This window comes from Muntiacus reevesi, chromosome 4 (genome assembly GCF_963930625.1).
Source record: "Muntiacus reevesi chromosome 4, mMunRee1.1, whole genome shotgun sequence".
In the NCBI taxonomy this organism is placed as follows: Eukaryota; Metazoa; Chordata; class Mammalia; order Artiodactyla; family Cervidae; genus Muntiacus; species Muntiacus reevesi.
The window spans coordinates 52780774-52924952 of record NC_089252.1 but is presented as its reverse complement, the minus strand read 5'-3'; the positions used below and the strand labels follow the sequence as shown (position 1 = coordinate 52924952).

General features: G+C 42.0%; 1 long non-coding RNA gene across 1 annotated transcript; it reads right to left on the bottom strand.

The window, feature by feature from the left end:
- Positions 1-69911: 69911 nt before the first annotated feature.
- Positions 69912-128865, bottom strand: LOC136166334 (uncharacterized). The gene is made up of 3 exons (XR_010662879.1): positions 128691-128865; positions 126781-126878; positions 69912-69974 (listed from the first exon to the last, which is right to left on the bottom strand). It is a non-coding gene; the product is annotated as an uncharacterized lncRNA (long non-coding RNA).
- Positions 128866-144179: the final 15314 nt, after the last annotated feature.

Sequence of the window (144179 nt, the reverse complement as noted above, 5' to 3'; positions counted from 1 at the left end):
AAAACATACTCAATCATGTAGGAATGGGTGGCTACTTGGTTAAAGAAATGATAGTTATGGCAGCTTCTTAATGATTAGAGAAACATCAAAGGTTTTTCTGCTAAATATTGGAATGAGTAAACGATGCTCACTATGATCATTAGAGGTATTAGTTGATATGTAATTATACAAAAAAAAAGCTCCAAAGGCAAAAGAATTGGTGCACAAGAAGGAAATACTATCTCTTTTTGTAGACGATATGATTACAAATCTGGAGAAACCAAGAGTCAATGGGAAAACTGCAAAAATGCTGTAAACATGAAAAACCTTTAAAAGAATTGCTCTTACAAATACTCCAAAAGAAGACATAAAGGAAGTCTTCATTTTAGACCCACTTTTTTCTTGAATAGGAAAATTCAGTATGGTGAAGATAAACTTAAACTAATATTAGTAAAGATACCATGCTTTTTTTTCTTTCAGCAAAACATTTTGGTTACTAAGTTTATTTGAAAGACACAGAAGCAAAACTAGCCATAGAAATGCTGAAAAAGCCTAACATTTCCTTAAACATTTAAATTTTTCAATGAATTTTGAAGGATGAAGAAAATAAGGCAATTATCTTTCACCAGTAAAAATACTAGAGAGAACATTTAGCTATTAATACACTTTTGTTTATCTCCAGGTTTTTCTCATAGATGGAACTTTATTTATAATCAGATTTAGGTTTCAAAGTATCCTCCAATATTCAGGAAGACTTTGTTAAGTAGATGAAGCTATGCTTTTCTTCTACGACCCTTAAGTTTGAAGAGATTTCTTGTATTTGAACTAGACCTAAATGTATTTTTAAAACAAAGACTGACACAAATCAATTTACCTTGACATTGTCTCTGTGCGTATTAATCATGAAGACGTGAGCTTTGCAGAGAAAGTAGCATAATATTGATGAAATAACGTCTCTCTTGGAAAATCTGTGACATAAAATGTGAAGAAGGCAGGGCAGAGAGTCAGAGCTCACTTTAATAATGTGGCTGGGTTTCCCTAACATCAAACATCTAAATAAATGCCCCAAAGTTTGATTTATCATCCACATCTCTACTAACCAGAACTTTTACTTTCATCTGCTTATATTAAGATGTTCACGACTATAGATACTTTAAGAAGAAGACTTCTAATTTCAAGTACTTCTGAAATGTGCGCCTTAATTTTTTCCCCTCAGGTTTTGCTTTGAAAGGGATTTATTTATTTCCTCATCTGTTTCCTCATTCATCTGTTTCTGGCTGTGCAGGTGTTCCCCGCAGGCTTCCCTAGGTGCAGCGAGCGGGGCGCCCTTCCTTGCAGGGCGCGGCTGCTCGTCGCAGTGTTGACCTGTGTTGCAGAGCCCAGCTTCAGGGCGTGGGAGCTTCAGCTGCGGCGCAGAAGCTCCGCTGTCCTTCAGCCTGCAGAGTCCTCCCAGACCAGGGATCTGTGTCCCGTGTCCCTGCATTGGCAGGCAGATGTATAAGCCACTGGGCCACCAGGGGAGTCCCTCCCCTTAGGTTAAAGCATCCTCAAATTAATGTGTAAACTAACAACCCGTTTCCCACGCGTCTGCCTTTCATACTATCTGGTTGGCTAGCCTTTGCTCTCTTCTCAAGCGGCAGGATTCATTGTTTCGGATTTGGATATTCTCTTATTCACTTTGGTTTTAGCAGCTATCTATTTTTCTGGGATTTTTATTTGTTTTCCAGGGCTTGTCTTTAATACCGGGCTTATGGGACCCAAAATTGTGAGCGCCAAAGACAAAATGAGGAACGTTTTCTTGACTGTCTCCATCATGTGGCAAAGGTCAGATTCACCAGATCCACTTGGGACTTTCTCATTAAGCAAATGACAATTTGCAAGTAGGAAGAACTATAGTTATAATAATTAGAGAAATAAATAACAAAATATTAACAATAATCATTCCTTAGTGGTTGCTATGGTAGCTTTTTTCCCTTAATTTCATCCCAGGATTTATTTATTTTTAATTTTTGGCTGGGTGGCATGGGGGATCTTAGTTCCCCAACCGGGATCGAACCCATAACCCCTGCAGTGGAAGCAAAAAGTCTTAATTGCCATGCTTAAAGCACTGAACAGCCAGGGAAGTCCAGGATTTATTTTATAGCTGGAAGCGTATACATTTTGACCACTTTTATCCATTTCTCCTACTACCCCCTTCTAAAAAAAAATAATGGTTGTGTTTTCATGTGTTCTAATATTTCTACAAATACTACTTTATCAGAAAAAGTGAGTAAATGTCACTGGTCTTTTTGAGGACAGTATGACAAACCTTTTTACCTTCAGAAGGCAGAAAACATTTCCTTTTCCTCTAGTTCTCCCAGGTCACTTGCTTTCTAAGCTATGTCTCTTACAGTATTTTTAAGTGTTGACAACATTTTCATTTAAATTATGCCTAATTATTTCTTGTTAAAAACCTAAAAGGTACTCTTGATTTCCTAGCAGGATCAGAGGGAGCGGAAGTATTCAAAATAAAGTATTCTCCACATTCAAGGTATTTATAATTCCACAGAGAAGACACAAATGAAATAATTACAGAATATTACACAGTAGAAATTGTGGACAGAAATGTATGGTAAATGCTATACTTGCTTAGGCATTCAGAGAACACGGTCCATGCTCTCTCCCAGCATGTTTTAGAACTTTCTTGATGCTATAAATTGCCTAGGTTGCTTCTTAAACGCACAGATTCCTGGGCCTCCTCTCCAAACTGATTAATTCAGAATCTCTAGAGAAAAGGCCTGGGAATCTTTCTTGCCCAGATGATCTGTTATCACAGAAGTCTGGGAAACCCTGAGCTGGAATGACTAGGGGAGATATTGGCAGCTGCCAGAACACGAGAAAAGCTTTAAGGGATGGGCAGAAATTAGGCAGAAAGGTCACAGGATAAGCGTTCTGGGAAAGCTTCTTGGAGGAAATGCATCAGTAGACAGAGGGAAATACACAACTAAGAGAGTCCCTGGCTGAGCTGCAAAAGTGTCTAATATAGACGTGCTTAACCCTCAGGGCTTCCCGGGTGGCTCAGACGGTAAAGAATCTGCCTGCAATGCAAGAGACCTGGGTTCAGTCCCTGGGTCAAGAAGATGCCTTGGAGAAGGGAATGGCTACGCAATCCGGTACTCTTACCTTACAGTCCATGGGGTCCCAAAGTGGTGGACATGACTCAGCAACTAATACTTTCTTCCATTTTTCACTTGACCCTCTAAGTTCATTTTTTTCTGGGTAATGAAAGTAATGTAACCTCAGGTAAATCTCTCTCTCTTTCTCTCTCTTTTTCTCTCTAACTTGCTACCCCAGATTTTGAAATGAATCCTGGAGCCAGGAGAACATTGTGTAAAATTCATTGGCAGAGCCGTGAGAAGCTATCACATGCTTTTATCCATTCACATTAAATCCGAATCATCCATCCTTAAACAATTTTTCTCTGCCTTCCCTATAGGATTAATATAAATCACGAGAGATAATTTGCAAAGAAGGCTATTTAAAATTGCGGCCGAGCAGTTCATCCGTTACGATAATTCACTTTGGTGTAAAATTCAATTATTACTGACAAATAAAGGTTAGTAACTTAATCATTATAAAGAACAGACGTCTGGGTGAGGAACAAGTATATTAGGGGGATTCCCAAGTCTTTTCATCTTCAGCCCCCGCCGTGATTCCAGAGGATTTTTAAACCTTGTAAGAGCTTTAGAAAGACTCTCTCATCCTTCTTATCCTGGGATAGAATTCCTCCCAGCAGTTTATTTGAAAAGTAATAAATGTGTACCTACATGCTGTAAGTTTATAGACTGGCACAATTCTGTAGCAGTTTTTAATCCAGCCTAACTATTCTGAAAATTTGGTCTTGATTTTTCCCCTTCTGGCATAGACCGAAGAGAGAACTGAAGCCCATTTGTCGAAGGCCCCGACATCTGCCGGTTTGTCAGTTTTGTTTAGTTAAAATGGATTCAGATTTGTGAAGAAGGGGCCCTTTAGTGGAGCGTGCACTGCAGAACATTAGCGCTACTTTTACCAACATTAACTCCCCTGATTTTGCATTAATCGTGATACGCTCTATGACTGGGGAAACCACTTCGCCCAAGGATTTGGTGACTAGGAGATGTTTTCACAAATCAAAATGAATTTCAAAAAGGGGGGGTGGGTGTGACGTAGGGCGCAGTCTGGGATGCTGTACACTTGGGGCAAAGGAGGCAGCCCCCTCCCGAGCGGGTGTGTGATAACGCAGCCAGCACCCGAGTCCTGGTTCTGAAGAGCAAGCAGAAATTCTAAAACAGCTGGACTTTGTCCTTCCTCTCATTATAGTTTCCCACTTTGGGTAGTTAGCATGCATTTAATCCATTCAGATTTGTATTGGAGTCTCCGGCCCTATCCAGACCCCAAAGGAGATGCTAATCGAGGGTCTTCACTGCTCAGCAAGTTTTTTTTTTTTTTTTTTTGCACTAAGGAAGAAAGCTGGTCAACCAGTTTATAAAATGCTGACAGAAACACACAGTAATTTAGAGAGCTTCTATGCACAGTCTTCAAGATGAACTGCCCTTACAACCCCCCGTTATTGTTCCAACACATCCTTCGGAAATGGTTGGCCACATAGAGAAAAGCTATAAAGGTATGGAGAGCAGTGAATTATTTGCAAGCGACATAAAAATGGTGATAAACCTTTTAAAACTTGTATCTGTAGAGCGGGCACTTCAGAAAGTAAATAGGTATAATAACACATCTTGGTATCTGCCCCCCCCTCCGCCCTTACAGATATTTCTTTACAAAGAGAAGAAAGCCTGACTAGGTAGCTGGCCTTTAAGCCTTCAATTAATTGAACAAAGATTTTAAAATTGTTCAATTGGTTTCATTAGGAAGTGTACAATGAAATAATAAAGTAAAACAAATGATATAAAGCACAGCCACTAATTAGCTCTACATGATTGATACAGCTTTGGACCAGGCATTTGATCTCAGACAAAATGCAGTTCCTTGTTAAGAGGATTTTTAATTGATGTGCAAAGAGGTATTAGATGATGTTGGAAAATAATTACTCCAAAGCTATTCATGCATTTGGCTGAACATAACAAATGAAGTTTGGGCACTGGATCTGGCGAAGTGGACACGTGCTAATTAATAACGAGAAGAACAAGCATCTTCCAGGCGTTTTTAACCCAGTATTTGCTAGGAGAGTGCTGAGCAATTATGTACCGTAATGAGGTTGTCATATAAACAAGATTAACATTACTCAGATGTCAGATGAGATTTCAAATTCATGCAACCCATATGTATTTTCTGGGTGTTATAGAATGCAAAGCAGAACTAGCCAATCAGAGTTGCTGCTCTAAGTTCAGGTATGATTAAGGAAACATCATAAGGAGATGGCGAATCTTTGCTAGCTTCCGACGGCCCAGGGAAGATGATCCTCTTAGAATAACTAAGCAGATTTGCCTGAATTCGTGTCAAAGCACCCATACATTTTTTTAAAAAAAGAAAGAAAAAAAAAGAGAAAAGAATTTTTTCAAAGAAATGAATATTGACTAGGGTAAATATGCTCTTCATCTCTAAAAACTTGATGAGCATATGCACCGAGTTACACATAATTTGTTAAATCTGACAGGAATGTTAAATTAGCATTTGGTAGGTCTCGGCCAAATTCTTTGCTCAGAAAAAAATGTGTGCATGTTGACATGAAATTAGAGGGACTTATGGGTGAATATTGGAAGGAGGAATTTGTCTGTCTTTGTTTTGCCTCGCCCACAAAAATGGTAGAAGACAAAGCTATCGGGATGTATGTTCACAGGCAAAAATGTAGCGTTATTCAAGTATTGAGATAACTGAGATAAACAATTTAAAATTGCACTAAGGCAAACCCGAGTTTGGTACAAGTTAAGATATTGAATAATTGCTTAATAGCTCAACTTATGGTTGTGGACTATGAACTCAGTTGGATGACTATTTAATTATTTGCCTTGAAATAAGTTCATTTGACTCAACTATTTTCCACAGATTCTTTAAGTACTGAAAATTTGATGTTTTCCCATTAAATGATGTACATGTACTAAAGACTTTGGAATTTTTGCCAGACTAAAAAACATATGTTTGTGTTGTGTGTATTTATGTGTAGATGGTGTATATCTGCGTGTATGCTGGGGACGTGTGTGTATGGTGAGAGAGGCATGCAAGGGAGAAGGCATTCCAAGCCACTGACAAGTTCTCAGTTTCGTCATGAGGATTTACTGCTCAGGCTAGTTCCAACGCAATTCTCTTTACCTGGAATTGTTATATTTTTATATTAATAAATGTATGTGTGTGGGGGGGGGAGTGTGTTTGTATGGGTTTTATTTACAAAGGCTCTTCTTCTCGAAGAATAGGTTTAAAGGCACTCTCCATTGTGATTATTCTTTGTTAAAGTTCAGTTCAGTTCAGTCACTCAGTCGTTTCCAACTCTTTGCGACCCCATGAACTGCAGCATGCCAGGCCTCCCTGTCCATCACCAACTCCCAGATGTTACCCAAACCCATGTCCATTGAGTCGATGATGCCATCCGACCAGCTTATCCTCTGTTGTCCCCTTCTCCTTCTGCCCCCAATCCCTCCCAGCATCAGGGTCTTTTCCAATGAGTCAGCTCTTCGCATGAGGTGGCCAAAGTACTGGAGTTTCAGCTTCAGCATCAGTCCTTCCAATGAACACCTAGGACTGATCTCCTTCAGGATGGACTGGTTGGATCTCCTTGCAGTCCAAGGGACTCTCAAGAGTCTTCTCCAACACCATGGTTCAAAAGAATCAATTCTTCAGTGCTCAGGTTTCTTTATAGTCCAACTCTTACAACCATACATGACCACTGGAAAAACCATAGCCTTGACTAGATGGACCTTTGTTGGCAAAGTAATGTCTCTGCTTTTTAATATGCTATTTAGGTTGGTCATAACTTTCCTTCCAAGGAGTAAGCGTCTTTTAATTTCATGGCTGCAATCACCATCTACAGTGATTTTGGAGCCCCCCCCAAAAATAAAGTCTGACACTGTTTCCACTGTTTCCCCATCTATTTGCCATGAAGTGATGGGACCGAATGCCAAAATCTTAGTTTTCTGAATGTTGAGCTTTAAGCTAACTTTTTCACTCTCCTCTTTCACTTTCATCAAGAGGTTCTTTAGTTCTTCACTTTCTGCCATAAGGGTAGTGTCATCTGCATATCTGAGGTTATTGATATTTCTCCCTTTGACTACCTTCGTTACGAAAACTTATTTCTTTCCTACTCGATATTTTCTTTTCATTGGAGTATAGTTACTTTACAGGCTCCCTTGGTGGCTCAGGGGTAAAGAATCTGCCTGTAATGCAGGAGATGGGGCTTTGACCCCTGGATCAGAAAGATCCCCTGGAGGAGGGCATGGCAACCCACTCAAGTATTCCTGCCTGGAGAATCCCACGGATAGCGGACCCTGGTGGGCTACAGTCCATTGGGTAACAAAGAGTCAGACACAACTCAAGTGACTTAGCAGGCAGGCATAGTTAGTTTACAATGTTAGTTTCTGCTGTCCATCAAAGTGAATCAGCCAAATGTATACACATAGCCCCTCTTTTTAGGATTTCCTTCCCGTTTAGGTCACCACAGAGCCTTACGTACAGTTCCCTGTGCTATATGGTCGATTCTCATTAGTTATCTAATTTGCACATACTATCAATAGTGTATGGGCTTCCCAGGTGGCTCAGCAGTAAAGAATCTACCTGCCAATGCGGGAGACTTGAGTTCGATCTCTGGGTTGGGAAGATCTCCTAGAAAAGGAAATGGTAACCCACTCCAGTACGCTTGCCTGGGAAATCCCATGGACAGAGGAGCCTGGTTCAGCCTAGAGTCCACGGGCTCACAAAGAGTTGGACACAACGCAGCGGCTAAACAATAGCATCATATAGTGCACATATGTCAATCCTCATCGCCCAATCCATCCACCTCCTCCTTGGCATTTACATGTTTGTTCTTTACTTCTGTGTCTATATTTCTGTTTTTCAAATAAGAGTATCTATACCATTTTTCTAGATTCTACAAATTTGGAATATCTGATTTTTGAAAGCTAATACAGCCCAGTTCTAAGAGAAAACCTCAGAAAATGGAGCGGTGATTATTGCAGTACACGCCACGCCCTGATCACATCTCCTGTCAGCCCTGACCCCTGGCTGGGGGTTGACAGCACGGTTTCTGCAGCGCAGTACGGAGACTAGAGGGCAGAGGTGCTGAAAGAGGGGTCATCCAGGCTCCGCGGGGACGACAGAGCCTACAGGATAGGCAGGAGCACGGGACATGTGAGTGCCCTTGAGAGGCTCCAGTCTTGTCTGAATGGGGTGAGAGGAAGATCACGTCCCTGCGGCCTGCAGGACTGGTAGGGTTTGGATAGATGAACAGGAATAGGAATGTGGAGGAATTCTGGCTGGAAAAGTATGCTTCTTCCCCCAAATAAAAGAAGGAAGCATTTTTAACGAGGATAATAATGATCAACTGCTTTTCTGCCCAGTTCTATAGAGACAGTAACAGACGTGAAGGAGTGAAATGTGAAACCCAAGGAATAAGCTGGCCTCCAACGAAAGGACAGGTCTCCAGTTTTGATCTGTGAACTTAGAGATATCTAAGGAGGGCTTGAGAAAGTCCCCTCCTGTTGGAATAAGCACTGAACCATCTGAATAAACACTACAGAGCAGAAGAATCCCTAGAATCTAAGTGAAAGTTTGGTGGTTTAGTTGCTCAGTCGTAGCCGACTCTGCGACCATATGGGCTGTAGCCCCGTCAGGCTCTTCCGTCCATGGGATTTTCCAGGCAAGAAACTGGAGGGGGTTGCCATTTCTTTCTCCAAAGTGAAAGGTTGAGTCTATTTTAAATATGACTGTTGATTGTATCCTAACAATCTCTGGAGGAAACACTGAGGGTATTTAAAGACTCTTCTGTATTTGAGATCTAAGTAATTACATGGATTATTATACTTTATAATGTTAAGTGACAGGAGATTTATGACAGCGTAATTACAAATTATGACCACGTTAAATAAATGAATAGACGTATGATCAGGAGGAAATAAACCACAATGCCAGTATTGGTTTTGTTAGAGTGGTAAGATTATGGGTCACTTAGCCCTTTTTTTCCAAATTGCCCATAAATTTTTTAAATTATTTGTATAATGAACACATGAATAAAAAGAATTTACTGCACTAATCAGAGCAAAAGTGAATAAGGCTTCTGGAAGAGCAACTGGGAATTCTCATTGTTCTGTGTAACTAGAAACTCCAAGCTTCCTGATATGGTTCAACAAATTTGTAGAAACAAATTTTGAGAATTTCAAAGTGAATTTTCATCTTTACTTGTGAGAGTAAGAGATGTTTTTCACCGAACTTGCAGGGTGAAAAGCGCATAGGTTGGTTCTACACCTCCACACAGATGCCATGACCTTAACAGCCAACCAATAACCTTTAGAAGACCTAGTCTCGGCAGCATTGAGCAAACCTGGCTTCCCAGGACAGGCACAATTATCCTACAGTCATCGCCTATGAGACAACAGATAGCTTTTGCTCCCCATCACGTGTGAAAGGCAGCCTCAGATGAGATTTAAAAAGTTCTGAAACACGCTTGAGATTTAAAGGAAATTATTTGCTGGTAGGTGTCTCTCTTTCACACAAGGATGACCACAAGGATAAATATCCTTCCTTCCAGCAAGATACAGCATTGGAAAGATGAAGTTTCTTTCTTCAATCCACTTACCAGACTTGACTACATAATCAGAGGCTTCCAGAGTGTATAGACCTGGACCACCAGCATCAACATCACCTGGGAACTTGTAAGAAATGCAGAATCTCAGATGTAAGGGATCTGAAACCCTGGAGCGGGACCAACCATTCATTTATATAAGACGTCTGTGTGATTCTGGATTCTGTCTCCTAAAATTTAAGCAATTATGTCAATTGCCATTGACATAAGTGTAATGGCAAAGGGCACAGCTTTGGAATCAACTGCTTGGCTTTAGATCCTGATGCTAGCCCTTCCTCTTGAGACTCTTGAGAGTCCCTGGGACAACAAGAAGATCAAACCAGGCCATCCTAAAGGAATATTAACTGGAAGGACTGATGCTGAATATTAACTGGAAGGACTGATGCTGAAGCTCCAATACTTTGACCAACTGATGCAAAAAGCTGACTTACTGGAAAAGACCCTGATTCTGGGAAAGATTAAAGGCAGGAGGGGAAGGGGACAGCAGAGGATGAGATGGTTGGATATTATCACTGACTCAGTGGACATGAGTTTGAGCAAACTCCTGGAGATGGTGAAGGACAGGGAAGCCTGACGTGCTGCAGTGCATAGGGGTCACAAAATATCTTAGAAACTTAGCAACTGAACAACAACAATCCTTTCTTAATTGGATAAACTCAGTGCCGGAGGGAGGTCTGGGAGAAAGGCATGAAATTTCAACAATAACGACAAGCAGTGCCATCCCTGTTGAACACAAAAAACACAAGTAAAGAATTTGAATTATTATGAACTTTATTTCTTGCTAATGGGATCTATTTCTTTAACTAGTTTTAGACTTGCCTTTTAGGGTGATCGCTTTCTGTTATTTATTTAAAATATTTTATAAAGAGTTGAGGAGATTATAATTTTTAAGGAAAAACCATGTCATGATTTTCCACATGTACCTATGTTCCAGCTACCCAGGACTCCAGAAAGAGAAAACTCCACAGGTAAAATAGTTCATAAAAGGTGGGAAAACAGAAGGAAACCAGACCTTGCCTTGGAAATCAATAGAAAATAGAAGCCATCATCTGGGAATGGAATGAAACGGAAAGATTACCAGGGAGAGATCAGTGTCCTCACAAAAATTCAGCAGACAACTGAGGAGCAAGAGTTTCAAACTAATTATTTTCTAACTCATCATCCCCAGCTTTTGCCTGGGCCATGGTAGCAGGGCCAGCTACATAATTTGCAGAACACAGTGTTTAAAAAAAAAAGCAAGCTTCTTTGTTCAAAAAGTAGAAAAAATTTGCCGCTAAAGGTATTAAAATACAAGTTCTTTTTTCCTTTCTTTTGTTCTTTTTATTTTTCAACTTGTCAAGGTGTTTTTTAATTAAACCTTGTTCTAAGCAAAGAAAAATTAAGTCTATATGATTAGCGTGGATTTTCTTGTTCATCTTTACACTGTGCAATGTCTGCTTAAAATACAATATTAGAACATTGAACTCCCAGGTGAAATCACGGAACGTACACATTTCGTTTTTTCATGGCTTGTTTCTGGACGGTGCCTCCAATTGGGCAGAAAAGACAAAAGCAAGCCAGATTCAGGATTGTTGGAAGGAGGAGGGTCTCTCTAGGCCCAACGCAGGCCTGTAGGAACGCTGGCTCCTCTGAACACTCTTGGGGTGTGCGCGGACTCTCCAGGCACCCGGAGGATTCCTTGCAACTCAGGGAAACTAAGTCCCTTCCTGCCTGACAACTGCTGGTCCCGCCCTCCCTCCAGGGACCAGATTTATAAGCTGGGCCCCTGCCAGGAGAGGAAGAAAAGCCAGGCATCTCCCCCTCCCACAGACCTGCTGCCCCAGCCCAGCACAGACATGCGCTCTAAGAGCAAGGGGAGCGAGCATTAAGTATCCGGATGGAGACGAACATCCCTGCCGAGCGGCCCAGACTGTGCTAGGACCCAGTCTTGCCCAGCCTTGACCTTCCTAGGTCCCCTGGGTGTGTGTGCAGAGGTGGGCAGGAGGCAGAAACAGTTTCACCTCGCAGGGGTTTGGAGCGTGATGAGCTGGGGCGGGTGCCTCCCCAGGAGGTGGGGCTGCGGAGGGGCCACGCTCTCCCCTTGCAGGCCACTCCGTCTCTCCGCCCACGGCATTCATTGCCACTTCACCTAGGAAACGCCTTTTCAAAGGTGAAGGGAAGAATTTCAAGGCAGCAGCCGCAGAGGGTTAAATCGCAGGCACGGGGCCCTTCTGAACACTGATGGCTGTCCTCAAGGCCGGCTCTGAGTGATGGAAGTGGTGCGCTCCCAGGCGGGCCGGGTAGCCAAGGTGCCATGGAGAGAGTGACTCCCCCTTTGCTCTTTGTATTTGGAACCTATTCCCTATTGGGAAGGGTTAGAGACTTGTCAGATGAGGTTTTATTTAATTAAATGTGGCCTGACAATTTGGTCAGGCTTCTGATTGAATCGATCTACTGCGTTGCTTCATCAGGTCAAGGGCATTGTTAGGAATCGAGGGTTCTAGTACTCAGCCATAAAAAGGAATGCACTGGAGTCAGTTCTCATGAGGTGGGTGAACCTAGATCCGATTATTCAGAGTGAAGTAAGTCAGGAAGAGAAAAACAAATATCATATAGTAATGCAGATATATGGAATCTAGAAAAACGGTCTTGATGAACCTGCAGGGCAGGAACAGAGACGCAGACATAGAGAAAAGACTTACAGAGTCAGCGGGGAGGGAGCGAGTGGGACCACTGAGGGAGGAGCATTGACATGTACACAATGTCACGTATAAAAGTGGGTGGCTAATGGGAAATGCTGCACAGAGCAGGGAGCTCAGCCTGTTCTCTATGACAACCTAGGGGGCTGGGATGGGGTGGGAGCGGGGAGGCAGGCTCCCCCGAGAGGTGACACGTGTGTCCCGATGACTGATTCACTTGATGTAGGGCAGAAAGCAACACAATATTATAAAGCCATTATCCTTCGACTAAAAATAAATTCAAAAAAAGAATCAAGGGCTCTAAAACATGGAACTTCTCAAGCTCTCTGTGGTGCATGAGTGCAGTTTCTTACTGACGTGGAGAGACATACTGAACTCAAAATTGTAGAGGAAAACACACAAACCTCACTGATTTAAGAGAGTGTAGGGAGTCGGAATATCATTGAAGTGGATAGGGTGGCCACTGAATTTTACACTCCACCTTTATTTCTCATTGCCGACTCTCCTTAGAATTGATGAAATCGCTGATCATGTTTGTGTGTATGTGTGTCCGCAGGTGTGTAACTGCCTGAAGTAGATTTATTACAAAGACGTCCTCAATGGCCATACATCTGAATCTTGTTTTAAGCACTCCTGGCTGCCTTTGGAGAATGCAGTTTTGCGTTTAAAGCCTTCCGTGGCATATAGTCCTGCCCACCTAATATTGTTGAATGAAGTTTCAGGAAGCCATCCTATTGGCATGGTTCTGTCTATCAAGGTTCCCCAAGGACACATTGCGTAGATCCCAGAGCTGTCCTGATATTTCTGGCTTTGTGAGCAGACTTGGGCAAACATTTGGGTCAATAATCCTTTTAACGAAGCAGCTAAAATCAGAGCCAGGTGCTTCCCTCAGTGGTGCAGATCCAGAGTCAGAAGCAAGATGTACAGAGATCAAAGCCCGAACGGTCACAGTGGATGATAAGTGGGGAGCAGGACCCCTGAGCTTTGCCTTTTGATTTAAATTGTTGTAGCACTCACCTCCCCGGTCGCATCTTTTTTTCTTTCTTTCCTTTTTCACAGGTGCTTCATCTGTGCCAGCGAATTTCTGTGTTTTCCCCGTCAAGTCCAAACTTTTCAAACGCCTCACTGGTAGCCCTTACATTTTGGTGTCATTTTATTTTAAGGACTAGAAAATTCAAACTGTTTTCCACGGGACTTTGGATAATACAGAAGAATTCAGTTTGCCAAATAATGTACTTTTAATGGACTTTCTTCCTAGACAGACACTTGCCTAACAACTAAATCTAAGTATTATTATACTTTTTGTATAAAATTGACTCAGCAGCTTTTGAAACATGCACGTTTTAAATAAGAGGCTATATTGCACTAATGGTTATCAGTGAAAAATTCATGGATGTTTAGCAATTTCTGGTCCTGTGGTCCTCTCTTGAAAAAAAACTTCCAAGAAAAAGAGAGAATTGTGGCTGTTTTTCTTCCTCAGCTCTTCACAAAACATCCAAACTATATGGTTATTTTACAAAGTTAAACAATTTTTTTTTAAGATTTTGGCTGTACTTCAGAACATGTGGGATCTTAATTCCCCAACCGGGGACTGAACCTGAGCCCCCTGCATTGGAAGCATGAAGTCTTCGTTCAATCTTTCCCAGCATCAGGGTCTTTCCCAGTGAGTCAGTTCTTCGCATCAGGTGGCCAAAGTATTGGAGTTTCAGCTTCAGCATCAGTCCTTCCAATGAATATTCAGGCCTGATTTCCTTTAGGATTCAGTGTTTTCTTACCCTAACCTTAATGTCTAACTATTCCCAAGAGAACCAGCTTTCAGTTTCCATTTTCATCTAGAAAAGGGATTCCTTCCTTGCCTACCTTGAGCCCTGGGGTAATACCTCCCTTTGGATTTTTCAAGCTCTTCCAGTGCCTGGACCATGCCCCCTGGTTATATTTTTCTTGGTGAGCTCATCTTCCTATTAGAGTATCTGTTAGGATGAAAGGTCAGGAGAGAGCCCCAACGGTTGAATTCCCTGCCAAGGAATCTTCTTCCCCCTCCAGGCTCCTTCCTCCTTCCTCTTCAGTGAGTCACTTACTTCAAATAAGTGGCTTCTTTGCTGAGCAAGGTTGCAGCAGTTTTCAACACTCTATACTTTCTTCTTTTAAAAAAAACACACAACTAGATTCTTTCCTTTATGGATGAATTTAGATTTATTGTGAACCTAAAACAGTGCCAGATTCTCAATGTTTTGTCTGGAAAAAAGAGCTAGTGCCCAAAGGATCAGCTCTTTTATTTTATTATTTAATTGGAGGAATATTGCTTTACAGTGCTGTGTTGGTTTCTGCCATACAACAATGCAGTTCAGCCAAAATTATGCATGTATCACCTCTCTCTTGAGCCTCCCTCCGCTTCCCCCACCCCGCTCCTCTCGGTCATCACAGAGCACCAGCCTGGGCTCCCTGTGTTAATCAGCAGCTTCTCACCAACCATCTGCTTAACACACGGTAGTGTCTACATGTCGATGCTACTTTCTCCATTCATCCCACCCTCTCCTTCCCCCACTGTGTCCACTGGTCTCCTCTCTACATCTGTGTCTCCATTCCTTCCCTAATACCATTTTTCTAGATTCCATATATATGCGTTAATACAATATTTGTTTTTCTCTTTCTGACTTACTTCACCCTGTATGATAAGTTCTAGGTTCGCCCGCCTCACAAGAACTGACTCAAATTTGTTCTTTTTATGGCTGAATAATATTCCATTGTAAATAGGTACCACAACTTCTTGATCCATTCATCTGTCAATGGACATCTAGGTTGCTTCAATGTCCTAGCTATTGTAAACAATGCTGTTAGAACATCAAGGTACACAAGTCCTTTTTCAGTTATGCTTTTCTCAGGGTCTATACCCTGCAGTGGGAATGCTGGGTTATGTCATAGCTTTATTCCTAGTTTTTTAAGGACCCTCCATACTGTTTCCACAGTGACTGTATCAATTTACATTCCCACCAACAGAGCAAGAGGGTTCCCTTTTCTCCATATCCTCTCCAGCATTTATTGTTTGTAGATTTTTTGATAATGGCCATTCTGAGTGGTGTGAGATGATACCTCATTGTAGTTTTGATCTGCAAACTCTCATTGTTTGCAAATGACATGATACTATATGTTGAAACCCTAAAGATGCCACCAGAAAATTACTAGAGCTAACCAATAAATGAGGTCAGGGCAGAATATAAAATTAACCCACAGAAATCCCTTGCATTCCTATACACTAACAATGAAAAATCAGAAAGAGAAATTAATTCACCATTGCAGCAAAAAGAATAAAATGCCTAGGAATAAACCTACCTAAAGAGACAAAAGACCTGTATCCAGAAAACTATAAGACACTGATGAAAGAAATCAAAGACAACACAAACAGATGGAGAGATATACCGTGTTCTTGGATTGGAAGAATCAATATAGTGAAAATGACTCTACTACCCAAAGCAATCTACAGTTTCAATGCAATCCCTATTAAACCACCAGACTTCTAGGCTCTTAAGGTAAATCTTCCACAGATATCTTTACATTGTTGTTTAAAGCATATCCTCCCTATCTCTGAAACAGAAAGACTCACATACACAGACTTGTGAATCCCAAGAGGGAGAGGAGGTTGGGGAGGGATGGATTTGGGACTAGCAGATACAAACTATTACATATAGAATGGATAAACAACAAGCTATACTGTATAGCACAGAGAACTGTATTCAGTATCCTATAATAAACCATCATGGAAAAGAATATGAGAAAGCAATATGTATAGATAACGGAATCACTTTGCTGAACACCTGAAACTAATGCGACATTGTAAATCAATACTTAAACACAAAAGTATGTTTTTACCTATTGCTTCTTTTTATCCTCTAACATCTGTGTGAAATACACAGAGTGGATAATTATCTCAGATCAAAGGCACTGAAACTCAAGTTTTAAAAGGTAAATGTAGAGCTAGGATTAGAACTCAGGTCTTCAGAGCCCAATCTACAGTGGACCACCAGGGAAGTCCCTCTAACTTTTATATTAAACCATGGTATCTGCAGATGAAGCCAGCCAGATTAAGACTAGACATCCCACTTTTTTCTGCTAACATCTTTGGTACCAACTAAAGCTGGAATGGCCAGGAAAAGCCAATCTTTTTTCTCCCTTTTCTTCTTTTCCCTTCCCTCTCTTCCTATTTCCCTGCATCCATGCTTTGTTCAAACATTTATTGAGTAAAGTCACGTGCCAGGCATTGTGCAAGGGACTGGGTAGACAGACTAAAAAATACTGTGCAATAAACCGATATACAAATATACAAAGCCATGGGGAGTTAATAGAAGGGCTGACCCATTATGAATAAGTTGCAAGCATGCATGCTCAGTACTCAACTCTTTGAGACTCCATGGACTATAACCCACCAGGCCCCTCTGTCCAAGGGATTTTCCAGGCAAGAAAACTGGAGTGGGTTGCCATTTCCTCCAGGCGATCTTCCTGATCCAGGAATTGCATTGGCAGGCAGATTCTGTACCACTGTGCCACCTGGGAAGCTCCTTCTGAGTAAGTTACTTGGGTCTTATAGAGAAATTCTCCACCTAAAAAGTGCTATGGCCTTTCAAGAGATAGCAGCAACATAGTTCAAGGCGTGGATGACAGAAAGGCATGAATTGATCAGTAATCCAGATTCTTTTGGTAGTAAATAAAAGAATGCCACTTAAACCATCTGGATAAAGAAGTAAAATTTGTCGTAATGACATGATAGGAAGCACATGTGTATTGAGCACCTCAAAAAATACCCCTTAGATCTGCCTTGAACTTCACCTTCACTGCCAGCACCTTAGCCTGAGTTTCTGTCTCTCTCCCAGGATCTCTGAACAAGGTATTTTCCTTCAGCCTGAATCAAGCCACTCCTGTCATGTTCCCTCATAACACACTGTGCTTTTCTCTCCTAGAATTTTTCACACTTTGTGATTGTATATATTTATTTGTTGGTCTGCCATCTTTCTTGCTTGACAATAAGCTCCATGAAGGTGTTCATGGGAAATCTATGACTGTACACTCATTGGATGAGGAAAATTCTAAATGGCAACAATACCAAATGTCAAGAAAGATATGGAGCAGCAGAAACTCATATATGGCTGGTAAGAATATAAATTTGTACACTGTCTTTGGAAAGCAGTGGATGTTATAAAGTAAAAGTGAAGACACACATATACTGTGACCCTCTAATTATACTGTTAGGAACATACATTCCACAGAAATATGACCTGATGAGCACCAGGTTACAGTTACAGGAAAGTTTATAAACATTCCCCATAAAAGCCAAAAGTTGGAAACAACCCAAATGTCCATACATTTTTTTAATACATTAAATATCTCTGTTATAAATTGGGCTTCCCTGGTGGCCCTAATGGCAAAGAACCTGCTTGCTAATGCAGAAGACACAAGAGATGGGTTCAATCTCTGGGACGGGAAGGACGTGGAGAAGGAGGTGGCAACCCACTCCAGTGTTCTTGCCTGGAGAATCCCATGGACAGAGGAGCCTGGCAGGCTACAGTCCATAGGGTCGCAAAAAGTCAGACATGACTGAAGCGACTTAGCACGCACACATTCTTAAAATGGAATAATGTTCAACTATGAGTAAGCCATAGCTTTACACAACAACAACAAGAGAAAATAAAGAAAAGAACTCTGGCATAGAATGAGTCATAAATGAGGTTTTTGTTTCATCAGTCTTTCTCAGTAAGTACATGTATCCAGATATTTTTTTTCCATCTCAATAGGGTTTGCTAAATATTCTGTGATGTTCAACTTTTTGTGGAGAAAAGATCAGATGATGAGCAACCTCATTGTTTGCCTAAATGTATTTATTAAAACTATAGATGTGGGGCCTGCCATATGGTCCACATGTATAATTACAAGACATGAAAATTAATTTGAGGCAAGACAATCAATTACTTGGTTAATTCAATCTCCTTCTCTGGATGTCTCTGGAATGTGTATCTTTGGGAAGCAAAGGCAGTTGTTGACTTCTGTGCCCCTTCACTTGTCAATCCGTTAAAAGCAGAAAAGAAATAAATCTCACCATCTCATGATCATGATTTTGATTTTGACCACTTTCACTTCTACACTGTATTTTCCTGCAGGCTGATTTGTCAGAGGCTTTTCTCTTGATATCTCCCTGACGGTCCTTTCATGGATTAGGATCTGCAATTGAATTGACAGGAAGCATAAAATTAATAAAAACCTTCTGGAAACCCCACCTCCCAAGCCTCTTGGTAAACAGATGTGGTATCTTCCTAGATGGAATACTCTGGGGTATTGGGAAGGAGGCATGTATGGAGGGCAGATGTTTAAGTGTTAACAATTGTATCACCTGGGAAGAGTTATAGAACCTTGGTGAGCAGGGGACAATAATAAGATCTACTGCAAAGGGTTACTGGGGGAATTAAATGAATTTTAAAATGCAAGGTGCATTTTTAACATACTTAGAACAACGCCTGGTACATACTAAACATTCAGTAAAAAGATATTCTCCTTCTTTCTTTTTTCTTTCTCTTCCTTCCTTCCTTCCACCATCCCAGCCCCCCTCCCCCTTTCTGTCTTCCTGTTTTCTTTCTCTCTCTCCTGCTCCCTCTCTCCCTGCCTCTTTCTCTCTCTCTTCTATTTCTTAATTCTTAAATTCCACTAGATTCTACAAGTATCAAAAAACTCAGTGAGGTGAAAACAAGCAAATAAATGTTTTTGGACTGTAGAAATATATGTATTATATATGTATATATATTCAATATATATAGAAATATATATACTCAATTAATATTTAATTTCCTTGAAAATGTATTTGTTTTGTTGCCCCAAAACCATTCTGACACAAGAATTTGCTTAAATGTACACTTGGAGGCACAGTTTTATTTGTAGTTTAGCTGTTACATATGATAGAAGCAATTCATATTTCTTGTTAAAAATGATTGCAGAATACATACAATGGAATATTATTCAGCCTTAAAAAAGAAATTTTGACACATGCTGAATTCCGATGAACCTTGAAGATCTTATGCTAAATGCAATGTCAGTTAGAACAGGGCATATATTTTATAATTCCATTTATATGAGGTTGCAGGAGACGAAAATGATCTTTTCTCTCTATCCTTCAAAGTTCTCAGTCAGGAGCTAAGACAGATTGGCCAGAGAAAACCATACAAATTTATGTAAATTTTGTGTGATCCAGGAACCTTCATAAGGAAATGAGGACCCAAAGAAGTGGTTAAACCTGAGTGTTTTTATGCTAAGTTTAAAGAATGGAGAGTCATGGAAAAATTCGATAGGGATGAACTAAGTGCAGTAAAGTGGGAAAAAGCAAAGCCTGTTTGTTGAGATTTCTTGGGGCTCCTCTGTCTTCTGAGATAATGAAGCTCCTTTCCTCTGGGTATGGGGAGTGCAACTCTCCCATGAGGGTCTTATAACCCACTTCAGAGGATGGTCAGGAAATCCTTTTGCAACTCATATTCCTTCAACTTGAAATACTCAATATGCCAAGGCACCCTGTTTCGGAATAGCATGTCCAGAACTCCGTCAAGGTACGCAGAGTAGTGGAATTCATAGACACAGGGAACAGTGGTTTCCAACGGCTGCAAGAAGAGCAAAATTGGAAGTTAACATTTAATGGGTGCAGAGTTTCAGTTTGGGAAGATGAAAACAAGTTATGGAGACGATGGTGGTGATGGGTGTACAACAACATGAATGTACTTAACGTCACTGAACTGTGTGTTTAAAATGGTTAAAATGAGAAATTTTATGTTGTATACATTGCATCCTAGTTTAATTCTTGAAAATAAGGATTGCAAATTAAGCAAAGTAAAAACCCAAGTTTCCCTTCCTTTGCGTTCTCTGTGCCTTTATTTCTTTCTCTGCTGAAGGAGTAATTCCTGTAATAGTTTGCTTTGATGTTGTTGTTGTGTTGCTAAATTTGTGACCCCATGGACTGTAGCCTGCCAGGCCCCTCTGTCCATAGCATTTCTCAGGCAAGAATACTGGGTGGGATGCCATTTCCTTCTCCAGGGGATCTTCCCAACCCAGGGATCAAACCCACATCTTCTGTATTGACAAGCAAATTCTTTACCATTGAGCCACCAGGGAAGCCCCAATAGTTTACTTTATTTCATAGTTAGTATATCTCAGCTTTTAAAAATGGTTCTGTATAGTCTATATTCTACATAAACCATCATGTCTTCAGCTATACCACTCTTGATCAGCATTTAGAATGCTTTCAATTTTCCATCATTACAAAATTCCACAGTGTACATCTTTGTACACAAAACTTTGTACAAAAATGTCATATTTCTGGAGTATAGATTCCTAGAAGTTGAATTGCTGAATCAAAAGCTCCAAACATTTTGAACTATGGAAGCTGACACAAAAATTTTTTAAAATGCTATCCATTTGTATCAACAATATATGAGTGAGCCCATATCTGACCCAACTGGATATTTTTAATCTTTAAAATTTTTGTCTATCTGATGGATGAGAATAGTATAATTTTTCTTCTGATGATAAGGTCACTAAATATTGATACTAGTGAAGTGATCATATATTCATATGCTTTTTGGCTTTATCTCTTTCCTGTATATTCTTTGTTTTTTCTCCTATTGCTTGAGCTAAATGGTTTCGGTCATGACCGACTCCTTGTGACCCTATCGACTGTAGCCCACCAGGCTCTTCTGTCCGTGGGATTCTCCAGGCAAGAACACTGGAGTGGGTTGCCATTTCCTCCTCCAGGGAATCTTCCTGACCCTAGAATAGAACATGCTTCTCTTAAGTTTCCTGCATTAGCAGGCAGCTTTTTTATCGCTTACCTTTTCCTTATTGATTTACAGGAATTCCTTACATGTTCAGGAATCACAGGTGATGATAAAGGTAAAGAACCCACTCCTGTATTCTTGCCTGGAGAATCCCATGGACAGAGAAGCCTGGAGGGCTATGATGGGTTCATAGGGTTGCAAAGAGTTGGACAGGACTGAAGCAACTTAGCATTTCTGCATTTTGCATATAAGAGTCAGTATTCGGTCATGTGAGAGCTTAGCTCCTGGCTTTTTATTCTGACTCCACCCAGGACACTTGATTTAACTGTAACAGAACCATGCAGGCACACACTTACATATAAAGGATGGAAAATATTTGTCTACTCTAGTATTCGCATCCTGGAATGCAAAGTCAAGTGGGCCTTAGGAAGCATCACTATGAACAAAGCTAGTGGAGGTGAAGAAATTCCAGTTGAGCTAAAAGATGTTGCTATAAAAGTGCTAAACTCAATATGCCAGCAAATCTGGAAAACTCAGCAGTGGCCACAGGACTGGAAAAGGTCAGTTTTCATTCCAATCACAAAGAATGTTGAAACTACCGCACAATTGCATTCATCTCACACACTAGCAAAATAATGCTCAAAATCCTACAAGCCAGGCTTTAACAGTATGTGAACTGTGAACTTCCAGATTTCAAGTTGGTTTTAGAAAAGGCAGAGGAACCAGAGATCAAATTGCCAACATCTGCTGATCATCGAAAATGCAAGAGATTTTCAGAAAAGTATCTACTGCTGCTTCATTGACTATGCCAAAACCTTTGACTGTGTGGATCACAACAAACTCTGAAAAATTCTTAGAGATGGGAATACCAGACCTCCTGACCTGTCTCCTAAGAAATCTGTATGCAGGTCAAGAAGCAACAGTTAGAACTGGACATGGAACAACAGACTTGTTCCAAATAGGAAAAGGAGTACATCAAGGCTGTATATTGTCACCCTGCTTATTTAACTTATTTAATATGCAGAGTACATCATGAGAAACGTCGGGCTAGATGAAGGACAAGCTGGAATCAAGATTGCAGGAGGAATATCAATAATCTCAGATATGCAGATGACACCACCCTTATGGCAGAAAGTGAAGAACTAAGGAGCCTCTTGATGAAAGTGAAAGAGGAGAGTGAAAGAGTTGGCTTAAAACTCAAATTCAGAAAACTAAGAGCATAGCATCTAGTCCCGTCACTTCATGGCAAATAGATGGGGAAAGAGTAGAAACAGTGACAGACTTGATTTTGGGGGGCTCCAAAGTCACTGCAGATGGTGATTGTAGCCATGAAATTAAAAGACGCTTGCTCCTTGGAAGAAAATTTATGACCAATCTAGACAGCGTATTAAAAAGCAGAGACATTACTTTACCAACTAAGGTCCAACTAGTCAAAGCTATGGTTTTTCCAGTAGTCATGCAAGGATGTGAGAGTTGGGCTATAAAGAAAGCTGAGCACCAAAGAACTGATGTTTTTGAACTGTGGTGTTGGAAAAGACTCTTGAGAGTCCCTTGGACTGCAAGGAGATCCAATCAGTCCATCCTAAAGGAAATCAGTCCTGAATATTCATTGGAAGGACTGATGCTGAAGCTGAAACTCCAATACTTTGGCCAGCGGATGCGAAGAACGAACTCATTTGAAAAGACCTTGATGCTGGGAAAGATTGAAGGCAGGAGGAGAAGGGGAGGACAGAGGATGAGATGGTTGGATGGCATCACTGACGTGATGGACATGAGTTTGAGTAGGCTCCGAGAGTTGGTGATGAACAGAGAAGCCTGGCATGCTGCAGTCCATGGGGTCACAAAGAGTTGGACACGACTGAGCAACTGAACTGAACTGAGTACTTGCCTACGTTTTTTTCCAGCTTGCCGCTTTACTTTGCTTATGATGTTTTCCGTCCAGAAATTTATATTGTGAGGACAACATTGTAAATTAACTATACTTCAATTCAAGAAATTTATATTGCTTTACAGAGTCAAATCTGTCAGTGATCTGGGTATTGTGCTTTTTTAGGAATTCTTCACTAACTTTCATAGTGGAAAATTTCTTTTATAACTTATGTAATTTGTTGTAATGATATGTAAATTTTTAATTAGTTTGCATATTTGCACATATATGTCCATAGATACATAGTGTGAGATAGCATCCAATAATTGCATCATTCCTTCAGTTTCTCTATTATAATGGCTCAAACTTGGTCTTGCCATGTGCTCAGATGAGTATCATTCAGAATAGGCTTCATTTTTGGATTTCTCTCCACTTAGGATCTTGTATCTGTGTTTCCATCTTGAGTATCTATTTAACTAAGCACCTATTGAAATAAACTTCTGTGTGTGTTCATTTCTTCTCTTGCTACTTGAGGGTGTGTTTGTGCCTTTTGTGTTTGTTTTTATTTTTAGAAATGACTGGAGGGGGGCGGGTGGGGGGGTTTGAAGATGCTGCCTTATCCTAGGAGAGATCAGACGAACAAAGTGTTTCTAAAAACAGCCTTTGCGTTGGTGACTGCTTTGTGAAGAAATTTCATAACCATAGGCCCGTTAACGGGACTGATTATTTAAGACAACTGTGGTTCCTGTGTAGATTTCTCGTGCAATGTGTGAACCACACTACTAATTTACTCTTTGACCAAATGCTCCTCCTCCATAATATGCTGTACTCCCCTAAAGCTTGAGGAAACAGCTTTAAGCTTCTCACTTCTTTAGTAAAGAACTTCTCAGTTGATTTCAAGTGAAATGCCAACAGTCTCACTTTTTTTTTTTCAAACACACTTCACAGCCATGGCTGTATATTCACTTTAAAAGTGTATGTTTTGTGGGTGGGGGTGCGGTGTTTGAGCAGTTGTCAGATGTTTTATTTTTGGAAAATTCTAAATAGCATTTTGGAAGATAATTAAGGGTTGCTCAAGTTTCTTTCAGAATAAAAAAAAATAGGTATATTCTACCTCTTTTGTGCATTTTTGCACTCAAGACTTCATTTGTTACCTCCTCCTCTATTTTATAAATCTTTTAATTAATGGTGTTTATTCTCCTCTCAGTCTGGTCTAAGTTGTGTTTTTATGATCATATTATTAGGAAGTGATAACATGTGTGGATTTTTTTTTCCCTGTATCTGGGCTTGCCAATCACTATGGAAACAAGCAAATATTTACATAGCCCAGATACTGATTAATACCTACTGGTTATTTTGACATTATAAAGTTACTGTTTGAATGTAAGGAATTTCTCCTGAATAGTAAAGTGGTCTGTCCTCATTTATTTGCATTTATAATTTGTCCATTAGAAATCAATCCAGTAACAAAAACTCCATCACATTACAGCCATTTCTAAAGGAGTCATTTTTGCCAAAAATGACTCAAAACCAAGTGCTAGATTTTAAAAATAGTTGTTTTACATGTTAACAAGAATGATTTTTGTTAAATAAAACTCACCTGACATTAGTAACACATATATGTTGCTTAAGATAATACCAGTACTACACTATGTACAAGATGATGAATGTCAAAGGAACTCTTCAAGGAGACATTTTATTAGGACCTCAAAGGAATATTGAGCTACAAATGTAAGCCCTGGAATTCAGCCTCCTGGGGGAACTTGGTCATTTCCTCTGAGAACAAAATTACCTCACCCTTCGTTCATTCTTTCTCCACTTGGGTTGTCTTAACTAAAGGAGATCTTTATAAATTTAATTAATTTTTTATTATTAATTTTTTCTAGCTTAGGATCAAAAAAAAAAATGTGTAGTGTATACTGCAGAACAGTGGCCTTCAAACTCGAGTGGACCTCAGTATTACCCGGAGTGCTTGGTAAATAAAATATAAATTTCTGAGTTCCACTTCCCAGTCTCTGATTCAGTAGGTCTGGGTATGGCCGCAGAAATTGTGTTTTGAGCTAATTCCCAGGTAACAACGTTGGTCCAGGTTCCATTCTTTAAGAAACTATAGTCTAGAGTCTAATAATTTTTTCTTTTTGTTCACCAACTTGGGAAGTGATAGGTATTGTGGAACGTTTTGAAACAATCTCTAAAATGACTCGGTAGCATATTTTGCAGTAGAGTTGGAGCTTCATGAAATCCAAATAATATGGGTTTATTACTCCAGTGAAGCTGGGAAGTGGTACCCTAGAGGTCCAAGTTTCAGGATGAGTCAGGAGCCCAGTGCTAGTACAGCCATAATCTCTTATTAAAGTATTTCTCAGAAACAATGGAACTATCTCATCTTACTAATCAATTCAACTGAACTTTTAAACCATACAAACACCAATTCAATGGTGCAATGGCTGGACAAATGGAGATTGACTCTGTGGATATCGCCTATTCTTACATTTTTTCATGAATATTGCTTCATATCCTTCAAAAAAACTGATTAGAGTTTACTGTATTACTCATATCTATGGAATTGAATGTGAATCTTATCATCTCATCTTAGCCAGCAAAATCATTAGTATGGCAAATCTTTGAAAAACATCTTCTAGGGAAAAAAAAGACTAAGATTTGATGAACTTCCCTGGTGGTCCAGTGGTTTAGACGCCATGCTTTCAATTCAGGGGACACAGGTTTGATCCCTGGTCAGGGACCTAAGATCCCACATGTCATGGTACAACTAAGCCCATGCACTTTAATGAAGGCTCAATGCAGCTGATAATAATAATACTATAAATAAATATTTTTAAAAGGCTAAGATTTGGAATCAGAAGATCTAAATGATTCTTGGACACATTCCTTATTTTTCTTTATATCTAAGTATCCTTGTCTATAAAGAGGAGCTAGTAGTATTTATTCCATTTAGTCTGCAAATACTTATTGAATGTTTCCTATGTGCTATGCTGTGGTGACGTTTAAGAATCAGGCATGTTTCTTAGCTCTAGGGCATTCATAGAATTATTTTAATAAATAAATGAGAGCGTGAGCATGAAATGTTCAGGAAACTACAAGGCCTAATGTAAAGTATTACTGCTCCTGGCGTAGCAGCTGGCCCTGAACTTGGACGGAATGAGTCTAATCTATTCAGGGAAAGAAGTAAGGCTTTGGGCAGCTCTGTGCTAAATGGCATCGTCCCTGGTGAAAAGTTGCTACCATTGATTTTGGCATCAAACTCATAGGTTGCAATTACAACAGGTATTTTTCCTCAAAATACTTTTAACCTCTGGAGAATTTAAATTATATTTTCATTTCAAGAAAATATTGATTTAGCTGCAAAGCAGAAAATCTAAAAAGAATGACTGGAATATTTGCTCAGCAAACAGCATTCAGGTTTGTGATGTGAAAAATAAATGTAATGAAGTTTAACACAGAAGAAAACATTGAAGAAACCCACTTTTTAAAGTTTTTTTTTAAATATCAAATGCTTTGGAGTCTTGTAATAAGTCGTTGGGTTTTGTTTCAGTTTGTTTTGCCTTGCTTTTTAATGAATAGCATTCTTTTAAAACTGTAGGTCACAACAGAAGGCAGATTTCTTCATAGCTAAAGATGTTGGGTACTGTGGTTACCCATGAAGCCGCTGGGTTTCAAATCTTATTGAATTTTGTTCCAGTAAAGCAATTTCATTCTCAGATTGGACATGTCATTTCTTCTTTATTAAATTTCCCAGTTATTCTTTCACCTCAGGTTTTTATGTTGCCTCCTATTTATTTCTGGACTTGTTCACTCAGGACCATGGGAAGGCACAGGGCTTTATATCAAGCCCCACGTACCCTGACGCTCTCAGTTGGAACCCAGCATGATAAGATCAAACTCGCAACCAAAATGACTCTTGTTGTTGAACTCAGGTGAGGCTCCAAGGGAGAACTGACCTTTGGCAGAGAGAAATGTCACTCAGGGGCTAGGTCTTCATTTCAGTGGATTCTAGAGAGGGGATGATGCAAACATAGCAACACTCTACTAACATTTCCTGCAAGATGCCCGGTGTCTTCTTGTGAAACCAAACAAACTTAGAACCTAAAGAGGAAAATTGATTGAACCATGTAGTTCAATGCGCTTCAGGTTTTGAAGTGGTTCAGTTATGTTTCCGTATATTCTGTTTTTACAATGTTAATTTTCCTTAAGATTTAGCTTAAGTAGTTAAATGCCCATTCCTTTCTGTTGGAAAGTATCTAGTCCTTTCTCCTTTGCTGCCACTACTCATAACCAGTCTGACTGGAATCCTGCCATCATATCCAACTCTTTCCTGAGTTTGTGGATGCTTTCCTGATGTACAGTCAATCCTCAGTACCACTAAAGAAGTCATCTCTGATTCTGTTCCTCCAAACACTCCATGAAGTTCACAGTCCTTGCTGAGAACTTCAAGGCCCGCTGTTGGTTCTCCCACATGACTTTGCCTCATTTCCCCATGGGTCCTTGCTCAGCATCCTTTTGGTTTGCCTAGTTTGTTTCCTAGAATTGCTCTCTATGGGATAAATTTCATCTTACTCACGTTCTCCGTTTCCAATCAGTTCATCATTTTCAGCCTTCTAAATCTAGCATGTGAACTGCTTCTTCTAGAACATGTTTAATAGGTAGGCAGGTATTTAGCGAGTCTTCTGTCAACGACAGGCAACGTATCAGTGCACGGAAATCTCCCACATGGGATCTCATCATCCAACAGCACAGAATCACCTGACACTGCCTTTTCACTTCAGTTCCCTCCCTCCATTTCCCCTTCTTCCTTCCTCCTTCTCCCGCCCTCCCTTCCGTCCAATCTTCTTTCTTTCCATTCTTCCTTGCTTTTTTTTTCTCCCTCCCTTTCTTCTCTGTCTCTTTCACACTTATTTGCCTTTAACTTAAATCTCGATCCCCACCCACCCCCCTCCAATATGGAAGGGTGAAGGGAAAAGGAAGCAAGATCCATCAATCTATTGTCTTGATGATTTTATTAGCACTAAATATTGTTAGGAGATTCTTTTCAAGTGACTAAAATGAGCTGCATTATTCAGAATAGCTGAATTTGTTGTAGACTGGGAGAATCTGATCTATTTTAACACCTCTTCATGTAGAATAACGACTGTTATTTAATCATGTTATATAATTATAAAACTGCTAGTTATATCGCATCTTCAAACGCAAAAACTATACAATAAAACTAACAATAACAATGAAGGCTATGTTTAGTCTTCTCTTTCTCAGGAGGAGAAGGGGGCAGTGAATACAACTGCTGCTGCTGCTGCTGCTAAGTCGCTTCAGTCGATACAGCTAGACCAGTACAAATATCCACATGAACTCCATAAACAATTCTAAATGAATTCCTACACAATGTCATCGTTGTGCACAGGTGTATATGCCCTGACACTTTCCCATTGAATCAAGGCAACTTTTTCTTAATTTCTCAATCATAAGGCATTTTTCATTCATTAAATAAAATTTCACTAATGTCTACTAGGGTCAGGCACTGTGCTAAGCCTTTAGGATGCAGAAATAAAAGATGCTGAGATTTCTCAGTTTAATGGTTAGATGAGTTGTACCAGTGGGCAGACAGAGAAAGAAGAAATTAAATGCATAAATGCAATACAAGATAAATGCCATCATAATGTAATTTCAGAGAAGTGACACTTTCCTTATTTTAAGTATGAAAAGTGAAAGTCTATAAGTGTTAGTTGCTCAGTCATGTCCGACTCTTTGGGACCCCATGGACTGTAACCCACCGGGCTCCTCTGTCCACGGAATTCTCTAGGCAAGAATACTGGAGTGGGTAGTCATTCCCTTCTCCATGGGATCTTCCCAACCCAGTGATCAAACCCGAGTCTCCTGCATTACAGGCAGATTCTTTACCATCTGAGCTACCAGGAAGTCCAATTTCAAGAATAAAAATGGTCAATATTTTATAAAACAGAAAACACATAAAAGCACAATGAAAGACATTCTATATGAACTATATGAAAATGATGTTTTTGTAGGCAAAAATGAGAGGCTCTCAGCAATTTCATAGGGTTCAGCCTACTAAAATTCATAGTTTCAACTCAGGGTTAACATCTAATAACATTTCAAAATACAGATCTCTCAAATGTTTCTGTGATATTATTGTATCTTTCTAGAAAATATATTCACATTTAAAGTGCTTTGTTCTTTTTTAAGCAAAAATATATTATACTCTAAATTTGCTCTGTAACCTTCTTTCACTAAAGAATACGATAACACTTAATAAAACATAGGTCTACATAATTTTTAGTAAAGGAAATCAACCCTTTATTAATTGGAAGGACTGATGCTGAAGCTGAAGCTTCAATACTTTATTTAATATTTATTGGAAGGACTGATGCTGAAGCTGAAGCTTCAATACTTTGGCCACATGATGTGAACAGCCAACTCATTAGAAAAGACCCCAATGCTGGGAAAGATTGAAGGCAAAAGAAGGGGGTGGCAGAGGAGGAGATAGTTCGAGAGTACCACTGACTCACTAGACATGAATTTGAGCAAACTCTGGGAGATAGTGCAGGACAGAGGAACCTGACAGGCTACTCCATGGGGTTGCAAAGGGTCGGACATGACTTAGCAATTGAACAACAAATTTTTAGTGGCTGAATATCATTGCACAGCATAAATGAGCCATAATTTATTACATCCCCATTATTGAATGTTTATGCTATTTCCCGATTTTTACTGTATGTGTTATAATTGCTACATGCAAAATGCTGATGTGAACATGATGACATGGCTCTGAATTGTTCTTCTTAAATGACTGCTAAAAAGTCAACCAAAAATTAAAAGAAAAAATAAGTAATTGAGTAAAGAAAGATTTGACCACCAAATCCATATTTTGTCCCTGTGACTTCCATATTATGGAGCATGTCTTACAACATTTAACAAAGTCTTTCTATCTTGTTCACTCACTTTCAAACTTTATGATTTTATTTTTTTTTTTAATAGTGAAAGAGGCATAGACTTGAAGGGTGAGGCTCCTGAAGGCAGGTCCAGGGTGAATAACCACTCTAAGAAAAGGAGCCAGATAAACACCACTTCCCAGTAAACAAATAGCATCATGTTCTGCTAACAACTGCCCTGGTCCTTCCCCTGAGAAGAACGAGGCGCTTCCAATTGTTTGGCTCTCTTTCTGTGCCCACGTTATTGATTTGGAACATGACATGTTTGTATGATCGCAACTAAGTCACCAAATGGGAAATGTCTAAATCAAGCTGCAATTAATGTGCCATAAAGCGCTGGGTAATAAGCCACACATTAGCTCCAGGAGTGACACATTTTAAGAACTCAAGCCCAGCGTTTTTTTGCGACTCTCAAGTTTAGAGCCACAAAAGAAGCCCCCAACAAACAAACAAACAAACAATCCTTGCTAGGTTATTGTGGGGTGTGAGAGCCTCGCTGTTGTGGAAAGGCAGTGTGAATCCATATTATGCAGAAATCAATGGCAGGCCAATCTTTGCAGGCTGCGCCGGGAGCCCTGTGACTAGGGCACAGCCATGCTCCTAATCAAGCAGGTTGTGTGAAAGCAGAGTCCAGCTGAGCTTGATACATCCAGCTGGACTTTGTTTGCTACTTAATGTAGCAGGTCAGAGTGATAACACCCCCAAAGAAACCAACCTGCCTGGACCAGAGGAGCCCGCGGAAAGTGTGGGAACTCCAGCAGATCCATGTTAAATTACTTCTATAGGTCATCTGCAGAGAAAGAACTCGAGGAATAATAAAGGCGCGTCATTCTGCAGTGGGTCTGGGTTTATGACTCTCCCCCGAGAAGGGAGCTGGGTGGGGAGGAAAAGCCTCGTGGCAGGAGAAACATTTTTTCTGTTTTATTCTGTGCATTATAAAGCTCTTGGCAGGGCACCGGGCACTGAACTGAACTCTCCCTTCCTGAAAGCCACACGTTCCAGGGGTTTATAAGCCAGAGTGACAGTGATAAAAGGCCAATTCAGGGCTTGAGGACCATTTTTCCTAACAATGTCCTTTTGCCTCTTTAAACACCTGCCGCTTTGCCCGGCCACCTCCAGCACAGCCTTCTGGGTAGTTCTGCTTCTGAGCTGAGATGGTGAAGTTCAAAGTGAACATCCCTCTTTACCATCTTGTCGCTGCCAGTGGACCCTGAAAGACCAGTGTCTCTGTCCTCAGCCTGACCTGAACAAAGCCAGCCTCAGAATCCATACGGAACTCAGGAGGGTGAGCCAGGATTCTTAGAACAAGCATTGAGACCCTCTTCCCTTCTCGGAAGATCTTTTGGAGAAGGAGATGGCCACCCACTCCAGGATTCCTGCCTGGTAAATTGCACAGACAGAGGAGACTGGTGGACTATAAAGTCCATGGGATCGCAGAGTCAGATATGACTGAGCAAATCCATTGTCAACCAGAGTCCTTAAAAGTGTTTGAGCCACAAAAGCTCTTAGAATTACAGCTTGTTGTATAAAGAGCGCTGACAAATGGATACTTGAATTAGATAAGGGAGGGACAAATTTTCTGAATACAGGTAGGTCGAGGCGCCCCAGGCAGGGGAAAGGAGCACTCTATTGAAGTGAACGGGAAGCCAGCTCCACTCCACCCTCCCCAGGACCATTGGTGCTCACTGCAGGAGAGCTGGACATGGGCCTGAGCAAGGTTTCAGCCACTGGAATTTGGTGAAGAGTCCGTGGGAAAAGCCTGGTGCCCTGATCGCTTATACTGCTCTTATGGGAAACTTCGTATTTGGGAAGACTGTAGCAAACCGCCCAAAGCAGACTGCCTGCTGAAAGCCCGTGTGGAACGAACATGAGTGAGGGCTCCCCGATTTCCTTGAGGGGCAGCAGCTCTCGGGAAGGAACACGGGACAGCGGAGCACCCCCCTTGCGAGTCTGAAGGCGAGGGGACCCGGCCGAACCTGTGCAGCGCTCAGCTACTGTGAGCAGAGCCGTGTTCTGGGTGACCGCCGCTTGTAAGGCAGGGGAAGGAGTGGGAAGTTTGAGACGTCCTCCCTTCCAGGGTGCTCCGTCGCTTCAGTTGTGTCCGACTCTCTTGGACCCTGTGGGCTGTAGCCTGCCTGACTCCTCTGTCCAGAGGATTCTCCAAACAAGAATACCACGGAGGGTTGCCAGTGCCCTTCTCCAGGGGATCTTCCTGACCCAGGGATCGAACCCGCATCTTCTGTGTCCCCTGCATTGCAGGCAGATTCCTTGCCCACCGAGTCACCTGGGAAGCCTTTTCCTTTCCTCCCCTTTCCTAACGGATGGCAAACTATGAGAATGCTGGGCCCATGGGTCCCAGCTGAGGGACGTGGGCATCTTTTGTGTATGAGGTTCCATCATGGAATGTAGGAGGCTGATGCTGTAGGGCAGAGTTCAGTTCAGTTCAGTTCAGTTCAGTTGCTCGGTTGTGTCCAAATTTTTGTGACCGCATGGACCGCAGCACACCAGGCCTCCCTGTCCATCACCAACTCCCAGAGTTTACTCAAACTCATGTCCATCGAGTCGCTGATGCCATCCAATCTTCTCATCCTCTGTCGTCCCCTTCTCCTTCTGCCTTCAATCTTTCCCAGCATCAGGGTCTTTTCTAATGAGTCAGTTCTTCGCCAAAGTGGCCAAACAATTGGAGTTTCAGCTTCAGCAGAGCTGGTTTCAAATCTTGGCTCTGCCGGTCTTGATAAGAGCACCTGAGTAAGTCTCCTCACTTCTCCAGGACTGGGTGGAACTCCTCCCCAGTGGAGGGAAGGCCTGAGGCCATGACTTTTAAAGCCTGCCTGCCATCCAGTGACTCTTCTGGGAGCAGTTCCTCTTAGGACCGGAAAGATATCTTATAGGAGGGGCTTCTCCATGCCGGGGCTTCCCTCATAGCTCAGTTGGGAAAGAATCCGCCTGCAATGCAGGAGACCCTGGCTCAATCCCTGGGTCAGGAAGATTCACTGGAGAGGGAAATGGCAACTCACTCCAGTACTCACGCCTGGAGAATCCCACAGACAGTGGAGCCTGGAGGGCTACAGTCCATGGGGCCACAGAGAGTCAGACACAACTGAGGACATGCACACATACCTCCTGGTTGAGGCACAGCCTCACCCCCAACTGCATCCTTAATACTCCAGAGGGAAAATTCACTGTTCACAGCAACGACCCAGGACACTGAAGATCCCAGGCTCATTTACTGGGACAGCAAAAGAGGTTCCATGTTTTTTGGCACAGTTCTTAATTCATAAGGGGGAAAGTAGAATTATTTCATCAGAAAGATTTAGAAATAGCACCAGCTGAAAAGGAAGAGTTGACTTGTGTCATAGGAAGAAGAATGGCCCTCCAGAGATGTCCACATCCTCGTTCCAGAAATCTGTGAATGTCGTCTAACACAACAAAGGGATTCGGCAGATGTGACGATTTTTTTGGATTATTTGGGTGGGTTTGATATAATCATGGGGCTTCCCAGGTGGCTCAGTGGTAAAGAAACCGCTTGCCAAAACAGGAGAGTTTGATCCCTGGGTCAAGAAGATTCCCTGGAGGGGGAAATGGCAACCCACTCCAGTGTTCTTGCTTGGAAAAATCCCACTGACTGAGGACCATGGCATGTTAGAGTTGCAAAGGTTCAACAGGTTGCAAAGATTCAAGAATTTTTTAAAAGACGGACCCAAGAAGCACTTGAGTCAGGTCATCAAATAAGATAAAGACAAAAGCAGAGGGAGAGAGATATGGTCACAAGCCAGGGAACAGTGACAGCCTCTGGAAACTTAAAGAATCAAGGAAAAAATTCTCTCCTGCAAAAACAGTCTTGCCTGCCTGATTTTAGCCTGTAAGACTCATTTCTTGCTTCAAAATTTTTTTAAAAACTTTGTATTGGCAGTACAGTTGATTTACAATGTTGGCTGAGTTTCAGGTACACAGCAAAGTGAATCAGTGATACATATACAGGTATCCACTCTTCTTTAGATTCTTTTCCCATATAGGTCATCACTGAGTATTGAGTAGAACACCTGGTGCTACACAGTAGCTCCTTATTAGTTATCTAAGGACTGTAAGATAATAAATTTGTGTTGTTTTAATTAAGCCACTGTTTGTGGTACTTGGTTACAGCAGCAAAAGGAAACTATGCAACTTATAAAATATAAGAAAGTTAAAATTTCAAAATGGACATTCCCCGAAGAGCCTGGTTAACTTAGGTTTTATTTGAACACAAAGTTCTTCTAATGAACTAATATTTTTTCTGAATATGTCTTTCCTCAGCTAGACCTAAGAACTCATGATCCATGCTCCTTTCCTTTCAAATTCTTCCCGAGCATCAGAGGTTTATTTACCATGAATATCCCGTGACATCATGGTGGGCAGCTGCTGTCCATGGAGCAAGAATACCCCAAATAGGGCCTAATTTTTACCATTCAGGGCAGTCAGTAGTTCCTGTCCTCAGGCTATCAGTAACCCAGGAGAGGCAGTCTTACAGGAAGTGTTTAAAACTTTAATCTTTAAGTTGCAGGTAGGAAAATTTGGCCTCTTCAAACTCCCAGAATCACCTGAGAAGTACAAGGATGAAGCATTCTCAGTTCTCTGTTAGGAAGAGAAATTGTGGAGGACTTACTGCCAACAAAGAGGACCACAACTCTCCAATATCTGCTTTTTCTGCTTCCATCATTTTGAAAAAGTGAAAGTCTTAGTTACTCAGGCATGTCCAACTCTTTGGGACCCCACAGGCTGTCGCCCACCAGGCTCCTCCGTCCATGGGATTCTCTAGGCAAGAACACTGGGGTGGGTAGCCATCTCCCTCTCCAGGGGATCTTCCTGACCCAGGGATCAAGCCAGGGTTTCCTGCATTGCAGGCTGGTTCTTCAAAGGCTGAGCCACCGGGAGAGCCCATCACGTTACCCCCAGGCTCTTCTTTCTAAGCCATTTCTGACAACCCTTCCTTGACTACTTGATTCATCTCGGTGTGATTAAACTGAAAGTGTGCTACGTGATTTAGGGCTGAATGTCCAAGGACAATGCAAAGATTGACGTTAATGTAAGAGAAACAAATTTAAAAACTATCCTTCATTTAAACTTCAAAAAGGTCAGCATTCTTAGTTGGGGAAGCAGGTGTTAGATAACAGTGGTTGCTGCAAATTCTCTGCAGATGTCAGCTTATAACTCCACCAGAGCAATTTTCAGCTAATATGGGCCTTGAAATGGAATAGTTACTTCCTAAGGCCTTGCCGTTGGTTCTAAATTTGATGCTCTTTCACAGAGTTGCACACATATTTCCACAATTGATCATCTGCATGGGTGAATTTTCCACTGCGAGGCTTACTTTGGAATCTGCTACTTGTATATACTAGACAGTGACAATATAATTAATTTTAAAAGTTATATATAAAGCTGAGGAAATTTTTAAGATCTGAAAAGTTCTCAAGTCTTGTTAACTTATTTGGTATAAACTTTTAGATGTATAGGAGTAAATTTTGGGGTTTTTTTTCCTCCTCTTATTTCTCTTTTTTCCTTCTTTTTAAAAATCCCTTGATGTTTCAGGTATTTGAATAAAGCACCTCAAAATGTGGTAGCTTAAAATAACAACTTTCCTTAGGACTCTGTGAATGGCTGGGGCTCAGCTAGCTGGTTCTTCTGCTGGTCTCATAGACTGTTTCATATGGTTGCAGTCAAATGGCATCTGGGGGTGGGATTACCCAGAACGCTCCAGCTATTTCTGGGACATTGGTGAGGGTGGCTTGAAGACTGTAATTTCTCTCCTCTCTCTCCGTGACAACTCTGGGCTTCTTTACATGACAGCTGGATTCCAGCAGTGAGCATTCTAAGAGGACAAGCCCTAATGAGCAAGCGCTTACTCATTTCTCTCTTTCTCTCTCTTCCCTCTCTGTCTCCCTCTTTTGGATTTCATAGGCTTTTCAACTTTTTAATTGAAGTATAGTTGATTTACAATGTGGTGTTAGTTCCAGCAGTACAGCAAAATGATTCAGTTATAGAAACACTCACACACACACACACACATATATATACATCAGTATATACATGTATATATATCATACATATATAAATCAGTATATAAATATATCTGTACATATATATTCTTTTTCAGATTCTTTTCCCTTATAGGTTATTATAAAATACTGAGTATAGTTCCCTGTGCTATACAATAGGTCACTGTTGGCTATCCATTTTATATATAGTAATGAGCATATGTTAATCCCAAATTCCTAATTTATCCCTCCCCTTTGCCTTTCCCCTTTTGATTATCATAAATTTGTTTTCTACATCTGTAGGTCTATTTTTGTTTTGTACATGAGTTCATTTGCATGATTCTTTTTAGATTTCACATAAAAGCAATCACATATGATATTTGTATTTTTCTGTCTGGTTTATTCACTTAATATGATATTCATCTTTCATAGACATTGAATTTGCTAATACTCTGTTGACCAAGCCAAGTGTCAGTGTGGGAGAGGATCAAACAGGCAGGACTACTGGGAGACATGAGTCACTGGCGTCACAGCCTAATACACTTTGGATTCATGGTGCAATGCCAAAAGAACGCCCTGTGTTTGTCCCCATATCAAGCATGTATTTATAGTACTGGAAATAAGAATAGATCTAAAGCTTAGATCAGCCATGAAAACAGGTAAACTGAGCCAATGAATTCATTATTTACTTGTAGCATTCCGTATTTGGTTGTAACATTTTATAGATTATGATATTTTGAGGCAGAAGGAAGCACAAGGCAAGGGCCAGGTGTCCCAGGTTCACCCCTAAGTGTCCACAAGATTCTCACTCCGTCGTCAGAGCTACCTTTAAGGTCCAACTGGGTGATGATAATCAGAAGTTGTTAAAAACAAGAGTCCTGGCCAAGCGCATCCAAGTTCCCCTGCTTCCGTCCTCTTCCCATGAGAAAGAATTTGCTTCTTCATGTCTTGACCATCCCCACCCACACTTTATGTCAACAGACACAGAACTTCTTGCACATCATCCATTCATTACTGCAGTGGATGCCTTTGGACATGCATTGGCCCCCAGCTCTTTCCTAGGAATCAGCCAACTTCCTAACAATTTGCTCTCACTGTAGTATCTACTAGCATATAGTATGTGCTCAATAAATAATTCTTCACTGAATAAATAAAAAAAGACAAAATATCTCAGCATAGGTTGACTTTTCTCATTCCAACTTAGTGAATTTTTTAAAAAATCCATTAAAATTACTTCGACAATTTTGCCTTTGGGGTTAAAACTAGGATAGGACATTTTCTGTGATAGAACAAGGCAGAACTTTGGAAAATGGCCAACCACAAAATTTTTAGCCCCTCACCAGAAAACTTTCCCTTTGTCATCAGTTAAAGTTATTAAAAATAATCAAGTAAAAAACTTATTAAAAAATAAAAAAGTCGCCCAAAGTCAGAACCTGAAGAAAACATGGTGACTTGGGCTCTGCTATTAACAGCCTCCTATTTAAAGTCTTTGTAAGTGGTTACTGTACAAAGAAATTGCTAACCACCATGGTTTTTACCTGCGACTCTGAAACATGCTGATAAAATGCTCTCTCATTTCCCTCTCTTTCTTGGACCATTAGTGTTATTCTGCTATATTTGGAGCTGAGCTCAAACCAAATCAATAAAGTCATTTATTATAGAGAGAACAGATTTAAGAAACAACAGACTTGACTACTCAGATAAAACACAGCAAGCTCAAAGTATGAATGCAGTGTTGAGTGAAGGATTTGATTTATATGCAGTACAGAAAAATCCAGTAAGCAGAAATGGAAGTTTTTATTGCTTGTCTATAAATGACTGTCCATAAATATAAAATTATTATTTATTAAAATAAATTTAGCATTTTATTGTAAATAGTGCCATTGTAAATAACAACCTTTTATTATCTTCTACTCACAATACTGCCTTTTAAATTTTAATCACCTCTGTAAAGTAGCTGCCTCAGTTTGCCAAGATTTACGTAAAAATAAATATCCATTTATGAGTCCAATTTATGCTTTACAAATTACTCACCATGTAAAAAGCTTTTGTTTGCAAGAGGGAATAACACTAAAGGAGCAAGGGTGGAAATCCTGTGTCTTAAATACCATCTGGTATCAGGAATGACGAATCCTGGTCTGAGATATGAATATCTACACTGCAGGGTGTCTTCTAAATGCCAGCATTATTACCATTTTAGGTTGGGAAGAGCTGGGTGCTTTTATGGAAGGGGCTGCCTGCTTTCTTGTGAAAGGGGACGCCAGGGACTATAGGAAATCTTTGTTGCAAAATATCTCCCCTACACAGGGACCAAGGCATTTGGAATTTTCCTTTTTAACCTCGTTTCCTTTTTTTCTTCTTTCCTCCTGGAAACAGAGAAAGCATGTAAATAGTTCTGGGAAAGGAGGCATCAAATTAAACCAACAGTAAAGCATTGATGAAATCTTTCCTCCCAAGTGGAAAATCTCAAGGCCATGGCAGCAGACAGAAGCTCAGAGAAAAGGGAAAGGCAAGCTCTAGAAAATCCATAATGAAGTTACAGTAGAGAGCCTGATGACAAGCCTTCCACATGGTTCTGCCCAGGCTGACCTTGCAAACTGGTGATCACTAGGAACAGCACTCTATTGAGGGGTGACAACCAGGCAGAGGGATGTGACACAGAAGAGTCCATGGGAGGTGACGTCCTCAAATACTGGCGTATTTCACTGATACCCAAGAGAAGGATCTGAGACACTGAAGCCCTGAACTTTGATCTCAGAATAACTCTGATCAACTCCAGCTGCAGCATCCAGTCTCATAGTCGTTCACAAGGAAGGGTGCTGTTGTTGCTGGATTGACCTGAACCATTGCTCATCGGTCACCGTGAATGATTCCTCTTGTGATGAGAGCCTCAACTAAGAGCTTTCCTCATAAACCATAATTGTTAACATTTATGAAACCACTATTAGCAATTACTGAGTTCTCAAAAGTTAAATCAGTCATTTTTCTTCACTGGACCTTCTTCCTTCCTTTTTAATCTTTGAAAATATCTATAGCAATATAAAGATAGACATTATGTATTATCAGTTCAGTTCAGTCACTCAGTCGTATCTGACTATTTGCTACCCCATGGACTGCAGCAGGCCAGGCCTCCCTGTCCGTCACCAACTCCTGCAGCTTGCTCAAACTCATGTCCATTGAGTCAGTGATGCCATCCAACCATCTCATCCTCTGTCGTCCCCTTCCCCTCCTGCCTTCAATCTTTCCCAGCATCGGGGTCTTTTCCAATAAGTCAGTTTCTCGCATCAGGTGGCCAAAGTATTGGAGCGTCAGCTTCAGCATCAGTCCTTCCAGTGAATGTTCAGGACTGATTTCCTTTAGGGTGGGCTGGTTGACTCTCCTTGCAGCCCAAGGGACTCAAGAGTTTTGTCCAGCACCACAGTTCAAAAGCATCAATTCTTTGGTGCTCAGCTTTCTGTATGGTTCAACTCTACTGAATGACATTTTTTTAAAGATTTTTTTGATGTGGACCATTTTTTAAATCTTTGAATTTGTTACAATATTGCTTCTGATTTCTGTTTTGATTTTTTGGCTGTGAGGCGTATGGGATCTCAGCTCCCCGACTAGAGATGGAACCCGCACCCTCTGCGTCAGAAGGTGAAATCTTAACCACTGAACTGCCAGGGAAGTCCCAATACTGACTTATATTGTTGATTAAGGTAACTAATATCCTAATTTACACTGACATAAAATGGGTCTTTGCAGATGCAATTAAGGTAAGGATCAAGATTATGCTGGCTTAGTGTGGGCCCAACATCCAATGAGAGCTGTGCACTTTTCTGTTCTTATAAATAAACACAGGAAATACAGGAAATGGGTTTGATCCCTGTGTGGAAAAGTTCCTCTGGATGAGGAAATGGCAACCCACTCCAGTATTCTTGCCTGGGAAATCCCACGGACAGAGGAGCCTGGCGGGCTACAGTCCATGGGGTCGCAAAGAGATGGACATGATTGAGTGACTAACACCTTCACTTCACTTTCACTTTGGTTGAGATTTGTGTTCCAACTGAGTTCCACCCAATGAAATGAAGGAAAAATGTTGTGGTTCGTTCCTAGACCTGTTCCATACTAATCGTCTCCCCACAACACATACGCTCTTCATGCTCTTCCAGTTTTTTCCCTTTCTGGAAATGGGGATGACCTCCAGGGTGACCTTGAAAGCCACACATTGCATTTGGCATCAGTCTGGGTCCTTGAACAATGATGTGGAGGAGGACTGCTCGCCAAACTGTTCAGCCACTCAGTGCTATTACATGATCAAGAAATCATCGTCTAATGTGTTAAGCACTGAACTTTGGGCTAAAGTTTTTAAAGTAGCTAATTAAAAGACAACTTCTTGTTCCTCGATAAGGGCCTTCCTTCCTCAAACAACCATCTCTATAAGTAGAAGAAAGCTAGTGCAATATTTATTCTCTCTTGATAAAATGAGCCAGAAATGTATGAATATATGTACATGCATATGTACATATTTATGTATTCTTTTACCTTCCTTAAATAATAATAATAATATAATTAGTACTAGTAATATTATATAAATATATTTTTTGAAATGTCATTAATGAGTGCTTGTTCTGTGGAAGCTCTATTCTAAATCCTTTACATGTGTTACATCATTGAACCCTCGAGTGGTTCTATTACAGTTAAATCATGTGTTCTGGGTGGAGTCAGAACACAAAGCCAGGGGCTAAGCTCTCACACAACCCAATATCGATCCCCATATGCAAAGCTCAGGTCAGTTTCACATTTACATATTTATCCTTAGACTGCAGAGTTAACCGCTCTAGTCCAATTTCCTCCATGCAAATTACATTCTAATGTGGCTCCTTTATCCTGGTGAGTTCCTCAGCCACAAAGGTGCTCCAATCATGCTAAATAACCCATGGCTCTGAGACTATCACAATCTTTAGTTTGTCACTTTTTTTTTTCTTTTCTGGCCATGCTGTGTGACTTCTGGAATCTTAGTTCCCCAACTAAGGATCAAACCCCCATCCTCGGTAGTGAGAGCAAGGAGCCCTAACCACTGGATCACTGGAGAATTCCTGCTCATATTATTTTTTTCATACAGAGAACAGAGTCCAAGGAACCTGACTCCCTACTTCATAGTATGGAGAATGCATGAGCCTTTAAGGTCCACAGAGCTCGTTGGAACGTGGGGTTAGATAAACAGAAGCTATATTAGTTATGCTACTTAACAAGCCCCTTCACCCTTCGCTCTCCAACCTGCATGAATAAGCTAAAGTCTCCCCTCTCATCTCCCCCACAGGCAGGTTGCCCATTTCACTCAAGACTGTGCTTCTGGAGCATCAGTGGAGGGGCTGGAGGATGGAGCTGGCAATAGGATGTAATGGAGCCACTGATTTAACAAAGATGCGTTCTATTCCTTAAGCATATTTGGGCTCAGTGGTGCAGACAGAGCTCATGGCCCTGGTGCAAGAACTTTAAAAACTTGCGTTCCTGGGCTAGACTACTCAGGACAGGCCCTTTTCCAGGAGAAAGAGAAGGTGGCTTCTCTACTTTGTTCCACCCTTCGTAGGGAGCAACCTTACTAGGCCATAGGGTAAATAAAGGCTTAAAGACATCTATGTCAAAATTCGCTTGCTCTCAAAACCCTTTTCCCCCTCCCCTTTCTCTGGCGAACCATCATGCTAAGGCCTCACAGACCCTGACCTCACCAAGCCCCGATGGCTCCCACATGCCAAGGTCAGGGGCCAATTCTCCCTCCTCCCACTTCCACTGACCAGCCGCCCTTGACACACCGCTTACTTCTTGAAATTCTTTATTTCAATGTCCTTCTCATTTTCCTCTTGCCTAGTGACGGCTTTGTCTCCTTTTTCTAGATTATTCTCAGATCCATGACCTCTAAATAGTGACTGCTAGGAGGATTAATGCCCACCCCTACTTTCTGTTCTGTCTCAAATCCCACTCTAGGTGATCTCACCCAGTAGAATGGCTTCATACGTCACCACTACACCAATGACTCTTATGTTTTAGCTTCATCCTTGACTTCCTACTAACTCCAGACTCATATATCCAGGCAGCTATTCAACACCTCTCTCTGGTTGAGAAACGTATCCCACCCATGTCCAAAACCGAACTCTGATCCCCAGCTCCAAACTGTTCCTCCCACTGTCTTCCTCATCTCAACATTACTCAAGTTTCTCAGGTCCCAGACTCAGAATCATTCTTATCTATCCTTTTACTCTCCATAGCCAAATTCCATTGACTTTACTCTCAACCTATCTGCAGAATGCAACAATTTCTCCCCGCCTCTGCAGCCAAATCCTTGGTGTGAGCCCGTCTCACCTGGATTTTTGCAAGAGCCTCCGAGTTGGTCTCTCAGCTTTCACACTTGCCCCATAAAGTACGTTCCCAACACAGGAGCCAGAAGGATTCTTTGAAAATCAACATGAGATCGGATCACTCTGCCGCTAGATATTCTGCAATGGCTTCCTGAACCATAGAGAATACAATCTGAATTTGTGACCCAAACTTAAGATTCTTCCTGCCACCGTCTCCTGGACCTTATCTATTCTCCCCTTCCTCTCTCACTATGGTGGCCTCCTTAATAATCCTGAAATGTGCCCCGGAGGCTCTTGCCTCAGGGCCCTGGACTCACTGTCTTCTCTGCCTCCAACAATCTTGGGATTGAACCCAGGTCTCCTGCATTGCAGGCAGACTCTTTACCGAGCCACCAGGGAAGGCCACCAAGGGTTCAACTTGCCCCCCCTTAGTTGCCATAGCAGGCAATTTTATTTTGATTCATAGATTGGTGTAGAGCGGGTAGGTGATTACTGTATGATATGGTCTCCTTTCATAATATTACCTAAGAAACAGAGAAACTCTCTATACCTTCAGATTTTTGTGATTCCCACCAAGGTGAGAGGGTAACATGGAGCATGAGTCTGTCAAGTTTGTCTCTGATCTCTTCTCTGCATCTTTCTCTCCCTTCCCTTCCCCACAGTTATCTTGGATTAACAGGTCAATTTTTTCCCGTCTACATCATCCCATCTCTTTCCAGAAATACATTTCCTCTGCTCCTTTCCCTGCAGCCGTGATGACACAAAGGCTACAGAGAAAAGCACGTTGACTTTCTGAGGAGGGAGTGAAGTCTAACCTCCCATGCACATAGCCTTTGGTAAGTCAGAGAGAATGCGCACACACACACACCACATATACACACATGCACACACAGCACACTCACACATAAACACGTATCTTAACCTCTGCCAATCAGAAGAAATTCATTTATTAATTCAATGTATATTTGTTGTGATTCCCGTATAGTACAGTGGTGTAGAAAACAGAGAAAGTGCTTCTTTAAATGAATCTTATTTTCTATTTCCAGGAAAGTAATAAGTAATAAACAAAACAAACCAATAAATAGTCCATCAGATTATAAAATTCTAAGGGGAAAATAAAGATTTATGAATTGATGGAAAAGATATTTTATTGAAGGCTGGCCAAGGAAATCCTCTTTTAAAAGATGACTTTGAAGGAATAAACTGTATGGACCTCTGACACCACTGAGTAACTAACACAAGTTGAATCAGCCCCTTTAGCCCACTTAGTTTCCTGCTTAGTCACTCAGTCACATTTGACTCTTTGTGACCCCATGGAATTCTCCAGGCAAGAATACTGGAGTGAGTAGTTAAACCCTTCTCCAGGGACCTTCCTGACCCAGGGGTCAAATTCACATGTCCTACATTGCAGGTGGATTCTTTACGGCTGAGCCATCAGGGAAACCCACTTAGTTTCCTATGCCTTCCAAAATATCTAGATGTTCCAACCTGCTCTACAGAGAAACACAGAAGGAAGGTGGTGGTTAACTTCCAGCGGACGAGATTACTGGGGATGACTGTAATCTGAATTACCTTAATGAGATTACTGGGGAAAACTGGCCTTGTTGCCTTGGCCTGCCAAGGAGGTTACAACCCAGGGTACAAATCAAATGAAAATCACTTTCAGATGTCAGAGTTAAACAGCGTGGCTCTAGGTCACGAGAGCAGGCCATCAAGTCCTTCCTGAGCCAAGAAGGAAAACCCCCCAAATCTACCAGTTGCAGATTTCAGCAGTGACCCACAGAACAATTAAGGCATTACACAGAAGCCAGCTATGAGCCACATGCTAACTCATGACCCCTTTCTTCTGCTGGTACAAGGATATGGAGAACTACCTTACACTTCCATCTCCCCAGAGGTGATGTTTGAGACTTTTAACAATGGTGTGGTCCAGGGAATGACACTTTCCATAAGGTGGGTGGATTCTTTCTTCCTTGCCCTGAGGTCATGTAGATATGTATCTGTTCTGGTTTCATATAATATAAACTTTATAGATATTTCTTCAATCTCCAGTTATTTTAATATATCTGGAATTGAAATTTTGTGTACGGCGTGAGGTAGAGATCCAAAGTAATACTTTCCTCATTACTGACCCAAGAAACTTCCTAAAGTTCCTAGGCTTTTCATCATGCAAGGAGTGAAGTTCCCTGTAACACAGTGGGTTTGATGGGCTGTTAGTGACCATTTGTATGTGTAGATTATTTGTAAGTCAGGTGTTTGTTAGTTGGATGTTTTATGCTTCTCCCTCTCATTGTCCATTATTGTTCCATGTACCTCGTAACCTTCAAGTCCAAGTTTTTATAGGTTGATAGACTAAGTCAAGTACATTGGCTGGGGTCATAACACCAGAAGATGTATTTGTCCAGGTTCCTCAATGGAACTAAAATAAGAAATAATTATGGCTCAGCATATGACACATTTGCCTTTCCATATTACTTTGAGAGAAGGGAAGCCCATGGCAGAGAAACTATGAATCAGCAAGGGAGAAAATGAAATCTCTAAAAGCCTAACACTTCTAGGAATTTCTTTGCAGCAAGGCCATACATTTTGTGAGTAAACAATAAGCATCTATTCAGCATCTATGAAATGAATTTTAAGTTTGCAAAGCTTTAAAAAATGGCAAAATCCCTAGTTCTCTGCAATAGGCAAACCAGAAATTCACTTAATTTGTTACTCATCGTTTTGGCCTATAAACTCAAATACTTATTAACGCTGTAAATATGCCTTTTTACTGGCTGGCTGACAGCTCCCATGCTTTCTGTGCTGTCTCCTTAAACATTTATGAGTGTTCATGAATATGCAAATACACAATCTAATGTCTGCAAATGGTTGCAAGTACAAATGCTATGTTAATATTTCATACAGTGATGGGAGCAAATCAACAATCATAAATTTTGAACAAATATGTTGCCTCATTAATAACTAATGAAGCACTACAAAGAACTGAGGATTTGGCATTTAATTCTAGAAGTAATGTTTAAATAGAGCCTATCAGGCAAGGCTATCGCTTCCAAAAATTTAACTAAGATCTGCTCCTTCCAGGTTGGTTTCTGCTTGGGGAGGTCGTAGAGGTCAGGAGGTGGGAGGGAGGGTGGTAACTGAAAAGAGAAGAGTCCATAATAACTGTTTAAAAACGGAAACTCTGCTACCTGGTAGGAATAAAAATAGTTCCTATAACTAACGAATTGCCTTAAGTGGACAAGTGCACTAGGAGAGTGCTTGATTTAGTGTTTCCCCTTTCCTGAGAGCTGATGGAGACAGGTAATTATCAGTGGAGAAGAGCTTAAACACTTGGTGGAGACAGAAAAAATGCAAACCTCAAAAGAATTTGATGGGTTAACCCCTTAGTGCCTCATAAGACTTGAAGAGGTTAAGCATCACCTTTAGTAGCAGGGCCTGTTCTGGGCTCATAGCTTTTGGCTCACGATCTCAATCTTTCCATACCTGCCACACCGCTACCTCTCTGGGGTACCAATTTCTCCTGAAATGCAGTGTGCTGGTCAATCAAATATTAAAGTGAAAACTCACAATTACTATATGTGCAAGAGATTATATGAAAGATTTAGAATAGAATAAAATATCAATACAGATTCAAAAGTCCCTTGATATTTTGGGGAGCCAAAATATTCCTTTATTAGTTGGATTAAGATCCTTTCCTGGTGGCTCATCTGGTAAAGAATCTGCCTGCACTGCAGGGGACTCGGGTTAGATCCCTGAGTTGGGAAGATCTCCTGGAGAAGGGAATAGCCACCCATGCCAGTTTTCTTGCCTGAAGAATTCCATGGACAGAGGAGCCTGGTGGGCTACAGTCCATGGGGTCACAAAGAGTTAGACACAACTAAGCGACTAACTAAAGCAAGATCCTTTTTGTCCCTGATAGTTTGAATATTCTCACTGGGCTTTTCCTTGGATGAGATAAAGATGCATAAAAACTGTTCAGCTTTCCTGAATTATCATAGAGAGTATCAGTGACCTTTTTTATAGGCCAATAGGAATAAGATGTATGGTAGATGGATAAACTAGTATTGACCATATGATATATGCTATAAGACTCCCTTCAAAAATAAATTCTTTATGCCAGCTTAATTATTTATCACTTGTGTTATCTTCATGAAAATTATCACAGTACTTTTAATAGTAGTGGTACTCTGCCATTTTTAAAGTACTTTCTTATGTATTATCTCATTTCATCTTCACAAGTTGCCCCGTAAATAGGTATAATTATCTACATTTACAGATGAAAAAAATCCATCTGAGAAAAGTTAAGTCATTTGCTATAGGAGAAAAAAGATGACAAATATGATCATTTGAATGTGTGAAACATGGAGTTCATTATTATATACAGCTTTATAAAATACTTTCTTAAAATATTCTTGACTTTTAAAACATGGGATCCATTTATGTACCTGGACCAATTTTCTTTCATCTTCTTTTACTCATATTCCACATTTGGTTAGCCTCATTCTCTTGATTACTCAGGTCCCTATCCATGTGGAAAATAAAGTATTTATGGGTTGGCAATAATGTCTTTGGTTTTGATTGTCATGCTCAGTGGTAATGATGGATTAAAACATCCCTTTGTGAGGCTCTTTGTGGTGATGAATCTCCTGTGTATCTTGACCAAGGTAGTGACTACAGGAATATACACATTAATAAAATGGCATAGGATTAAATACACACACAAATTAGTGTATACAGATCTAGGAAAATTCAAGTAAGATTGGTCAGTTGCATCCATGCTAATCTCCAGGCTGTGGCATTCTACTCTAGTTCTGAAAGGTGCCACCTCTAAGAGAAACTGAGAAAACGTACACAGCATCTCTCTGTATTGTTTCTTACAATTGCCCATGACTCTGCAGTCATCTGATAAACTACAATGTATAAAACTACAGTTAAAATACAATTAAGCTGAATAGTGTTGTGCTGTGTTTAGTCGCTCAGTCGTGTCCAACTCTTTGCGATCCCATGGACTGAAGTCGGCCAAGCTCCTTTGTCCATGGGGATTCTCAAGCAAGCATACTGGAGTGGGTTGCCATGCCCTCCTCCAGGGTAAATAGCTCTAGAAAGACCTTTCTGATTAGTTGACATAGAATTGTCTGCACCATTTTTCGGGACACTTTGGACCCAGAGGGGCATGAAAGATATTTGAATGGGGCTTACCCTTTAACATCGAGCCATTAAAAACTTGTGCGGTGGGGTGGGTATAATGAAGAGGCTATTAAATTTCAGAGCATGGACATGACCTAAGTTCTTTTCTCTAGCAATTTGATTTTGAGCAAGTCACTTTCCTCTCTGAACCAGTTTCCTCGTTGATTAGATGAAGACAGAGTTCACTTTTAGTGTATAGTGAGATCTCACTGACCCATCTCTATCACTTTTTCAACTTGACCCTACTCACCATACCATGGTAGGTATTTCTTTTACTATCCTTTAAAATCATTTTTGATTCACCTTTTTTAAAAAAGTAAATTTTGTATTATGCAAGATTGAATATTTTAATGATTCCTTGGCAGTGATCAGTTCAAGTCAATCTGGTTTTCTCTTCTCCACCTACTTCCCTTTCCAACATCATTTCCCATTCCTCCATCGTTTTTGAAACAAATCACCAACATAATAGTCTTTCATCTGTAAATATTTTAGAATGTGTTTTTGAAAGAAACAATCACAAAAACATAATCACAACACCATTATCACAGCTAAAGCATTAATAATTCCTTAATATCATCAAATGTTCTGCATTCAAAGTTCCCTGATGTCTCATGATTTTTTAAAATAGATTGTTCAAATCATTATCTAGATGAAGTCACAGCAGATTATTTCTAGTACTTGTTTTTTTCTACTTATCCAACAATGCTTCAGAATCTTTCTCAGTCTAGCACTCCAAACCACTATCATTCCACAGACCAGAGGGGCCACAGAGGGGAACAGAATACCATTTGTTTTTCCTGGACTAGAGCATTCTCATAAGTCCGTGTAGATTAGTGGTTTTTAATTGATTAAATCATTATTGAGACTCTGATACAAAGCTGGTGGTTTCATGTGCACAAAATGAGACTGAAATGATTACCTTCTGACCAGGAGACATTCCCTGGAATCTAAGCTTACTGGATTGTCTTACCTTTGTATATTTGAAATGTCAGTAGGTACCAAAAGAACTTTGCCATGAAAAGCAACATATTTAGTATCAGCATTCTTGTAACTCACTTTAATTAAACTTTGTTGTTGTTTAGTTAAAAAAAAAAGCTGGTGGTTTATTTCTCATAAGATTAATCATTAGCATATTTTCCAAAAAATTTTAAAAAGCTTAACAGAAGTATAAAATATATTTTAAATATTTAAATATATTTTATTTTTAAAACTATTTTAAAAATAAAAGTCATAGTTTTGACCTAGGCTTCTATACACGTGGTTAAGACCAGGGAAGTTGGGGTCCAGCTTATCTGTATTTGAATTGAATTGTCATCACTTATCTATTTATTACTTTAGAATATTATTCTAACATAATTTTTGGAAACCAGAATGATAATACTAGAAATCCCCACTTGTCTGGAGGCCTGCTTTCTGAAAACCTCAGTCTTTCCGAACAGAGCCACCATCCTGAAAATGATGGGGGTGGTGGCAGAGGAAAGAACTTTTTTTTTTCCATTGGTATGCATACAATTTATTTATAGTTTTGCTAAATTAACTGGAAGTTTTCTAGCTTAAAAATGGAGCAGCCCTTACTCTGAGAACTGTCAGAGCTGCTAATGAGAGATGCCACAGGAGAATTATGAAAAAACAGCATCACGGAGCAAATGGGCCTCTGACATCCTCGGAGGGCATGCTTGTGCTGCAGAAGAGCCAGGAAAGGATGTTCCTAGGATGATCCAAGAAGGTATCGAAATGTATTCAAAGACCCTGAGAAAGAAGAGAACTGTTTATTGCTTTTTAGAGCTAGAGAGTCAGGTGCCAGGTCCTCATAGAAGGTGAAAGCACACGCAGACCCAAAGGGGGGCCACACTACTCATTTAGACAAAAAAAAAAAAATGCTCAGAGAGCTTCCAAAGTCACTTTGCATTTGTTTTTACAGCCCTTTCTGGCACTATGCCGGTTGTAGGATCCACACTGGACAGAATCTGGTGTTCTCGTGGGGTCCAAAAAGGAAAGGTTTGGGTCCCTGTTCTGGAGCTGCGGACCTTTGCCCTTTGCTAGACCTCTCTGGGCTTCCCTGGTTGCTCGGTGGCGAAGCTTCCGCCCGCCAGTAGCAGATAGCCGGTTCAGTCTCTGACCTGGGAAGATCGCACACGTCTTAGAGCAACCAAACCCAGGCCCCACAGCCACTGAGCGGGTGCCCTGGAGCCCCGGAACCGCAGCTACTGAGGCCCGCGCTCCCCAGCAAGGGGAAGAAAGAGAGAGCGTGAGGTTGCTGAGTCGTGTCCGACTCTTCGCGACCCCATGGACTGCAGCCCACCAGGCTCCTCCGTCCATGGGCTTCTCCAGGCAAGAGTGCTGGCGTGGGTTGTCATTTCCTTCTCCAGGGGCGCTTCCTGACCCAGGGATCAAACGCGGGTCTCCAGCACTGCGGGCAGACGCCTTACCCTCTCGGCCACCAGGGGACACAAGAGAAGCCCCGCCCTGGGAAGCCCGCACGCGCCACCGGCAGCCCCTGCTTGCCGCGGCTGGAGAAGCGCCTGCGCAGCAACGAGGCCTCGGCAGGGCCAGCAAGAATTCACTAAATTACACATAAAAAAGAGCCCGGTCTACTTGCAAGGCGGTCAATCAGCATCTCCTGTAGTTTTCCGTTTCTGAGATCTTCTAGAATGGAGTAGAAGCGCAGTCATGCTTAACGCATCAGCAGAGCAAAGTTATGAAAGAAAGAAAAAAAACCATCAACCCAGGAAAGGGCAAGAAATTATTCTGGAGCCAAGAACACGGGCTTATCAGGTGGGCCAAAAACTGAGTCTGGGTAAATAGGCTGACTAGGCTTCAGTGGAGTGGAACGCAGAGGAGACTGGGTTTAGTGAAGTTCAAATCAAACCCTCTCTTGGACCTGAAATTGCCCAGGAATCTTGAAAACAGATTGTGTTTGGAAGACAGGGTATCTAAGCCAAGAGCTGTCTGAACCAGCCCAGGCCAGGGAGCCAGCCAATCTGGACAGGATTATTTTTTTCCTCCCCTTTAATGATGCTTGGGACTCTGGACTGACATAAGGGCTGGTGGGTGGCAATGAGAGGCAGCGGATGGGAGAGCTTTGGGAGTTTTTCCCATCGGAGTGAGAAATAGAACCAACTATAACCACCAAAGGTGGTGAGTGAATAGACAACAATGACATTGTCATAACGCATCAGACTGATCACTGAGTGGATGCTGGGGTGACCACTGGGTGTTGGGGTGGCGGATATTAAGAATGACCAGAAACCTGTATGAAATCACAGAATTAAGTACCACTGGGCTTCCCTAGTGGCTCAGACAGTAAAGAATCTGCCTGCAATGCAGGAGACCCAGGTTCAATCCCTGGGTTGGGAAGATCCCCTGGAGAAGGGCATGGCTACCCACTCTAGCATTCTTGCCTGGAGAATCCCATAGACAGAGGAACCTGACAGGCTACAGTCTAACAAAAGTCGGACATGACTGAGTGATAACACAGCAACAGTTACTTTCCTCTGATGATGAATCCTCCTTTTGAAACTGTAGAGTCTGTGACCTCAACTCTCCTGTTCATTCTCAGTTTTCCCAGCCTTACCATGATGCCTAAAGCTTAAGCTGCACACTCATCACTTCTTTCAGGAGAGGAGAGAATAAAACACAAGAATAAGGAAAAAACCACCAAAAAGAGCATCTTTCTCTTTGATTTCTTCCTTCTGTTTCAAAGCTTCTCTTCGCTTCCACAATAGGTGTCCAATTAATCTGTTCTAAATTGTTCTCGGAATTGCTCACATTTTCCCTCAGCTGTGAAGTATTGACTTGTCCTGGCCCTTGAAGTCTGAGAAAGTTTTGTATTCTTATTGCTACGCTAGACCTTTGTATGTTTTAGGGTTTTTTTTTTTTTACTTCATAAACTAAAACTAAAGTGGAAAAACCATCACACAAACTAATTAGAATAGAAAGCATGAAAATTATTCTTAAGTTAATGGCCAGGCAGCAGATAAGGAGGGATTTCCTATGGGGAAATAATCCAGAGGACATCTACTGTTAAACCAGATGGTGCCTTGTGGGGCAAAGAAGACCCAATTTACTGTGCAGTAGTTGAACTTCTATGAAGTCTATTAGGGACCTAAAAATTTTTTTAAAGTAGATGTAACTTTCAGAGATCTTACTTATGATTAGTTTAGGAGTGACCAAAAATGAAAGGATTCAGAACATGGGAAGAGTGTGTAAGCAAGATTCACCCACCAACCAAACACATCCCCTTCCGCTCGGCTAGGAATGACCCCTCCTCCTCACTGCTGAGTCAAATCCTCTAAACCTCCTCCTCCCTCCACGCTATTTCTCTGACCACCCCACACAGGATAGCAGAGTTTCTCCAAACATGGAATCTGACCCTGGTTGGAAAATTGCATCCCTGCTTCCTAGGTGCTTTCCCTGATGTGAGTTACTTCTGTTCCCTGAGCCTGTTGCCTCGTTTGTAAAATAGGCCTACTAATGACACCCTCTTGAGAAATCTTGAGAAATTCTTGAGAAACCTGTATGTAGGTCAGGAAGCAACAGTTAGAACTGGACATGGACCAACAGACTGGTTCCAAATAGGAAAAGGAGTATGTCAAGGCTGTATATTGTCACCCTGCTTATTTAACTTATATGCAGAGTACATCATGAGAAACTCTGGGCTGGAGGAAGCACAAGCTGGAATCAAGATTGCCAGGAGAAATGTCAATAACCTCAGATATGCAGATGACACCACCCTTATGGCAGAAAGTGAAGAACTAAAGAGCCTCTTGATGAAAGTGAAAGAGGAGAGTGAAAAAGTTGGCTTAAAGCTCAACATTCAGAAAACTAAGATCTTGGCATTCGGTCCCATCACTTCATGGCAAATAGATGGGGAAACAGTGACAGACTTTATTTTTTTGGGCTCCAAAATCACTGCAGATGGTGATTGTAGCCATGAAATTAAAAGACACTTACTCCTTGGAAGGAAAGTTATGACCATGTAGATAGCATATTAAAAAGCAGAGACATTACTTTGCCAACAAAGGTCTGTCTAGTCAAGGCTACGGTTTTTCCAGTAGTCATGTATGGATGTGAGAGTAGGACTATAAAGAAAGCTGAGTGCCAAAGAATTGATGCTTTTGAACTGTGGTGTTGGAGAAGACTCTTGAGTGTCCCTTGGACTACAAGGAGACCCAACCAGTCCATCCTAAAGAAAATCAATCCTGGGTGTTCATTGGAAGGACTGATGGTGAAGCTGAAACTCCAATACATTGGCCACCTGATGCAAAGAGCTGACTCATTTGAAAAGACCCTGATGCTGGGAAAGATTGAAGGCAGGAGGAGAAGGGGACGACAGAGGATGAGATGGCTGGATGGCATCACCTACTCAATGGAGATGAGTTTGAGTAAACTCTGGGAGTTGGTGATGGACAGGGAGGCCTGGTGTGCTGCGATTCATGGGGTCACAAAGAGTTGGATAGGACTGAGCGACTGAACTGAACTGAACTGAATGACACCCTCAATGGGTAATTAAGTTGGATCATAGTAAGTGATTAACTGTGTGCTCAGTCCATCCGTCATACTGGAGCAGGTTACCATTTCCTATTCCAGGGGGTCTTCTCAACACAGGGTTTGAACCCATGTCTCCTCATTAGCAGGTGAATTCTTTACTAGTGAGCCACCTGGGAAGACCGATTAACTAATAGTAGTCATTATTAGTTGTAACAGTGATAACGGTCAGACAGATGATTTAGCACCTATTACAAACTCAAGGGTGATATTCTAAATATTTAATAAAATGCAGGGACCATCCTACCAGAGCAGAGAATAGCCCTGATCCCTGAGAGGGTAGAGGTCACTGCTATGCTGCACATTAACTCTCTGATTGCTGGATTATAAGGCAAGGGAGTGGGTGTCCTGAAGGAGGGTTTGAAGGGAACTTAGTAGCAAGTAGTGAACTGAGGAATCTTACAGCACTAGTCATATACCACCCAAAGGAAAAGTACTGATATATTTTAATTGCACATACCACTATAGTGGGGAAAATATCAACAATTAAACCTGATAGAATGCCTTGTACTAGTAAAAGCACATTACTTTTGCTATCTGCCCGTGGCTTAAGTTCTCAAATAGCTCACAATTGAATGTTGAAGTGAATGACATTTTGTGCTTTTAAAAATTGAAATAGAATTGATCTACAACATCATGTAAGTTTTAAGTGTGTGTGAAATAGTGAAGTGTCCGACTCTTTGCGACCCCGTGGACTGCAGGCCACCAGGCTCCTCTGTCCATGGGATTTCCCAGGCAAGAACACTGGAGTGGGTTGCCATTTCTGTCTCCAGGGGATCTTCCCAACCCAGGGATCAAACCCGAGTCTCCCACATCGCAGGCAGACGCTTTCACGTCTGAGCCACCAGGGAAGCCCCAAGTGTACAGCACAGCAATTCAGCTATATACATACATATACAAATATATATGGGCTTCCCCGATGGTCAACAGTAAAGAATCTGCCTGCAATCCAGGAGTTGCAGGAGACACAGGTTCAATCCCTGGGTTGGGAAGATCCCCTGGAGGAGGGCATGGCAACCTACTCCAGTATACTTGCCTGGAGAATCCCATGGACAGAGGAGCCTGGCGGGCTACTGTCCATAAGGTCTCACAAAGAGCTGAACATGATTGAAGCGACTTAGCACACACATGCCACATACACACACACACACACACACAGACATGTGTATATATGTATATATATATATATATATATGCTTTTTCAGATGATTTTTTCTTATATGTTGTTACATAAAATTGAGTATAGTTCTCTGTGCTATACAGTAGGTTCTTGGTGGTAAACCTTGGGATTTTGACTCTCCAAATAAAAAAGTCAACTCTCAGAGGTGTTCAAGAAACATTTATGATTTGGTCATTCCTTAGAAGGTTCTACTACATATTATTTCTATGTATCACTCATATCTTGATTATTTTTTAAGAGGGATTTATGGTGCATTAACAAACAGGACAATGGATGCCTTGGTTAAAGGCAATAACACAAGATCCAAGTAATAAAATGTGGTGAACCAAGTTGTGATCTGTCTACAACAGAGTCCAGAGTTTTGCAACAACCAAAGCAAAAGAGAAACTGATTTGTTGCACAAAGTCCATTATTAAAGAAAAGGAAGCAAAGAAGCACAGCAGTATGTCATTCTAAGAGGAAATCATTATCCGTAGTTATCAGAGTAACACTGGGCTTCCCTGGTGGCCCAGGCGGTAAAGAATTCACCTGCAAAGACTCAGGTCCAGTCCCTGGGTGGGGAAGATCCCCTGGGGAAGGGAATGGCCACCCAATCCAGTATTCTAGCCTGGCAAACCCCATGGACAGAGGAGCCTGATGTGCTGCTGTCCCTGGAGGTCACAAAGAGTTGGACAAGACTGAACAATTAGCACACGGAGCAACAGTATGGGCATTGCTCCAAGAGCTGGCCTTCCTCTCCCTTTGAATCTTTGCTCCTGAGCCCCTGACCCTCACCATCCGTGGACTCCATGTCTCAGCTGCTCCAGGAGTCTTGGTGCTGTCTCCTCACTCCACGGCCTCCCATTCCCTGGAGCTTTGCAGTAGTCCCTCTGCCAGGGATTCTCTTTCTTCATTTCCGTCCTTTGTCAAATCCACCCTCTCTTTGACACCTGTCCCCATCAGGCGGCTCTGTGACATCTCCCATGCCACTCACGACCTCGGCCACCAGTCTCCACTGTAGTCTCTCTAGCTCAGTGATTAGTTCGGGGAATTTATCCCATCTGCCCTGTGCCTACAATCTCCAGCCTTTATGCTCCTGTCTGGTTTCAGGTGCAGATACCGGGATTCTTTCTCTCTGACTTTTAGATAGAAAATTCACCTAAAGAGTTGGCTGGCTCTTGATTTTGCTTCTCCCTAAGGAGAAGGTAGACTTTTGGATCTCTCTCTCTCTTTCTTAATATTTATTATTAATTTATTTATTACTTATTTTTGGCTGCGCTTGGTCTTCACTATTTTGGGCATGGGCTTTCTCTAGCTGCGGCGAGTGGGGGCTACTCTCTAGTTGCGGTGCATGGGTTTTTCACTGCCGTGACTTCTCTTGTTGCAAAGCACAGGCTCCAAAGCTCAGACACAGGAGTTGTTGCATCTGGGTTTAGTTGCACCCTGGACTTAGTTGCCCCGGGGGTTCAGGTGCCTCATGGCATGCAGAAGATTCCTGGACCAGGGGTCGAACATGTGTCTCCTGCATTAGCAGACGAATTCTTAACCACTGGAGCACCAGGGAAGCCCTCCATCTCTCTCCTTTGTAACACATACTACAGTTCCAGGAGGTCATCAGGTTATCTTTGTGTGCATCAGAGGGAGTTGCCCAGAGGGAAGAGTCAGTGTAAAAACCTTGGGGTTGCACAGTTCCATGTCCAGTCCTTCAAGCAGGCAGGGCTCCAGGCCAGGGCACTAGCTAAGCGAGTGGAGTGTGGCAGGAGTACTGTTACGTCTCTAAGTAAAGGCCCCACATCCCAGATTCCTGGGGCAACTCCTCTGCCAGGGCTCAAAATGGGCATCTAGCCCTACAAAGCCATCCCTGCTTCCTCCAGGAGAAATCGCTTTCCCTTGAGTTTAGCTAAAGTTCTGTCACTGCAGACGGTTACTACAGACATGAAATTGAAAAATGCTTGCTCCTTGGAAGAAAAGTCATGACAAACCTAGACAGCACATTAGAAAGCAGAGATGTTACTTTGCCAACAAAGATCTATAGAGCCAAAGCTATGGTTTTTCCAGTAGTCATGTATGGATGTGAGAGTTGGACCATGAAGAAGGCTGAGCACTGAAGAACTGATGCTTTTGAACTGTGGTGCTGGAGAAAATTCTTGAGAGTCCCTTGGTCTGCAAGATCAAACCACTGAACTTCCAGGGAAGTCCCTCCAAATTTATTTTAAATGAATCAACAAATGAATCTATGGCAGAAAGCTGAATGGATCGCCACCATTTTCTTGATTCACTCCATTTCACCACCAGTAGTCAACAGAACTGTAGTTATGTTTATTTTAGTCTTTCTGTTCCCAGGCGAAATGTCAGATCAGGACACTCGGCAATGACTTTTTTGGGTAGAAGCTGGAATCAAGTCTAGACAGGATATCCAGCCAATTGTTGGGTCAAAATTTTGCCAGAAGACAGAGAATGTCTCTTTATTAGCAAGTTAATTAGAAATAAATCATTGTGTAAGTTTGGGGTATACCACTTAGGAAAGAATTTTTAAGTATATATAAATCCATATATATACTTTACCATCTGAACCACCAGGGAAGCTGTATACTTTAAATATACATATATATATATATACATATATATATATATATACACACACACACATATATACACACACACACACACATACATATATATATATATACACACACACACACACATACATATATATATATAAGGATTTTAAGGTATATATATATGTATTTTTAAAAAATATACATATATACTTTATATAAAGATTTATAAAGCATATACATATAAGGATTTTTAAGTGTGTATATATATAAGAATTTTTAAGGTACATATATGTATTATAAAGTATATATATTCTTTAAAGTATATATATATGAGGTTTTATAAAGTATATACATATAAGCATTTTTTAAAGTATATATATATGTGTGTGTGTATATATATATACGCACATACTTTTTAAAGAAATTTTATGGCTTCCCTGGTGGCTCAGATGATAAAGAATCTGCCTTCAATGCAGGACACCAGGGTTTAATCCCTAGGTTGGGAAGATTCTCTGGAGAAGGAAATGGCTACTCACTCCAGTTTTCTGGCCTGGAAAATTCCAGGGAGAGAGGAGCATAGTGGGCTATAGTCCATGAGGTCACAAAGAGTTGGATATGACTGAGTGACTAATACTTTCACTTTGCACATATATATATACTCTCTCTATATATAAAGTATATGTATATCTATTGAAAATATTACTTCCTTGCAGAAGTTCTCTTGATGACTCTTCTTGGCTTTGTCAACCAAGGAAAAGGGAAACTGAGTCTCACAGATTGCCTGGATAAGGTACATTTTAATTTATTATCTATCTAAAGGCTTCCCAGGTGGTGTAAGTGGTAAAGAACCCACCTGCCAATGCAGGAGCCAGAAGAGACGCAGGTTCGATCCCTGGATTGGGAAGATCCCCTGGAGGAGGGCATGGCCACCCACTCCAGTGTTCTTGCCTGAGAATCCCATGGATAGAGGAGCCTGGCGGGCTATGGTCCATGGGGTCACAGACAGTTGGAAGCACCTGAGCACACACACACAGCTGCCGATTATCCAATGTCACTTGAGTAGGACAGGTTAGACAATTATGACTCACCAATTTCTTCATGAAGGTGACAGCTGACAAATAATCTGCTGCCTGTAAATCGAATTGATTTCTACAACTGGTGAGCTTGGATTTTGACGTTGCTAGATCAGCAGGAGGGGGATTTTGATGGTAACATTCTGTAGGCTCTGAAAGCAAAACAATCAAATCAGGGAGGTGTCAACCGGCAGAATTTAGAGGTGGTGTGCGGTGCTCGGTGGCTACTCATATTCACTGTTGCTAAATGAAGAGCAAATAGGAAGTTTGATTAAAAACATAAGGTACAGTAAATTAATTTTAAGCCAGAATGAGTCCAGGTTTCCTACCATGGACAAGGGGGTGGATAATGCCATTAATTCTAGATGATATAGAGCAGTCATTAATAGTGAAATGAATAAAACAAAATAAACTGAAAATTTACTCTTTATAACAAAGGAAAACAAAATAAGACACGTACAGTAAAAGCATGGAAGCATATCAATAAGGTCTTGATCTAAATCAGAAATAACTAACATAATTGTGCCATGAGTAAATGACTGGTCTGTTTTAATGCCACAGATACTTCTTTAGGCTAATGTGAAGAAGGTTCTTGTTCTTCAGCAGAAGTCTTGCTGAACCATGTGCAATGTTAATGATATTTCATGCAAAGCAGACCAGTCAGTTTGCCTCAGACAATCAGCTGATACTACAAGAAAACCCCATGTGTAACTCTTAGTTCTCCTACCATCACCTCAGGTTGCAATTTAGACCTAAAACCTTTTGGAATCCATTTATATCCTGTGACATTACCTTGTAAAATTGTTCGTTTGATAGATACTATGTTAGGATTTTGTCAAGGAAAGCATCTATGACCTTAATCAATCAAAACCATAAGTCTGTAAGTGTTGGGATTGGAAGAACCGTAAATGTTCTTTGAACTTCTATGTCTAGTCCTGAAGGACATTAATCTTTCTAAGCTGCAAAATAATTATTTCAGTGCTACATATTTTCATATAGACCATTTGCTCTTTTGAAAATGTTCTCATTGGATTTCTCTCATGAAACCCTAAGCTCTATTACCATCCTTGCTCTGTCTTCAGAAATACTTAAAGAACGGAACTGACAAGTTGAGGAACCCCTACCATCTACAGTTTTACATCAAGGAAAGTACACTGTTAAGAAATGGGAAAGATTTTCAATGGTGTGTTTCAGAAAAAGTCATCAAAGGAAGAAAAAGGGCAAAGAGAGGAGAAAGCACAAAAGTACAAGAAATTGCCAACTAAAGCATGAATCCTGAAGAGTGGGGAGGAAACATATTCAAATGTTCCTTTTGAGGTTCATTACATCATAATATTAGGAGGAAAAAGTGTAACTTTGAAAGGATTTTCATAAAAGGGAGCTTTTTTAAAAGGCTTGTAAATGCTGATGAAAGGAATTTGGAAGAAAGTCTTGGGTATCAATTGTTTCTTCTAAAATAAGAGGAGGAAGTGTGTATAATTTGTCTTGCAAAGATCTTTATGGTAAAAAGTGTCCCCAGGGAACTTCATAAACTGAAAATGGATAAAATATGACTTGTTTGCCTTCACGCTTTTAAATGTGTAGATTTAAAGCAATGTTGGTTTTACACGAGACAGTTGCCCTAGGCAATTCTTGCGACTGTGCCTCCATGGCAAATATTAAGTGGTAGATAAAAGCAATTATCGAGGAAATCATGTGCCTTGTATTAATAGAACATACACCTTTAGGGCAAGGCTTTGTAGACTCAGAGTATGTAGCCATTGCCTTGTCCCAGGTGGTTCAGAAGCAACCAAAAAACTTCACCTGCCCCCAGATTTCTCCCTTAATTTGGAATCAAAACCCTTGAGGATCACTCTTTTTAACCAAAATATCAACATATATATTTAGAGAGATCCTGCTTGAATGTACATCTGCTACCCAGTAGGGAAATATGACAAGACAAATTTACCTGTTTTGCCTCAGCTTCATGTAATAAAAACAATAGGTAGGTAGCCTGGAAATCTGCGTGCACAATCCAGAAAGTCAAGTACCAGGACAGAGCCATTTTACAGAAGAAGGGTATTTTAAAGTTACAGACCTGAGGCTCTGCTCAGAGAGGAAAAAGCTTGGATCCTGTATCTCAGATGGGGCTTATGAGGGCACAGAGCTTTGGGGGACAAGAGCCTAGAGCTCTTGTAGAATGGTGAAGGTGTTAGTCACCTTCATGGTGACTCTTTGTGACCCCATGGACTGTAGCCCGCCAGGCTCCTCTGCCCTTGGAATTCTCCAGGCAAGAATACTGGAGTGGGTGGCCATTCCCTTCTCCAGCGGATCTTCCCAACCCACGGTTGAACCCTCCCGAATTGCAGGCAGATTCTTTACTGTCTGAGCCACCAGGGAAACCCTTAGTAGAGCAGTATGGGTCATAAATACAAATATCGTCTTTTTAATAATCTTCTCCAGGGCAGTCCCTGCAAGTTCTCTGGAAACTTATTTTTATCTCATCACCATAAAACTACGTTTGAAGTAATTTGTCTTAGTCCCCACCCAAATGTGTCCACTGCTGAAGTATCATAGAGACCTTGAAGCCGACCTAGTAATGAGACGCTGCCTTGGATGGAGGAAATTTGACCCCTCTTTGGGACCTGACATTCAGGTGGACCTAGGAAGTCAAGACGTGAGTGGTTCACTTCCTCTATCACCCTGGCTCTCCTGGACACATAATCACACAAAAAGGAGTAAATAAGGCCAAAAACTAAACAGACAGTTATCTACTGGCCAATGAGCCCAATGGCCTGTTGGACCCATAGGGTAACAGTTCTGTAATGGAATGCCAAGCTATGCTTTAGCCAGGAACCCAAATTCCAAATTAGAAATGATGATAAGAAACAAAACACGGGTTTTCCCCGTGTTGGTGACTTCAGCCCGGTCCCTGGGTCCATTTCCTCAAGAAATCAACGAACTGCTTTTTCTCTTTGGTTCTGCCTTGAAAAGTCTTACCATTTTTTCTTTTTATCAGTGAAAAAATAACTAGTACTTGGGGCTTCCCCCATGGCTTAGCAGGTAAAGAATCTGCCTGCCAATGAAGGAAATGCGGGCTCAATCCCTGGGTTGGGAATATCCCATAGGAGGGCGTGGTTACCCACTCCAGTATTCCTTGCTGGGAAGTCCCATGCACAGAGGAGGCTGGCAGGCTACACTCCATGGGGTCACAGAGATTGAACATGACCAGGCAACTGAGCGCCCACACAGCCAACACCTTCTCCCGAGAAGCCCCGGAGCACTGTGCTCGGAGAAGGGTGCTGTCACCTTCCAAAGACACATTTGGCAGGCAGGAAACCAGGGGACTGGGAATGTGTGTTCACCACTGACAAACCTCAGGGTGGGACTATCCTGGCTGGGAACTTCACGGGTTCCCTAGTGCTCTGTGACTCTTGCTGCCGATGGTGGTGGATAGGAGCGAGGACAATTCAAGGTTCGTGACAAATCCTTAATTTAAACATTTAAACAAGGATGCAGTTGGTGTAGCCTGAACTTTGACCTTCATTTATTACTTTAGTGTGGTTTAGTAGAGATTTTTCTAGTACAGTCACTGCGATGCAAACATCCTTGGTTTGCTCTGACATTTTCTCTTTGGGGATTGTTAACTCTGACATGGTTCCTTAGTAACCAGCCAAGTTCACTGGTAGCATGATGGTTACCTGGAGTAGATTCCCTGGAGGAAGAGGCCACAATAATCATGAGTGACTGAGGTCAATCCTTCCTTGACTATGTCTTGATAGGGAAGAAATTTGTCTTATATTCTTTCATCAGTGTTGAAGTAAACATAAGTGCAAATCTATCCCCAACTCCCCATTAACATGTAACACTTTCTATTCCATCTGACAGATTATTTAAAAACATACAGATCTAGGGTTTCATTTCAGATAGCTTACCCAAAATAAAAAAGTGTGTGTCTTTGGAGGGTCTGCTATGGGATGAAACTTGGTAGAAGTGAATCTATGTATTTTATTTAACTTTGTTGGAAGCTCCATAATCCCATTGTGAGAGCACCTAACTCTTAGCAGAGATGCTCAGCAAGAAAGGAGAATGTGGGGTTTTAATCTTATTTACGCCCTCCCTCCCCCTTCTGTTGTTGAATTCTATTTGCATTGCAGAGATTGAGTTCTCAGTTCAAGTACGTTCTTGCTAATAGAATAGATGTGGGTGAGAATTCTAAATCCCCACACATGTTCCTTGCAGTTAAAAACCAGTCTGCTTACTAAATACTCTTTTTTTTTTTTTTGTTGGCACTCCTTCAGTAAATGACACTTCATGGCAGGGTGACCTGTGCAGTGAATGTCAGAGGAAGTGAGACCAGGTCAAGGGGAGAGCTCCCTTGAAGCTATTGGTTAGTTTTAAATTGACCAAAGCTGCAGCAAACAACTCCATCATTAATCTTAAGGGGCAAAATATAGATGGTGACAAAGAGCAGGAGTTGGTTTAAAAAACACCAACACCTGTCAAAATGTCTCCCTTTTTATCATTGAAGAGTGATGGTTTGAGGAGGTATAAGAACTTTCTCCAATTTAGCAGAGCTGATCCATTTTTATTTTTTTAAAGGAAGCTTTTATCCTTAGTTTAACCTGATAGAATGACGTGATGTCTAATATACATCGTTTTTACCCCTTGACACCATTTATCACATAACAAACTGGGTCTTCCTATCAGTCACTTTAAAATTTTTTCCTCTGCAGCATTGCCATCGGCTTTTGGCACTTTAATTTAACCATAGTTTAAAAAAAAATAGTAAAATAAAAGATCTTTTTTTTTTTTCCCCACCTTGATATAAAGATGAACCAGTCAATCATTCATGGAGTACCCTGCTCACATTTGATGGTACAATTTCAGAGGTAGATAATTTACTTTTGATGCTAATTAATTACAAGTAATCATAAAAACAAATTAAAACCACTATACTTATTGCAGGTTTTCTTGTGCTCCTGAAATAATGCATTTTTATGCATCTGTTTACTTGCTTTGTAAAAAAATGTAATAATCTATATTCATAGAAAAACAACTTTAGAGCTCTGCGTCAAAGCTGTAAACTGTTATTGGTTATTTGGGTTTTTTTCTCCCCTAAGATATTAAAATGGAAGAATGAAAGTGAGCCATATCAAGTGAAAGAGATTAATGCATTTTAGGACTAACGTAAAAGCAGAAATTGAGGATTTTTTTAAATGACTGTTGTTTATTTCTCTTTTTAAGAGACCGAAGTATTATTTTGCTTCTGAAAATTAGTAGGGAGATGGAGTATCAGCAGGCCTTGAAAAGATATAAATTTCCAAGAGATTCTTCTACATCTTCCCTGCAAGGGGAGGGGATGGTGGTTAATCTCTGGGCTCTGTTTTCACCAACAAAGAAGGCTTTTCACCCCATTGGAGAAACGCAGTGAATGGAACTATAGTGTATCAGCTGCAGAATCACTGTGTTCTGATTTCTCAAGCTGCCCCTCCTCCTTCTCCCACTTCCCTAAAAGCTCTCAGGGAGGCAGCAGAAAGAAGTGGAACTGGGTGACTCAGAAGTCAGGGGACCTGGGATTCTGGTGTGGACTCCTGCCATCTGTCTCGTAAGATGCAACCCCAACGCAAAGAAATAACACACTACTCGGGAGTGCTTCCCAAGGTACCCTAGCAGCCCTCCTCTCCCTCTTCCTCCTCTTCATCATCATGACCATCACCACTCCCTGAGTAGCTCAACCAGTAGAGAATCTGCCAGCAATGCAGAAGGCCTGGGTTTGATCTCTGGGTCAGGAAGATCCCCTGGAGAAGGAAATGGCAACCCACTCCAGTCTTCTTGCCTAGAGAATCCCATGGACAGAGGTTGCAAAGAGTTGGACATGACTGAGTGACTAACACACACACGTGTACTGAGTGTTACTGATAAGTACCTATAGCAGTGGCATCTCACTTAGTCAAACTCCACCCCCACCCCCACCCATCTCTGCAAAGGCACATTCTCTTTTCCTGGAGCTTTGCAGGAGTCGGTGCTATCCCTCAAGAGTGAGCAATCTCGGGGAAGAGAATCTGAGGGCTTGGTTTGCAGGTTTCAGCCCACACAGCTTCCTATGGAATTTCTTTGCACAACTTGCTTATGGTTTGTAAGGCACTGCACACCCTTTAGGCTGGAGCCAGTGGGCAGAATTCTTTGTTCCATGGGGATGTGCAATATCCTTCCAAGATTTTCACCCTTTGTCAACTCAGCAGCCATTCCCTGCTTCTCTTCCCCAAGTACACTCTGCATCCTACCTTCTCATTATTTGGATACCTGCTCCCCTTGGGAGGCCCAGTTTACACTTGGAGATATTATTAGGTGAAGTTGAGACTTGTTGAGGAAGATAGTTTACATCTCTTCTGACTATGTTAATATAGTTTAACCCAATAGCCACTTCCAGGGTAAACCCAGGGTGATTATAATTTTCATACACACACAGTACCCAGTCCCCAACCCAAACCAGATCCTATCTCAAGACATGTGTTATGTGTTAAGTTTTGGGGTTAAGTCCTGTTTGACCCTGAAGAGGTCTCTGGAACCTGGTTGTTTGATTTGTAAATCTTGGGACTATCACAAAGCTGTTAGAAGTCAGCCAGCTTTAGGGGTTTTAATTTATATTATCCATATATTAGTTAACTGAAGTCTCAGTTGTTAATTTCAAGTCATTGTTTTTAAAAAATTATTGCCATTTAGAATTTTTATTCATTTTCACAAAAATATATTTGGTTTATCAACATAAATAAATTTGCACATATGAGTGTTTTGTTTGCCCTTTTTTAGTCTCTGAAAATCCTAAAGAAGAACATGTCAGAACATATATGATGACCCCTATTTCTAGACCTGTAGAAATACCGCAAAGTCATAGATACTGGGAGGCAATGTGGCAGAGTGCTTTGCAGGCAGGCACACCTGGTCTTACCTGGCTGCCTCCTACGCGTGACCTTAGATAACGTCATCAGTACGGACTTTGGCTTCTTCCTATGGAATGAGGGGGATGAAAGAGCCTACTGCAATTCCTACGAAGTTTAAACGAGGTAACTTGAAAGTGCAAGCAGAATGTCTGGTGCAGAATTGGCACATGATAAATGTTCTTTCCCTTTTCTTCCGCCCCCTGACTTTCAGAACACGGAGCAAAGAGAAGGCAGTATTCTCTGTTCCGACAAGTCATCTTTGAATTAGTCCGCAGTATGCTTTTATGCCAACCACAACCTGACTTCATCCATCCTCTTTCTTGTCCCTCCACACCCTGTGCTTTCCCAAGGAAAGAAGCAAGTCAGGCCTGAATGGTTCCCTCTAAAGGTGGAGGCTCCACCAATGTCGACCCTCAAGGGTCTACCAGACCCCACCCTCTTCTCCATCGGGTCCTCTCATACACATCCTGCCTGGCTCCTGCATTTACAACCTACAAGTTCAGTGACCTCCTTTCTGTTTCTGGTGGAACCAAAAGGAACGGAGGAGCAGAGATTGGTAGGCTGGGCTTGCCCCATTTCTTAAGATCTGTGTCACTAGCCTGGGCTTCTGGAGGCTTTCTCGTGAAGCAGGGGAGCGTAGGTTTGACATACAGATCACGTCTAGCTGGATCCAGCTTCCTGGCTTGACATTTTGGTGGCTCCTGCACCTCCATCCTTGCGGTAGGAGGTGCGCTGAGAGACAGGTGGCAGCCACACCAGTGATCCGGTTGTATCTCATTTCAAGCCAGGAATAGGAGTGCCCAACAGGGAGAGTGCTTCGGGCTCCTTTCTCAAACAATGTTCACGTGTTCTAGATTTAATAATACCCTAAAGGCACTGCACACAGGGCCTTATTCTCATAATCATCAGACGTGATGGGAAATCTAATCAACCAGGTTTCTTTTTCTGGCTGTTACTCCACTGAAGTAATAAAGTTCAAGAATTCCCTGCCATTAATTTTTTTAAAAAATCACAGACTGACTAAATGTTTCAATTGTCTCAATATCTGGAAAATGAATCTATGCCTAATGATTGACAAGAAAACCCCTTGGTCCCAGAGCAGAGAAGATGGCAGAATAACCCATCTAATTCCACTGCCTACATTCCCCACCATCAACGTACACATTCACATACCTTAAGGAGACAGAGTCATGTCCTGGTTTGGAATCATTCTCTCAGGGGACTGACCAGTCAAGGGAAAATTCTCAGTGCACTGTAAGTAGCCGGCAAGAGACAGGAAATCACAGCTAATATGTGCAATGTTTTCCCATTGATGGGTATTTTTCTTATCTAATCTCAACTAATATCTAAAGCAGTTTGTGGTGGCCTGTATTACTATCCCAATTTCACCGATGAGGAAACTAAGGTTTAGAGAGGAGACTCAATGTTCCCAGTAGGAAGTTGTCAGAAGCTGAATGTGGTCTCCTTGGATTCCAAGCCCTGCATTTCACCATGACACTAACCACATGACTTCAGTCATCAAAAGCTGATATAGCTCAGACGAGTGAGCCAGATATTGAGGATTTTGCTTAAAGTGGGAACGGAGCAACTCCAATATGCTTTCCAGTCTAACAAAGACTCAGGAACTAGCACCAGACAAAATTGTGATATTTACATTTGGAGGATATTCTCCATTTTCAAGGCTAATTCACCTCCTACTTGTTTGTTTGGTTTTTATTTCCTCCTTCTTTATCCCCATTTCAAGTACCCAGACAAGAAGCATGAATGGGGGGAAGACAAACAGACCCTCAGTCCTGAAAACCCATCACTTCTATAACCTGCCAGGGCATTTTCCTGTTCTCGGCATCAAACTGCCTGATAGTCTTGCTCCAAGAATAAAGAGCACAAACCCCTGTAAATCTTGAGTCTTGGTACAATCTGAACAACTTCATAAAGAGGAATCAAAATAAAGCCATAACCTGGTTTCATGGATGACAATACCTTGGCTAATGACTTATACATTTGTTAAACAGGTGAATACCAACACATGGTTAAAGTTGTTTAGTTGCTCGAAAACAGCAAAAGAGCCTTCATGCCAGACCCTCAAGAAAACATAATCTTCTAGAGAATTTTCACTCCAAATGGCGAGCAGGTTGTAGAGAAGACAGCAGTAAACAAGACAACAAAGTAGGCTTAGGTCAAGTAGATAAAAATCACAGTCTGACTATTTTGTTATCAGAGCATTACCCACCATGGACTCTCCCGGAATGACTCAGGCTTATTGGGAATCTTCTAGAAAGGAAAGAATAAAACAGATGGAGAAAGGCTAAAGAAGAAGAGAGGAGGTTTCTGGCTATAAGGAGAGCCACAAACCTAAAAAACACACAAAAACCAGAACAGGTACCACAAACCTTCCAAAGCAGAGGCCATTGTTCAGAAGTGGTGAAATGGTGACATTTGCTCACCCTGAACTTGGAAGTCAGGTGAACAAGAAAAGCTGACACGTGAGACTGATGAAAATGAAGTCGAAGTAACAGATGTCAGGGTTTGATTTTGTTTAGTTTTGGACAGGGTGTGAGTAAAATTTCCACACAAAAGGGAATTTTGGGGAGCTCTGGTCAGATAGCCAGGACTTTGGCAGAAATACAGAGACAGGATCTGAGTTGAGGGCTTCTCTTTGGCATAAGGGCTTCCCAGGTGGTACTAGTGGTAAAGAATCCTCCTGCCAATGCAGGAGACATAAGAGACACAGGTTTGATCCCTGAGTCAGGAAGATCCCAAGGAGGAGGGCATGGCAACCCTCTCCAATATTCTTGCCTGGAGAATCCCATGGACAGAGGAGCCCGAACGACTGAAGTCCATGGGGTCACAAAGAGTCGGACTGAAGTGACTTAGCACACACACACACACACACACACACTTTGGCATAAGCAGAGGGAGGCAAGGCGACAGCAAAGCTTAGAAAGGAGACCACAGATTCTACAGTGGAAGTGAGTGGACTCTTTGACACTTGTGTGTTCAGGTCATTCTTGGTGGTGATGGTGGCTTAGTCACAGTACCTTTTTCAGAAGAAGTGATCCAGAACTTTGTGCAAAGCCCCCAGTTGGGGTCTCTAGTTAGAGGATTGGTTTCCTGGTCTTACAGGATATCCTAACATAACTCATTTTCTTATAAAGCTTAAGTTATTAAACAAGTGAAAAGCTGTTTGACTCATTCATTCACTGTTTTTTATTCTTTGGACCAACAATTGTTGAATAAACACCTCATGCCAGTATCTCCTGCTAGATGCTCGGAATGCACATGCAAGGAACAAATGGTCTCTGCCCTTTGAGAGGGAGAGAGCCCCAGATTCAGATAATTATACAACATTGTGAGAAATGATAGAAGAAATAGCTAAGCACTAGAAAAGATAGTAGGGCAGGAAAAAGCCTGAAAGAATGGGAAAGATTTTAGTAAATACTTGCTGGGCAATGCAACTTTTTTTTTTTTTTAGTTCGTTTTTAATTGTGGTGAAAGGTAGTTACAGTAAATTTCACAAATCGTTACGGGTTCAGCTAAACTTTTAAGTGCATATACCCGTGTCATCACCATTCAGATGAAAATACGAATACTTCTCCACCCAGCAGAGAGAGTTTCTTCCCTCTCTTGATCCATACCCTCCCCCCAGAGGTAACCACTTTTCTGACCTTCACCTTAAATTAGTTTTGACTGACTTGAACTTCACAGAAATGGAATCACACAGTATATATTCTTTCTGTCTTTCTCTACTCATCAACTCAAGTACAGTCATCCAGATTATGCAAATATCTTTATACTAAAACGAGGTAGCAATGGAAGTCATTCCTGGATTTTAGGATTTTCTTAAGGGGAATTAATTGGCTAAGAAAAGGGAAACAGATGGTGGAGTGGAAAAAAACTTAAAAGTTTAGATTCAGTGGGGGTGGGTTTCTGTTTTGAAGAGGCTACTTTCTAGCTGTGTATCTTGAGAATATCATTCTCTGAACTTCAGTTTTCTTTGCAGCAAAATGAGGATAACAACCACCGCTTACTTTATGGAGCTGTTAATACAATGTATGTGAAAAATCACCATTAAGTTTTAAAGTGTGACACAAATAGATTTTTTAAACTGTTTTTATTTGTTTATTCTTTGTGGACAAATTGAGGTCTGTGTGTGTTTACAAATGGCTAAAGATGTGCAAATGACAATTTTTCTATTATGCCTTTTACAAGTAGGCTCTTAGTAATCAATTGAGTTTTATTACTCAAATGCAATCCAATTAACATTCAACAATTGCCTTGTTAAATTTAAAATCTTATTCTAGTTGCATGTAATCATAAGCTAAAACATGGGTTGGTGTTCTAAGTCTTGAGATCTGGTTGCCAAATCAAACAATACTCCAAATTTACCAGACTTGCTAACACCTGTAATAACGCACATTAAAAGGACCCTACCTCAAGCATCTATTTCCTTCTGTTACAAGCCTTGCATTGTAAAACAGCAAAGCCAAACATTCCACAGAAGGAAGGAAAGGTTTTAGATTTCTTCTTAGTTTTTACCCCCCGCTCCCCGCTTTTCCAGTTTGTGACCACAAAGGGAAAATGCAGGGATGAACGTCTGTTGAAATAAGAAGTGATAGGAGATGGCTAGAACTGAAAAGTTTCCATTTGAGTCAAGTGAGAGAAAGTAAAACTCTGAGACTGACTTTTTAATTTCTTGAATTAATTGGTAAATACCTTACTTGCTCTTCAGCGAGATTATGAGTTCAAAATTAGAAAATGGATTCATTCAAATTCTTCACCAACTGTTGTAAATTTTCTTGCTGATGGGAAAGAGGGGGAATTCATTTTCTCAATGGCTACGTTGCCAGCCATCATCTGGAGCGTTCTGTCTATAAACATGAAACCAGAAACGTTGGCGGGAGAAGACATTAACCAATCCCCTACCAGGCTGTAAGTGATACCACAACCTCCACCTGGCACCATTAATAATCCCGTTCAATGAACCCTTTATTATTAATATTACTGGCATAAAAAATGACCCCACACTTACAGGTGTAACTTAACGAGGCGCATGTTGTGGCCAGATGTCCTCCAAGGCCGACTCCACCACCACAGTACACATCTTTGTGCACGTTTCATAAAAAGAGACCATCTGAAAGCATTCATTTCAAGAGCATATTCATCACGTAGCATGGTCAGTTCAGGACTGACGCGCTTCTACTTAAGTTTAAACAGATGGAAAAAACCTGGAAATTATATTCAATACACCTTTTTTTAAAGTAATTATCTGATTAAAACTGCCAAATACATTTTCTTCTTTTCACTTCCTTCATGAAAATGTTGAGGAGTTGGCAGGGCTGTCAGCCTCGAGTTAGGAGGGATGTCTGCCATTCAACTGGCCTCCACCTGCTGCCTGTTAGAGACTGAGTGTGTGATTATATTTCTTTTTCCTTCCCTGCATTTGCTCAAATGTAGAACAGATTTTTGACAAAACGCAAGGGCCAGTCAGAAGTTGACTGAAATAAGAAGAGGAATAGCACCTAATTATGACAATGTTTAAACTCTCTGGCGGGGTCTTCCAGAAAAAAAATAAGGTGTCCTATGGGCATAGAGCTTCTTTCTTGTTGTTCAGCCACTAGGAGGTGTCCGACTCCTTGTGGCTCTATGGACTATAGTCCACCAGGCTCCTCTGTCCATGGGATTCTCCAGGCAAGGATACTGGAGTGGGCTGCCATTTCCTTCTCCAGGGGATCTTCCCAGACGAGGGATCTAACCCACATCTCCTGCACTGACAGCCTCAACAACTGAGCCACCCAGGAAGCCCATAGTTCTCTCCCCTGGAGAGGAGACAGCCCTGCTTTCTGCTGACAGCTAACAGCACGCACACCCTTGTGTCAACGAGCATCTGCAGGGGACACATCTAGGGTACAGAAATGTTGAGTTTCTAACTCTCACTAACCTTTCTGCATAAGATTCCAGGTGAGTGCAGATGGTGACTTAGAATCACTGTTGGCTAAACTAGATAGAAATTCAGCCAGTTCTTGGTGGTGGGGGGCGGGGGGCGGGAAGCATCACATGGAAGAGGCTAAGAGTTTAAGACAAAGTAAGAAGAAGGTTATGGTCACACAGGACTAGCTGCCTGGGTGCCTTCTTTAGGCTAGAATAGGGATGCTCCGGGCAGGCTTTTAATTGGACGCCCCTTCAAACTGCTGTTCCCTAAATTTATTCAGAAAAGAAAAAGCGTGAAGTTACATAAGGGGAAGGGCAGAGAGTCAGGAGGTGAGGGGTAGCATCAAAGATCTTCATTCTCAAACAAAGTCAGCTTTGGCTCCGAACACATTTACCTCACTCAACACAATGAGAACCGTGATTTTAAGATGATCTGATCTTGTTTCAAGGTTATTTTAAGACCACCTGTTGAGCCTCAAGCATGTCTCACGGGGGGAAGGGTGTGTCTTCTGCTTTTCCAGGCAGCTCATCCGAGAATGCCTTCCCTCCACAGGTACAAGACTCCCTGAGAAGAGTTTTAGAAATAAAACTAGTTCCATTGCACCGCTTTTACAGTGTCGTTGGAATACTGCTGGGGATATTCTAGTGTTGGTAAAATAGCCCTAAAAATATTTTAATACGTTGATATGGTGGTGTACCATATGGTTACCTGGGTGGTCCAATCTCTAATCCAGCTTGATGAACTTGACATGTCTGGGCAGCCATGAGATGAGCAGAACTAATTAGCGCAACCACTCTCCAAGGTTTACCTCCCCTCCATCGTTCTGTGCTAATATTCCTCCAGGGAAAGGATGCTTTAATTCCTCTTTCCCTTTCATCTCATCTTAGTTTATGTGTCTGTCTGTCTGTCTCTACCTCTGCTCACCCTTTCCCATCTGCAAATCTTCTCCTTTCCCAGGGTTTGCTTTTTAGCACAGGCATCCAAGGTTTATGTCTTACTACCTCAGTTTTCTGGAGAAACAATTTCTTGGTTCCAGCTCCAAAATTCCCCAGGAAGGACTTTGGTGGACTCTCTTCTCCCCGTTTCCTCTCACTAAGGGGAAGAAATGGTTTGGATGCTCACATCAAGATTCCCTGGTGTATGGGTGTGCGCTTAGTCACTCAGTTGTGTCTGACTCTTTGTGACCCCATGGACGGTAGGCTGCCAGACTCCTCTGACCATGGGGATTCTCTAGGCAAGAAAATTTAGAGAAGAACTAACACCTATCTTACTCAAACCCTTCCAGAAAATTGCAGAAGAAGGTAAACTTCCAAACTCATTCTATGAGGCCACCATCACCCTAATTCCAAAACCAGACAAAGATGCCACAAAAAAAAGAAAACTACAAGGAAATATCACTGATGAACATAGATGCAAAAATCCTTAACAAAATTCTAGCAAACAGAATCCAACAACATATTTAAAAAAATCATACATCATGACCAAGTGGGCTTTAAGTGCAGGGATTCTTTAAAATCTGCAAATCAATCAATGTAATACACCACATTAACAAATTGAAAGATAAAAACCATATCATTATCTCAATAGATGCAGAAAAAGCCTTTAACAAAATTCAACATCCATTTATGATTAAAACTCTCCAGAAAGCAGGAATAGAAGGAACATACCTCAACATAATAAAAGCTATGTATGACAAACCCACAGCAAGCATCACTCAATGGTGAAAAATTGAAAGCATTTCCCCTGAAATCAGGAACAAGACAAGGGTGCCCACTCTCACCACTACTATTCAACATAGTTTTGGAAGTTTTAGTCACAGCAATCAGAGCAGAAAAAGAAGTAAAAGGAATCCAGATAGGAAAAGAAGAAGTGACACACTCGCTGGTTGCAGATGACATGATCCTTTACATAGAAAACCCTAAAGACTCTACCAGAAAATTACTAGAGCTAATCAATGAATATAGTAAAGTTGCAGGATATAAACTTAACACACAGTGCATTCCTATACACTAACAATGAGAAAACAGAAAGAGAAATTAAGGAAACAATACCATTCACCATTGCAACAAAAAGAATAAAATACTTACCTAAAGAAACAAAAAATCTATAAATAGAAAACTATAAAACACTGATGAAAGAAATCAAAAAGGATACAAACTGATGGAGAAATATACCATGTTCATGGACTGGAAGAGTCAATATTGTCAAAATGACTATACTACCCAAAGCAATCTATAGATCAATGCAATCCCTATCAAGCTGCCAATGGTATTTTTCACAGAACTAGAACAAATAATTTCACAATTTGTATGGAAATATAAAAAACCTCAAATAGCCAAAGTAATCTTGAGAAAGAAGAATGGAACTGGAGGAATCAACCTGCCTGAATCAACTTCAGGCTCTACTACAAAGCCACAGTCATCAAGACAGTATGGTACTGGCACAAAGACAGAAATATAGATCAATGGAACAGAATAGAAAGCCCAGAGATAAATCCATGAACCTATTGACACCTTATCTTCAACAAAGGAGGCAAGAAAATACAATGGAAAAAAGACAACCTCTTTAACAAGTGGTGCTGGGAAAACTGGTCAACCACTTGTAAAAGAATGAAACTAGAACACTTTCTAACACCATACACAAAAATAAACTCAAAATGGATTAAAGATCTAAATGTAAGACCAGAAACTATAAAACTCCTAGAGGAGAACATAGGCAAAACACTCTCCGACATAAATCACAGCAGGATCCTCTATGACCCACCTCCCAGAATATTGGAAATAAAAGCAAAAATAAACAAATGGGACCTAATTAAACTGAAAAGCTTTTGCACAACAAAGAAAACTATAAGCCAGGTGAAAAGACAGCCCTCAGAATGGGAGAAAATAATAGCAAATGAAGCAAAAGACAAAGGATTAATCTCAAAAATATACAAGCAACTCCTGCAGCTCAATTCCAGAAAAATAAATGACCCAATCAAGAAATGGACCAAAGAGCTAAACAGACATTTCTCCAAAGAAGACATACAGATGGCTAACAAACACATGAAAAGATGCTCAACATCATTCATTATCACAGAAATGCAAATCAAAATCACAGTGATGTACCATTACACACCAGTCAGGATGGCTGCTATCCAAAAGTCTACAAGCAATAAATGCTGGAGAGGGTGTGGAGAAAAGGGAACCCTCTTACACTCTTGGTGGGAATGCAAACTAGTACAGCTGCTATGGAGAACAGTGTGGAGATTTCTTAAAAAACTGGAACTAGAACTGCCTTATGACCCAGCAATACCACTGCTAGGCATGCACACTGAGGAAACCAGATCTGAAAGAGACACATGCACCCCAATGTTCATCGCAGCACTGTTTATAATAGCCAGGACATGGAAGCAACCTAGATGCCCATCAGCAGACAAATGGATAAGGAAACTGTGGTACATATATACCATGGAATATTACTCAGCTGTTAAAAAGAATTCATTTGAATCAGTTCTAATGAGATGGATGAAACTGGAGCCCATTATACAGAGTGAAGTAAGCCAGAAAGATAAAGTTCAATACAGTATACTAACGCATATATATGGAATTTAGAAAGATGGTAACAATAACCCTATATGCAAAACAGAGAAAGAGACACAGATGTACAGAACAGACTTTTGGACTCTGTGGGAGAAGGCGAGGGTGGGATGTTTTGAGAGAACAGCATCGAAACATGTATATTATCTAGGGTGAAACAGATCACCAGCCCAGGTTGGATGCATGAGACAAGTGCTCAGGCCTGGTGCACTGAGAAGACCCAGAAGGATCGGGTGGAGAGGGAGGTGGGAGGGGGGATCGGGATGGGGAATACATGTAAATCCATGGCTGATTCATGTCAATATATGGCCAAAACCACTACAATATTGTAAAGTAATTAGCCTCCAACTAATAAAAATAAACGGGAAAAAAAAAAAGAAAAGTAAAAAAAAAAAAATCAACTTTTCTCATAAAGCTTGATTAGATAAGACTATTAAATCTCTGATCCTTTTCCAGTAGAATTTATGGGGACATAATATGATTTGCTTGAATGGCATCACCAACTTGATAGGCATGAGTTTGAGTAAACTCCTGGAGTTGGTGACGGACAGGGAGGCGTGGCGAGCTGCGATTCATGGGGTCGCAAAGAGTTGGACACAACTGAGCGACTGAACTGAACTGAATATGATTGGTCATGTGTAGGCTTCGCTGGTGGCTCAGATGGTAAAGAATCTGCCTGCAATGCAGGAAACCTGGGTCAGTCCCTGGGTTGAGAAGGTTCCCTGGAGGAGGGCATGGCAAACCCACTCCAGTATTCTTGCCTGGAGAATCCCATGGACAGAGGAGCCTGGTGGGCTATAGTCTATAGGGTCAAAAAGAGTCGGACACAACTGACCGACTAAGCACAGCATATTTGGTCTCTCTCTATATATGCATATATGTGTGTGTGTATGTGTGTGTGTGTGTGTGTGTGTGTGTGGTCAAAACAATAGTCCATTAACCTCTTGGAAGAGCAACATTTTTAATAAATCAAGTTGATCAAAATTTTAAAATTAGAAATTAATTTGTCATGGATCACCTTCAAAATGGAATACAACTTTTTTTTTTCTTCTGGAACTGAGTTGGGGAAAACAGATTGATCAGGAGATAGATTAAAAATCAGGCTATCTTTGCCTGGGCCACCCTTATTTGTAGAAATATATATCATTTGAGATGACACCGATATCAATTTGAACATTCTCTTGCAAGCTCTAAGGATTTTTATGGACTAATAGCTATTTGAAGGAGGTCATGCTTTAAATCATTCTTTAAAGCCAGTCTTACGAAACATGGGTAAAGCACAGCAAATGGGTAAATAAAGTTCAAAGAAGGTTGTGGTAGACAATGGAACAGCTATTTGCTGACAGAACTCTTACAATACCCAAGTCTGGAACCTTCACACACAGTCATATCCTCAGTATAATTACACACTTGGCCAAAACCATAGCTTTGTGAGGTACCTTCAAACAGAGTTCACAGAACTGGCTTACAAAGAGGCATCACTTTAATTGTGCTGCAAGAAAAAAACAGTGCTATGATCTCAAAAGGACAGAATCCTTGTAAAATTTATGTAGCTCTTTAATACAATGAGCTTTGGTTTAAAGAGTTGGGGGATTTACATGTGTTAAGTGCTCCTACAAATCTACTTTACCCTTTCTTGGAAAAGGGCAACACAATAATAATAGTTAAATTTATGTGTAAGATGTCTGTATAGAAGAGCTGCTCAAATCAGTAAATATTACACAGTAGACTAACTGCTTCTGCTTTTAGTCTTTAAATATCTTCAACAAAATGCTGTCTGCTGGGCGAGGGACACTGAGCCCCCACTCTTTAAACTTTTGGGGTCTGGTTCTATCTCATGAGCAGAAGATGATAAAATCCCAACTCCAAATGGGCTTCCTGCCCACTGTTGTTTCCAGATTCTGTCCACCCTGCATAGAGATGTCAGAATATACTTTTTAAAATAACATTTTCAAAAAGAGTGCTTTTCTATTGAATTTTATATCCGATCTATTTTCATCACTCTGTCCTTACAAGCCTCCAACAACTTTTGCTTGCTTTTGTTTTTCCATTGGAATAAAAACTCACTTCTCCTTTTTCTTCTTCAGGAAATTAATAAGCAAATATTCAAAGTATTCATGTGCCCACTTGTTCATTACACACGTGCGCATGCGTGCACACACACACACAATATATAATCAAAGAAAATAATATGTGTATATACATTCCTTTCATTAGAGCTGCTCCTATGCCCACACCCTGCCCCAGCTAAAGGGCTGGGCCCCTCCCCGTTTTGTCATGGGATTTTACTTCTCTTTGGCCACAGTTGACGGGACCAGAGCCGGACACCTGACCCATGACCTGGGCCATTCAGAATCTCTCTCTTTAGAATTTAAACTAAGACACAAGAGATCAGAGGTCATGGGGCTCCCTGGCCCATGAAAACTTGGTGCGGAGAGAGGCCGTCTGCTGAGCAAAGCAAGAGAATAGAGCAGATGGTAGATCATGTGGCCCAAGAGAGAAAAAAAAGAGAGACTGAGAAAGTAGTTACTTTTGCTCCTGATGCTTTCCAGGTCCCAGTTCAGTCTTCTGAAGACTGGCTGTACTTCCTGCACTGAAGTTCTATGTGAAATCCTTGCATCATTATAACAAATCCCTCCGGTCTTAAATTAGGTGCAGTAGATTTCTGTTTCTTCCACCCGAACCAATACTAAGAATATGCATATGTATCCATGTGGATCACACATCTGTATTGATCACATACACACGCACGTAGATATCATTTAGATTTATAAGACTTGGCCCTGACTTTTTATATGACTCTTAATTAATAAAATAGTCAGTAAAAGAAAGTTAAGGGCTTAGTGAGAGGAAATTGCTGAAAAGGCTCCAAAGAATTTGGAAGAAGGAGTTCATTTGCCTATAGACTGGGTTGGTCAATGGAGGGAAGGACTTAGGAGAAAGAGGATAAAACTTTGGTCTCGCACCATAACAGTCAAATAGGCAGGATTTACACAGATGCCAAGGACAAGAGAGAGAAAAGAGGGCAAGAAGGCAAGGGCGGTGCTTTGGGGGAGCTGGCAGCAGATTAAACAAACTTGCTTTGAAGAGGACTCAGATTGCAAGTTGCTGTGTACATGTTTTCAAAGTCCTTTCCTTCCAGAAAAGCCCAATATCTCTGAAGTGAAAGCTCTTTACGGGTGAAAATCTTAATTTCCTAATGCAGGATTTCATACTGATTGAACCGATGTGTGTTATTACCCAGGATGATTAACTTTTCCTTATAGATACCAATATATTAATCAACTGTCAAAATAAGATCATAAAATCTACAAATTACAATAGTTATTTTTTAATTTTTAAAGCCATGTTTGGTTATAAGTGATTGGGCATTATCTCCAAGGAAAATAGGGCATACCTTTGGTTTCTTTTCCCTAGAAAGTGAAAGCCACTCAGTCGTGTCCCACTCTTTGTGACCCCATGGACTATACAGTCCATGGGATTCTCCAGGCCAGAATAAAGGAGTGGGTAGCCTTTCCCTTCTCCAGAGGATCTTCCCAACCCAGGGATCAAACCCAGGTCTCCCACATTGCAGGTGGATTCTTTACCAGCTGGACCACAAGGGAAGCCCAAGAATACTGGAGTGGTTAGCCTATCCCTTCTCCAGGGTGTCTTCCTGACCCAGGAATTGAACTGGGGTCTCCAGCATTGCAGGCAGACCAACTGAGCTACCAGGGAAGCCTGATGTTTTTCCTGGAGATAGCTGTAAATTCCTCATTGTCTTCAGTGGACCTTCAAGGTCACACAGCTACACGCAGAGAACACAATCACGTCATAGCGTTTTAGAGCAGTGAAGTGGCTTCATTTGAGAGAGGGGAAACATGACAAGCAAGACTGGAGGCTGCAGCTAGTAAGATTCCGGGTTTTGTAGTCACAAGGGCCTCTTCTCCTTTGAATCAGGTGACTGTGGGCAGGTGACCTCAATGGCCTCGACCACGAACGGCAACAATTAAAGAGTAATTACCAGAAAAGTACTGCTGTAAGGATTAAATGAGAGAGTGTGCACAAGACACGCAGCATGGATCCGGTTCACAGCCAGTCACTGTTGTTACCAGGTCAGGAGATTTCCTAGGCTCAGGCTAGACACTGAAAGAGTGAAGGCCTGGACTCGGGCCTCCTCCCCGTCAAACCAGGGCTCTTTCCATCACTCATCATACAAGGGTAGTTAGAACACGCCTAAGAAGTGGCGAAGAGAATAAGAGAGTGTGAAGATGGAGTACCCAGAAACCATCGCAAACAAGTCAACTGGAAGGTATCCTTCAGTTAATTGGAACTGAAAAGTTTTTTTTTTTTTTTTCCAATTGTATGATTTGGAAAAAAGGGGGGAAACTTAGGTGTGTTACTTTTTTTTTTCCATGCATAAAACGAAAGATCGGGGCTGTTTGGTACTTTGTTCAGTGTGCAGAGAGGGCCTGAATCAACACAGCTCTGAAGGCCAGGTCTTGGGGCAAAGTCCACATTAGGAGGGTGGAGGAGAAAAGGGGCCGGATCTGGCTCCCTAGGCGGGCATCCTCAGGGCAGAGGCCAGTTCTTCTGCAGGATCCATCCTTCTCTGTCTGGATCTTTGCCTTACGCTAGGGTCAGATTTGCGGAATATGCCCTCACGCTTCATTCCGGTCCAGGCCAGAGTCGGGACGGAGGCCGTTAGGACAGGACATCTCTGAGGATCCTGAATCTTAGGATTTCTATGTAACACTGACACGAGAGGATTCTCAGCCAGCTTCTTTTCAAATATTGCTCTGCTGCCAATTAGTCACTTTTTCTAGAAGTCATCAGAGACGTATGCTTCCTCCAAGTGTTACAGCTTCTCTACTGCATTTTTATTTGTCTCTGTTACTATATTCCAGAGAATTGTCCTTGTTCTATCTTCAGTTCATTAATTCTCCCTTTAGCAGTATTTAACTTGCTGTTTGATTCACTTGGTTTTTAATTTCAATGATTAAAACTTTCATTATCAGAACTTTCATTTCGATCTCTATCAACATTTTCTCCCTCCACTCATATCTTTTTTTTTTTGAGGGGGAGAGATGGAGGGGAGGCAGCAGGTATGGGTTTTTTTCTTCTTCTTTTTTAATCTCCCATCATTTAAATATAATTTTTATACTCTGTAAAATTTTTGTTACCTGATGCTCTTAGGGTTCTAGTCCCATGTTACTTAACCCTTCCACCCTCATATAGACCTGTTGATATAATTTTGAATTATGAACATTTTCTCAGCAGGGATTTGTCCATGGCCTGGTTAGTTTGTGTGTCTTTCTGGAGAGGTTTTGAGTTTATTTCTGCTTGGTGCCCCAGAAGTATTACTAGTCTGTGTCTGCATTTTATGTTAGTTCCTGAGCTTGTGTAAAACTTCAAGGTTAGTTCAACACTTCTACCAGTCACTCACCTCAAGCGCTCTTAGTTTTCACTTCCCCCTGCATCTTGTTAGCAGGGATTCCTCTCTCCCCCTTCTCTCCTCCCTCCTTTCCTTCTTTTTTTTTCCTTCTGGTTGCACTGTGAGGCATGTGGGATCTTAGCTCCTCCACCAGAAACCAAACTCACACCACTGCGTTGGAAGCTTGGAGTCTTAACCACTGGACTACCTGGGAAGTCACCCTCGTCCCTTTTGCTCTTCTTTCCCAGCCTCCTTCCTTCCTTCCTTTATACAGGGAGGTTCTCTGTTGTCCGAAGCAAATGTTCTATGTGTGGGTCCAGTAACATTTTAGGTAGGTATTTCTTAGTGTCCTTGGTTTTTAAAAAAAACCCTCTGGCCCCTCCACGAGTGATCTCTCACTTCTCTCATACGATCCCCTGTGCCCCAGCCATCCTGCTCTTTGGAATTTTCCCTGAACATGGCCCCACGCTATCTTGCTTCAGAGATTTCTTCATGCTGCTCCTGTTCATCTGGTGTCACCTGCTTGGCATCACCTGCTACAGTTGCACCCTCCCTCCAAGTCCGTTTCCAGCGTCTCCTCCTTAATGAAGGCAGCATGGACCCCATGAAGCAGGTGTGCACTCTCCTTCCCCTGCCATCCCCTAGTACTCCTCAACTTTATTGGAGCACTTAGCGTAGCTTATTCATGTATTTGCTTTGTGCTCCAACTAATTTCTGAAATTGCATGACAGCAGAAACTAGAGCATTATACCTCTGTGTTTCGTACAGGACTGTGAGTGAGGTTTGATGTTAGCTGTTCAAAGAAAATAAGTGTTGTTTTCTCTTTTATTGAATCTATCTGAGTAAAAGGGATAATGTAGCAGAGATTTTACTTACAGGAGACCACAGGTTCTTTTGAAGTGTCTCTTTCATCTACTAGCTGTGTTTGAAATTCCCCCATGTTACAATGAGAGATAAAGTTTAAACTTGAAAACTCTCCTGGAAGGGGGATAACCATGAACGGAAATACACCAAAAGGTTAAAAAAAAGTGGGGGGAGATTTTCCTTTGAGAAGGTGGAAGGTGGATGGAACTGATGTACTGTCTATTCCTTTGTGATGCAGTTTGATGTGAGGGAGTTGGTATTGAGCAGAGGAAGTATCTTCAATAGTAAAAGCAAGTGAAATAAGGACAGCTGAGCTCCTGGAAGACACATTTTTCTGCATTCCCAGTTTTGTTGTGGATTGACCTTGAGTGGGATCTCCAAGGACATGAGCTCTGTCTGTGGATGATGGCATCTCAGTAAATGCTTCATGAGCATCTGGGAGAGAAATTTTTTCCCATGGGCTGTAGGGCATGTGGGCTTCAGCATTTGCAGTACTTGGGCTTAGTAGTTGTGGTTTGTGGGCTCAGTTGCCCGTGACATGTGGGATCTTCCTGTACCAGGGATTGAACCCATGTCCCCTGCATTAGCAGGCAGACTCTTAACTACTGGACCACCAGGGAATTCTTGGGGAGAAATCTTTTACTTTTTATTCCTCAATACTTTTTGATGCCACATCCTAAGGTTGAAACTCTACCATTACCAGGAACAGACTGGTAAGGATTCTTTTGGACTTATTTCTCCACATATGATAGCAAAATTTTACTCTAACAAAAAAAGGCGTATGTTATACATATGCACTGGTGTATAATGTTTTTTTTGCTTTTAATGAACAAGATAACATGGATATCATTCCTTATCAGTACACTTGAATGTAACCATTTAAACACAGTTCCATAGTAAGGTGATACATAATTTATTTAACAATCTAAAATTCATTCTGTCAACTGAATTTCAAGCTCTATGCTTTTAAACTTAACAGCCCATTTCTTCCTATCAAGGATTTTACTCAAGAATAACAGGGAATCCTTACATCCCTGGGATAAATCCTGCTTGGTCATGGTGTATGACCTTTTTAATGTGTTGTTGGGTACTGTTTGCTAGAATTTTATTGCAGATTTTTTCACTTATGCTCATCAGTGATGTTGTCCTGCAATTTTCTTTTCTTGTGCTATCGTTGTCTGGTTTTGACATCAGGTTGGTGGTGGCCTCATAGAATGAGTTTGGGAGTTTCCCTTCCTCTGCAATTTTCTGGAAGAGTTTGAGCAGGATAGGGGTTAGTTCTTCTCTAAACTTTTGGTAGAAATCACCTGTGAGGCCATCTGACCCTGGACTTTTGTTGCTGGAAGATGTTCATTGTAGCACTATTTAGAATAGCTAGGAAATGGAAGCAACCTAGAAATCCATTGACAGATGAATGGATCAAGAAGTTGTAATACATATACACAATGGAATACTACTCAGCCATAAGAAAGAATGCATTTGAGTCAGTTCTAATGAGGTGGATGCACCTAGAGCCTATTACACAAAGTGAAGTAAGTCAGAGACAAACAAATATTGTATATTAATGCATATATATGGAATCTAGAAAGATGATACTGATGAATCTATTTGCAGGGCAGCAGTGGACACACAGGCATAGAGAAGAGAGTTATGGACACAGTAGGGGAAGGAGAGGGTGGGAGGCATTGAGAGAGCAGCATGCAAGCATTCACATTACCAAATGTAAGATAGACGGGCAGTGGGAACTTTCTGTATAAGACTGGGAGCTCAAAACTGGTGCTCGATGACAACCCAGAGGCGTAGATGGACTGGGAGACGGGAGGGAGGTTCAGAAGGGAGGGGACATGTGTGTACCCCTGGTTGATTCATGTTGATATACGACAGAAACCAACAAAATATTTTAATGCAATTATCCTCCAATTAAAAATAAAATTAAAAAAAAATAGTTTAATAAAAATAAAACCTCAATAATTCAGATACCACTAATACATAATCAGTGTTACATTAATAGGAACTGAGCTGAATTTTACCTTTGCAGACACTTTCCTAATAAACCAAGACATTAACCAAAATAAATGAATAAATAAAGGGGAAAGAACCTTTACCCCCACCACCATGCACTCACACACACGCACACACACACACCAGTTTCCCTTGCAGTTACAGGGGAGGTACCCTTGAGAGGGTATATAAGTCTACGCTTAGGATTTTTCAGGCATGTGTGCTGCCCATGGGGGTACCACTACAGGTGGTTTCTGTTAACACATGCTTTACTGTGAAAGAAACCTGTAAAAAACCTGATCACTGCTGCCTAGAAGTCATCTGAGAGTGAATGAGGCAGTAGGGTTTAAACCAGCTCCATCATCTACCAGTTGTGTAAATAGGAAAATATTACTCAACCTCCGGTGCCTCAGTTTTCTCATCTTTAAAATGGGGGTGACAATAGGACCTCTTTTACAAGATTGTTACAGAGACTGAATGCTTTAAAGTCTGTAAAGTGTGTGTAAGGTCCTGGCATATGATACATACTTAATTAAATGTTAGTTAAACCTTGACATGAGCTGATACCACAAAGTGTGAAGAGGTGCTAGGCTGACAGTCAAGGGCAGTGAGCTAGTGTGGCAGCTGAGAATTCCAGAGCTGACCCGAGGGGGTTTCCTGGCCCGGGCACGTGCTCTTGACAGCTTCATCCTCCCAGGACTGAAGTGCCAGCTCAGGTCTCCCTTTCTGGGAAATTCACTGCATTTCTCTAGCCCGAGACAAAGCTGCATTAGTGTAAAGTATGTGTACGTGGCTTCTACCCACAAGATAGGGCAAGATAATTCTTTGTCGGGGGTGGGGGCGCTGTGCTGTGCCTTGTGGGATGTTTAGCAGCATCCGTGGCCTCTCCCCACTAGATGCCGGTGGCACCCCCTAAGCTGAAAGTGAAGTGAAAGCTGCTCAGTCGTGTCCAACTCTCTACGACCCCATGGACTAGACAGTCCACTGAATTCTCCAGGCCAGAATACTGGAGTGGGTGGCCTTTCCCTTCTCCAGGGCATCTTCCCAACCCAGGGATCGAACTCAGGTCTCCCACATTGCAGGCAGATTCTTTACCAGATGAGCCACCAGGGAAGCCCAAGAATACTGGAGGGGGTAGCCTATCCCTTCTCCAGGGGACTTTCCCGACCCAGGAATTGAACCAGGGTCTCCTGCATTGCAGGCAGATTCCTTACCAACTGAGCTATCAGGGAAGTCCAGCACCCCCTTGGCTGAAATAACCAAAAATGTCTCCAGATATTGCCAACTATCCCTGGGAGGCCAAACTGACCCTGATTGAGAATCACTGGTGTAACTTCAGACTGGATATAGAGGTTGCATAATCCAGCCATTTCTTGGGTATGCTAAGTCTGTTTTACTAGACTGCAAGAATCTGCAGGCAGGGAGAACCGTTTTATCCCAGCCACCCATCCACCAGTGCAGTGCTGGAGACAAAGACATCACTTAAATACTTCCTGCCTAGCTCAAAACAGGCAATCGAGCTAGTTGGTTAACATTTTAATTTCTGATTTGCACTCAGATTGACTTAAATAGAGGTGACATCAAGACTAATTATTTCTGCTAACTCTTCAAATGTCAATTACTTCAAAACACATCCTTCTCATACAATATGTAACGCAACTCAAGCTGGAGTTTTTTGTCTTTCCTCGGATCACAATTCCGTACATACTTCACACAATAGCTGAGATATCTAAAGTTGGGTTTTAATTGCTGTCTATTCATTTCCTTCTTTACAATGAACTGGGAATATTTCAGATGCACCGAGGAGGACGTCTTTCTCAAGATCCCTTTGTCACTGGTGTCACGACATCTGAATTTTAAAACCACGAGCAGTGTTCAGCCAAAGAGGAGGCCTGAGGGATTGTGCTCCGTGCCTCACACAGCGCCTGGCAGCCAGAAATGCTCCAGGAGACTGTCTGTCCCCACGAGAGGCTTTTTATTCTGACATTTATCATATTCTGATAGATACAAATTTCAAACTTCTCGTTTTGCTATTTCACATTTTATCTTTTTGTCTTGCAAATGGGGTGCACAAGTGACTATAAACACCAATACGTGTTTATATTCCCAACCCGTGGGAATTAACATGTATTGCTATGTTCATCCCTTACTGAAAACTGCAGCTTATCATACTAAAGGCGTCAAGTTGGGATTGAGAGACACATCTGTTAAGACTTCCTCCTGGGATGGTACAAAACCTCACACCGCACGGACTTCCCTGGTGGTCCAGGGGTTAAGAATCCACCTGCCAATGCAGGAGATGTGAGTTCAGTCCCTGGTCTGGGAAGACCCCACATGCCAGGGCAACTAATCGTGTGCCACAGGTACTGAGCCCGTGTGCCTGGAGCTTGTATTCTGCAACAAGAGGGGTCACCACAGTGAGAAACCTGGGCCCCACCATGAAGGGCAGCCCCCACTCTCCACCACTAGAGAAAACCCGCGCGGCAAGGAAGACTCATTGCAGCCCAAAATGGAATAAACACATAAAATTAGAATGATAACCAAAACCTCACACCACAGATTGGGGAATTTAAAGGAATACACGAGCAGGGTCCAAGATGCAAAGGCGTGTCCTAAAGAGAGACCAGATGCACTTTTGAGAGGCCCCAAGAACGAGTTGACTCATTGGAAAAGACCCTGATGCTGGGAGGGATCGGGGCAGGAGGAGAAGGGGACGACAGAGGATGAGATGGTTGGATGGCATCACCGACTCGATGGACATGAGTTTGAGTAAACTCTGGGAGTTGGTGATGGACAGGGAGGCCTGGTGTGCTGCAATTCACGGGGTCGCAAAGAGTCGGACACGACTGAGCAACTGAACTGAACTGAACTGAACTGAAGAAAGAGCGGGTAGTTATAGTGTGGTTTCACCATGGGACGGGGCTCTGGAAACAGCTTGCAATCCCAGTGAGGTGGAGTGGTTCCAAGGACAGACTCACATGGCAGAGCTCTTGGGACTCCGGGTAATCAGAATGTATAATCAGAATTCCAGTAACTGGTTTGCCAAGGGACTGTAGCTGTAAGTTGTTCCCACATTGATGGGGTTGCGTCTTAACCCCCTGTAGCCACTGCCATGACAGGCAAGTGGTCAACGGAGAGAACTTAATGGACTTGGCGTAAGCACAGAGGGATGTAGCTCTGTGTAGCCTACTCAAGTCAAGATACCCATGACCTCCATTCTCCTCACAGGGACACATACATGCCACCAAAGCAATCAAGTAGAATTTTGCCCAGAGGATCCTGCTTTCTGGCTTGGGCTCTCATAGGTATTGGTGATGTTTGACTCAAAGATACACTCTCAGTGTTTCATGGCCAATCAAACCCCTTTCGAATGATCCTTTTTTTTTTAAATAAGTTATCCTTGTGCGTGCATGCTAAGTCACTTTAGTCGTGTCCAACTCTCTGTGACCCTATGAACTGTAGCCTACCATATTCCTCTTTCTATGGGATTCTCCAGGCAAGAATACTGGAGTAGGTTGTTATGCCTTCCTTCAGGGGATCTTTCCAACCTAGGGATCGAACCCATGTCTCTTAAGTCTCCTGCATTGGCAGGCGGGTTCTTTACCACTAGTGCCACCGAGGAAACCCTTTATATAGTTTATTCTCTTCTGGTATCCCTTCTGGGAAATAGAGATGATGTGAGTGAGTCATGAAACAAGGGAGACCCGAGTCTTGACCAATCCCACACTGTGAAGTAGGAAAACAATTTTTAAAAATCACATCCATTCAGAGCCAATGTGAGCAGGTTAGGAAGTCTTCTAATTTTTTTTTAACGACCTAGAATATTTTTGCTTTGATTCTTTGGGTACAGATTATAGCTTAACCACAGAAGAAAATCTCTTCTCCCTCTCTCTTAAATCCTTATTTGGGGGTTAAGGGACCACATATTTTTTTTACTCCTATGGACATTAGTAAATGTTTGAGATGCACAGAAGTTTACAAAGTGTGTGCCCATCCCTAAGGGAGGTAGCAAAGCAAAATTGGGAAGAGTGTGGACTCCAGATTGGACTGCCTGGTTGTGAACCCTGGCTCTCTCTTGTCCCCGTTTGGGAAAATTGCTCTTTTGTATCTTTGTTTCTTCATCTCTAAAGTGGGACTACCAAGCGAAGATCAAATGAGTTAATACAAATAAAGGGCCCAGGTCTGTGCCTTGCATAGAGCAAGCCTCTCAAAATGTTAGCCAGTATTTTAAAATCTGCTTGATTGAAATATCTGAGAGTTTGGGGTAATTTTTTTTATAAATACAGAAGTGCCATCATTAAAGTTTGTTATCAGTGTTTCATGGGCAAACCCATACTTCCTACCTCTCAAACACAGAGAGAGGCATATAAGTGTATGTTCTGAGAGTCCTTGGAGACCCACCATTGGCGCCTCTTCAGCTCTCTGATGTTGGAGGGTGTGTGCTTCAGAGATGGGAAAGTCCTTAGGTCAGGGCGCTGGAGGCTAATGTGGGTGGGAGAAAAGGAATAAAGGTCATGCCTCCCGGCTTCTGACTCCCATCAAACAACCGTCTTATTCCATTCATAGCTAAATCTGCCAGAGTTCACGGGGAGTTCTGCCAGAGAAAATCAGCATTTTTATAATTTCTTCCCTTTCCTCTTTATGACTTATGGCAAAATAGATAAACAGACATAGATGGGCAGAAAGAGAGACAGATAGACAATACGAGCTTAAGCTTTCCTCATTATGACTGTGCCACCACATGAGAGAGCTGTCCATGAAAGTCACTGGTCATGAAAGTCCTAGGAAGAACCATAGCAGAGTTTGTCATTGGGGAGGAGAAGGAGATGGAGGAAAGCTAAGGGCAACGCTATGACTATGACTGTGTGTATAAGTAGGACATCATCACCTTGGGGTTAGGCATGTCTGTTCATGCCAATGCTTGGTGAAAGAAAATAACAATATAAATAGCTCATTACCGGCAGACTTGACATTGAAAATTTATTTGGTACCAGGATCTCAGGATCATTAAGAAGACGTCTTTTATTTAAAATCTCAAAAACTTTCTGTAAGAAAACAACAATCTGAAACACCTCTCAGGAGGAACAGCAGCATCTGCCTAAGAACACATAGTAACCCTATATTCAGATTAGGACAGGAAGTTACCAAAAAAAAAAAAAAAAAAACAACATCCAATTGAAACCACGGGAGGACACAGTAGACAGAATGTAATTAGTTGGGTTGACTGCCAGCCAAAACCTCAGGCAACCACCCCCTTGCTCTTATGAAAACTGCCTGGAGATTTTTAATGATGATGAGCAGTCAGGATCGCGGTTGTAAATCTTCTCTGAAATGCGGGGCGCCATCCTTCCCTCCAGCCACGCTAGGACATGGGTTCTGGGTTGGCACCAAGGAGCTCTCGGAAAGGTGAACCCTAGCTTGCGACGCAACTATGACTTCTGTCACCAAGCATTTAGTTTTGTCAATGCTTTGGACCCTAACTAGTCTAACTGAATTTACAACAAGTTGGGTGATTTCAAAATGAGGATGCTGCTGTGTGGAATCTGAATTTGAAATTGGGGAAGGGGTGTCTTCACGTTAGTGTTTTTCTCACAAGGGTGTGATGATAGGAATTCTAGGTTGGAGAACCTAGCCCCTTAACTGATTCAAACCTTGCACAAAAGAAGGTAGGATGTGGGTATCGGCTCTGATTTATAAAATTCCTTTAAGTTATAAAATACACTACACTCTGATATTAAATACATGTACAAAATGTGCTATTGATGGGGCTCTTACCTGTGCCTAAAACTGGGGTCCAACAGCATCCAGGACTCCCTCCATGCAGATTGTGTGTTTAGTCTGTCCTATGGCTAATGACTGCAGCTGCTTCCTGCAGAGCCTGTTATAAGACCTATAAAAGGCCGAGATATTATGGTTTCAGAAGCAGGTAATGAGCATACACAGAAACCACATGGTTTTTTTCCTTTCCATTTGGATTTTGAGTTTGTGGGCTTTCTGCACAGGAGTTTGTGGGTACGATGCCAACTCTCACAGACAACAAGGATTTATTGTATTAATAATCTGCAAATTATGGATTGCTAAACAAAGACATTTGGGGATTTCATTGAACTTCTACCAAGAGAGATGCCTCCACACTGCGGTTTTCAAGTTTTTCACTGTGCCCAGTTGAAATTAATTACAAACTATACATCGCTTTGCATATTAATTATGAAAACATACTATGGAATATATTCAGGATAGAGCACAACAGAAGAAGTTGGCAATTTATGGATACTGGATACCAAACTAAATGGAACACCCAACTAAGACTATCTTCCAAAAGCAGGCTTAAAAATATATCTTTGCAATGCTATCGAAATCTTATTCATTCAAATCCACCAAAGACAAGCCCATTACAAATTTCCTTGATTTTGGATGGTTTGTGATGCTATGTTCTTGAACTATCTTTGGAAATCAACCCCAAAATTAATTTTAAGAAATTTTTTGACTTATGACCATTCAAAGATCAAACCACGTTCTATAGCTGTTCTATCCAAAGTAGCTTAAAAAAAAAAAAGTGTAGCTTAAAAACAGAATCCACAATCAAATAAGTTGTAAAAATCTGTGTGTGTGTTTTTAAGTTATTTTCTTTCTTGCCAATGTGTATGGTAAGGAGTACACATAGAGCTTCCTAAATTTATTGGACCAAGGAATCCAAGGCAAACAGAACAGAAATAATCAGAATTACTTCCTTGTTTATTTCATCAGAGGCTTAGCCTGCTACTCACATTAGCCGTTTCTGGCTACAGCTGTGTGATCCACCCATGCTCTGTTCACTTCTGACCTGAGACAGTAGGAGGGGGAAAGAAAGGTTGGGAATATCTCCCCAGGCCAACTCTGTGAAGTCCATGCTGAGGATATTTCCAATAGGAAGTCCATTTTCATAAGATGGAATTTAGGACCTAGCGCCAACTGTTTCTTCCAGCCTTTCTCACCATGAACATGCTTCTTGGTCAGTCTGGGCAGTTTGGTCCTGAGGCATTTCATCTCCTTCTTAAGCAAAGAGAAAATGGGAAGAGAGAGTGGTCCAGCCCAAAGAGGGAGAGGGAAGAAGGACAGAACATCATTCGAGCTTCTGTTATATCAGTAGAACAGGGCCAAGGACTTTGCATTCATGATCTCAGTCATGAGCTCCGTATGAGGAACAAATTTTAAAAGGTCAGAGGAGTTAAGGAACAGAGTGGGGGAAAAGAACCTTGACAGAATTAGAGTATCTCTGTCTCGGGGAAGGAGCTGTACCACCACCTCTTTTGGACCAAAAATTCACCTGGGACTTTACCTGTCACTTCCAACTAGGATGTCAATTCCCCGTCTTCATCCTCATTCCAGCTCCTCATCTCCATTTCTTTCTCTGCCTCTGAAAACACTCTTCTTTACCACCATCCCTCACCAACCATCTCCCCCTCTTATTCTCATAAAATACTCTCATGGCCCCTCATTCTTCACCTGCTCTTTACACTCAACTCCATGCCTTTGGCTCTACCATGCAACACCAACTAACCAGTAGGGTCACCAGTAACTTCCTGGCAGCCAGATCCTGTGGGCAAGATTTTCTCCTCTTAGTTGAAGGGTATGCGGTAACTTGTATTCTCAACACTTCCTCTTCTTTTGATTTATTAATTTTTTTTCCTCTACATTTCTCAAAACTCTTTCATTCCTTCTGAGCCTTCTTGCCTGGCTTATCTTTCTCTTCCTACTTTATTTCATTATTATGCTTTAATTTTAAAGCTTTTAAATTAATTTTTTGTTATTATTTTTTTGCGCACCCCGCACAGCATGTGGGATCTTAGTTCCCCTATCAGGGCTTGCCACGTGGTACTAGTTGTAAAGAATCCACCTGCCGAAGCAGGGGATGCAAGAGGCTCGCATTCGATCCCTGGGTCAGGAAGAGCCCCTGGAGAAGGACATGGCAACCCACTGCAGTATATTTGCCTGGAGAACCCCATGGACAGAGAGGCCTGGGCTTCCCACTGCAGTGGCTTCTCTTGTTGGGGAGTGCAGGCTCTGGGCCTGCGGGCTCATTAGTTCTGCCGCTGAGGTTTAGTAGCCCACGGCAAGTGAAGTCCTCCTGAACCAGGGATCGAATCCCTGTCCCCTCCATTGGCAGATGGGTTCTTAACCACTGGACCACCAGGGAAGTCCCCGCCCTGCCTTAATTTATACTCTTTTCTGTCTCTGTGTGTGTTTAGTCGCTTAGTCATGTCCAACTCTTTGCAACCCTATGAACTGTAGCCTGCCAGTCTCCTCTGTCCATGGGGATCCTCCAAGAAAAAACACTGGAGTGGGTTGCCATGCCCTCCTCCAGGGGATCTTCCTGATCCAGGGCTCATTGTAGGCAGATTCGTTACCATCTGAGCCACCAGGAAGCCCTTTCTGTCTCTACTTGTTTTTTATTGACAATGCCAATTAACGTAGAAGTTTCATGAGCATTGGTCACTTTATCTACCCAGTATCTCTATATCTTTTCTTTGGTATGAAGTCACTCAGTCGTGTCCGACTGTTTGTGACCCCATGGACTGTAGCCTACCAGGCTCCTCTCATGGGATTTTCCAGGCAAGAATACTGGAGTGGGTTGCCATTTCCTTCTCCAGAGGATTTTCCCCATCCAGGGATTGAACCCGGGTCTCCCACATTTTAGGCAGACGCTTTACCGTCTGAACCACCAGGGAAGTCTATATCTTTTCTTTGGTATGAGCATCTCGTCTTTGGAGAAACTGTCCTCCTCACATTCTATGGGGTCCTAGGAGCTATTAACCCAAATGACTGTATTACCTTAAGCCGTTCATAAAGGAAGGACCTGGCCAAAGCCAGGGTAATCTTTCTTCTAGGACTATGTCACAGAACCAAACTTCCAGGCACTGACTCACGACCAAGACTATATGCATTTCTAGAGTTATTTTCACCCTCTACTTTCTGATACTTGACTGCTCTTTTTTATATGTAATTTATTTATTTATTTATTTATTTTGGCTGTGCTGGGTCTTCATTGCTGCATGGGCTTCCTCTTCAGTTCGTCAAGCAGGGGTGGCTCTTCATTGCAGTGAGCAGGCTTCTCATTCCGGTGGCTTCTCTTGTTGCAGAACACAGGCTCTGGAGCACAGGCTCAGCAGTTGTGGCAGATGGGCTTAAGTTGCTCCAAGGCATGTGGGATCTTCCTGGACCAGGGATCGAACCCATGTCTCCTGCATTGGCATGCAGAGTTTTTACTATTGAACCACCAGGGAAGCCCTGCTTGACTGATCTTTATGTGATTTTTTAAATTGTAATTCTGTTGCTTGCAGCAAAAGAACCATAACAGGAACAGAGTTGCCCAGTTACATCAAAACCAAATGAGCCACTATCTTCTGAGTATGTGAGAGCTGGAAGGGAATGATGCCAAAAAAGTATGAAACATAGTTCTGGTTTCAAAGAGATTACAATCCCAATGGGAAGAGAAAACAAACACAAATAAAATAATTCAGGAATAACTAAATGATAAATTGCGGGTAAGTGAGTATTAGGATAAATTGTATACAGTTTCTCTTTCTGTAAGTAAGATGTCTGTTGGCAATTTTATATATGTCCATGTAGTAGAATTCTAATGGAAGATAAAAAAAGAACAAATAAAACAATACAAGATGAGCAGTCTGAAATGGAAAAAGTTCCATGTGGGAGGCAAAATGTAAGCTGGTCGTAGAAGGACAGGGCAACTGAGCGAAAGCAAAAGGGATTCGTTGAGAGGAAGTAGTTAGGAGGGAAAGGCCCAGAGGTGGGAAAATGCACTGATGTTGACAGTCAGTGTGGAACTCAGCTTGATTTCAGCAAGGGGCGTGTTTGCGTGAGCTGTAGAGGATACAGTAGAGAGGATGCATGAACAGTTGTGGGCAGAAAAATGGTCCCCCCAAAAATGTCCATGTTCCAATCTCCAGAATCCATGAATGTGAGGATATATGGCAAAGGAGAATTAGAGCTGCAGATGGAACTAAGCTAATCTTCTGACCTTAAAATAGGGAGATATTTCTGGGTTATCTGGGTGGACCCATTGTATTCACAAAGGTACTTGTAAGTAGAAGAGGGAGGCAGAAGAGGAAGCTTGGAGTGATACAATGTGAGAAGGACTCAATCCACAGTTGCTGGCTTTGAAGATGAAGAAATGGGGTTACAAGCTAAGAGATGTGAGCAACTTCAAGAAAACGAAACAAGCAAGGAAATGAATTATTCCCTGCAGCCTCTAAAGCATAGTATAGCTCTGTTAAAACCTTAATTTTAGTCCAGAGTGACCTGTGTTGGATTTCTAACCTATACAATTGTAAGATCATAAACCATGTTTTTTCAAACCACTAAACTTGTGAAAACTTTGTACTGAGCAATAGAAAGCTAATACAATGGCATTTAATTTTTTATTTTTTAATTTTTAGTTGATTTAGTGTTGTGTTTGTTTATTTAATTTCTGGCCACAACCTGTAGCATGTGGGATCTTAGTTCCTTGACTAGGGATCAAACCCACACCCTCTACTTTGGAAGATGAAGTCTTAACCACTGGACCACCACAGAAGTCCCACAATGATATTTTAAATAACTGCTTAAGAAAAGGTACAGAGACCAAGCAGCCAAAACGGACGCTCAGCCAATCAGAAGTCCATATTGAACATTAGTTCAGGGTAAACAGGGTGTAGTCCCTTAAGAGAGGGCCTTGACCTTGATCTCATGGATAATACATAGCCTAATGAGATCTTGGGTAGTGATGAATCCTGGTGAGAACAGCAAGATCCGTGTGGTAGTGGAATGGATGTTGAATTGGTGGACTCTGTAATACATCTCTGACCACACCTGGGGTAAAATTTTCATTTTAAAGCTGCCTGGTTTAAATACACCAGCATCTTTTAAAACTCTGCGTGACTCACCTGTGGGACCTGCGAGATCATTTTGTTTGACGATTTGTGTTTAAATATTTAATGCAGTAGATGTGGTTGATGTTTATTGCTCATACTAGGCACAGTTCTTTGGCAGTCACTTTTCTCAGCAAGAGAATCAACTAAATGAAAAAAAATTAAAAATTCATGACATTTAAAGGCTTCTTTTTTTGTATAATAAGTTATAAATTAGGAGGAAGGATGGGCTATTTTCTCTTTCCCCAAAACATGAGATGCAGTAAAGACTACAGCATCAGCAGGAGACTATTTCTGAGTCTAGAAGTTAAACATTATGTGATTCCTTGAGGAAGTTTTGTGGACCATTTTTGAGGATTATCCTAACATAAAGGTCAATTTTTCCCACTTTCCCTTCTTTTCCCTCCGTATCATTAGTAAAATAATGACTTTTTGTCCCAAACTGATTAACTTCACTTATACTAGTTAGCAATTTAAAAATGCCTTCCAATTAAAAAAACAAACAAACAAGCAAAACAGTCACTTATGTGAATGAAACACTTACACATTGAAAGTTATTTAATCTGTGGGTTCTTTTAGGTAGTACATCTGCTTCTGCATATCTGATTATTAAAAGGAAAGACGCAGGGCCTAACACCTAGAACATGGACTTCACAATCAAATGGATGTGGTTTTAAAGTTCAGCCTTTTTCATTAACTAGCAATGCTGCCGAGGCAAGTCAGTTGATACTAAGTTTAAGTTTCAAGTCAGGATAAAAATAATGCCCTCAAAATGCTGTTAATAAAAAAACTTACTCATATACAGCTTACTATATGCCAATTTCTGTCCTCCCCTTCAACCTCTATTAGTTCACTTAATTCCTATAACACCACCATGTAACAGCTATTAATTTAAATATGAAGAAACCAAGGCTCAGAGAGATTCTTTATATTTTGCCCAAAGTCTCACAACCAGGAAATGGCGGAGTTGAGATCCGAACCCAGGCATTCTGGTCCCCAAATCTGTGATCTTAACCATTTAATCTAGTTACTCATTCCCTTTCTCAATTTTAATTTGAAGGTTTATCCAAGAAATGCTCAACTTCAAAATGGGTGATAGAAAAAAAAGGGGGTCCCAGTTCGAATTCTCTTGGAAGTTGGTTATTTGCCACTTTCAATGCATTTTCTCCTAAAACTCTGCTATAAATTTGTGCATCTGCTCTAGCTCATTAAAGAAAAGCAAAGAAGTATGTAAATAAAAATCAAATCCTTAGTGGAAAAACATAATTTTAATGACAAATAATAGAAGAGAAATACCACAGAGGGCAACACAAATAGGACCAGGGAGATGATTTAACATTTTCTAGGCCTCAGTTATGCTGCTTGTGAAGGCTTTATCCCTAAGATCTTAACTAGGAGAGAGTAAGAAAGTGAATGGAAATGAAAAGGAGTGTTTCAGGTGCATGAATGCACTTGGAACTTGATGACCTAGACTCTTAACTTTGTTCAACTTGCCTTCAAAATTTATGAATTTCCTTTCCTTTGATAGAGGCCCATCACTAGCACTATTCTTACCATTTTTCTGTCTTCAGAAAAGGAGAGGTGATGGAAGGAAGAGAAGGAGGAGAAAGAGAAATGGATAAAAAAGAAATGGCAAAGTGGAGAAGACAGGCCAAGAGAAAGAGGAATTGTCTCCAGTGAGGCGAGCAGCAGGACAAAACGGAGGTGGTAGACGAACAGGTTTGAAGGTGGGCGAGAAGCAAGTGGGTAATTATTTAAAATCTAGAGTCGCTGTTATGTGCATTCATGTCAATAGAGTCAGCCTGATCCAACTTTATATTCATCATCTTTGGTCTTAACACACTTAGAAATCATTCTGACAATATGCTAGCTTTCTGTAATTATATTATAAGATAGTCCTTTTTTTCTTTTATTATAAGCTATCTCCTCCCAGATGGGACTGTGCATTTGTCTCTGTGGAACTGGCTGAGATATGATCCTAGTTATAGGTCTGGGGACACTAAGTGGTCCTTGGGGCAAGTCTTAAGGAGAATGGACAATTTGTGGCCAGACAGCTCAGCTGTAAAGTTATTCCAGGGTCTTCAGGTCAAGGGAAGCTGGCTTTTTCAAACCCACGAGGATGAGCTGTTTTCATTGGGAATGAAGGCTCAGAAGACTCAAGATTTAAGGTTTAAGAGGGTTCCAGATTCTCAGCTTTAGCTCAATTGTCCCAGAAGTCACCTCCTATGTTAAGGTCTCCCTTCTCCCCAGTTAATGTCCTGAATTTCACATACGATTTCTAATGAATCTGTGTCAATTTTGCAGTCAACACAACTAAATTCTGAGTCTGAGTTTCAGTGAGTTCAGCCTTGCGTTTTAAGTAGAGAATCACTGGGGGCTACCATAAAAAAAAAAAAAAGCTCTTGAGCTTTCTCACTGTAATTGGAGCTGAGAGTTTAAAGCCCAGAACTTGTCATTGTCCTCCTATCAGGCCCCCAATTCATTCAATTCATTCACTCCACCATCCTTGAAATTGTCATCAATTGTTACCACTATCACTTTGCTACCATGAAGGCCAAGTTCAGCAGGCATTTGGTCCCCAAAGTCACTGGCTTAATCAGAACTTTATCACAACGACACACAATAACTTGAGAGGCTGCTGCTTGCCGTGAAATACTAACATTTCATTCCCATCAGTAGGTGCCAAAATTGCATTGTGGCCCAGGCATAGAACCAGATCAATCCTATTACCCCATCCTGGAAGGCCTCCTGGTGCAAGTACTGTATAGTCAGGGTCCATGAGGAAAATCGAAATCGCGTTAAGTATTTCAACTGGGAAATCTAAGATGGAGATTCAGAGGGTAAAGAACAAAAAGACGACACTGCCGGAGAGCCAGCCGTTCCGAGGGGGGGCCGTGTGAAGGAAGGGCACGGGCAGGCAGGGAAACGGCCTGGACGCTGTGGCTCTTTGGGAGGGTGGCGATGGAGCTGGTCCTGAGAAAGCGGAAAAGAGCTGGTGTCCGTGCACCCGCCACGATTGGAACAACGCTGGTCAGACCAACACCTACTCAACATCTATCTCCCATTGGCTGAACCTAACTGGAAACAAAGGGAAATGTACTCTGCAAGTGTGACTCCAGTATCACAAGACAGATTACCAAAGGCTAGATCTAGAGTGTGAGACTCTAACTTCATCACTGCACAGTGAGTGAGGAGTGAGAAAGGAGGCTACAGTTCTGCGTAAGGGACATGTGTTGCCCAGACCATTCACGTGGCGTGTACATTTACAGAGCTATGGCTATGAGTTAAGGTAATCAACAGGTAGCAACTCTGAGCAAATAAACAGTTAAACCAATTTGGCTATATTTCCATGGCCAAAAGTCTCGGGTCTGAACGTCTAAGCAGGGTTGAAATGAGACATTCTAGGTATTGTGATTATAGGAATTGCTGCTCTCTTCATTTTGATGCTGTTTTGGAGATGCTGTAGGGGATAGCCACACTGGGTTTACAGACACTGGTACCAAATGTTCTATTATAATATGAGATGGAAAAATACCACGCGATGATATTTTTCACTATGAACAACCAATAAGACACTGGATCTGTGAGCCATAGGACTAGGGTTTCTGGACCTTCATTCTGTGGCAAAGGTATATGCATGTCCCCATACGGATTGGAACTTCCATATTCCAACCCACTTCATCAGGATAAAGCTGGATCTTAATCTGTTGTGATGTATACTTCACTATAGTGAAGTCCTAAACTTCATCGTTTAATGAAACTTTGGATAAATAAAAGTATAGCTAAATGACTGATTTAATGTATGGATATGTTATGGTTACAGATTCCAGAGGTGTCCATACTTGGAGTTAAAATGACCCATATGGGGTTGCCAACATTGATTGTATAGTTTGGCTGCTTGTTTTTCTTCTCAAAGAAGCAGATTGTTGCAACTTAAAGGTCTGTTGGCATTTTCACCAAATTTTCTCAACCTATTTCTTTTCCGTGGGAAAGTTAAAGCAAACAACTACAAGTTAACCAAGCCTTATTGGGTGCAAACAGTTATGAAGAAGTGGAATGGAATGACAGTGGAAGATGGTTTTGGACTTGTCTCATGATTTTCAACAGCTAAGAACTGAATGATCCAAGGTGAAAAAAGATCAATGATCTCTATAGAAAAAGACCAGCCAAGGATTTGGGACCAAAAAAAAAAATCCCACAAGACATTTAGCACCCCTAGTGAATGACAGATTTATATGGCAGTGATAGATTTTTTTTCTTTGGCTCCAAAATCACTGTGGACTATGACTCCAGCCATCAAATTAAAAGATGCTTGCTCCTTGGAAGAAAAGCTATGACAAACCTAAAGAGCATATTAAAAAGCAAAGAACATTAGTCTGTCAAGAAAAGTCCATACAGTCAAAGCTATGGCTTTTCCAGTAGCCATGCATAGATGTGAGAGCTGGACCATAAAGAAGGCTGAGTGCCAAAGAACTGAGACTTTCAAACTGTGGTGCTGGAGAAGACTTTTGAGAGTCCCTTGGACAGCGAGGAGATCAAACCAGTCAACCCTGAAGGAAATCAAACCTGAATATTGATGGGAAGGACTGATGCTGAAGCTGAAGCTCTAATACTTTGGCCACCTGAAATGTAGAGCCACCTCACTGGAAAAGACCCTGATGCTGGGAAAGGTTGAAGGCGAAAGGAGAAGGGGGTGGCAGAGGATGACATGGTTAGATGGCATCACTGACTTAATGGACATGAATTTGAGCGAACTCCAGGAGACAGTGATGGACAGGGAAGCCTGGCGTGCTGCAGTCCACGGGGTCGCAAAGAGTCGGATATAACCTAGTGACTGAACAACAGCCTGATTCATGGGGGTCAGAAGAAGATCCTGGAGGTCCCAGATAAGGAGTCACGTGGCCTAAACCTATCTTACAAGTGGGTCCAAGACAAACCCCGCCTCACAGCCCACTGTGGGGCAGGAGCGTGGCCAGGTGAAGGGAACAGGGCAGAGAAGTCACTGCCCCCATCCTGCAGAGGCTGCCGCCCCCTTCTGCGGCACGGGTCGGGCAAAGCCGCCAACACTAACGGACCCGAACCGAGGCCTGCGCCCTCCGTGCGAGCCCGTCACAGCGGTTTCCGGCCGCGGGCCCTGAGAGCGACCACACATGTCACTGGGGCCAGGGGCCAGCCCCCAAGCACCATGGCCAAAAGGCCTGGGGGGACGTGGTCTGGGGCCGTGAGTGCTCGCTGGAGTTCTGCTTTGGTCTCGACCACGGCATCAGAGATGATGTGATGCACCAGGCTTGAACATGTTTTGAGTTACACTGTATTGCATACACATGTAAAACAAATCTGGGAACCCACAAGTGTGTGACCAATTATTTTGCTCCTCTGCAAAGTGTTTATTAAATTTTGAAAAACGAGACGATACAAAGAGGCAAACAACAGAAGCAATCACAAACCCCAAACAGTTTTCAAATCTATAAACAATTTTTGAAAAACATTCAAGTAACTTTCCAACTGTGTTGCCAATGCAGTGCGGAAAACAGATCTTCCTTAAGATTCGAGAAATTTTCAAGTATGTTCAGAATGACCCACACATGTCTGGCTGTTCTGAGCAGCAACGAATCACAGAGAACCCTTGCTCTAGATATTCGAGACATTAAACAGCAAAGGCAGGCCTCCGCAGCTTAGCACCTCTCAGCGACTATAAGTCTTGGGGGTTTGCGAGCTCACAGACTGGGATTCAAGGCTCAGTTCTGCCGCTGTCACATGAGTGATACTGAAGCCACATCAAGCCTTACTTCATTATCTGAAAGAGAAGCACTTTGTCTGTACGAGTGTTTTCAAACCATTAGTAATGACTCATTAGTGGGTATTTTTTGGGGTCATGACCAACATTTAAAAAAGGAAAAAAAAACAGAATCAAACCAAAAAGAAAATATCAGAGTACAAGGCAAAGCAGTAAAAGTATGTCTGATTTCATGCAATTTCTGTTTTAATATGTATGCGTATTGGAAGTGTTTTGTTCCTCTACAATAGGCTTATTAAATTTTAAAAATGAAACAATATAAAGAGGCAAACATCAGAAGCTACCACAAACAAACCCTAGTTTTTAGTGATTTTTGAAAACTGTCCACATAATTCTGTGATTAGTTAATATTTACATATATATTTTTGTCCTGGGTGATACAATAAAATACATTTCTTCTTAGAGATTTTGGTCAAAAGGTTTGCAAACCACTCCTTTAAGTTTCCATTGGCTCTAACATTCTATGATTCTGGAAGATGGAAGGGACACTCTCACTAAGCCCATAATGAGAATACGAAATGTAGCATTTTTAACACTTTTTAGGCTTCCAGGCACCGTGTTAATTGCTTTCCATGCATCATTTTATTGAACACTCCCAGCAACTCTAGGAGTTAGGTAATCATGATGCCGTTTTATAAGGACTAAGGAAATTAAGCAATCTTGGAGAGATTCGGAACATACAGTTGGCAGGACAGTCAAGATCTGAAATTCGTAGGCTGACTTGCAAGTCCCTCTTCATTTTTCTACAATTTGCTGCCAAACATGTGAGATTCTGAGCATCAGCTAGCAGCTCAGCCCGTTATACAGACGGACGCATGTCTCTGCCTAGATTATGAGACAGACCACGCCCCTTCCTCTTGACTAGGGAAGGTGCAATGTGCACGCCCAAGGCCTGCTTGGAAGGCAAGGGAATTGGTCACTTTCTTCACATTTCATTTTCTCATCTGGAATCCGAATTCCCCTCCCTGTCTCCCAGAGTCCCCATGATAACAGAGAAGGCAAAAGCTCTAGATTTGATTTTGTATGAAATAGAAATATCAAGTCTCACCTTTTTATAAGTGTCCTCACCCTGTCTGAATCTAGAAAGTGGAGTGTGATTCTACATACATTCTTCTCTACATGCAGAGAGAAGAAAACCTCAGCCCACTGGGAGGGTGTAAAGGGATATGTGAAAGGTGTAAAGAGACTTTCAGCAGAAGTACTTACAAATTCTACAAGAAGCCTTCCTTGTCTCATAGTCCATACTCCCACAAATGCATGGATACTGGCCTGGCCTTACCAGGATGCAGAATAGGCCTTTGTGTGTAGCCCTGACCAGGAGAATAACAAACATTTCCTTCCTGCAGTTATCGAGCCCTCTCAACCTGCATGAAATTTTACCATTAGAAAGTCATTTCTTTTGTTTTAAGGCATTATATCTACAGAAATTCCTGCTGAAAAATGAAACCTTTCCATGGCTCACATATAAGGTTATTAGTAGCCCAAGTCACAATTAGGTCATCCTAAAAATCTAACAAAATTTCAATGGTACACGAGCAGTAAATTCACCCGGGGGTAAGGGGAAAGATTGGTAGCACAATCTGGAGAGGCAGGCTTAGGTAGGAATCCAATACCGTGTAAAACTCAGGAGTGTAGAGGGTCACAGAAAAGCACTGAAGACAATTTGTGGCCACCTTCAAGTTTAGGCTTCCCCGACAGCTCAGTTGGTAAAGAATTCGCCTATAACACAGGAGACCCCGGTTCGATTCCTGGGTCACTCCCCCTGGAGAAGGGATAGGCTACCCACTCCAGTATTCTTGGGCTTCCCTGGTGGCCCAGCTGGTAAAGAATCCTACTGCAATGTGGGAGACCTGGGTCCGATCCCTGGGTTGGGAAGATCCCCTGGAGAAGGGAAAGGCTACCCACTCCAGTATTCTGGCCTGGAGAATCCCATGGATTGTATAGTTCATGGGGTTGCAAAGAGTTGGACACAACTGAGCAACTTTCACTTCAGTTTTGGAAGAAATTGCAATACTCCAGGAAAACCATAATCTTTCATCTGGTGCTTTCTAGTTGTACCCGTGTTAGCTCATTTAACACTCAACAACATCCCTTTGAAGCAGAGAAAGGAGGTGACTTGCTCGAGGTCACCCAGCTGTGAAACGGCAGCTCGCACAATTCCTGAGCCCTTCAAACTCACCACAATTCTCTCTGGGGGCCAGGGTTCACCCTCTGTGCCCACACCCACACTCAGCAATCTTCCTCTGGGCAAAGGTGCCTCATGCCCCTTTTGACACGTGTCAGGTAGCATGGAGACGGACCTACGCAAAGAGGTCTCTGGCTTTAATCCCTATCAGTGAAATAAACCAGCTGATATGTGTCTGTATGTGGCGTGCACACACCACACACACACACACACACACACACACACACACACACACACAGAGGATCACACAAGAAGAATATCTGTTCTAGCTTCATAACTCAACCAGAAGTCATGGGTGATTAAAGCTTTTGGGCTCTGCTCCGATCTCGGGTTTCGCCTTGACTTTCAGTTCTCTGCCTCTTTCTCCTTCCCTCCCCGCCCACTTTTTAGTGGCCTTTGTTCTTCGTTCCTGGGCCATCTGGTTGCAAAGTATGGAAGGAGCACAGTGCGGCAGGCACATGGAAAAACAGCACTAAAAAAAAAAAAATAGTAGGAGTGAAAACAAAAGACGCGAAGATCCTGAATTTTTTATTTCTCTTTTCAGATTGAAATATCACGGCTCCCAGTTCAGATGCAAAATGGGCAAGCGTGCACTGGGGTCTTTGGAGAGGAGACTGACATACGCAGTAAGTGGAAAGGACGACCTGAGGCCACGCTGTGCGGCCAGGCTGGGCTAGGGCAGGGCTGGATCAACAACACGAGTGGTCCCTAGCCCTGGGACATGCATCAGAGGGGGTGTCAGAGGAACCACACACACACACCTGCTTCCGATGGCCCCCACACTGCTGTACTCACCCTCTGGAACCATGGAGCCTATTTTTTTCTTAAAGCCAAGGCTTTACGTCTCTCCTCCTCTCCAGCAAGCTTCTGAGTCTACGTCCATGTTCCCTACCGTGTGAATGCATGCAGCCACTACCTCAAATATCATAAATCCTCTCTCTCTCCCCCTTTCTGTCTGCCTGTTTATCTACAATCTGTCTATTTAAATTCTTTTTAAACAAGAAGGGAATATCTTTATGCCTGTTTGTAGGAATATTCTACATCCATCTGTTATTTACATCATTCGTTTTCCTGAGGTGTCTCCAACAAATCCTGGCTGGATGCACTGTATGTGTTATTAATAAAACAGCTGTAAAAATATTAACTGTACGGCCTAATTGTCAGCCCTGATTAGGAGCCAAGTTTATCCCTGGACGGATGCGGAGACTCAGAATTTGGGCTTCAGTCCAGATCTGACCCTCGCAGCTCACTTTACATTTGATTCTTTGACCATTTAAGCTGCTCTGGTTTCTTCTCTCCCTACCCCCAGGGATCTGTGCACATCCGGCCACTGATCTCCTGACTCCTTCAGGTGGCGCTGTTCCAGCTTCTGGAATGTTCTTCCCCACTCCGCTCCCTCCCCCGTCCTCGCCTCTCCCCCCCACCTCCCGCCACCACCACTTCAGTTAAAGTTAGCAGCCCTATGCTATATAATCACCTTTAAGGGACTTAAAAGATGAGTAGAAATACTGTCAGTATTGTTTCTCCACGCGCACTGATAGGAAATCGCATCTGGACAGTCTGCCTTGGAAAACATGTCTCTAAAACCAATGGACACTACAGACCAGAGAGCTTAGACGCTAGAGAGCCTCTACGGATCGGCCACAGAGTGATAGTCCACGAGTATCAGGAATTAAATCAATCTTTCAGACAAACCTTCTGGATACATAAGGTAAACAAAGAGTTGATAACACATTTTATGTCTAACAAAGTGTGCAAACGAAATCAAATGAGGGCAGAAGTGAGCAAATGAAACACTTGTGTTACTGTTCCTTTCTCAGTCTAGCTGGATGAACCCAGACACTAACATCTCAGTGAGGCCAAGGTGTTTACTGGGAGGGTAAAGCCACTTAGAAAAACACTTTTTCTGCTGGTGCCCAGAAAGCCTTAGCAATGTCTATGTCATCTAGATCTCAGTCAATGGGAAAGCAATAGGAGAAGACACTTAGATAAACTGGTATGATGATTCGCATCATTATATACGAAATACATAAATTATCTGCCAATGTTTCATAGATCAAAGGATTAATGACAGTTAACCCAGTAACACCTAACATAGTTGTGATTAATTGTCGAAAAGTTGGGTAAGACTTGATGTTTCATGTTGCCCTTCTATCAGGGATTTTCTTTATTTTTAAAAAAATTTAACTTTTTATTTTATATTGGAGTAGGGACGGTTAACACCATTGTGATAGCTTCAGGTGGGCAGCAAAGAGGCTCGGTTATATATATACAAGTATCCATTCTCCCACAAACCCCCCTGCCATCCAGGATGCCATGCAACATTGAGCAGAGTTCCCTGTGCTACACGGTAGGACCTTGCTGGTTATCCATTTTTAAGCATAGCCGTGTGTACATGTCCATCCCAAACTCCCTAACTATCACAGATTTTATTTAGAATTGCAATATTCTACTTGTATGGAGTACTTTGGAAATTTTTACAGCAGTGGCCTTTGATTTTGCTTATTTTTCCAGGAAGTTTCCAAGCTGGCTTTCTTGCCATAGAAGATTACTTCTTAAATTATCTCTCACCTCACAGGTTCCAGGCCACCCTTGCAAATGTTTCCAAAAAGACAGCATGTGCTGGGGTCACCATCCTGCCTTCAATTCTCATGACCATTAGTATTGACAATCTGGTAGAATGCTCATGGCTTGCTTAAACGGTACATTTTAAAATAATCATTTTTAAGGGGAAACCATATTTTTGTCTCTAACAGAGGTGATGAAAATTTCAGAAAAGAAACCCAAAACTACTCATTTCCATCTCTTAAAAGAATTCGTGGCAAGGTGGTAATGAAATCATCACATACGCTACTGGAGAGCCAACCTCCACAGAAAGTTCAACACTCGACTGCCTTTGCTTTAAAAGTACACAGTTTTAAAAGGCACAGTCAATTGTCTCCCCAAAATGTCTGCACTGTAAAATGTTTTTGTCTAACAATTGGACTCGATTCACATGGCTTTATGAAGACAAGCTGTTTTTGGTTTTGGCCTTGAAAGGATTAGTAATCGCTCGGTGTTTTAATGGACACCACTTCTTTATTTTCTCCACTACGTACTGTAAGGTAATGTTGTCGGTGTTGTTGTTCTGTCGTTAAGTTGTGTCCGACTCTTTGCGACCCCACGGACTGTAGCCCAGCCTCTGTCCTCTGCTGTCTCCCAGAGTTTGCTCATGTTCACGTCCATTGAATTGGTGACGCTATCTAACCATCTCATCCTCTGTCGCCACCTTAGACCCAGGGACTGTAGCCTGCCAGGATCCTCTGTCCACAAGATTCTCCAGGCAAGAATACTGGAGTAGGTTGCCATTTCCTTCTCCAGATTAAAATGTGACCTGAGTTTAAATGCGTGGCTGTTTCATGGCCTATGTGTATCTTATAAATGTACAACAAACTGGAGGCCCTTCCAGTGAAGCAAAAGGAAAACAGCTATCTCAGCCCTCATGAGAGCAACACTATCTTAAATGTGTATCTCCTCCAACTACCAACAGACAACTCAGTATTCATTGACTAGTGACAAGGTTCATAAGTTCTTTGCTTGGTATAGTAGGGAACACTACGTTTCACTCCTCTTTCAATTTCTGCGTTTCATTCTCAAATGATAAAAAAATTTTCAGCAATTATTTTGCTTAGATGTTAAAACAGAATTTATTGGGTAGTTTTTATGTGCTCAGCATTAAGCTAGGCACCAAGATGAATTTGTAATAAACATAAGACATGCTTCTGCCAATAAATAATCATACAATTTGCTTGTGGAGCCAGGATATCCCATATGAGAAGCATTGTATAAGCTGGCGTAGAATGGTGCAACTTGACATAGGCAGATATTCGGTATTAGGATATTCAGTACTAGGGAATAGTGTCATGGGATTAGTTACAAGACAAAACTTTATTGACAGACAAAGCAGGAAGTAGGCCTTGAAGAAAGCAGAAAATGGAAAGAAATGTGTAGTTTAAAATTGAAAATTTGGTAGGCTCAGCATATGCATTATTGAGCTTTTTGCCCTAAAGCTAAATCACTTTTTTCTTAACCAGATGGAAGCTGACTGGTGAGCTCCAAGTGTGGTGATAAGACAAGCTTTTCTTATAATCAATGTTTAGGATGTAAAAACGTAATCTGTACTCAACTGCCATGTCTGGCATGTGCTAATAACTTAGTGAATATATTTAAGATGGACAGAACCTCATGACATCAATACTGTCCATTAAGTCTCGGCATTCTGAGAAGTTAATTTTTTTTGATGGCTTCTGGAGAATGGATGGAAGAAATGGTCCTTGGGATATCTAATTACCAGAGAGAAGGCTACTGAAGGAACATGTGTATCTAGCATCATTCTGGAAATCTCAAGTGAAAAAAACATTTTTTTGAATATTTTTTTACAATTTTAATTGATTTATCTATTTTTGGCCATGCTGGGTTTTGGTTTCCACTTGGAGCTTTTCTCTGGCTGTGGCAAGTAGGGGCTACTCTCGAGCTGAGATGCCCAGGCCTCTCACCGCAGCGGCTTCTTTTGTTGCGGAGCACAGGATCCAGGGCACACAGGTTTCAGTACTTGTGGCTCACGGGCTCCTTTGGAGGCGCCTGGGTTCTGGACCACAAGGCTCAGTGGTCGCGGCGCGTGGGATCCTCCCAGGTCAGCAATCAAACCTGTGTCTCCTGCATTGGCGGGTGGACTGTTCACCACTGAGCCACCAGGCAAGTCCTCAAGTGAGAGAATTTTTAAAAGGGCAAATCCAGGAAGTACTTACTGGTTAAAATGAAACACTGATTTTCCATTATTTTCACCTGGCAAACAAGTGGAATTTTATTCATCTCAGAGGAGATAGCACTTTGGTTGTGGAAGATATCCTGATGGGCCCCTTTTTATATAAATGATGCTCCCTCTGTCTTAAAAGATAGGATTAAAAAAAAAAAAAAGCAGAGAGCTAAAGTGCTCTACCTTAAAAATTAACTGGCATTTAGGAAATGGTCACTGATACCTTCTTATTGGTTAGAGAGGGCTGAGGAACTTGGCAAGAAATGGGCAAGGAGCCTGAGAAAGAAAAGCAAGACAGCCAATGTGAAAGTCAAGATGAAATCACGGCCCCCGGGGACTTTCAACAATAGCGGTGACTAGTAGACAATTGTCAATTGTTTCCCATTCTGCGCTGATACCGTTCTTTCCTACCTTGAAAGCTTTGGTAAAGATCGGTCACTGTAAAGAGCTACCCAGAGATGTGTTAGGGACAGAATGGAAGAAGTGGGGGCAATGCTCAGGCTGGACCAAAGAAGAGAAAGAGGATGCTGGCCACTGGGGCTGAGGGAGTTAGTCTGGAGGCATTCTGCACAGAGACAGACCCAGGAGAATATAAACCCCTCTGTGGGTATCCTCAGAGGTTATCAGGGAGCGTGTGGAGGACTTCCACTGATACTGGATGGAGGCTTGAGCCATTTGACTTTGACAGTAAAGAAGAGGGGGCACTCAGGCACTGACATCTGGGTTGCTTCTCATCACCCCAAATCACCTGGCTGAGCAGAACAAGGATGATACACTATCCACCTTCTCATCATCCATCCATTTAGTAAGCACCAGAGGACCTGGTGCTGGGAACCCCTGGGGGCTCAGACAGTAAATGGTCTGCCTGCAGTGCAGTAGACCCGGGTTTGATCCCTGTGTTGGGAAGATCCCCTGGAGAAGGAAATGGCAACCCACCCCAGTATTCTTGCCTGGGCAATCCCATGGATTTTCCCCAGTCCGTGGGGTTGCAAAGAGTTGAACACGACTGAGTGACTTCACTTTCAAAGGACATGGAGTTGAACACAACTTAGCAATGAAACCACCATCACACAAGGACCTATTTTCCGGGTGGATCCGTGGTAAAGAATCCACCTGCCAATTGGGGAGACGTGGGTTCAGTCCCTGGGTTGGGAAGATCTCCTGGAGAAGGAAATGGCAACCCACTCCCATAATTTCTTGCCTGGAGAACCGCATAGACAGTGGAGCCTGGCGGGCGCAGTCCATGGGGTCACAGAGAGCCAGACACAGCTTAGTGACCAAAGAGCAGCAACAAGGATTCCAATACAGTCCACGTGTGGAGTCCTACAGGGGACAGCTCCCTCTTCCAGATTTTAACTTTAAGAACGAATGCATGCACAAAGTACATTAAAGTGGTATTAACCAAGTTTTTGAGAATTAGGATGGGTAGTATGCAACACACCACATTTGCTGTGTTTGCTAGAATGCCAAGGAGAGAGAGACAGCTGTTTGCTAGAATGGTTGTGAAAAGCTTCAAAGAGAAGGCTGAACTTTATATAGGCCTCGGTCAGTGACTTGAATTTGGATAAGACGTAGAGGAGGGAGAATAATACTCAGTCATTCTTCATCGTTGCATTTTACTTTATAAGTCATCATACAATTTCATGAATAATATCTGATTTATCATCACGACTACTCTGAGAAGTGATATTAATCCCATGTCTCAGATGATGATGCCACGGCTCACAGTGTAGGTAAAAATATTTAGAAACATAAACTTAGACCATATGGGTGATTCAATAATCAGAGTAATTTTTATTATTAATTTCCTCTCAGATTCAGAAACATTCTTTGAATAGCCTATTATTTTAAAACAGTTTGTGATGAGTCCCATATTAAAGAACAGTATACATAACAAAGTTTAAACTCACAGAAGATATAAATTAGAAAGTGAAAGTGAAGTCGCTCAGTAATGTCCGAATCTTTGTGACCCCATGGACTGTAGCCTACAGGTTCCTCCATCCATGGGATTTTCCAGGCAAGAATACTGGAGTGGGTTGCCATTTTCTTCTCCAGATCTTCCCAACCCAGGGATTGAACCCAGGCCTCCCACATTGTAGGCAGATGCTTTACCGTCTGAGCTACCGGGGAGGTCCAATATAAATTAGGGAACATGGTTTACGAAATTATTCATTATTCGTTGAATATCCAATTGTCTATTTTATAGGGAGTGCCATAAATGTGTCACTTTTCTGGTATACAACATAGAAACTTACACTGTGAAGGTGCTATGCAGACCATCCTGTCCAAGAGCTCACATCTACAGTATAGAGGATTGGGGCCTTGCTGAGTGCATCAATCACTTGTTAGCTTGGCTTTTTATTATCCTAAAGTCATAAATAGCATCAAAGACAAACAAACTAGAGTCTACCTCTAATCTGCTTCTATTTGGCTCTGGAGACCTTTTTCTCTTTTACAAAAGACCCTTGATAACTTGGACTTCCATCTAAAAGGACTTCCTTGGGGGTCCAGTAGCGAAGTCTCTGGGCTCCCAACACAGGGATCCAGGTTCGATCCCTGGTCAGGGAACTAGATTCCACATGCTGAAACTGAAAGGTCCCACATGCTGAAACTAAAAGGTCCCACATGCTGAAATGAAGATCAAAGATCCTGCATGCTGCAGCTAAGACCCAGCATACCCAAACAAATAAATACTAAAAAATCTACAAGCTCAAACACGGAAACATTATAACAAGTCAAAATAAGCCATTCCTAACATTACGTTACTTATAGTAGAATGATTTATGACGCACAAAAAGTAATTAGTATAAACATTTCCTCTCCCTACTCTCACTTTGAGGATAAGAAGCCAGTGTTGTACGTCCAAATGTCTCTGTTCTTACTCCCATTCCCGTAGGAGAAGTGAAAATTTCCGTCTCACTATTTCATACTCCCCATTCCACCCTCCTTAAGCCTTTGAGTAGCAGCAAGTTGGGAAAAAGAAGACATAATTTTGAGGATTTTGAGATAACAAGGTAGGAACAACTGGGTCTGGAGGAAACTCAGGGGATGCCAGAGACAGAGGCGCCAAGGAGCACTGGGTTTACCAGCACCCTAGGGCCATGGGAGACACGCCCCAGCAAGGGGTTACTGTGGGATGCTGAGAGAGGATGCACGCCTAGCGCCATCTCAGCCTCTGTCATCCCCTTCTCCTCCCGCCCTCAGTCTTTCCCAACATCAGGGTCTTTTCCAATGAGTCAATTCTTTGCATCAGGTGGCTAAAGTATTGGAGTTTCAGCTTCAGCATCAGTCCTTAAAATGACTATTCAGGACTGATTTCCTTTAGAGTGCACTGGTTGGATCTCCTTGCAGTCCAAGGGACTCTCAAGAGTCTTCTCCAACACCATAGTTTGAAAGCATCAATTCTTCTGCACTCATTCTTCTCTATGGTCCAACTCTTATGTGGAAAAACCACAAGTGACTACTTGTGACTACTGGAAAAACCGCAGCTTTGACAACAGGGACCTTTGTCAGCAAAGTGATGTCTCTTCTTTTTAATACGCTGTCTAGGTCTGTCATATTTCCAAATGTAGGCAATGTTGAAAAAGAAAGAAAAAATGCAACTCACCCCATGGTTACAAGAATGTGCTTTTGCACCTGCATAAATGAAAACTGACAAGTTTATAAGATGAATGTGGCAAATGATTAGTGACAATTCAGTTACAAGGGAGGAGCCAAAAAAGTCAGCCATTTGCTACCCAGCCATCTTTAAGTCCTGGAGCATTTTAATTCAAATTTGGCATTTTGTTACAGTTGTGAAATTATACTGTCAAGATGGTGACTGCAATTCTTAGGTAAGCATTGTGGGTGATTAGGGTTGAGTTCTAGCATGTATCCAAGGCTTCAACTGCAAAATGATAACGAAAAGGTGATAAAGAAACCTAACAATGAAGATTTGGGGCTGTTTCACTCACTGATGTATCTTTGGTGCCTAGAACAGTACGTGGCACAGGGAAGGCACTCCATGAATATTTCCTGAATTAGGTCTATTTTAATAAGCTATTTTAATATAAGCACAGCCAATGCTTACATTGCCTTTTCAAAATTAATTGATTTATTTTTGGCTGTCTAGATCTTCATGGGCTTCCCTGGTAACTCAGGTGGTAAAGAATCTGCCTGCAATGCAGGAGACCTCAGTTCGATCCCTGGGTCAGGAAAATCCCCTGAAGACGGGATAGACTACCCACTCCAGTATCCCTGGGCTTCTCTCCTGGCTCAGAGGGTAAAAACTCTGTCTGCAGTGTGGGAGACCCAGGTTCGATCCCTGGGTTGTGAACAGCCCCTGGAGGAGGGCATGGCCACCCATTCCAGTATTCTTGCCTGGAGAATCCCCATGGACAGAGGAGCCTGGAGGGCTACAGTCCATGGGGCTGGAAATTGCCGGACACGACTGAGGGACTTAGCATAGCACAGCCCAGGTCTTCACTGCTGTCTGGGGCTTCCTGGCTTCAGCAGTTGCCGTGGATAGCTCTAGAGCACAGGCTCAGTAGCTGTGGTGGGCAGGCTTAGCTGCTCTGTGGCATGTGGAATCTTCCAGGACCAGGGATCAAACCCATGTCCCCTGGATTGACAGGCAGATTCTTAACCACTGGACCACGAGGGAAGTCCTAGTGCTTGTGTTTCTAAATACATGGCCTCCTGTATCTGTGTTCTGTTCTCTATCCTGCGCTCACTCACTCCCCAGCCGCGCCTGCCCCCATCTCCAGCCAGCCCGTGACTTCACCTCAGACAAAACCAGAGCAAGGAGCCGCAGGAGCCCCGCCACTGCACAGAAGGGCTCCACGTGCCCAGCCAGATCCACCCTCCCGGCCTCCCTCCATTCCCGGTGGCTTGCTTCTGACCACTTCCAGAGGCGTGTCTGCAGCTTTTGGATCGTTGCCAAGCTGAAATGTGAGAAATGGTATGGTATCTCGGGGCATTATCATTTGCATTTCTCTTATTAGGAGCAAAGCTGCACATATTTTCATATGGTTAAGAGCCATTTGCCTTTCTTTTTTTAGGGAACAGTCTGTTCATTTCCCTAGTCCATTTATCTACCAAGTTATAGGCTTTTTCTTCTCTATTTTTAGACACTCTTTATATATTTGACATGTTAACCCTTTGTGATAAAAGTTGCAAATTTCTTCCCATGTGTCATTATTTTTACATTGCTTAGAGGTTTGTTTTTTTTTAACTTGAAAAAGTTTTTATTTTTTTAATACCATAAAATTTAGCTATATTTTTACTTAATGTTTCTGGACTTGTTTAAATAGTTGAGACACTTTCCTTCATCCCAGTTATTGGAGGAAAATACCCTTCTCTTCGAATATGTATAGCTTCATTCATTTCACATTTAGATCTCTGAGCCTTTGGAATTTATCCTGGTGTACAATGTGAGAAATGGATCCAATTTTATCTTTTTCCATATGGCTATCCACTTATCCCAACACCACTTATAATTTATAAGTCCATCTTTTGCCACCAATTTGAAATGCCATCTTTATTATGTATTAAATTTCCATATGCAATTAGGTCTATGTCTGGATTTTTCTAGTCATTGATCCATTCATGTGCCTATACAAATCTTTAATTATAGAGACTTCAGAACATATTTTTGTATCTAGACAAGCCAGACTTTATTCTCATTTCTCTTCTTTAACAAGGATGTCCTGACTACTCCAGTCTATTTTTCCTCCTAAATGATATTTTGAAAATTACATTAATTGTTTAATTTTCAATTAAATTTATAAGTTAACTAAGAGAGAATTGACTCCTGTCTATCCAAGAAACTGATATGTCTTTCCACTTCTTCAAATCTCCTCTTTATACTTTAGAGGTATTTTTAGTTTTCTTTATGTAGTTTTTGCACAATTTTTGTTTTTTTAATGTATCTAAGTTGATCATTATTACTATCTTAAATATATTTATCATGTATCTTCTAACTACTTTTAGTTTGCATGTGTGAAGACTGTCTATGTTGATTTCTTCCCTATCTGCTACTTTACTGAATCCTCTTATTTCCTGTGGCGCTTTTGCTGTTGAGTCTCTTGGACTTTCCAGTTATATGCTCACGTCTTCCGCTACTAGAGATATTTTTTGCTCTTCCCTCTTATGTTTTATGTAATGGCAGATGTTATGCTGTTTGGTTTTTTGTTTTTTGTTTTTTTTTTACTAAACATTATATTATGAGCACTTGCAATATCATTAAGCGGTCTTAAAGGCCCATTTTAATGGTTGCACATATTTTATTATATGGATGTGCCATCATTTAGTTAGCTATTTTCAACTCGAAATCCAATTTTTCTCATTTTTATTTTTGTAGACCATGTCACAGTAAATATGTTTTGTTTGTATACTTGTGCACATCTCTGATTATGTCCTTAGTGTAAATTCCTACAAGTAGAATCAGTAGGTCACACAGCCTGCCCAGTTTTAAAGCCTTTTCAATGCATAATTGACAAAATGCCCTTCAGGAAAAGACAAACCAGTGTACGGTCACATCAGCAAGTGTGTCTCTCTTCACGGTGCCCTCAGGCATTTAAACTTACGGTAACTCACCAGGTAAACAATATCAATGGAGAGTCCGCCTAGCTACATCTATGAAATGTTTTATTAGAAAAGAAGAGTATGAAGGGAAAGGACCAGTATCTTCTTACTCACATGGAGGCAATGGCAATATTCTTTCTTGGCACACAACTAATTCTCTAGCTCGACGTTGACATCTCTATGTGGCGGGCATCCAGGGGTGGCTGGCTCCTCCCAAGTCTTTCTGGATGTATTAGATTCTCTGGAAGACCTTGCAGAAGCCCCTCCTCACACTTCTTTCTGCGGGAGATCCGGCTCTCTCTTCTCAGTTCCTGCCACTGGATGACCTCACCCATTAGGCAAACTTCTTGATCAAATCGACACTAGCTACCGTCTCCGGTGCAAGTCACCCACTAGAAACTTGAGCATCCTTGGGGATACCAGTTGGGGCAGTTCAGGCTGCTTCAGTCACCTCATCTTGCGATCGTCTGTAGACACAGAAGCAGATCAGAAAGTCTGTCTGCTCTCAAAGCAGAGAGTTCCAGGCTGGGAAGTAAACCCCAGTCTGTCTACCTGTTAGCATCTACAAGTTGTATGGGTGAATCTCTGTGAAGTTCTTCTGCAATCCAGGATGAGCAGAATCGTGGGAGACAGGGCAGCCTCCTTCCTTGCCCAAGGGAGAGATAGAGCAACCTCTGAGGAGGAACACTGCCGCCCCACCTCCGCATGATCACTCCCATCTTTGCTTCCTGCTCCCTCCTGCCCCCTTCCCGCCCTCTGCTTACATAAGGCTGTTGTGGAGCTGGGGTCCGGCTGCTCTTTCCCTTGTTAACACCTATTGTTTTTGGCTGGGGGCCTGGTGCTGATCCCATGGCAAAAGTCGAAGCCCCACTCCACGTTCTGGTATGCTAATTTTTATTTGTACTTCCTTGCTTAGCAGTGAGACTGGACATGTTTCTTGTGTTTTTTAATAGTCTTATTTCTCTTTTTATGAACTGCCTGTTGGTGGCTTTTTTCTTATTCTTCTGCGTCTTCTCTTGGTCTGTTGAAGCTTTCTCCTTGGGAAGTAGTCTGACCAGAGTTCTCTAGCTTACACCACATCACAGCCCCACTGGTTCTGAATGTAACACAACTGTTTTCCAGTTGCAGTTTCTGCCTTTAGGGTGTCAGTATTAATATTCAAGACACAATGAGCTAAGAAACAGGATACACAGATCCACTATTTGATATTCATCAGCTGGTTTATAAATTTATGCTAAATATGCACAGTGGTATACCTATTTACATGTATGCATGAATACCTCTTATATAAAGTTATGACATGATGTTCAAAATCCGTTTTGACTCCCATTTAATTTTCCTATAACCTCTCGGTCATTCATTCAACCTAACAACAGCCATCTTAATCAGCGAATCAATTTATAACCCTACCAGGTGGCAAAAGGCTTCTCCAAGCGACCTCTTGGGGATCCCTTCTGGCTATCTTCTGGAAAATAGGAGATTAAAAACATGTGTGTTCCCACAACGCTGCATTCTGAAGCTGTTTCATCCCCTCATCCTGCCCCCATGTAAGTTATGTAAGACTATTGAAATCAACAAAGAACAATTCATGCCTTGACTGGGATTACTGTTGTTGTTTTTAAGGGCAGACCTAAAACTGGAAAAGCAACTGAAATGCAAGCAGTTCCTACATCCTGTCAAGCTCAGAGAAAATTCACTTCTGCACAGGATACAAGTTGATAAGAATTCTTGGTATTTCGTGAGTCTGTTCACTGTCTAGGATGGAAATTAAATGGATTTAATTTAATATTCTAAAATCTCAAGCCATCAGACCTGAAGCCTGGGAAGCTGTACCTGAAACATGGGTCGCACTAGGCGAATGCCTCCAGAGGACTGGAAGGATGAGTTGCCTGGCATCTGGATGTTACTATGGGGATTGCTATAGTAACAATTCTATTCACCCTTATTTATTAGGTTATTCTGTTGTGGAACCCAAAGGTAAACCAAGCATCCAAAGAAACAAAGGTTTCAAAGAAATTTTTTTGCTGTTCCTGCAGCCCAGGCCAAATGCTTCGATGAAAGGAAAGGACAACGTTGACAAATAATTTAATACAATGGAAGGAATGAGATTCCTCCAGGTTTCCTCTGAGACTGGCAAAACAACAGCTGATCTATGTCATAACACAGCGTCGAATTTGAGAATTTACCAGTCCTGGTATGAAACCCTCTGAGACAACAACAGTGGTGCCCCCCACACTCCCACACCTACCCTCCCTCTCTTTTCGTTTCACTGCATCAGAAAAGAGCTTTCCTTTTTTTTTTCCATAAAAAGAAGGGGGGAATGAAGCTGATCAGAAAAATAGCCTCATCTTGGAGGACTTAAAGGTTTTAAATGCAGCATCCTTCCTACCGGGGACTCGGCAGGCCTAGTCTTCACTGGAAACAATAAGCCAGTTAGAATTGGGAGGAGAAGTGGGTGGGGGGAGAGGGGGAGGGGAGGGGGAGGAGGAAGAAGGCTCTTGAGTGATGGATATTTTTGACTCTGCTGGGTCTTCTTTGGTACACGTGGGCTTTCTCTAGTTGTGAAGAGCAGGGCTCCTCTCTAGTCCTGGTGCGAGGACTTCTCCCAGTGGCGGCTCTTCTTCTTGTAGACCATGGGCTTGAGAGCACAGGCTCAATAGCCGTGGCACACGGGCTCAATTGCTCCACGACATCTGGGGTCTTCCCGGACCAGGGACTGAACCACTGTCCCCTGCTCTGTAAGTTGGACTCTTAACCACTGGACCACCACAGGAGCCCTGGGAGTGGTCTCGAGGTAGAATTTTCTGTCCTCCCTCTCCTCCTCAGATCCTTTCTTCTGGGTCCGATGGGGATCTCTGCCAAGGCGGGTAAATGACCCTAGAAAATATGCATAGACTCTCTTGAAAGCCAAAAGGGGGAACTGAGAGAAAGCATGTGTTCTGTGGCCTGTCCTACAATAACAGAAAACTGCAGTGAAAGTGCCTTATGGGGTGAGGTTATATAAAGGAGAGAAAAGGAAAACAGAGGAGCGAGGAAAGGCAACCTAGAAAACCCAAGCCGTGTTCGTAGGACAGAATGAATCCTCAGAAAAAATTCAAGCAAGTAACTGCTCAGCTTGACCCCACACGCCCTCTTTCCAAGGGGGAGGGTCCACTGTTTTTATGCTTGTCATCATTATGATTCAATCAACCAGCTGACTGCTTTGGTGTAGTGAAGTCAAGGCTTGGGAATAGAGATAGTCACCAAAATAGAGATGGGGTCCAACTTGGTCTCAAAAGGGGTTTCAGGAAACAGGAAGAGCAAGCAGTGCCCTGAGGCTTTCACCCAGGCTAATTCAGCTATTCACGCATCAGCCCTCAGAAGGAGTTCTTATCAGCAGCCTCATTTCCAAGAGGGAAAACTAAGACAGAGACCATAAGTGACTGACCTACAACAAGCACGCTGTAAAAAGAACCAGGTTTCCAACCCAAGCAGCTGATTACAAGGCCTGCATTCTGATCCATGACCATGTGCTCTTCCTCCAAGGAGCTCCTGAAAAACGGAAGAAGCAAATTCCAAAGTTGCTTTCCAATGACTTGGAGGAAGGGCTGCAAGAAGGAGAGCAGAGATGTGGATAATGATCGTGTGGGTGGACAGACGCAGACAGCCTCCCAGGGACTGGAAAGCCAGCCAGGCAGAACACCTTGAACCTCAGACAAGGAAAAACACCTTTAGGAAGTTCTAACACGCGATGAGATCTAAACTTCCTTTCTCCTAACATCAAAGTAAATCCCCTGGGTTCAGCTTGTAAACCTTGTTCATAGGAACAGAACAAGGCAGTATCCCCTTTCTTGCCTCCTTCGTAGACTGGAAAAGTCAAGTTCTACAGAAGGAAAGAATCAAGCATTTGGATCTTAAATGACCACCATCATAACAAGCGTGAACAGTCTAGAAATCTCCTCCTGCAAGTTAGGAACAGAAGCACATTTAAAATGACACACGTAGGGATTCCTCTGGTGGCCCAGTGGTTGGGATTTCACCTTCCAAGCAGGGGGTGGCAGGTTCAATCCCTGGTCAGGGGGCACTAAGGTCCTACATGACTTGTGGCCAAAAGACCATGGCACAGAATAGAAGCAATGTTGTGCAATAGAGATTTAAAAAATTATCCACATTAAAAAAACAACAACAACAACTCACATACAAATTCCTGGCACCTTCAGAGACAAACAGAAAAACACGTAAGACTCTCAGCTATCTAACATACCTGAGTAAGAAACAGCTCCTTGCCTCATGTTTAGCAAGCACTCCATTATTTTATCTGAATCATTTGGGTATATTTGGTCTTTGAAAGTATCAAGGCTTTCTCCACCAATGACTTAAAGGCTAGGGATTACAGTTCTCATGGCTAGGGGTCCTTAAGGGGAAGGGATGGGAGGAACAAATGAACTTCCAAAAAAATTCAAGTAAGGGTGGTGTGTGCTTGTGTGTGTGCACGTGGATGTACACGTGTGTGTGCACACGTGGGCAGTGGCAGCTGCTGCTGAGGAAGGAATAGCCTCCCTTGACTATAATTAAGCATCCTCCAGGCTGGGGTGTTCACTCACGAGGCACGTCGCCCTGGCTCTCAGAGCTCTACTAGTCATGCGGAGTCCTGCGTGCCTCCGACAGCCCAGCTCTCCTCCCCACGTGGCCGGGGCCTGGGAAGCCCCACGTCATGCAAAGTAGGAAGGGACCGATCTCCAAGGATGCGTTCACGTGGAAAAAGACGATTGCACTTGGGAAGGCTCTAGAAGCCGCATGTCCAAATGCCTGGGGGTGGAACATCCCAGGAAAAGCAAAAGGCCAGGAGGAGGAGGACAACCACAGAGAATTAAACTTGCCCCAGAGCCTTATGTTTTATAACGTGCAAACACGACGCCAGCTCTACTTTGCCACCACATAGTAAATACAAGATTACTAGGCAATTACATGTAAACATTACAGAGCCTCCGAAAAGAATGGCTATGTTCAGGGCAGTTTCTCAATCCCTTGATAACAGTATAGTTTAATGGGTAGAAACAACTATATCATTTATTCCTCTTACATAAAAGGCTGCCAACCATGTAAGTACATGATCAATAACAGGGGTTTCCAGTGGGCGGGTGTGTGGTTGTCCCCAGAGTAGCAGCTTCATGAGAAGTAATAAGAGGTAAAATGAGAAGCGCAAAAAAGAAAAGCATGGAAACGAAGTGCTTCAGCAGAACTAGGACCCCAAAGGCTTCTCAATGCATTTATTTTTATGGTGTACAAGGAACAACAGCAGAGCTAAATCTGGCACTTTTAAGGGATTTGTAAATCAGCTGTAAAATGTTAGCCTGGATTGGATTTTTCCATTCGGATCTGATGGAAACAGGGATGGGAGATGTAGGGGGGTTTGGGTGCAGATGGAGAGAGTGAGGACCCTGGAGATGAGAACATTTGTATTTCGATTTCTGTTCATTTTTCATGTACCTGAGTATTATTGGGGATAGGTCTGGACTCTCTGCAAGTATTCATTTCACTGAAAAAGATATTCCTGGGGCAGCCATTATGTATCATGAACAGCATATCTTAAATTAATTCAATCGTTGATTGCTCTTCTGAAAAATGACAGCAGAGCCACTAATGGGAGGTATGATCACTGGGGTCTTTGGAACTGGTCAAGAAAGCAAAGGATAGCAAGGTGACCTGCTTGCTGACCAACATCACTTCTTTCTAGAGAGGCACACAACCCCTGGGGGACCATTAGTCTGCACTGACGCCCTGCTGCATGAACGGATAGCCTTCCCTCCTTGATAATTGCCAACCGTCACTAGGTCTTCCTATGCTCCAGGCACCGTGCTGGCCATTTTACTTGTTAAATCATCCTGATCATCCCAGAAGGTATGTAACATCATTATTCCAGATTATGACAAAGACAGATCTGGCGTTTTGTGAAGTTACATTATGTGGTCAAGATAACAGTCCTTTAGTGGAAAGTCTGAGATTTAATGCTATTGTTCAGTCACTGAGTCATGTCCAGCTGTTTGCCACCCCATGGACTGCAGCACTCCAAGCTTCCTTGTCCTTCGCCATCTCCCGGAGTTTGCTAAAACTCAGGTCCATTGAGTAGGTGAGGCCATCCAAGCATCTGACGCCCCGTTCTCCTCTTGCCCTTAATCTTTCCAGCATCACAGTTTTCACTCTTAACCACTGCTGCGTCTCTTCTTATCCAGTCCAATGATTGATCCCATTAGGTCAATGGAGGACAAGAGGGACCACAACATACATGGAACCACCTGGGGCTATCCTAGTGCAGTGCTTGTTATCTCACACTTGTGAGTTTACTTAAATGTTTGAAATAGCTTGGGGAGAATGCATTATCCCTACTGTATAGAAAAGGAGACTAAAGCTCAGAGAGGCTGAGTCTCACATCTAGGAAATGGTTCTAAGCCAGCTTCAGCTTGATTGCTGACCTCTCCTATTTTTTTAAATGCTTTTTAATGTAGACCAATCTTAAAGTTCTTATTGAATTTGTTAGTATTGCTTCAGTTTTAGGTTTTGGTTTTTCAGCGGTGAGGCATGTGGGATTTTAGCTCCCTGACCAGGGATTGAACTCGAACTCCCTGCAGTGGAAGGTGAAGTCTTAACCACTGGACCACTAGGGAAGTCCCTGACCGCTTCTATTTCTGCTGTCACAGCTGCCTCTTACACGCCAGCTCAGCTAACCATCCAAGGCTAATTTGCCGGAACAGGGATTTGCAATAAAGAAAATGAAAATTTGCCTTTTTGACTTGTATTGTGGGATGTTAGTGAGATACCAGACATTTCACAGTGCTTAATGGAGAGGGTCAGTATGCCTCTCTGTTCCGTGTCTGATCCTCCCAGTGGGCTCATGTCTGCATTGGTACTCATAAAGAGCTTCTTTGCTCTTAATATCTGCTCTGTCCTCCCAACGGTCCAAATTCTATTCACATGTCAAGACTCAGTTTAAGTTTGCCCTGCTCCATGAAGCTTCCCAGGGTTGCTCTGCCCATGGTCCCCATAGAAATCCCATCACTCCCCTCATCTCCTGAAGCACATAGACGAGCAGCCTGTTGTCTGTTACCAGGCTCTAGTTTAAGACTCCCGACTCCTCAAAGTTTCCAGGATCTACTCCATATACTCTTAAATATCCTATATAATTCCTGTGATGAAACTGATTCCCACATGAATACCTGTTGAACTGGGCTTGAATGAGTTTGGCCTCCTCCTGGCCCTGAACATACAGGGTATGGGAAAAAAAATAAGAAGAAGAAAAAGAAGTTGATTAACAGAGTAAGTTCAGAAGAGATTAATGGAGCTGCAAAGAATAACATAGAGGTTTGGTGGGGGAAACAGGGTCAGAGAGGGTGCCTGGACAGAGGCCCAATCTGCACTTCTTTAGCTCACTAGTTCTCCATCTGCGTGTACATCAGAGTCACCTGCAAGGCCTCCTAAAACATACCACTGCCTGTCCTCTGCTTCACCAGCCTTTCTGATTCAGGAGGCCTGAAAATTTGCATCCCTAATGAATTACCAGGAGATGCTGATGCCGCTGGTCTGAAGACAAAAATACTTGAGAACCCAAGTGATTCTCCACCCGGGGTGAGCAGACCTGTGAAATCACAATCTCTGGGGAAGGGGCTGCTCTAGACAGCCATTCACAGAAATCCTCACACTCTCTGGAACTGTCTATTTGCTCCACTGACTCATCTCTTAAAACTGATAGCCTTGAGATGTCCGCAGTTTTCTCTTTTGCTAGGGAGGCATATGGCAATATCATATGCATACCATGCAGTCACCGTGGTGGCTCAGATGGTAAAGAATCTGCCTGCAAGGCAGGAGACCTGGGTCTGACCCCTGGGTCAGGAAGATGCCCTGGAGAAGGGAATGGCAACCCACTCCAGGATTCTTGCCTGGGGAATTCCATGGACAGAGGAGCCTGGCTGGCTGCAGTTCTTGGGGTTGCAAAAAGTCAAATACAACTGAGCGATAGACGCTTTCACTTTCATGTGGCAAACAAAAGGAGTTCAATAATTCTCCACTGGAAAAAAATCTGGAGGGTTGCGGTAAGGGGTAGGATAAGACTATAGAAACATGATGGCCATCAACCTATCCTTGAGATTGAGACAAGAGGTCACATGAAAGGCAAGGCAGACTTCATAAGTGCTTATTGTGTTTTCTTTGAAAATGTCACCGTGGTCTCAAAATATAGGATTGTGGTAATACAGATAAATTCAATACGCAGTCTGTCCATGTTTCCCAAACCAAGGATCATTCAATCAATGACACACAGTCACACAGGTCATACAAGTGAGCAGAGTTGGACTGGCAATAGATTCATGGAAGACAGAAATCAAAAGGGCACGTCCCTGTGTAGCATTGGACTACATCACTGGTAAGTGTTAAGTTAGAGTCCCTTAGTGTGTTATTTATATACCTTCCTGGGAAAACAGAAAAGCAAAAGTCATGGATGTCTCAAATATTCATTGAGCACCTTTAAATACTTTTTTTGAGTATCTGTTCTCTGACCACCTGATGAGGAGAGCCAAGTCACTGGAAGAGACCCTGATGCTGGGAAAGATTGAAGGCAAAAGGAGAAGCGGGTGGCAGAGGATGAGATGGTTGTATAGCATCATCAGCTCAATGGACATGAATCTGAGCAGACTCCAGGAGATGATGGGGGAGTGGGAAACCTGGCATGCTGCAGTCCATGGGGTCACAAAGAGTCAGACACGACTTAGCCACTGAACAACAGTTCTTGTTCTTATTTATTGAGTCTCTGTTCTTTTGAGTAACTTATTCTTATTTTTTGAGTATCCCAGCATAGTACCAAGCTAAGTTCTTCTATACTACAGAAAACAATACGGTGGCCTTCCCTCCACAAGCCTCAAACAACACTAAGTCCATACCTTAACTCATGTCATTTCTCTTACTGAAAGGGTGTCTTCAACTTTCCCACCAATCAGGCCAAGGCATCATTTAGAGTCTAAATCAAAATGACTCTTCTCCAGAAATCTTTTCTTCCTGGTATGCCTGGCCCTTACCCGATTGCTTTTTTTCTATATCTCCCTTAGTTTTGGTATTAGGCTCACAATTATTGCTTTGACTTACTGAAGATTGTCCCCAGAATCCCCTCCTATTTATATGTATCCAGTTTACCAGATCTTCTATATTTCTTCAATAGTACCTAACACGGTATACTATGGTTGGTCAATCCATGTCTGTTAATAGAGTAAACTGCAAACTTGTTGGGTATCCAGTCACTCTTCCTACTTGAATCACCTGGCATGAGTCAGTCAGAGAATCCTTTTATGTTCTGGGAAGTGTTTTGGGGTAGCTTTCTCCAGAAGCTCAGTGAAGACAGGTCTTTGAATTCTGGAAATCTTTCTGCTCCATTGGATATGTCTCTTCAATTATGTCTATTCTTTTTTCAGGATTACTTCTCAATCCATTAGCATTCATATGAATGTATTATTTGTTCATTTTACACTTTTAATTTTATATGCGAAGAGCTGACTCATTTGAAAAGACCCTGATGCTGGGAAAGATTGAGAACAGGAGGAGAAGGGGATGACAGAGGATGAGATAGTTGGATGGCATCACCGACCCCATGGACATGAGTTTGGGTGAACTCTGGGAGTTGGTGATGGACAGGGAGGCCTGGCGTGCTGCGATTCATGGGGTCGCAAAGAGCTGGACATAACTGAGCAACTGAACTGAACTGAACTGATAGCTGATTAAGAATGCTGTGATAGTTTCAGGGGGACAGCAAAAGGACTCAGCCATACATATACATGTGTTCTTTCTCCCCCAGACTCCTCTCCCATCCAGGCTGCTACATAACATTAAGCAGAATTTATTTAATGAGTGTGTTCAGTTTTCTCAAATCATTAGGATATTTTTTGCAAAGATCTGTAGCTTCAAAAGTGAACACTGTCGTGGATACATACAGTGAATAATTTCTACCTAATTGATATTCCTGCTTGGATATTTAACTTAAAATTACTTCGATAAAATCTGCAACATATTTCTTTTATTGGGTTCTATACTGACTGCTTTTGGCTAGATTCACACCCTAAAATTCCAATGGGTGTGAGCCAAAGCTGCATAGTTTTGTGGCTAATAATAACAATAATAATGAGCACATTTCAAAAGTGCTAATTACAAATTCAATTGGATTGTGTTCTCATTATAAATGCTACAGGTTTTCTGCCAGGTTGGTACTTCATGACAGTATGTTTTCAAACACCTGTTTACCTTTATTATCACCAGATATATTCAAAAAGAAAAACTTGTCAAAGTTGAGATGCAGATTAAGTTTCATGTATCTTTGTAAAATTTGGAATCTTTTACCCAGAGTCCTTTACTGCACACATTGAAGCAACATGAGTAATTATCTATACCTTATGAAGATAAAGTGCATGGAAATTTCTTCATTTATCCAAGAGAAACCAATAAGATTTGACTTTTAGCAGGGGCAAGGACTTGTAGAAGAAAAAATAGAATTTTATCCAGGTAATGATCTTGCAACAAACCAAACTTTACTAAATGTCAATTATCTTTAAATCTTGCTCTGTGTGTGGGGAAGTAACTCTGCAAAAGTGGATTAGACACAACCACTACATAACAGTTTATTGGAGATTTCACTGGACACAAATGACATAAGATGATGAAGTCCTCAGAAAAGGAAGGCAAAACCAAGAAGGAAAAGACCAAATATGGCCTTAAGATACCAAACAGAGGCATCAGGGCTAGGACAGGGCGGTAGTTTTGCTTTTTAATTCAGCTCTGGTAACCCTAGCTGTTAGGAACGGGGCCACACAGCAGGAGGCGAACGTTGGGGGAGCAAGCAGAGCTTCACCCACTGCTCCCGTCCCCCCAGTGCTCTCATTGCCGCCTGAACCTCTCCCCAACCCGCCCATCCCAGCAGAAAAAGTGTCTCTCATGAAACTGGTCCCCGGTACCAAAAACGTTGGGGGCTGCTGTTTTATGGGACTATTTTCAGCCAGTCACAACACCGAACCATCAATCAATCTTAATATTAAGGACAAGGGGATAAATACATTATTCCTACCCTACTCCCCACCCAACCCCATGACTCAATCTAATCAAGAATCTATCTCTAACTACTGATTTATAGGGGATGGAGGAACATATTAAATGACAACAAAAAGATATAATCAGTCAAATGTAGCAATTCTTCAAGACAAAAGACTCAATTCTCAATTTCTATAATAAACACACCAAACAAAGGAGAGAAATAATTACACAACAAAAAAGATGTAAGAGCATATTAACCATATGCAATCTCCACAGAATCTTGTTTAGACTCTGAAATGAACAAAAACAACAATAAAAAACGGCATATTTGAGACAATCAAGAAAAACTGAACACAAACCGATGATGTGGCGGAATTGTGAGGTTGGGGGGGTATCTAATAATAATACTGTGGTTATGTTAGAAAAAGTAAAGTTAGACCAGCTTACTGAAATAAGTCTAAGTGAAATGATTTGTCAAGAAATAAATGAGAACAAATTAAAAACAAATAAACAGTTTTAAAGGGATGGCAAGGGGATAGACAAAATCAGAACAGCAGATGCTGACTGTTAAGACTAGGTGATGGATATGTAGGAGTCTATCAAAGTAGCCTTTCTATCTTTATGCACATTGAAAATTTCCAGAATAAAAAGTTTATATATATATATGTATATATATATACACACACACATACATATATATACACATATAAATAATATGTATTTATACAACATGCATATATACATATATTTGTGCATATGCATTATATATATGTATATGTATGTATGTGCATGTACATGTTATATATGTATATATACATGTTATCTATCTGCTATTTATATAAATATATGAAACAGTGCAGCCTGTCCCCAGCGAGGCCAGGTTTCACTGACCAGCCTCATGCCTGGCCTCCGTGCCTGGAGGAAAGGTCCATGGAGTTGCCACGTTTACCTCACCTTCAGGGCTGTGGAGGGGCAGCACAGAGCTAGATAAGGACAAAGGGCACACGGGAGGTCTTCCTGAACCCTGAGTCTTTAGCATGGTTCTCACAGGAAGGTATCAGCCTGGGAACTCGACGCCTCAACTCCGAACCCCGTCGTGTTCCTTCTCAGTGTTCCAGTGTCCCCAAGAGTTAAACAGGATCCCAACCTTCTGGAAGAGCTTCATGAGTCAAAGTGTACATATCCAACGCACAGCATATTTTCAGCAAACATGAAAGATAAGGTCTTAATGTCCCCCGGCGTCCCAGTCTTTTGAGAACCTAATGCAGGACGGAGAGACCGTCTGCAAAGCAGAGAGATCATGCCTGGGCTTCCAGGTGCCCTGGATCTGAACTTGAATCTGAGCTTTATGTGATGTTCTCCTACAAAACAAGCTGTGTGAGGATTACATGAAATGACGAGTTCCCAGAGTACACTGGGCACACATCAATATTTTTTACTACTGTTTTGAAGTCTTCACTTGAATCTAAACTGGGGATTCAGAAGCGATTGAACATGTATAGTGAAATGCTGAGTAAGATAACCCTTAGAGGAGACTGAAGGTCTCTAGGAAAATCATGTGTTCTAAGGTAACAATGAACAAAGCAATAGACTCTAGTTTAAAAAAAAAAAAAAAAAAAGACAAAGAGTAAAAGGTTTCTTATTGCAGGAAGAAATGATTTTAAGTTATTCGAGTCTATTTTAAAATCAATCTCATGGACTCTCTCTTTGGTCTTGGGTGAAGGGAGGCCATAAATAAAACTAAAATAGCTCCTTTGATGGGCCTCCTTGGTGGTTCAGACAGTGAAGAATCCGCCTGCAATGTGGGAGACCTGGGTTCGATCCCTGGGTTGCAAAGATCCCCTGGAGGAGGGCATGGCAACCCACTTCCATATTCTTGCCTGGAGAATCCCATGGACAGAGGAGCCTGGAGGGCTACAGTCCATGGGGTCGCAAAGAGTCAGACACGACTGAACGACTAAGCACACAGCGCAGCTGCTTTGAGAAAAATCCGAAACAAGCAACAGTACTGCAGGGATACCCTGAAAACCAGGGGATGCTTTTCAGAACACTTATAAAATCAGAGAAGGGTCCCACTGGATCAGAACTGATGCCAGCCATGAACAGCCATGAACCGTGAGGAGCTCAAGGTCATTACCACCTAAAGAAACCTCAAAAGGTGAAAGAAAGACATCCCCTCCACTTCGCTAGCAATCACGGGGACCCGGAGCACAGCAGATGCTCACTCCAGCGTCATCTCTCTGTGACCCGCTAAGGGGCCACGTGGAGGTTCTGCCGGTTGGGGCCATGGCATGCTTCCACTGCTGGCTGCAACTCTTCTTTGAGCAATTTGGGAGACACACCCTAGAACTAGCTCATACAATTTACTCCAAAGGAAGACCAAGATTTGGGGTTTAGGATTAAGGATTTTTCAATTATTAAATTGCAGGGAAGGGTGCTTTGCTTCTCATAAAACTAAATGACTTAAATTGAATCCATGAAATAGCCACATTCTCAGATGGAGTCATTAATGAAGATGCTTAATTCTGCACTAGTTGAGCTGCTTTTAAAGGTAAACCCAGAAATGAATACTGAATTTAAAAATTCAACTGTTTGCATTCACCAACAATTTTAAATCATGATACTGGACAAGATTACCCCATCCATCAGTCAAAGAAAATTCTATGAAAAGATAGACAAAAGGCTTTATGCTCCTAATATAATCTCATTTCTAACCTGGTGTTTGGAGACACTCGTATGGGTTGGCACTGAATTTAAGCTCCAAATAACTCAAATCAAAAAGAACCACTCTCAGTCTGTCATCAGGAAGCAAGCTCTCCAAGGTGTATTTTTATCCCAACCTCACCTAAGTTATGACAACTCACCTGGTTGGTTTCTGCCATTTGAAGAGAGAGAGAGATCAAAGTGACAGGACATCACTCTCTGTGTTCCGTGTGAGGTGTGATGGAGAAGAAAAACAAACCTGGGGGAACAGATTTCAAAGTGTCTCCAGATTGGTGAGATACAGGGCGTTATGTAGGTTTTTTCTTACGCAGGGCTCTTCTGAAGGGGAAACTCCTGTGTCTCCTATAGGCACTCATGTACTTATTTGTCTGACTGTTTATTAACTTGACTGCTTTGATCTTGCCTCATCTCTCTATCTTTGAGGTCCTTGGAACTTGTAGCCCAAAATGCTGAGTTCCTGATCACTGCCTGGAACCCTGAATTTCTGCACTGAGCACACTCTCCCCATTGCTCAATCAGATTAATACTGGGCTAACTTGCCTTTCTGGACACCCATATCTTAGGGCCACATTGATTTCCTACATGAGAAAATGGCGGAATCTAGTGCTTGGTTAATTGAAATAGATTAGATAGATACAGACAGATATAGGTATGTGCTGTGCTGTGCTTCGTCGTTCAGTCGTGTCTGACTCTTTGCAACCCCGTGAGTAGCCCACCAGGCTCCTCTGTTCATAGGATTCTTCAGGCAAGAATATGGAATGGGATGCTATGCCCTCCTCCAGAGGATCTTCCCAACCCAGGGACTGAACCCAGGTCTCCCACATTGCAGGTGGATTCTTTACCATCTGAGGCACCAGGGAAGTCCAAGAATGCAAGAGTGGGTAGCCGATCCCTGCTCCAGGGGATCTTCCTGACCCAGGAATCGAACCGGGGTCTTCTGCATTATAGGCAGATTCTCTACCAGCTGAGCTACAAGGGAAGCCCAGATATAGGTACAGATATGAATATATAACATATTCATGAAATATACTTTATATTATATATATAGGTATACTGTCTTCCTTGTGCACGCATGCTCAGTCATGTTCGGCTCTGTACATCCTACAGCCTGCCAGGCCCGACCATGAGATTTTCCCAGGAAGAATACTGGAGTGGGTTGCCGTTTCCTGCTCCAGGGGAGTGCCCCAATTCCCAGATCAAACCCAAGTCTCCTGTACTGCAGGCGGATTCTTTATTGCTGAGCCTCTAGGGAAGCCCATTTATACTATATACCTACCTATATGTGCCCTGGAGAAGGAAATGGCAACCCACTCCAGGATGCTTGCCTGGAGAATCCCATGGACAGAGGAGCCTGGCGGGCTACAGTCCAGGGGGTCCTAAAGAGTCAGACAGGACTGAAGCGACTAAGCACACACGCATACAAATCACCTATATGCATGTACATATTATATCTATATAATATCTACATCTCTATGTGTATTAGATAAAGAAAGAAATGTTACAGTGACCAAGGACCTTCTAATATCTACATATCAGATGACTGTCAAATCTAGCCATCTTGTTAATGTCTAGACAAAGTATATTTTTGCTGCTATTGCTGGTATCATTTTAGTGAGTTTAGAATTATTATAATTGCACATGTATTTCAACTTTTTTCCATCTTACTTTTTGCTTCCTTACCATACTTTATCTGATTCTTTTCTTTGCTAACTTCTAACTTCTTTTGGAATGATGGAGTTTCCTCTATTCTCAAGTTTTCCTCTACTGGTTTGTAAGTGTCTATTGTTTCAGCTATTCTTACATTTTTAACACGAGTCCAGACCTAATAAGGCCCAAAGTTAAATCAATGTTTCTATTCTGCTTTTATATGGCAAGAGCCTTCAAATACTTTAACTCTGATTATCACCCTCCCACCATACACATTATTTTGTCCAGTAATTTTTTCTACCTTATTTTCATATCCTATCAAATTATCATAATTGTTATGGCTATTTTATATAATCATTTGTTGCCCATATAAACTCACATGTTTACCAGTTCCTTTGCTTACCATCTTGCATCTCTTTTCTTTGGAGTTTAAATCCCTTTCTCTCCCAAGCTGCATTCCTTACTCTGTGCTTCCAGCACAGGGCCGAGAGTGGTAAGCATTCAGTTTTTAGCTGGTCATCTCTTTCACTCTCATTCATGAGTGATGGTGTGGCTGGGTACAAAATCTACAGGTTGGCAGTGGCTCCCCTCTGTGCTTTGAAGCCAGTGTCTTCCTCCTTCTCTTATTGTTTCTGAGAAGGTTACAGTCAGTGTCAACGATGGCAAACCTAGACAGTGAATTAAAAAGCAGAGACATTAGTTTGCTGACAAAGGTCCGTCTAGTTGAAGCTATGGTTTTTTCCAGTAGTCATGTATGGATGTGGGAGTAGGACCATAAAGAAAGCTGAGCACTGAAGAATTGATGCTTTTGAGCTGTGGTGTTGGGGAGAAGATTCTTAATAATCCCTTGGACTGCAAGATCAAACCAGTCCATCCTAAAGGAAACCAGTCCTGAATATTCATTAGAAGGACTGATGCTGAAGCTGAAGCTCCAATACTTTGAGCACCTGAAGAGTGCATGCAAAGAGCCAACTCATTAGAAAAGATGCTGATGTTGGGAAAGATTGAAGGCGGGAGGAGAAGGGGACAACAGAGGACGAGATGGTTGGATGGCATCACTGACTCAATGGACATGAGCTTGAGCAAGCTCCAGATGGTGAAGGACAGGGAAGCCTGGCGTGCTGCAGTCCACGGGGTCACAAAGAGTTGGACATAACTGAACCAGTGAACAACAGCAACTCTTTAAGATTTTCTGTTGATTTTTGGCATTTTTATGAGCTGTGTCCAGATATCACCTAACCCCACTCAGGCCTCCTAAACTTGAGATTTCGTATCTTTCATCAAACCTGGGAGATTCTAAGCCTCATCTCCTCTCAGGCTTCCGCTGCCCCATTTTATCTCTTTACTTACTCCTTTCCTTTATTCCTTCTGGCACTCTCCTAAGAGCACTCTTCCTCTCCTTCAAAAACTATTTCTCTTGTCCTAATCTCTCTGAGCTACAGTTTGGGAAAATCTTGACTGAACTGTTAGGATCCCTTGGTTAAACTTTCTGGTATGCTTTTCACTTCACTGTGCTTCAGTTTTAGAAATTTAATCTCAAAGCTTCCCATTCCTTATTTATACAATTTGATGCTATTCTGATTTCTTTCCTTAATCACTTTAAACATATTTTAGAGTCTCCCTCTAATAGTCTATGACTTGAAGTTCTCTGGGCTCTAATCCTTTTATTTTGTGTGTAGGTGGGCTATCCATTGTAGATTATTTTCTCCCTGTTTCATAACTGTGGGCTGGGCACTCATCTTTCGGGTCTGCGACCCGCCCCACCCCAGGATAACAGTGCTGTCGTGCTCAGGTCTTTAGTCCTTCCTGTCTGGGTTGAAGATTCTGTCACGCTCCTTACTTCTTTAAGGACTCAACTGTCTACTTAGAAACGTGTTTCTAAATATTTTGTGCACCTTTCTGATGTATTTATTTTTTAGCAAGAACTTTCTCATATTATTTAACCCAAACTGTTGCAAGAAGCAGATGTTACATTTACAAGAATCAAAATGACAAGGACAAGAAGACATGATGTAGATGGGTTTCCCTGGCGGTCCAGTGGTTGGGACTCTGGGCTTCCAGTGCAAAGGGCACCTGTTCGATCCCTTATCAGGGAACTAAGATCCCACAAGCGACACGGCACAGCCAAAAATGAATAATAAATAATTTTAAACTTTTAGAAAAAAGGTATGATCTAGAAGGAAATTAGGAGAAGGCAATGGCACCCCATTCCAGTACTCTTGCCTGGAGAATCCCATGGACGGCGGAGCCTGGTAGGCTACAGTCCATGGGGTCATGAAGAATCAGACACGACTGAGAGACTTCACTTTCACTTTTCACTTTCATGCATTGGAGAAGGAAATGGCACCCCACTCCAGTATTCTTGCCTGGAGAATCCCAGGGACGGGGGAGCCTGGTGGGTTGCCATCTATGGGGCCGCACAGAGTTGGACACGACTGAAACGACTTAGCAGCAGCAGCAGCAGAAGGAAATTAACTAACAAACTCAGAAACTAGAATATATGCATTGTTTGCTCTTCCCAGAACTCTGTCTGGCTTACTTATATTCATTCATCAGCCTCCACTTAAATAATACTTCCTTAAGAAAAATCAGACAATTCTCATTTCTATTCCCACTACTCTATTTTCTATTACCCTGTCATAACTACCACGGTGCCTTACCGGAATCATTTGTCTCCTGTCCATCAGGAAGGGAGACCAAAAATGAACAAGTGTAAAAATGTTTTTATGAACAGTCCACACAAGTGAAGATAAACACTATGGGGAGACACAAAGCCCGGTGAGGAGATGGGGATCGATAGAATGATCTGAGCACTGGTGACTTGACCAGAGACCTGAGTGAGATGGGGGAGCAGACAGAGGTGTGTCTGGGGGTGGAGCGCAGCCGCCTGCAGCGATGCAGGCACTGTGTTTGGGGAGAAGGCAGGGGGAGGGGAGGGGTGGGCGACGGGAAGACGGGAGGCCAGGCAGGACAGCACAGGAGGCACTTCGAGTCTCATTCTGGATGAGGTTTGATGCCCCGGGAAGGTTTTTGAAAGACCTGGCTCACGTTTCAGAAGACCACCACTGATGACTCTTTTGTCACCAGAGTAGAACAGGGAGACCCAGTTAGGAAACTGAGACAGTTGTTTAGGCAGACAAAGGACGGTGGCTTGAGTCCACCAGTGACCTCAAGGGTGGAAAGAAGTGATTGGATTCTGGATGCACTCCAAGGGCAGAGTCCAGCGGATTCACTGACTGCATCACTCTAGCTCTGTATTTGTGGAGGGAGTGAGTGAAGCAATGGATAAGTGAATGAATGTCTTACCTCCAGATCCTCACCGACACCATTTACATTGTTGAAATGGAAACTGTGTGTCTTGCTGTTGCGGTTCAAGTTGGCCTAAGAAAATTAATAATTAAAATAAAAATAAGGTGAGCCTAAGTTATATATTGCTTACCACATTGTTTAAGTACCATACCTCCTGCTTTCTGGCCCAGAACTCGATTCATTTATTCACTTCTTTATTCATTTATTTTACTGTTTTTTATAGATTTTAGACCTATTATCCATCTTATGTTAGAATGCAGAATCACTCATGTCAGCTCCCTGACCAAGACTCAAATAGGCCATTAGTAAATTTGCCACAGTCATTCATTTGTGTGGAAACCCTTATTTATGTTTTTAAGAAAAATGTACTTGGCTAAAGATTTTGGTTTTAGAATGAACACTGGACAGTTTTCATTTTATTGTCAATTTGTTTCAGGACAATGTTCGTCAAAATAAACAGTGTAAAGTTCACTGCTCAGTAAAACACATCAAGACACATTTTCCAAACAACTGGCCTCTCAAAACAATACAGTGACTATTTAAATGTTACTGTGGACATATCCACCATAGCTTTTAACAGATTTCAATGAAATTTAAAAGTGACAGAGATAAATGTCTTAAATGAATCTGCAAATTCATTGATAATTTTCTAATCAATCCCACTCTTATTAAATTATCTTTTGAAAATTTAATTAAAATTTTAATTAATGCCATTTATGAACCACAATAATGTCTTCTAATTATGGGATCACACCAAGTGAAGTCTGCTGTTCCCAGAACGACCGGTTGAGATGTCCAGAATCACCAAGGATACGCTATCTTTTCTCTGTAATGTACATAACATAGAAAATTGCCCTTGTGATTAGCACGGTTTATGCTTCATATAGTACGTTAGCAGAATCCCAAGTGCTGACACTATAACAAGTGTATGGCTACATAAGCCATGCCAAGCAAATCAGTGCCAAGTGTGTCTGGCTTTCATGGAGGCAACCTCACACAAGACCCAAGGTGACTCGAGAACGTTGATTCAAAGGAAAACCTCACAAATCACAACATGCTGGCTTGGAAGGAACTTGAAAGACTGTCTGTTTCCAGCCCTACATCCATCTTAGACTTCACTTGATTTGGAACGGCTACACTAATCTTCGTAACACATTTGGATTCCAACAGTCTGCGGGGCCATGCACTGGGGTGAATCTAGAGATGGCGGAGCCACCTTACTGGTCTCGAAGTTTCCCACAGGTTGCTTATAATTTGCAGTTGGCTCCCCCACCGAAGCCAAATAAGACCTCTAAGACTTTACCTCGTTTAAGAAAAAGAACATGACAAGCAAGGTGCAGCTTGTGAGCTGCACTCAGGCTGTGTTGGAGAGGAAGGGCAAGGATGGTGAGACCATCTCGCGCATACATTAACAGACCCCTTCTTGCGGGATCACGCCCAGGGAAAGCAAAGGGGTTTTCTGTTCTGTCCTTGAGAGGAATGGAGTGGCCTCAGCCAGAGCGCATCTTCCTCTCTGCAAAACTTTCTACCCTTGCGGCACTAGAAATGGAGTTCGGAAGCTTGTCTTCTCTCTGCCCCTGACCCCAATCCATTCTGCACAACAGTGAGTCTGTTCATCCTTCCACAGGGGTACCTTCCCACCCAGAGCAACCTGGCCCTACACCAGGCTGTCATCCACGACAGTAATCACTGCGTCACCCTTTGGTTCACGATCACGGTAGCTAACATTCATTCCACACTGATCAGAGCAGAGTATTACATCACTGAATTTCACGGTCCCCCATGAGGTAGGTGGCACGGGTAGCCGATTTCCGTGGACGAAGGCGTGGAGATTCAGAGGAGTTGAGAGTCATCCCACTTCCTACCGCCAATCAGCTCCAGAGCGAGAATTCAGGTCCGGTGTCTGATTCCTACCCCAGTCATTTAACCCCTAATGCAAGCACGTTTGATAGCCCAGGACGGTGTGGATCGCTACGCTGAGAGCACACGCACCTGCCCACACACCTGGCTCAAGTTCTTGGAATTCCAGACACCCCTTAAAGCACAGGCTTATGTCAACAAGAGTGTTCCAGAGGAGTTGAGGTTATCTGGGAATCTGGCTGCCAGCGTTCAGTCTCTGATCTGCCCTGCTCCGGCCAACAACACAGACCGGCTTTCTTGCCAGCAGCCAGCAGCGCAGGGCGGCCAAGACTAACAAGTTCAGGCTATGGGGCTACATGAATAGCACCATTCTCTGCTGGCCAACACTGGCCCCATTGTTTCAGGCGATGAATAGAGCTGTGTGGAGAAAAAAAATTCACACACGAAGCAAAAGCAGCAAAATTTGTCTCTTTGTGATGGTTTCGAGACTGGGTGAAAAAGTCATTCTTCACCTGGTGCTGATTTACATATTCTTTCACAAACAGAAAGTTCTTTCTGAAAGAGAAGAACCCTTCTCCAAAAAAAAAAAAAAAAAAAATTAGAAAGTTACAGGTCACGGTGCAGGTGAGAGCACCAGGAGTCAGCCCTGAAGCTGAACTGCGTTTACTCCTGACAACGCGAAGGAGCGGAGAGGGATGGGGCCTCATGTGGATTCAGGGTCATTGAGCTACTTTCCCACCACCATCTTCATCTATTCAAGACAGGCAGGTCTCGCCTGCATCTTCCCGGATGACAGAGGGCAAGTCAAGCACACAGCAGTAACTCCCATAGAGTCCCAGGCTCTCATTTCAAGGTAAATATTAATGACTGCCAGACTCCTACTTCCTTTCCAGGGTTAGGCTCAGTCCCTCCCAGAATCATTTCTGGGGTTGGCGTGCTGGGCTGCAGTCATGACAACCAAAGGATCTATTCCTATCTCTGTCCCGTGGGCACCCGGAGGTGAAATCAGAGTCCCACCAACCACTGCCTTAATGTACCTTTGACATGTGGAAAATCAATTCCTCTCTTAAGGTCAGGCACCAACATAGTTATCTACAGGCTGGTGAATCGCCTTCTCAGCCTCAAACTACTTGCCAAATCGCCATGGCAAATAGATGTCCTGTGATCCAGTCATCCCTAAGAGAGTGCTGAATATAGGATTGCTTTGTCCACCCTAATGAAACAGTCTGGTACATTCAGTCTCCCCAAAATTGATTTCCTTATTTTTTTTTTTTTTTACAGTTCTATTTATCTATTTTATTTATTTTTCGCTGTGCTGGGTCTTTGTTGCTGCGTAGGCTCTTCTCCAACTGTGGCCAGCGGGGGTTACTCTCTAGTTGTGGTTCGGGTGTGTGGGCTTCTCATTGCGGTGGCTTCTCTTGTGGAACACAGGCTCTTGGGCTTCGGTACTTGCGACTCACTGGCTTCTAGAGCACAGGCTTAATAGTGTGGCACACGGGCTTAGCTGTCCCGAGGCATGCGGGATCTTCCCAGATCAGGGATCAAACGCGTGTCTCCTACATTGGGAGGTGGATTCTTCACCACTGAGCCGCCAGGGAAGCGTGATATCTCTATTTTTGTAGAACTTTCAGAAGCAGCCTCATACAGTGACAAGAGCACGCCTGGGTTCCAGATGCCAGATGGTTGAAATTCCGGTCAAAGAGGACGTGAAGTAGCTCTGAAGGGTGACGGTGCCGCGCTGTCCTGGGAAGGCCCCATTGGTACTTGAGGTCCTGGTGTAACTGTGACTGTCACCTTCTTTTACTCTAAAGAGTGTCCTGTTTATTTTCTTAAAGTCTCTATTCAATTTGTTACAGTACTGCTTCTGTTTTATGCTTTGGATTTTTTGGCAGCAAGGCATGTGGGATCTCAGCTCTCCCACCAGAGATCAAACCCACATCCCCTGCAATGGAAGGTGAAGTCTTAAAAACCGAACCCCCAGGGAAGTTCCAAGACTGTCCTGTTTAAAGGACAGATGCTAAGATCACCCCCAGGTTATGCCACTTGAAGCAAACAACTTAACTTCGGTCAGCCTTGCTTTCCTCCTTTATTGAATCAGAACAATACCATCCACCTCCTAGGACCAGTGTTAGTGTTATCAAGAATATATGTGCATTTCCCCAACCATTGTCTGAGGCATAGCAGGGACTCAATAGAAGTGGCTACTGTTACCATTTCTTCCAGAGAATGCGCTGTAGGCAGTGTTTCCAGGTGCTTGAGAAATCGTTGTTGTTGTTGTTCAGTCGATAAGCTGTGTCCGACTCTTTTCAACCCCATGAACTGCAGTACACCAGGCTCCCGTTGTTCACTATCTCCCTGAGTTTGCTCAGATTCGTATCCCCTGGGTCAGTGATGCTATCTAACCATCTCACCCTCTGCCGCCCCTTCTCCTTAAATCATGGACCACTGAGATAAAAAATAAATTTTAAAAAAATTGAGAGAATAGCATTGAGTCTCTAAGGTCTTATTTTGCTAAATAAAGACATTAGAGGAAAATATATGCCCCCAATTACAGACATCTTTTCATGAAATACATGTTATTTTAAAAGCTGAAAATGGAGGAAAGAAAATCTTAGGATAAAAGTCCATTTAATTTAAGGCATTTATAATTATCTTTTTAAACTATTAATATCAGAATACGCCACTCCAAAATATGCCACTTTGGCATAGGATTATTTTGAGCTGAAGGCAACTGAGAATCAACAGATCCAGGAAAAATTCTCAGCCTTTCCCTTATCTGCCTAAAAAGAAGGAATAAATTTCTTTGTGAGGAAGGTACCCCAACCCCAACCAAGGACAGAAGAAAGATTCATCATTGAAGATGGGTAGCCAAGAGCAAGATGAGTTTTCATAAACAGATCTTACTAAGACAGACCTTATGGGACCTCCCTGGTGGTCTAGTGGTTAAGACTTCACCTTCCAATGCAGGGGATATGGTTCAATCCCTGGTCGGGGTGCTGAGATCCCACATCACGGCCAAAAAACACAGAACAGAAGCCATATTGTAACCAATTCAGTAAAGACTTTAAATATGAGTAAATGGCAACCCACTCCAGTATTCTTGCCTGGAAAATCCCATGGACAGAGAAGTCTGGAGGGCTACAGTTCATGGGTTGCAAGAGTCAGACACGACTTAGTGAATAAACCAACACCACCACATCAAAAAAAAAAAAAAACTTAACAAAGCCACCCTTGCCGCTGCGCTGTGCTTAGGTCCTCAGTCGAGTCTGACTCTGCCATCCCGTGCACTGTAATCCACCAGGCTCCTCTGTCCATGGGATTCTGTCCTGGAGGCCAGAATTCTGGAGTGGGTTGCCGTGCCCTCCTCCAGGGGATATTCCCAATTCATAGATCGAACCCAGATCTTCCATATTACAGGTGTATTCTTCACCATCTGAGCCAGCAGGGAAGCCCAAGAATACTGGAGTGGGTAGCGTATCCCTTCTCCAGGGAATCTTCCCTTCCATTAATTCCCCCAGGTATTTCCTAGTCACTTCCCCACAACTTATTGTCCCTAGAAGCCCAAACTTTACTTTTGTTAAGAAGGTATAAAAGCCCTTGGGTCTCAATAAAAAAAAATGGGCCAAAGAACTAAACAGACATTTCTCCAAAGAAGACATACAGGTGGCTTAACAAACACATGAAAAGATGCTCAACATCACTCATTATCACAGAAATGCAAATCAAACCCACAATGAGGTACCATCTCATGCCAGTCAGAATGGCTGCTATCCAAAAGTCTACAAGCAATAAATGCTGGAGAGGGTGTGGAGAAAAGGGAACCCTCTTACACTGTTGGTGGGAATGCAAACTGGTACAGCTGCTATGGAGAACAGTGTGGAGATTCCTTAAAAAACTGGAAATAAAACTGCCATATGACCCAGCAATCCCACTCCTGGGCATTCACACCAAGGAAACCAGATCTGAAAGAGACACGTGCACCCCAATGTTCATCGCAGCACTGTTTATAATTGCCAGGACATGGAAGCAGCCTAGATGCCCATCAGCAGACGAATGGATAAGGAAGCTGTGGTACATATACACCATGGAATATTACTCAGCCGTTAAAAAGACTTCATTTGAATCAGTTCTAATGAGATGGATGAAACTGGAGCCCATTATACAGAGTGAAGTAAGTCAAAAAGAAAAACACCAATACAGTATACTAACGCATATATATGGAATTTAGAAAGATGGTAACGATGACCCTATATTTGAGACAGCAAAAGAGACACAGATATAAAGGACAGACTTTTGGACTCTGTGGGAGAAAGCGAGGATGGGATGATTTGAGAGAATAGCATTGAAACATGTATATTATCATATGTGAAATAGATCGCCAGTCCAGGTTCGATGCATGAGACAGGGTGCTCAGGGTTGGTGCACTGGGATGACCCTGAGGGATGGGATGGGAAGGGAGGTGGGAAGGGGGATCAGGATGAGGGACACGTGCACACCCATGGCTGATTCATGTCAATGTATGGCAAAAATGACCACAATATTGTAAAATAATTAGCCTCCAATTAAAAGAAAATTTTTAAAAATCATGAAAAAAATTTAAAAATAAAAATAAATAAATAAATAAAAGCCCTTGGGTCTAACTGCTTTTTTTTAGTTTTACTTCTTTTCTGCGAACTCTCATGCACATTAGTTTTAGTAAAACCCTTGTGCCTCTTCTCCCGTTAATTGGCCTTTTGTTAGTTTCATTCACACGTCCCCACTCACTACGTCTACAAGGGTCAAGTTTTCTCCCCTGACACTCCCTTTTCTCTTCAGGCAGCAGCCCCATGAATGTTCATAGACTCATCCTGGTCCAGAGTCAGAAAGCTGGGGAAACACTGGCCTAGAGCCACATAACTCAATCTGTCCTGGTCCCCATCCTGTCCACCAACCTCTTTTCCTTCCTATCATCTCACTCCCACACTTCCCAAACAGTATTTTCATCATTTGGCGACTTCATGACATTAAGCATTCTTCACTCCTTAAGCCCAGTGCTCAGCAGGCTATGGGTGCTTTCAAAACATGTGGCTGATTTCCAACTTCATGTCTTCTTAGGCAAAAATTTTAATTTCACCAGCTCAATTAAACATGATTGTTACTCCGATTCACCTGTGTGTTTTTCTGTAGGTTTTGGATATTATTGGAGATCCCAATCAATAAAGCAAAAATGTAGGTGATTCAATAAAGAAATTTTTTAAAAAAAGCTTTGCATCATGCCTATAAAGAAAGTGGCTGCCATGCTTCACGTATTCATCTTCAGTGGTTTTGGCATCGTATGACTTAGCTTGGCTTTCAATCTGTACAGAATTCAGAAGCAAAATCTCTTCTTTTTTTCCCCTTCAGTTTCTAAAACACTCACCTTTGTTAAAAAGTTGGGAAAAACTGATCCAAGTACATGGCTTTAAGAAAGAAATGAGAGTATCTCCAAGAGGTCTCCCCACCTCCATTCAATTTTTTTTCTCTCAATGCGAGTTAATACCTACAACGACTTTTCTTGCATTAACGTAACAATGCTTTTAAAGATTTAATATTACCCTCTTTTCCCTCAAATGATATTTGCATAAGCCATAATTAAGTTTTTGGAGCCTTATTTTTTTTTAAAAAAAAACCTATTGAAAGAAATAAAGCAGTGAGGCAAACACTGTAAATTGGAGGAGCTAATCACACAAAAAATGATAATAGCTTCCAAACTATAAAGTCAAAATTTACTTATATTTCCTGAATATTATGACTATTAAAATTTTAAGATCTATTTATACTAAGATATATCTTTGCTTTCTAATCTGCTCTTTTATTCAAAATGTTCTTTAACAGCGAAAATCTTGTAAGCCAATATCATAATCAAGCTATTGAACTTTTAAATTGAAGCCAGGTTCTTTATAAGCACCTCATTTTCAAACATCGGGAGATGAAAAAGCACTTATTCTAAGATGCAAATTTTTAATTGTTTAGGAAAAAAAGAAGCTTCTTTGGACCTGAAATACCAATATGAAATGCCCTTTAACAAATATGAATCTTTTGAAAAGATGCAAATTCAACATTATGACTTCAACTCTACCATTAATTTTCTATTTAATACAAAATATTACACTTCATTGTATTACCATTTTGTACTTTGCTTCATCAAAGTCCTCAGCAACTTTACAAATTCTTTAAGGAATGGAAATGTGTAATTTGAGCTGTGTCTGAACCAGTACTCACCCATGTTGGAAACCACACAATTCCTGTCACAGGAGGTTGATAAGCAAATGACAAGAAAACTTTCACACAATTTCACTACATTTTTCATATAATTTCAGCAACATTTACTTTGATCAGTCCTGTCACTGGAATGTGTTTTGCAAGGCTTCACAAAGTTCATTAGATGGTTTAAATCAGAAGGGCAAGAGGGGTGGGCAAGTGACCAGGATACCCGAATAAAACAATGAAAGATGAAGGAAAAGCAATGGCTGAGGAAGGATGGCTGCCCTTGGACTTGGTCCCAATCAAGTCCTCCCAAAACAATATTTCCTCAGAGATTTGGGCAAAAAATCGCACTAGCGACTTCTTTTTGAAGGCAACAGTTGTTTTCAATATTTTGCACAATCAAATGATAAAATGACAGGAACTTTAAATTAAACCTTAGCCTGCTACCAAACTAAGCTTTTGTGCAGAGCTAGGCTGGGAATAGCCCTGCAGACATTTCTTCCTTTATTTTTTTTTTTATCAACTTAACAAATGTTTGTTTTCAATTTGTTTTTGACAATGGATTTAATAAACTCTTTTACCTAGTTAAGATTTATGAGAAGTGTTTCTCCCCCTACTTATCTCGCTTCTAGAATGTGTCATTTGCATAATGGTAAGACAGGGGCATTTTCCTTCTTGCCTTTCAAGCACTTCCATTCTAATTTTCATGGTAATAGTAAGTGCACTTAACAACAATGGTCCATTGATCCAGCGTGTCTCCTACCTGCCCTGGAGCAACTGGGCAATTGTTAACCATAGAAGCCACAAAACAGATAACGGAATCGACCATTAGTGCAAAAGCGCTGCCTATAATGGTTTCAATAATAATTAATATGCAGGATAGCTAGTCCTGTCACACACCATTTCAGACTAGAATTGCATCTGTCAGTCCAAATCGTGACTCCATTCGGGGCATCTAGCACCGAATCGAGTTAGACAGCTAACTGAATTAAAACAAAAATCTACAGATGCATGATAAATGCACAGGATGTTAAGTCACACATGAATGACTCCTGTGCAGGCCAAATGACAGATGTATTTCCGCGACTCCAGGCCAGGCTCCAGCTCAAACCACTCTTCATTTATCAATAATTGGGCCCTAATTTCATTTGGCAGTGGTGGAGCAGCGTGCTCAGCTTCCTCTCCAATAGACGAACACTAATTAGACTTTTTGGGGGGGGGGGGTGGGTAGGAAGGTGGGAGCCAATCTTCTGATTTTATTTTAAATAGTTAACGATGAGCAAGGTTCGAGCTTGTCCTTTGGAAGGGAAGGGTCTGTTTCACCCACAGCTCATCATTAGTGATAATACCGTGCAGTGGGAACTCTTCAATTATTAATGTTCCAATTTGATAAAGATGAGAAACATAGAAGAAGCCAAGTGGAAAAAGAAATATGAGGATGGATTGAGCTTATCCATCAAGTCTCTTAAAGCACTTGCTAACTTTTCTCACATTTTGCTGAGTTTTATTTTGATTTTTAGGTCTGCGTGTGAGAGAGAGACAGATACACAGATTCACAAAAATCTTAGATGGAATAGCATTATAATGGAAACCACAGAACAGTTCTTTTGTAAACGGAGAAAACTAATAGGATTCTTTTTTCCAGTTATCATGTGAATTTTCAGACCAATTTTAATGTGCTTGCTTTTATTTTCGGTGAATTCATTGTAATTGTCAGTAAAATGCCTGAAAGTTCCTATAAGGGTGAGTACTCCCCATGTCCATCCAAATAGGAAAAGCCCTCCCCCAAAGGGTTTCCAATCATGTGTACAAAGGAACACAGTAAATCTCTCCAGTCTTGCATAAACCACCCCCAAATCACGAAAGGTACATGGAAATATCTGTATAGTGGCCCCTATCCCCACCCCTCACCCCCTAGCTTATAGCTACATTGTGGGGATAAACATTCCTTCTCGTAATGCTCACAGAGTCCAACTGTCTATTTATTCCCTTTTTTAAGCAACAGGTAAATTGGCATGGCAGATTGTGTGCTCCGGCTTTGCCCCGCGCGCACCTTTCTCTCTTGAAGTTGTTGTTGCTGGTGGCTCTTTGGGATTTAGAATTGGCTCTGCTTTCCAGAGTCTCTTGAACTTCCTGCCTCTCCCTCCAAATGCCACCCACAATGAGTGACAAACGGGTGTCCCGCTTCTCCCTCAACTTTCAAGCACAAGCTTCAGGTCATCAGGACTCTTAGAGATCCACCCTTGAGATGATGCTCTTCCCTACCACTCAGACAGGCTTCAGGATCACGCCTGTTATCCTTCACTGGCATAGGTGACGGCGATGATGCGGTCCGGAGGACTGCCTGCTTTGCCCAGATGATCTGTTGAAGTTGGCTGCCTGATCCAACATACAGCATAATTGAGGAGGACGAGGAACAGAATCCGTTCCCGTTTCACCCCAGTAACTATGCCAAATTCAACAGAAAGCTCTCCATATGGTCTAGCACAAGTGAGGTAATGTGGATATTATGCCATAATAAATGAAGTCTCATAGGTTTCAATGGCTCATAGTAGCTATCAGGAATCTTTCCTAGCAACTCACGGGAAACTGAGCAGCACACCATAAATGGGGAAGCCATAAATAATTTTTCAACTCCACCAGGGTTGTGGTGAAACGCTGCACTTGCATTATTCACTCTAAACACTGACCCATATGGCAGCATGGCTGCCATCTTGTAACCCGGCTGCCCTGCAGAACGCAGGGCCTCTGAAGGATTGGCACTCGGCTTAAATGTGCTAGTTGCAGCTCCAGAGTAACGAGATTCTTAAAGACTGTTGATACTTGTACTTCTAGGAGATATTCAATAAGAAGTAGTGTATTCTACTTCTTAAGTAGAATACTTAAGAAGAGTAGAAAAGTAGAGTATTCACGGGGTGTATTGTATCATTACCTAAACTATCCATTGACTCTCCCTCTGTGTGTAAGTCACTCAGTCGTGTCCGACTCTGTGCAACCCCATGGACTGTAGCCCTCCAGGCTCCTTTGTCCATGGAATTCTCCAGGCAAGAATACTAGAGTGGGTTGCCATTTCCTTCTCCAGACTCTCCCTCTGGGTGGATTCTAATGGATTCTACAAGACTTCCTTACCCCCACTGACCCTAAGCTTGACCACGTGACTTGACCAGTGAGATGGGACTGAATGTGTCACTTGTCCATTCTCAGTGTGAGCTCTAAAAGCCATCATGTGATTCTGCCATGAGGTCAGAACATCCCAGAGAGAGGCTGCTCTTTCAGCCTGGATCTCAGAATGAAGACATGTGGAGCAGAGCCCCAGCCAGCCCATGAATGATAAGCATGTAACCTGAGCAAAACTAAACTGTTGCTGCTGTCATCCACAAAGATTTGGGGATAATTTATTACTGCAGAGTAATTTACCTTAAGATGGCTGATATAGATCATAACACATGTTTAAGATAATATGGATTATTTCATTCTAATTACTTTAACATTAACATTTAACACTGGCAACCCATGAACCTGAACAAATGATGATAAGAGGACTGGTTTTCAATGATATACATACTAGTCTCAGCTACCGTTGACCCTTCTCTTCTATCTGCACATGATACTTTGGATTGACCTACAGCATGTGTCTACCGTTACTTTTGCATGTAAGGCTGATGGTATGTCCCTTTCTCCTGCCTGTGTGATCTTCTATTTATGTCTCCAGTACAGTGTCCTTCCCTCCTGGGTCTCTTTAAAGACAGAATTCAGAGGACTAAAAAGTATATCAAGATTTGATGATCTAGGCTAGAGTACGTTAGTGCCGGCACATGGTGATAACACAGTCACATTGAGCTTGCAATCTGTCATGACCAAGAGGAATCAAATTAGTTGTCCTAAATCCCTCCTGGAAAGTGCACGCCAGGGGATACTGTACTTCGGAAAGAGGTTCCTAGATCTTAGTTTGAGGTCAAGGGTGGAGAAGCCTTGGCTAGAAGTCTACACCAGGTAGGGCCAGTGATCTCTTGGGATGGAGTCACGGAATTGGCACCTAAGTGAATACACTGAGCAGAGAGGTGGGGTTCAGGCATAAAGAAGAACCTGGAAACCAGGGTTCAGAAGAAGGCTGGGAAAGGGAGGGAACTCTTCATGAGGTCCCCAGAAGCTCTGCTGAGCCCTGAGGCATCATGTAAAGTGCTCTTGGTTGCCCTTGGGGATGGAGGTTTCTGTTAAGAAACCAAACCTCTTAAGCCCTTAATCAGCCTAGGGTGTTTATGTGTTGACATGGACAAAACTGTTGTAGCCCTTGTACCAGGGTGTGTGGCTGTGATCAACCTCCGGAAAGGTGAGCCTGGAAAGCAGTAGCCCAGACCTGTGAATATCCTTGACACTCTGCAAGGTGTCTGATCTGTGCCTCCAGGGTGGTCTCAGAGGCCTGGAACTACCCATCATGTCTTAGACCAGGGCCTTTCACACTGCAAACTGAAGAAAACTAGGTTTTTCCTAAAGTTCA